Below are 144,179 nucleotides of genomic sequence, written 5' to 3'. Positions count from 1 at the left end.
CCCGTGGACTTCCACCTCCTGTGGCTAAAATTAATAAAGACAGTGTTCCCGGTGTCAAATATAAGAAAGGTGGGGGGGCGTGTTCAATTATTCTGGTTCTGTATGAGCGAAATATGAGCCAAAATATAACAACCATGTAGCCTTTGTTGTTTTCATTGAATTTCTACAGTTTTCTTCATTCTAGCACTTGAGGATGCGTTATAAAGTTTGAAAATGTTTTAATTAAGATGTCATCGGATTCAGCGATGCGCTTTGGCTGTTAACAGCCTTTTTCACAATGTGAGACGCCATTTTACCAGTCATTTGAATAGTCACAATGTGAGTGTGTTAAATATGACATCGAAAAAATTCTTGGGTTCTTTCATCTTCCATGTGCTATACTCACAACAGCTAAAAATCTATTTTCCATACATGATTAAATAAATATTTACATATAAGACAAAGGTCTCCTGAATGCCTAATACCCTCTTTCCCAGCTCTCCTATTTAATCTCATATTTTATGTTATGTTATGTAAAAGCGCACATTCACCAAGTGGTTTCTTGGCGTTGAGGGAGGATGGCAGCAATTGCAAAATAGAGAGTGGGTTTTCAGTTGTATGCCTGGTTGAATAGCCAGGTCTGAAGCAGTTTCCTCAACTTGGTGTTGGAATCTGTGGTGCGTAGATTAGGGGGAAGGGTGTTCCAGAACTGGGGGGCCAAGATCGTGTTTCTAAGACCTCCATGGTTTTTTTCGTTTAAAGGCATGGGGGACCAGCAATTTTTTTTTTGAAGAATGTAGGTCGCGAGAGGGGATGTACCTCTGTATATTAGAAGCGATGAAAGGGCTTTGTAGATGGTACAGCCCAACTTAAACAGACAGCATTGGAGAAAAGGATGCCAACGAAGGCTTGTCAACAATGGACTCACATGCCGGTGCTTGGGCTGACTAAAGATGAGCCTAGCGGCCTGAATCTGGACCAGTTGCAGCCAATGTAACTTGTAGGTCGGTCTGCCAGTATACAGGGAGTTTGCGTAGTCAATACGCAAAATGACCAGGGCAAAAACCACTTGAGTCAGAGCTACAGTGGAAAGGAATCTGCTGATTTTCCGAATTCTACGGAGATGGAAAAAACACGCAGAGACCACTGAGCTAATCTGAGCCTTCATGGTTATATTTGATCAAGTTTCTTTCCTCACAGCTCCAACATCAATGCATAAAGATTGGCAGTTCCTTCTCAGTGCCTCCACCAAAAGCATCAGATGAGTCACTGAATCCGATGACATCTTAGTTAAAACATTTTTGAACTTCTAGAGTGCAGATTCTACTTTATTGGAGTGAATTAATTTTGTTATCTTAAAGGCGCTTGTAGAAGCGCCATTGCAGCGCTACCAACAATTAGGAGCAGGCTGGTCATACTCATCCAATCTAGGATGGAGGATTCTCTCTGGCCCAGATGCTGCCCAGTCAATCAGAAATAAAAAATATCTAAGAACAGTGTATAACATTTATAAAAAAAGACTCTATTCACTTAAAATAACTAGTCTGAAGGTGCTAAACATCTTACTACCTACAATCTTCATACTGTGGTGAAAGCTTCACAGATAGCCCATTTCTGAAGCAAAAGAAGCACATGTACATAAGCTAGTACTTGAGGGACACAGTCTTCATTGTTATGTAGATATTGTCATGCTGAGACAATTCTGTCTATTAACTCAAGACTGCTTACAATGCTAGGGACCCTAACGTAAAACGGGACCGACCGCATCCATTTAGGATGCGACCGCCACCCTGGCGGTTGCATCCCGCATCTTTTACAATGCGACAGGCGATGCTGTAAGCAGCATCCGCAGCAATGTAAAATATGCATGTTGTGCATTGTCATACACAACGTGACAGGCACCGCGCGGTGCCTGCCACCTTGTGCATGCCAATGTAGGGGGGTACCATGGGTACCCCCCAAGTGCAGCCACCCGCCCCCCACTTCCCCCGGGGGCCCGCAGCGGGCCCCCATAACCATTTACCATATGCCTTTCCATGATGGAGTCTCCGCCATGGAAAGGCATATGCACCGCAGGCATCGTAATATGGATGAAAGTGCCTGCAAGGCACCACCACCACATTGTGAGCATTTTCTGCCCGTCCGCCGCTCTACTCCCGGCCATTGTGATATGGCGGGGGGTAATTTGCAGGCGGCCGGTGAAAGATGTTGGGCAGATTGGGATTGTATTGTGATTTCATATTTAATCCACTGTGACTGAGCTGGTTGCTATTTAGACCCAAATGTTCCAGGATAGCATTAACGTCTCTTTCTTGGCTATGCTTATTGTGCATTTCTAATTCCTGTAGGTCACATAGCAAATCCATATCTCCTGTTTGGAGATCAGCATTAGTTATGGTGACTTCTTGCCTTGTTGCTGTTTTTTTTACCCAATTGTCATTTTGAACAGTTTCATCAACATAAGTTTACGAATAAACAAAAATAAATCTATCCGGTATCAGTGTAATTGAAGGCTGACGATTAAGCAAATCTAATTTAGATTCGATATTTGTGATTCTTTTGTATATAAATATACACATAACTTTATTGATGCACACAGCCAGGAAATCAAACAAATGTTGCATAGACAAACGTATATCCATCAATTCTTAATCGCTGATTTACAATGGTCTGACAAGCATTGACAATGTTCTAAAAAAAAGTAATATGAACATTTATTGATGAACTTTGAATTCATGTTCGTGATTATTGCCGATAACGTGAAGTAACGTGAACTGTGTTCATTAACCTTGAATCCAATTTCTATAGGAATTTGGTGTTCAGGAAGTTATTTGACAAAGGCAATATTGTCCTTTATTTTGGTGCATAATAAATGAATAGAGTTGAGCTGTCTCCTGGTGTGCAGCTTCCTTCATTGTACACATTGGTGGTTTTGTGGAAGACTCCATACGCATATATAATTATATCAAGGCTGTCCGCAGCCGAAACATGTTGTTAGGAAAATAAACACCCTTGGAGTAGCAGCGGAGTTGCGTGTGATTTGGGATCTGAGAGCACCGTTCCTTTGGAACTTTTGGAACTTTGCATACCGGCGTGCTCGGCCGGCATTGGTGCTACCTCCCTCGGGGCCGCAGACAGCGCGCGCAGAGCGGACTTGGAAAACATATATATATATATATATATATATATATATATATATATATATATAAATATATTATATTACTTTAAAACAATTAATAAACTGTAATAAATATTTTTTTTATAATTTGAAAATGATATAATAATTACAAATATATATATATATATACACCAATAGCATTAAATCTATTAGAAAACCATTCTTTTATAAACTAAAACATTTGGGGCCAGATGTAGGTAATTCTATTTTACCGATCCATAAATACCGAATTTTACCGATTCTGTATTTATGAATCGGTAAAATAGAAGGGGGGAGATGTAGGTAAAATCGGTAAATTACCGATTCTGTAAAAATCGGTATTTACCGAATCGGTAAATACCGATTCGGTAATGCCCATTGATTCCTATGGGCATTGAAGCCCATAGGAATCAATGGGCATTACCCAATTGGTATTTACCGATTCTGTAAATACCGATTCCAGCAAGGGTGCAGGAGGTGTCACTTGGACACCCTCTAGCGCCCCAAATACTGGCATGTGTGCCATGTGGCACACAGACATGCCCTAAGGGCATGTTTGTCTGTCACATGGCATAGGTGTGCATGCACACATGTGCATGCACACCTGTATTCGGTATTTTACCACCCAATTGGATTGGGTGGTAAAATACCGAATCTGTAAGGCCTTTGGGACTCAGAAGAGTCCCACCTACATCAGGAAGTTACCTAATCGGTAAAAATACTGATTCGGTATTTTACCGATTCGGTAAATTTACCGATTCGGTAAATTTACCGAATCGGTAAAATAGGGCCCCTACATGCCAATTACTAAATAGCAGTTGGTAATGTCCAAAATCGGCTGTTACCGACCGGTATTTCGGCTCCTACATCTGGCCCTTAACTATTTAAAAATCTTTCAACTTAAATTAACCACTCCAGTGAGTGCAACAGTAGAGAAAGTGTTGGATAATGTAGGGGTAAAAAATTACTATTCACACTCCAGTGAGTGCAACAATAAGGATAGTGTTGTATAGCGGAGGGGTAAAAATTACTCTTCCCTCTCCAGTGAGTGCTGCAGTAGGACAAGTGTTGGATAGCGGAGGGATACAATTTACTATTCCCACTCCAGTGAGTTCAACAATAGGGAAAGTGTTTGTTAGCGGAGGGGTAAAACTTGCTATTCCCACTCCAGTCAGTGCAACAGTAGGGAAAGTGCTGGTTAGCGGAGGGATAACATTTACTATTCCCACTCCAATCAGTGCAACAGCAGTAAAAGTGTTGGATATTCTAACTCCAGTTAGTTCACAATTAATTAGTATGCTAAAAATGAAAATACAAATATATTTAATGTTACAAAAAATATATTTTAAAGTTAAATGATAGAAAAATACCTACAAATATTATATTAAATGAAATAAAAAATAATATTAAAATAAAATTAATTAGAAATTATTTTGAAACAAAAACATTCATTATTACATAAGTATACTTTTTAAATTTCCTACCCTTTAACACCACACAATTCGCAACCCACATCTAAATTTAAACAAATGTGCTTACATAATTAACATAATTAATTACCAGTTAAATAAATATTATTAATTAGAAAACAAATTGAAACTCATAAAAATGTATAAACTTCTGACACTTTATCCCTATAAACCCCACAAACCACAGCAAAAATTAAACAGTAATAAAATTAATTTCACAACCGCTTACCCCAAAAAAAGTAAAAGCCACACATCAAAAATAAACAAATACCCTAATTAAATACAAATTCGCAACTAATTATTAATTAATTAAACATAAATTACTCCCCAGCCTTTACACCTATGAACCACACAACCCACACCTAAAATTAATTACTCAATTTCCATAATTAATCTTCAATCAATGAATTAATATAAATTAACAACTGACTAATTAATCAAAAATTACTTCCCACCCTTTACCCTTATAAAACCCACAACCCTCATCTAAAAGAATCACACATTACCATAATTAATTATCAATTAATTAATGAATTAATATTAATTAACAACCAATTAATAATTAATTACTAATAAATTACTTTCCTCAATTAACAACACTATAAAATCTAAATTAAACAAATTAATAAAAAATCATCATTAATTTATTATATTTGATTTACTTACCACCATAAAACTAAAAACACAAAAGTTATTTAAAATAAAATTGATTACTACAAAAGATTGAACACATATATTAAAAAACAATCCTTATACAAAAAAATGCATCACATGCATTTAAAATATAAACTAAAATACATAACACTAATTAATAAAATCAATATTTTAAACAACTATATTTTTGCAAACTGCGATATTTCTTAACTTAAATGAGATATTCTTGACCACGATATTCTTGCTGTAGATATTTCTGTGTCACGATATTTCCAACTCAATAATTGTGTAAGTAGACTTTTCCAACTCGATATTCTGTCTGAATACCATCTCCAGCCAATGCCTCTTTGCCTCAGGGTGTGCTCACTTTGCCACCTTACATATTTTTTAACCTCATTTTCAGGACGCTGGGTCATTGTCCCAGAGTTCTGTAATGGCTGCTTCAACATATTGTTCTGATGTGACCAGCCAATCAGATCTAGATATTGCTATCTTTTTAACCCATTCATGACCAACCTGGGCACCTCTTAAAATGCAATTTCCTCCAAAATAGTTGGATGGATTCACACCAGATAACAAAAAGCAAGCGTGTAAGTAAAATTCTAACTGTTGCCACATTTGGTGTAATTCTGTTAGCATAGTTTTTTTCCAAAATGTCCTATGGGAATTGATCTGGGAAATAAATATTTTGGGAACCCCCTTTTTTTGGCCTTTGCTTGATGGATCATGCTCAAATTTTCCAGGAAGGTTCTGAGTCAAATGGTGTCAAATTTATTAGTGAAACAAATAAATGCTCTTACAATGGAAACTGTAAAGAATATTAATTGTGCGTTAACTAATTAGCCCTTAACTACTCTTCATGAGTTGAGTTGAGTTGAGGAGAATTTGTATAGCGCTACTTTACCCGTAGGCGTCAAGGCGCTAAAGATGGAAAAAGAAAGCCGTGTGAGGGGAAAGCGGGGAGAATGGTTAATGGTAAGCCTCCCTGAAGAGCCAGGTCTTCAAAGCCTTTCGGAAGAGAGAGTGAGAGGTGAGTTCCTTAATCTCAGCCGGAAGAGAATTCCAAATTTTAGGAGCACAGGAGCTGAAGGCTCTGTCGCCCCATCTGAATTTTTTGGTTTTAGGAACAGACAAAAGATATTTATTGGCTGAGCGAAGTGTCCTGCCAGGAACGTAGTGGGTCACCAGGGGTTTAATGTCTTCAGAGCCAAGCCCGTGCAATGCACGATGGGTGAGACACAGGACCTTGAACTCTATTCTGGCCTGGATAGGAAGCCAATGAAGGTCCTTCCTAATAGAGGTGGCTGAGGCAAATCTTGGGGCATCAGCAACAAACCGAGGTGCTGCATTTTGTACTGTTTGTAGATGCTCTATCTGGGATTTATAGATTCCAAGGTACAAGAGTTGCAGTAATCTAGCCTTGAGGAAATTAGGGCCACCGTAACCAGTTTACGGGCATCGGTGGAAAGATAGTGTACTAATTTCCTCAAGGTTCTAAGGACACCACAGCAGGTAGAGGTCGTCCTGCTAACTTGTTTTTGGAAGGAGAGCTTGGTATCAAAAATAACACCTAAGTTCCAAGCAGACTGGGAGGGCGATGGACAGGCTCCAAGGGTGGGAGGCCACCAGTCCATTGACCAAATCTCCTCCTTGCCTCCGAAGATCAGCACCTCTGTTTTTTCCCCATTCAGTTTAAGGGAATTCCTCACCATCCAATTTGCAACCGCTTCCATGCAGTTCTTAAAGTTTCGGCCTGTAATATCAGCAGTTTGAGAAAGAGAGACCATGATCTGGGTGTCATCTGCGCAGGAGAGAACTTCCAGCCCAAAAGATCTTACAAGCCTGGCAAGAGGTGTAACATAAATGTTGAAGAGCGTGGGGCTCAGGGACGAGCCCTGAGGCACCCCGCACTGCATAGGTTTAGCTGGGGAAAGAAAGTCACCCAGCTTGACCCTCTGTGCACGGCCATCCAGGAAAGATTTCAAAAGACTAAGTGCCGATCTGTCCACTCCTATTTTCTTGAGCCGTTCGACTAGGATGGAGGGGGATAGGGTGTCGAATGCGGCAGTAAGGTCGAGCAGGACTAGAAGCGTAGATTGGCCACTGTCGACCTTAGCACGGATGTTATTAGTGACGACTGTCAGGGCGGACTCGGTACTATGAGACCTGCGAAAGCCGTGCTGGGAGGAGTCAAGAAGGCTGGAGTTCTCCAAGAAGGCACTCAGATGGTGATTTAAGTGGGCCTCTAGCATTTTTGCGGGTGCCGGGAGTAGTGAGATAGGCCGAAAATGTTTTAGGATCCTGGAATCCAACGAGGCCTTTTTAAGAAGGGGCTTAACTATGGCCATTTTCCAGGAAGTCGGAAAGGCGCCTCGACGGATGGCCAGATTAATAACTTCCAGGAACGCAGGGAGTAAAACATCTCTGCATTCTTTGAAGACCTTCAGAGGACATGGATCGAGGGGAGAACCTGATTTAAGCCTATCTAAATGCACATTAAGTTGCTCTAGAGTGATCGGGGGAAAATAAAAGAGCTACCCTGTGGTGGCTCTGTAGGGTCTTCTGTGACAAGATATGGCAGTGGGGCAGGGGGGGATCCTAATTCTTGGTTAAGAGCTTCTAAGCTTGAGTGAATGTCAGCTATCTTTGTGTGGAAAAAGGAGGATATCTGGTCACAAAGCTCCTGGGTTTCTGTTACCGGATTAGGGGATTGCAGAGCCGACAAAGAGTCAACAATTTTGAACAGTTCCCTAGAGGAGCTGCGGGAAGCAGTCAGTTTAGAAACATGTAGTTTCTTTTCTGCAAGAACCGCAGTTTTGTAGACTTTGAGTAGGAGTTTGTGTTTATTCTTTTCATCTGGATCTAGATTGACTCTCCAGAGCCTCTCTTGTCTCCTACATCCCTGCCTCAGTAACCTGAGAGTATCGGAGTACCAAGGGGCCGAGGGGCGCTTCCTAGCAGAATAGGTCTGTTTGACCGGGGCCAGTTTATCCACCGCTTTTAGAATAGCATTATGCAGATCAGAAGCTGCAGAGTCAATGTCATTTGCTAATGATGAGCGTTGGCTGGGCAAAAGGGGAGCTAATAGTTCACTATTTATCCCTCTGATGTTTCTTTTGGGTTCCCACTTACAGGGGTCTGCTAAGGAAGTGGGGAAGCTGGGGTATGAAAAGTCCAAGGGGATAGCCATGTGGTCTGACCAGGACAGAGGACGGGGGATCCGAGTCTCTACCCTGGGGTCATTGGTAAAGACCCCGTCCAGGGTGTGACCGGCTAAATGTGTGGGGCCCTCTACTATCTGGTTTAGACCAAAAGAAGCAAATGAGTCCATCAGGGAAGCAGTGTCTCTGGAATCCTCTATATCTAAATGAAAATTAAAATCTCCAAGATTGGTAAAGTTGGGTCTATCAATGTAGGGTTCGAGCAGCTTAAGAAGCTTCTGACAGAAGGAAGGCCGGGGGCCAGGAGGCCTGTAGATCAAAATCCCAGCAAAGGAGATTGAGGGGGGGAGTTGAGCACAAAATAAAGAGCCTGAAAGGGGTCAGATGGCAAAGAAAGGTGCTCAGTTCGGCATCTGTGTAAAATGCCCAACCCCACACCCCTTCGCCCTACTCTGTCCATTCTGGACAGCGAATAACCCTCCGGGATGGCATCCAGGAGTTCTGGTCCAGAGTGATCTGCTGCCCAGGTCTCCGTGATAAAGACCCAGGGAGGTTTTCTATTTGAAGTAAAATCCCTGAAGGCGAGATTGTTTTTAATTAGGGATCTGGTATTAATAAGGAACCCAGTCTCTTTGCTAAGCTGGGGGGGCTAGTACCGTCCCGGTCTAGAGTGTCTATTTCGGGGGATATGAAGGCGGGGACTAGCATCTTTTCCCGTACATAAGCACTTAAGGGCTTCCGGGAAACCCTCAGGTGGGACCGTATGATGACAAAGTATCGCTGAGGGTTTGAAGGATAGCAGGGTATGTACGGAGTATGTACATCTAGCAGGGACGGGAAGATCTAGCTGAGCAGCCTGCCTGGCTCCCGGCGCTTCCTCAGCGCTGACGGGCGCAGACAGGCCGGACTCTGGCGCGACTCCGGCGCAGGTCCGGCGTGTCCGCTGCTTGCGTCCGCTGCTTGGAGCCATATGCATCCCTTTTATGCTTAGCGCTGAACTGAGCAAAGCGCTTCCTCCCACTCCAAAATGGCCACTGTAAACTGATCCCCGGGGCCAGCCAACTCAGCACCTCAATCAGCTGCAAACCGGCCCCAAATGCGAGAAAGACGAGGGAAATGAAGCACAATGCGCTCCGAAATCGAGGCAAAGTGCAAGTGCAGGTGAGATTAAAATAATATTAAAACAGTTTAAAAATGCGAGAATTTCGTGGCACAGTGGGGAGAGGGTAGAAGAAAGCAGTACAATCACAGAGCAACCTCCCGGCTTCCGCCTCAGGAGGGGAGAGACACACACACAGCAAGGGAGAGGCAAGCAGGGAATGCTCCTTTTATGCTTAGCGCTGGACTGAGCAAAGCGCTTCCTCTCACTCCAAAATGGCCGCTGTAAACTGATCCCCGGGACCAGCCGACTCAGCACCTCAATCGGCTTCGAACTGGCCCCAAATGCGAGAAAGACGAGGGAAATGAAGCACAATGCGCTCCGAAATCAAAGCAAAGTGCAAGGGCAGGCGAGATTAAAATAATATTAAAACAGTTTAGAAATGCGAGAATTTCGTGGCACAGTGGGGAGAGGGTGGAGGAAAGCAGTACAATCACAGAGCAACCTCCCGGCTTCCGCCTCAGGAGGGTAGAGACACACACACAGCAATGCAGCAGTGGAATCATTAGCCCTTCCCAAAAAAACTCCTTTCAAGCTGTGGTTTTTAGAAAAGCTTAGAATGCAAAACAGCTCTGTTGAAGGAAGGAATGACAGTGGAGATCCAACTATGATTCACAGGATAGGAAGAATTACTCACAATCTATAACAGACAACAAAAAATGAATCATAGAAGAGAAAAGCAAATCCTGCTCTACAAAAATTCTACAGTCCAAGAATTCCACTAGAATTATTTTGTACGGTAAAAAGCTTAGCTAAAGACCGAAACCTATCAATAACCACTGCAGTCAGTAGTTTTTCGACTCAATAACTAAATTAATTCAGGGCAAAGTGGTGAAAGCTTTCAACAATTTTACCATTAATAAACAAAATAACATAGTAGACCAAACAATTACTGCAATACCTCCTTCTTTCAAAGTATTTGAGACTTTTTCTACTTTGAACATACAACAGGTTCAAAAACTAATGAAGACCGCTAAATCAGGTTCACCCTTAGACCCTTGTTCTCCTAGGGGAGTCCACCTTGCGTCAGAAATTGTAAGTGACCAATTGACGACAATATTCAATGTATTTATCAAAATTGGACACTTTCCAGGCGAATGGTAAAATGGCCTCCGTTCTCCCTTTAATAAAATACCTAATCTGGACCCATTGGAGCCCAGCAGGTATAGGCCCATTTACAGATTGCCATTTCCTTCAAAAGTATTAGAAAAGGCGTTAAATTTAGAACTAATTACCTTTTTAAATGCCAATAAACTTCTGGACTCAACCAAATTAGGCTTTGGAGAAGCACATAGCATGGAGACCACCTTGGTCATGGCCTCTGAAGAATTAACATATATTGGACATAGGAGGGAAGGCTGCCTTGATCCATCTGGATTTCTCGGTGGCCTTCGACACAGTCAACCATAACATTCTTATTGACTGACTCTCTGAGCTAGGAATAAACCGTGTACAACATCTGGCAATGGGAGCATACGCTTCTGATCAATTTAGGCTGCCATGTTGGGTACCGCAGGGCTCTTCGTTGAACCCTACACTTGTCAATCTTTATTATCACCCCACTGGCTAGACTCATCAGATCTTTCAGCATTTCAGTCGTCTATTACGCTGACAATACCCAGTTAATTGTTTTGGTATCCAGCAAAATAAAGGAAACAGCAGAACGCTTCAACACCTGCATGGCCCAGATAAACAAATGGAGGAAGACCAATTGCCTAAAACGAAACTCTGGGAAATCAGAGGTTCTCCTCCTGGCCAATGACACCTCTTTCTGGTCAAGTAGCTTGTGGCCGATAAACTTGGGCTTCCTTCCATCACCCATAAGAAAGGTGAGAAATTCAGGAATTATCTTTGATGCTAGATTAACTTTCAAAGGTCAGATCAATGCTCTGGTATCAGCAGTCTTTTTCATCTTAAAGATGATTAGGAATATCCGTTCCTTCATTCCTTTAGATCTCCAGAAGACAGTCATGACTGCACTAGCCCTGTCCAAATTGGAGTATGGAAATGCACTAATCCAAAATATCCAACAAGATTCTTGTAGAACTTGCAGATGCTACAAAATGCATCTGCACGACTGCTCCTGGGCATCCCTAAGTATCAATCTGTGTCCCAGAGTCTGACCAAACTACATTGGCTCCCACTCAACAAAAGTATAAAATGTAAATCATTATGTTTAGTCTTTAAGGCGGTACATAATATTGTCATGGACTATCTGAGAGATCTCTTTACTTGGTACTCTAATTCAAAAAACCTACGATCCTCTGCTGGTAAGCTACTGGGGGTCCCCAGAATTAAGCGAGATCACTGGGGAAAGAGAAGTTTCATTGTAGGAACAGCTAAACTCTGGATCGTACCCCCTTAAATCAGAAAGACAATCCTAATCTTTAGTCTTTTAGAAAATCTTTAAAAGCCTGTTTTTGTAATAACTAGTGTTAGTAACGCTTAGCATCCTGCATCATACCATTGTGAGAAGTGGTGCCAAGATGCCTCAGTGCATTGGAGCGCTATACAAAAATGTAAATCTAATTAAATCATATCTAATATTTAAGGCTAAATTAATCAATACCATGGAAATTAGACTTCCATGGGCACTTAACATATATATTGGGAGTTATTTTTTGACACATTATATTGTGCACTGCTAAACACACAGGCTTAAGAAGTCCTCCCAAATGTGTTCCAAAGTAATGTAGCAGGAATGCTACCAACTTTATCAGAAAATTATCTGAGTGGGCTCCCAATAAATATTACTGATGAAATATGAAGTATTATTAGTTCCCTTTGTAAGCAGGTAAATTATTTCCTCATAGCACATTTAATGGACATTGACATGCCACAATATTTTGCCAGTTGGGTTACAATTAGTAGGTATAAGTGTGATGCATGTTAATTTACAAGACTTTTCCAGCTTCATCCACTGAATACCATATGTATAGGGCAAAATGCATGAAACATAGACAAACAAGTTTATTGTGAATAATATATGCATATTATTCATGAACTTTGGAACATTCATTGACATGTCCATTTAATTAATTTTGCTTCATATAATACTGGTGGATATGTGAAAAAATCTGTGGGAAATTACCCACAATTCTGAAGAACGTGTATTACCTATGGATAGGGTGTAGCGAGGTGACTACTATTTAGATAGCTATAGTTAGGAAGCATTCCTTCATTAGCAAAAAACATGCACTGCACACCAAAATATTTATTCGAAGGTGGAAAGGAGCAAGGTTGTTTGCCAGGGAGCATGCCAACCCCGCCTTATTTTTTATCATGTCCTGGAACCAGGTGCCGCACCACTACCTCCAGATCCCCTACCACCTGTGCTCATCGGCTGTACACTGTCCAGGAGTGTGATAAATAGTCCTTTTATTTTCATTGTGATATGTGGAAATAGAAGAAGGCCTACTAATATACATTGATTGGTTAAGAATCACTATATGGGATGTCTTTCTGTTTCAGTTACCTCAGTGCATATCAAAGAGGTACTGATCTTTTGTACCCTTCTGTTATAATTTAAGGCAACTGGGACAAGGGTAGGAGGAAGGTTGACAGAGGTAGCAAAGAGTCCTAGTCCCCAGAAATAGAAGTGAAGAGTCCCACCACCTGAAATAGGTGCCCGTGGTGCCCCATGGTAATAACAACACACAATAAGCCCTGATAGGAAGCTATCTAGAATGTATATTTCAGGCCATTGCATGTTGATGTTTGAACTTTAATTGAGAACGTGGTATCAACACAGTGTCTGACAATGCGATTAAGGCCAGGAGACCTGCATTCTTTGTTTGAGGACCCCCTAGAAGTATCCTCACAGGTGTGCACATGTAAAAGTGAAAGTGTCATTGACTGAATTGTTCTAATAAGAAGGCATCCATGATCAAATTAATAATGTATGTGTAGCTATGAAGAGGACATTAAAAATGCATTTTTAAAAAATGTCTTCAATAAAGTTTATCACACTCTTGTGTAGTCAAATAATGCAATAGGATACCAGATGCATAAACATAAAGGGGAGGAGAGGCTACAGGCAGGAAAAGACGAATGTCAAAGTATACTCAGATATATGGCAAATCTGTCCAAGAAGGTGCTGAGAAGTAGACTAATAATCTCTAGCTGGATTGTTTCAAGGTAAAAGTGAACTTAGGGATCGATTAGGATGGCGGTTGGAAAACCATTCCGACCACCGTGGTAGCGGAAATTAACCATTCACTGGTACTGTGGCAAAACCAGCGGTCAGATTAGGATCAATCGCCAGAAAAGCCGACTACAGCAGACCGATGTCACAAAAGACAGCAGGGAGCGAAGGGAGCAGGTGAAAATCCATCCACAGCGGTCAGATTTGCTGTTGAAAGACCCAAAACCGCTGCACAGCCAGCGATTGACCACAAGTCAAATTACTATACGATTGCTGTGACAGCGGAACGATCCGCTGTTTCTGACTGCTGCAATCTCAACTAGTGATGAATGGAAAGCCGGTGGAAGGCCGATTGTATTCTCACCGCTGCGGTCGCTACGAAACAGTATTGGCTATCGACGAAAAAGCACACCACAAGACCACCAAGTGCGGCCATGAACCTGGCTCTGCCTCAAAAAATACCTAACACAGCCCAATGACACATCCCCATGGCAACTAAAAAATACAAATCCCAGGTCAATCCACACAACACACTTGACAGGAATTCTCCATTTTTACCCACCCACATATCCAAGCATAAAACCAGCCCCTTCCCTGACCAGAATCCTTTTCAATACGCCACGAATGAAGGGCCCAACCCCACAGCACAAAGGAGAGGCAAATCACCACACTTCTGACCTGAACAACAACACACACATGCCACACACATCACTACTACCACCTTCACAACTGCACTTTCCACACATCTGCACACCATGTCACAGAAGAAAATGCCTAAATTCAATGACAATGAGTTATCAGTGATCGTATATGAGGTAATCAGAGTGGAACCACATTTGTTTGGTACCCTGGTCCAACAGACACAACAAGTCAGAAAAAATCAAATGTGGGAATGGATAGTCAACAAAGTCACTCCACCTGGCCCCCTGTCCCAAAGCCCAGCAGGATGGAACACTCCCCATACCCACAACCATGTGGTAGCGATTCACCCCAACTGCGTGCCAGACAAGTAAGTAGACAGTGTATGCTCCCCTGCCATTCCTATAAAAAAGCACAGAGTCATATGACCACACCAGCCCTCACATGTCATCCAACTTGGCATAGATCCAATAGGCACTTACAGTGTGCAGACAGGAAAGCATTTGTAACTGTCACAGAAATTAAAGTTTGAACCACCAAGACACATGTTGACGGAATTCAGGCCACAATCATGGGGGCAGAGCAACAAGGCCCATAGGAACACAAACCATGCATGGTCAGTTGGTAAAAGAAAGTGAAGTACATGATATGACAAAGGTATGCATAAGATTCCAATGGCAAGTCATTACTCAGATGTAACATCTTTCATGCAGAGTAAACAAAACAAAAGCCTCACATAAAGTTGTCGTGCTGCTAGTCGTTGTATGATAACATGCCCTTGTAATCACACAACCTGTACGTGGAGCATGGTATCTATTGACCTGTCACAGCAGGGACATGTAATGTATGTACCTCAATATCATGTGATGATGCTCATTTCCGTGCAGCCAAACAAAGATATATCAATGTAAACTGGGTGATGTATCACATGTAACATCCAAACATCTAACACCAAGCTTGTGGGGTGCACTTCAATGACCAGTTCACCTCTGTCCAACAGTTGATTAACAATTGACTGCAGCAGAAGATAAACCGACCTGCAGAGCCAGTCTCTACCCCCACCCCCCGGAACATGGACCCTCAGATGCAGACTCCCTCAGTTTCTCAGATAAAGAGAACGAACCTGGCCCATCAGGACTGCCAGGGCGCACCACGTCCCCGACCTCCACTGTCCCCACCACCACCTCAGCAACAACAATTGCACTCACCCCTAATGCAATGACCTGTGCTGCCTCAACCTCCACCACCATTCTCCATGCCTCAGAGGATACCAACACCACCCAACAATCTGAGGAAGGCAGGGAGAGTCAGCAGGTTTGTAGAGTGGCATTGGCACAGGTCCGGGACAACAGGGCAGGTAGGAGGGCAAATGATTAAATAAATTGACAGGACACTGGTGCCAAAGCCCTGGCCAACATGCCCTGAGTCCTTGGGGAATAAGAACAAACCGAGGGACATATGGGCCAGGTTTTGGAGGAAGTGCCTGAGCTCCGCCTGCTGCTGAGTTCCATGGACACCCGTATGGGCCAAATCATGGACCTCATGGGCCAGCTTGTGGGTGTTCTGAAGGACAGACAAGCAGCCCAAAATACAGCTCAACCTCCCACCAGTGGCCTGCAGGATGTTACTCTCACCACCTCAGCTGCGGCCACAGGGAGGGGTGAGCTGGAACATGATGACTCCTCAGACACTGCTGAGCAAGCAGCAGAGGCCCTACCTGGAAAACGCAAAAGGGCCATCCAAGAAACCCTACAGGAGGATCACGTGGCAAAGCATCAGCCACACACAAGTCAAAGAGCCAGCCATGATGGCACCTCTCTTCACTTTGACATTGACTTTGTTGACTATCCTTACCCACACTGCATGTTGATGGCAACTATCTGTTGGACTGTGTCACCGCATCAATGTGGTGACTACTATATTGTCTTGTCTACCATCACTGACAATCATTTTCTTAAACCCCCCTTGTTTGTCACAAACAATCTTTGTAAATAAACACTCTTTACACACCTATGTCAGTGTCAGCATCAGCTCCATGTTTATCATAAGATGTACAATGTTGACTTTGATTCCAATGTACCTGAAGCTAGGATTATGACGAGGCATTGAGAGGATGAAGGGACCTAAAAAGACACATGAGAACGTCATTTACTTGTCAGGTGATGGCATCACAGCCAGTACACAACACTAGCCATCAAGGCACACAACCAATCACACATTACATTGAGAAACGATATCAACATATACATCGTGTGGCTTGTCAGGAAGCAGTCAGAAAGCTCCCCTTGGCCTTTGCACAACCTTCAAAGATGGCAGACAATGTCACTGTTGTACAATGTCACTGACACTCAAGGGAAGTAGCGGTTGGTGAGCTGTTGATGTTGGTCTACACCTTCCTCCTCACCACTATCATCATCACTGGACATGTGTGGGTTTGCAGGAGGGGGCATCTTCTGCTCATCATCATCTTGGAGCAGGGGGATCTCTTTGCGCAAGGCCAGGTTGTAGAGCATGCAGCATGCAACTACGATCTGATACACCTTTTGGGGTGAGTAGTGTAGTGCACCTTCGCTCTTGTCCAGACACCGGAATCTAGACTTCAGAAGACCAAAGGTACGCTCCAGCACACAGCGTGTCCTACCATGGGCCTCATTGTAGCAGACTGTACCCGGGGTCCTGGGATTCCTCAGTGGGCTCAGCAACCAAGTTCGGTTGGGATATGCAGAGTCACGTAGGTGTGAGATACACAGACTCATTTTGATATATAACTGTGGCAGAGGACAGCCTGTCACACATACAGCATGCTACTTGACTTTGCATACTCACCCACAATTCATGCTCGCTCCGGATGCAGATTTGCCATCAGCTGTGGTACAATGGTGTTACACAGTAAGTAGGAGACATGTGCTGATCCTGGAAATTTGGCACAGACCTGGGAGATGCTCCTATCAGCTTGGCATACCACTTGTACGTTGATGGAATGGAAATGCTTCCTGTTCCTGTAGATGTGCTCACGTGCCTGTGGTGGAACCAGACCAACATGTGTGCAGTTAATGGCACCAACAACATTGGGGATGTTGGCAAGGTCATAAAATTTACCCTTCACAGCTGCCAAATCATGGCTCCTGGGAAAATGGATGTAGCTGGCCTTGTAGGTCATCATAGCGGGCAGGACATCATGCAGCACCATTCTGAACATTGGTTGATAGTGATACATCCCACCTGTTGCCTTCACCTTACGTGTTGGTGTGAAAGCAGTCACATATGTTCTTCGAGGCCTCAGATACGCTCCAACTGACCACATAGGTCTTGAAGGCTTGGTTGGTCCAAACAGAATTTAAGTATGATTTCCTCATCCTCCATGTCTGAAAGCAATGTGAATGGACGATGCACATGTGGTCGCCTCCTAGGTAAGATGAAAGGAGACACATGTCAATTCAATACCCCTATGAGATGTCTCAAACATCTTACGTCTTGAGTGACACAGCGCCAACAATGATGGGCCAGAACCAACAGCTTACAGCACGAGTCACATCTAGAGACACCTTGATCTAAAGTAGTTGTACAAGTGTCCAGTATGTACCTAGTGAGTACCCCCAAAACAGATTCAGACAATGTTAATGCCAAATGGTACATTCCAACATCTTGTGTCACCAGCACTGAGACTAGTTGACACAGCACATGTCTGAAACTGCAACACTGCTGTATCTGCCACACCTTCTTGTGTGATTCAGACAGGGCCCCCTTTACCAACACAATGAGCACAGTGTGTGCATAAGCTCAAGTATAAACATGAGTTCTGCAATTGACACAGTGAAATAGGCACATTACGTAGCCAGTCCATTATTACTATGGGTTGTTTAGCCATCTCACACATTGACATATGTACATATTTGAGTGTCCATCTCACAACAGATCTGTGTACATACATAACAACATCATAGGTGACATGTGAGGGTGTACATGCCAATGCATATAATCCTGTGCACTGACTTGGCATGTGTAGTCATCAGTGAGTTAAATTTCACACTAGCATTGAATTTAACTATCTGGTGACATGATTCAGAGTAAGTGTCTGCTGAGAACTGGTCATTGCCACAGCATTATCTGTTCATAAGTGCCGTAAGCGTGCACCGCCACCGTGGACATTGGCACCAATTGAAAGATGCACGATTGTGGTAGCGACCCCCTGTCCCTTGCAGTGTGACACTGCCAATGCCTATGCCCCTACAGCCAAGGTGAACCGCAATTGTGGTCGTGAAATGCACATTTGAAAATCACGGTAGGCATGGTCCGCCACCACAATCATGGCCATTGGCACCAATGTAAAGCTGCCAAATCACAGTAGCGTCCGCCGGGCCCCTGTGGTGTGTCACTGTCAATGCCCATGCCCCCACAGCCAATGGGAACAGCAATCGCTGTAGTGAAATGCACATTTGAAAATCATGGTGGGCGTGCACTGCTACCGCGGGGCCAGTCATTGGATGCAATTGAAAGATGATTGATTGCAGTAGCGACCGTCTGGGTCCCGCAGTGTGACACCGCCATTGCCCATGCCCTTTCAGCCAATGGGAACCGCTACTGCGGTAGTGAAATGCACTTTTGAGAATTGCGGTAGGCGTGCTCCTCTACCGCAGGGCCGGTCATTGGTCACATTTGAAAAAAGCTGACCTGGAACACCAATTGCAGCAGCTGAGTACCACTGAAACAACATCCGGGGGCTAAATATGTCTGGGAGAGAACCACAAATTCCCACTGCACCCAGACACTGCTGACTGACACAACCAACTGCTGATGTTCCTGTCTCATGGATCCAGTGATGGCAAGGACTGAGAACATCAGGGCCAATCCCTTCACCACAGAGGAGCTCGAGGTCCTGGCGGACGAGGTGATTTCACAGTGTGGGAGACTATATGGTGCTCCTGAGGTCATGGTAAGTGTTTCAGAGTGAAACTAGGAGAGTGCAAAGAGTACACACATGAAGTTGATCTGTTGCAGTATGTGCCTGAGTGTGCGTTTGTGTGATACACTGCCTACCATGCTAAATTTAGGTAAATGGGGTTTGTAGCCTAATTCCCACAGATCCCTGGCTGCATTTCAGAATGGGAGGGGCATGCCGTGTTTTTGCAGCCATACAGTTACAATGCTGGTTTGGAAAGTGGAAGTTAAAACAAACATTACCTGTGCTAATGGATGTCTGAGTCCATGAGGTTTTCACATGCTCATTTGTGACATTACAAAGGTTTTTCGTCCAGGGGTGCTGAAGGAAGTGTGCTTGACTTTTATATTGCCACCATGGGTATGACAGCATTATGCACAAGGGTGACACTCTTGTTGAAAATTCCCATATGACACAGCAGATTGTAGTACTTCTGAAACATCCTCTTCCATTCTTTTCATTGTGTGTACTGACTCTCATGTGTAGGCACTGTTTGCCCTCTCATATTTTACTGGCCTGCACAGTTACGGCCCAATTTGACAGAGACCCATCAATGGATGATCAACACCCTATTCATCAATGAGCTATCTTCGGCCTGTGGATAGCACAAGACAGACCTTGTGAGAAGGGTGTGAGAATGTAAGATTATGTAAGATTATGTCCCTATATGTGACCTCCATGACACAGTGAGCCATTCACAGGCCAAGGACATTGAGGGGTATGTAGTGTTGGTCACAGTCAGTCTACCCAGACACATCATTCCCAATGTAATGTATGTCTTGGTCCCTCAAATACTGCATCGCAGATGAGGGCCTTCTTCACATTGCGTTCTGTGCTGGCATTCTGCATGTGTCTGAGATGTGTCTGAGGTGTCTGAGATGGCCAGGGACTGTGTACATCCTCATACCTGCTTGCATTTATCTATAATTGTCTGATGCTGAATGGCCTCTGCTAAACATATCTGAATAGCTGTGCAAAGTTTGTGCATGCTCCTGCACTGAGACACAGTGGTACATAACCCAGTGTCACTGAAACTTCCTCTTCTTGTCTCCCAAGCCTGAAGCTTAAATTCCACCAGCGTAAGGCCTTAGGGATGGCCATTGCATGCAAGGTGAGGGCTCTGGTTGTCTCCAACCGACAGCACACACATTGTCACAAGAGGTGGGATGACATCTGCCGGCTGAGGAAAAGCATGGCAGAGATGAGGCTGGGGCTGCTCCCCGGACTGGAAGGTTGGCACGCAGGAGCATGGCATCACTAATGGCCTGCATCTTGGCAGTGACACAGCCAGAGCTGGATTGACGTTTGAGGGCCAATCAGCAGTAAGGTGGGGGTGAGTATTTTGAGAAGGGTGATTTTGGGTGTGAATGACTGCATGTATCCCAACCCTGAGCCAGTGCGGAGCTCTGTGATGTTTCTAGTGTTATGCAATGGCTTGTAAGTGGCCTCTTTGCTGAGGGCAGCTGCCATGCATTTGCGCTACATGTACTTTCTTATGTGTTTAATGTAATGGCCCTTGACATTGCATGCTGCGATGTGGCCTTATGGCATCTGCTGCATTAGGGCAGTCATGGACATCACTGGTCAGGGAATAGCAGTGTGCCTCATCTTGGGAGCAGTGCCTGACCTTGAAATGTGCATCAGTCGTTCTGCTTCAAAACCCAACATTGTGGACATCAGTTGCTCATGGCCATGGTACAAGGACATTCCGGAGTCAGAGTCTGTGTTGTCCCCTTAAAGTCTCTCTGTATGTGACTGTGACAAATGTTGAGATGAACATCTTTCTCATCTACAGGCCTACATGCATTCAGGTATGCTTACAGAGATCTGTATGTCAGGTTACATGGAGGCACAGGCAAGCTTTTTGGCTGTGTGAACATTACATGGGTCATTGATGCCAAGTATGCAATTTACCATAGATCTTCTGAGTTTTGCATTAAGGTAGCAAATGCAGACTGCACAGGGTGGTGTGCAACATGGGGGTTCATAATCTAGTTTTGTGCTTTGATTGCATATGATGTTTGTGAGTATGGCACTATACTGACCCTACATCTCTGTCTATTGCAGCATTTACTGAGAGCACAGAAAAACAGGGGATGGACACCAGTGGTGAGGCATCTTGCATGACTGCTACACATGATCTCACTGACACTGATGTGACCAGAGCCTCGGATGGGGACAGGAGTGCCCTTGAAGATTTACGCCCAGAAACACCAACCTCAACGTCATCTGATGCCAGCGGTGACTCCCCGATGTTGACGGGTACAGGGAGTGGGAAATCTGCCTCTTCTTCCACCACACATCGTCCATTGCCCACCCTTCCGGCTACTAGAACTAGTGCTGCACGTGCCCGCAGCTCAAAAATTGTAGAGTGGCCTTCCCCCAAGGCACCGCTGCCCCTGCCTCTGTCTCCCCTGCTGCCCTCAGTGTTAGGTGGTAGACCTTTTTCACCAGCTGCGTATGGGTCAGGCTGCTCTCCTGAATGCCTTCCATGATCATGACAACAAGATGGCACAGATAGTTGCCTTCATGGAGGGTATTTATTCTGATGTGGGTGGGCTACACAGAACTGTCCAGTCTTTGTCCTCCATAGTGGAGAAGTGTGGCTCAATGGTTAGAGCGGCAGACCCTGATGCAGAGGTCTAGCCCGGGACCAGGGTTCAATTCCCCACCTCGGCGGGTCTTGGGCTCAAAAATTCCACAGACCTGATAATTCTCGCCTCGGTGCCTATTGCAATCATGGAGTCCCACTTTGCAACTCTGGGCAATAGCTTGCGTAATATCCACAACAGCCCCCACAACGCTAAGGATGCCTGGCCCCCACCTTGGGGGTGCCCAGGAGTAGACGCCTTTACAGGGAAAGCCAGGATGGGTTCCACAGCGGTATTCGTACAAGCGCCTTGAGACCCTTGCGGGAGAGTAGTGCGCTATACAAGTATCAATTTACATTTGTCAATTTACATTTACATGGCAGACATTCAGCTGTCACAGGCTCAGAGTCCAGCTCCAGTCCCTTCAGCAACCACCCAGCCAGTGGTAACATCTGACGAGAGTGACTACACACCACAGCCCTCAGGCTCAAAGTACTCAACACGCAGCACACAACAGCAGCACTCCAAGCGGGCCAGGGCACAAACACCATCCCCTAAACATAAAACAGGCACACAGGAGCGCAAAGACAAAAGCCCTTCTGTCGTAATTTGACAATGGCCGAGTTAGCGCTTAGCTGTGCTACACGTTTTCCCTCTTAGCTTGGCTATACTTGGAGACGCCATCTTGTGTGTTACGGCGGCCATCTTAGATCATGAGCGGCCTCGTGGCCAGCGTGCCCTTTAGTCCGTTGTCCGTACCACTGACCACTCGAGTTTGCCCAGCAACAGGCTATTTTTAGTAACGGTCAAGCTTGTACATGCGCAGTCCCAACTGACCAGTCACCCCTCAGGAATGTGCCGCCAAACTGACCAGTGGGGTTGTAACCCCTCCCAGGAGCTGGCTGTGTTCCAAAAATGACCATATATGTACATAACGCATTGTAATTTTGTACCGCCTTTCGTTTTATTACCTGCATATTGTATAAAAGAAGGGGTCACACCGATGTTCGGGGTGATACTTCTTGCATTACCGAAGGGTGCTGTAGGAATGTACCACCACCCCATGGGGTCTTAATAAACTTGTTCTTTGCACTTTTCAGTTTCCGTGCCAACAGTTCTTACAATAAAGTGGGTTATCTTCGGAACATGTAGGCCTTGGGAACCCGATACTACAAATTGGCGACCACGAAGGGACTCATCGGCGACTCGGATGCCCAGAGGAGAGGTCGTGACGAAGGTTTGGAAACTCGCCATGGACGCGTACGCTGCCACCGAGTGACCCGAGTCTTGGCACCCGCGGTGTTTCTTCCTTTCCTTCTGATCTGACCTTCCAGGTGGCGCCGGTCTCCGACTGAGTTCTTGATCGTCTGCGTTGCTGGATAAGTGCTGTTTGGCTGATTCGATTAAAAGACCTTGGCAGTTGGAATCTGGACCTTTGAGACTTTGGGTAAGATTTGTGATTGGTAAGGTAGTCTACGGACGCTTACTGAAGTTCTATGATTTGTGATCGGTAAGGTAGTCCTATGACGCTTGCCGAAGTTCTATGATCTGTGACTTTGATTTGAGTTAGCACACATTTGTGAATTTGTGAACTTTGAATCTATATGTGTAGTGCACTTCACATAGGCAGGCATGTAGAGATGTTTCTCTAATTTTGTTTTTTTCCTCTGAGCGGCACATTTGTGTGAAGTACTGTAAGTGCCATTTTATACGGTATCACGCTTTCGTGATACTTTTTGAACATGCCTGTTTTAAGCACACTCCGAGGGATGTGCTGTCTTGGGAATGGTACCACAATTCGGTTAGTGGAATCACAGCCGGCTCCCCCAGAAGGAACACCAAACCGTGAAATGTACATTAAATTCGGCCTCCCCCCTATAATGTACAGTAAATTATGGCATAAATACACCAAATCAGATCCTGAATTGCAATGGCCACTACATGGGTCGTTCGATGTGCGTAAGGTTCAGTTTGTGGAGCAATGTTTGTTTCAACGAAGGTCTAGACAAAATATGTTTGATTGTGTGCGAATGTGGGAGAAAGCTGTGCATGAGCGAATGAAACGTGAAGTTGCCTTGGCGGATAAAGAGCAGCGCAAGGCTGCTCGTGATAAGGCTTTACAGCTTGAGGAAAAGGAGGCTCAGGAAAAGAAAGAGAGAGAGGAACGGGAACGTAAATTGCAAACGACTGGTCAATTTCCTATTCGTCGTCCGCTTTATCCTGTCCTTAATAATGAAATTGATGATTTTTCGTTACTAGATCGCGCTCCGCCTCCGTATGTCCACCCCACGGCTCCGTCCGAGGATTCCGGTGATGAAGGCCGGGATAAGTCGGATGGAAAGGACAATTCGAGTGTCAGGTTATCTGCGGAAAGAGCCGCGGACTTGCGTGGTCTTGCTAGGAAGTTAAATTTAGATCATGTAACTGTAGCAACGATTTTAGCTGAAAGGAAATTGTGGTCAGATCGAGAATTAATGTGTTTCATAAATACTTTAGCGCATGAAGTTGTTACTCGCTTCCGCAAATATTCGGACACTTTAGAACCGAAAGCTGTGTCAGTTTATTGTGAGAATCTGGATAAAGGTTTATTTGCTCTTTCAGATACTGACGACCTTTTCAAACGACTACTACATCTGCGGGATGAGGCGACCAGGCTGCGGGATGAAAAGAACAATGCTACAGGGTCCGTGTCGGGGTCGGCTGAGGAATTCAAGGAGTGTCCTCTTCGGGGTTCAGATAAGAATATCAACATGCATGTTATGCCTATGCGTGAAGCTGCGCCCTTGTATGTTCCTCCAAAGGGAGAGGGTACAGATGACGATAAAATGTCAAAGGATGCGATAGGGTATTTTATATATAATTGGGTATATACGCCTTGGAATAGAGCAGATGTTATGGCATTAAAGAATTCCCTGCCTGATCTTCGTAAAAATCCGGCTGCGTTCTATGAAGGGGTTGAGGGGGCCATTTCCTCTTGTGTTATGACCCTTGTTGATATAGATCTCTTCTTTGGGTTAATTCTCCCCCCTGATATGTGGAGGTTGATTCGTAAAACTAATGACCAAACGACTTTTGGGGCTGTTTGGAAGGACTTAGAGCAGGCTGATTTACAAAGGGAACCTGCATGTAAACCGTGTGCTTTGATTCTAGATCTCCCGACGGCTATTTTGACTAAATTAAAAACTCTGGTGCCTCCTAAAAAGATTGATTGGACTATGTTAGCTTCGTGCAAGCAAAAGTCAGATGAAACGGTTTCGGATTTCTTTACACGCTTCGAAGAAGCGTTTCACGATTACAGTGGTCAATCGTTAACAGACGATACGGGTAGGCATCTGTTTGTTGATAAGTATGTGGCTAATCTCCTACCGGAGATTGCGAAGCGATTGAAAGCGAGCGAGAGTTCCTGGACCACGGCGACCCCTGCGTCTTTGTTAACTATGGCTCAGTATTATGAGCGGCAGGAATTGGAGGCTAAAGAAAGTGTTGATAAGAAAGCGAAGGAGTTGAAAACGAAGGTGATGTTGGCACAGGTTCGTGGACCACAGTCTAGAGGGAATGATAGGGGTAGACGAGGTGGAGGCAATTCGTCGTATGGTCGTACGGATATAGCGGAGGATCAATGTGCTTATTGTAAGGAGTTTGGGAATTGGGCTGAAGATTGTCCGGTACTTCGTGAACAACGTAGCCAGCGTGGTCGAGGAGGTGGAAGGACGAAGGGCAGTTATACGGGGGCGAGAGGTGGCGGAGGTGATCGTGGAAGGACTGAAGAGAGGGGCCGTGGCCAGGATGAACGAAATACTTTTGATAGACAAAATCAATATCAGATATCGGAGGGTGAGAATGTGGAGCATCAGGATTATGTGCATGCATAGGACTGCGTAGGATGGGGTACGGAATCAGTTGAAGTGCCGGTAGATCAGAAAGGTCCATATGTATCAGCGGGCATTTTGGGTTCTACTGATCAATTTTTAGTCGACACAGGAGCTACTCGTAGCGCTTTGTCAAAAAACTTGGTTCCGAGGGCTCCCCTGTCTGGCGAAATGATAACATGTGTAGGGTTTGATGGCACACCCTCCCCTAGCCCATTGTCGAAACCCCTTGCACTTTGTCTTGACAGATTTTTCAGTTTTGGTCCATTTTTGCTATCTCCCCATACACCAGATAACATCCTGGGCATTGACTTGCTTAAATATTTTCGAGCAACGATACGTTGCGCTCCCGAGGGAGTACGGGTTATCCTGAATGATAATTACCCTGAATCGGACAGGTTTTGCACTATACTAGACATTGCAGCTTTGGCCTCTCTCCCGCACACGTTATGGGCGACCTCAGATACGGATGTGGGAGAGATGCGTATTCCACCTATTCGAATTACTGTAAAGGAGGGAGTCTCTCTGCCACGTGTGCCACAGTATAAGATTTCCAGGGAAGGTGAAATTGCCCTGACACAGATTGTCCAAGATTTGATAACTGCAGGAGTGGTGGAGGAGGTTCCTTACAATGTTTGCAACAGCCCTATTCTTCCGATCCTTAAGAAAGATACTGACGACAAAGTCTATCGTTTTATTATTGATTTGAGAGAAATTAACAAAATTGTCATTCCCCAAAACCCGGTGGTGTCTGACATCACGACTTTGCTTACACTGGTGCCGCCAACGGCAACGACCTTTAGTGTTATTGACTTGAAAAATGTGTTCTTTTCCATCCCTGTCCACCCTGATAGCAGATATTTGTTTGGCTTCACGTTAAATAATAAATCATATAGATTTTGTCGTGTTCCTCAAGGTTACACTGAGAGCTCTAGTATCTACAGCCAGGCTTTGAAAAGGCAGCTTGATTCTTTTGAGTTGCAGGCTGGGGTTGTCCTTGTCCAGTATGTCGATGATCTTTTGCTTGCTGCAGACTCTTATGCACAATGTGAGGAGAGTACGATTGCTTTGCTTTCCTTTCTGGCACAGAACAATCACAAGGTTTCTAAGAAAAAGCTTCAATATTGTAGACCCAAGGTGACCTACCTCGTAAGCATGAGCGGATTTTGCGGATTGGCAATCCGCGAATTTTGCGGATTTGCGGATTCGCAATCCGCAAAATCCGCGAATTCCCGCGAATTTGCGGATTTTTTTTTTTTTGTGTTCGCCCGTGTTTCTGCCAGTTCGCGAGGGTTTTTACAATTTCGCAATTTGCGAACTTACCTGTCGGGTCGCAAGTTTTGCGAACTTGTTGTTTCTACGTGTCCAGCCTGTTTGGGACACTCTTCTTCATCACTGCCACTCTCTGTCACCACTGCCACTCTCTGACTACTCATGCCACCCTCTGGCCCACCCATGCCACCCTCTGTTTCATCACTACACCCTCTGGTTGTCCAGTGTACATTATTTTCGGCAAAGCAAAGCACACCTTCCCTGCCTCAAGTGACCTGAATTAATTTGGGGCTGATTAATGTGTCACAGAATATTTTTTTAGCTGGCACCTGCTTCCTTAGTGCGCCCTGATTAGTGATCTTTTGCACTTGCTAAGTGCTTTCATTGTTGCAAAATTAGTTACAACACCTGCCCTGCCCCAACTGACAATAATGAATTAGGGGCTGATTAATGGATTTTAACTTCCAGCCTGGCTCCTGCTTGTCTCCCTTAGCTGTAATTCAGGACCTTTGTGGCATATGTGTAACTATTCTGAGGTTCAGAGCAGGGTCACATAATAGTTTCAACTGGCAACTGAACTCTGGAGGGGCCCCTCAGGAAGCACTACAGGAAATGGCTACTAATGATGTGCCTGAACTTTTGAACCTGGTAAGTAGTTACTTTCAGTTTTGCCAAGATCGTATTTCTGCAATTTTGCACTTATTCGCGGGGCGCGAACTCACGCGAACAGTGCGAGCAGTGCGAGCAAAATCCGCTGCTCGCGGATTTGCGGATTTTGCGGGAAATTCGCAAATCTCGCGGATTGCGGATTTCCCGAAAATCCGCAAAATCCGCGAGCGGAACGGATTTTCCGCCCACGCCTACTACCTCGGTCATCTTTTGTCTAAGGAGGGGCGTGCATTAACATCAGATCGAATTCAGGCGATTTTAGATACACCAGTCCCCCGCACACAGAGAGATGTACGTGCCTTCATAGGTTTAACGTCCTTTTGTAGACAGTGGATTATGGGGTTTTCGCACATTATAAAACCTTTGTTAGCGTTACTGTCCAAAACTACACCAATGCCCCTTGAATGGACAGATGAATGTCAAAATGCCTTTGAACAATTGAGACAAGCCCTTTGTTCTGCACCCGTGTTAGGTACACCAGATTATACAAAAATTTTCACGTTGTACGTCCACGAGAAAGATGGGTGCGCGTTATCAGTGTTAGTGCAAGCACACGGGGATAAGCAGAGGCCATGCGCATACTTCTCGGCGGTTCTTGATCCTGTAGCACGAGGGTTACCTGGGTGTTTTCGAGCAGTTGCAGCAACAGCGGTAGCTATACGACAGAGTGAGGGAATAGTGTTATCGCACAAACTGTTGGTGTTAGTTCCCCATGCAGTAGATGCCCTGTTAAATCAAACAAAGACCCAATATCTCACTAGTGCACGTTTAACAGGATATGAGCTTACACTTTTGGCGCCACATATCACACTAAAAAGATGTGCTACCCTGAACCCTGCCACTTTATTGCCCTATCCGGTTGAGGAGGGTCAGGAAGAAAAACATCATGACTGTGTTTTCCTGACCGAGGAACAGACAATGGGTCGTGTCGACTTGCAGGATATGCCACTTCCAGATGTGGATGGGGAACTGTGGATTGATGGATCGTGTTTGAGGCTGCCAGATGGTACGACTTCCGCAGCCTATGCGATCACGACACTTAAGACAGTGGTAGAAACAGCTAGAATACCACAGAAATCGGCTCAAGCAGCAGAACTGAAAGCCTTGACAAGAGCCTGCGAATTGAGTGCTGGCCTATGTGTGAACATATATACAGACAGCCGGTACGCCTTCGGAGTAGCGCATGACTTCGGGCTACTCTGGAGAGAACGTGGGTTTTTGACTTCTCATGGAGTACACATTATGCACGGAGAATTAGTGCGTGATCTCCTAAACGCGCTGCTTTGTCCAAAGAAAGTAGCGATAAGCAAATGTAGTGCCCATAAAAAGATCACCGATAAAGTGGGTCAGGGAAATGCTTTTGCGGACAGCATAGCGAGACAAACGGCTATGTCTCGAACTGACTCCCCCATGTACGTGACACAATCACAGGCCGAGCGATGGTATGATGCTAGAGCAGAGATACTAGATATTCAGAAATCAGCTACTGAATCAGAACTTGCGGCATGGGCAGCAGAAGGGGTGCTAGATGATGAGAGGTTGTTGGAGAAGCAAGGACATGGAGAGATGGAAATTGCCTGCAGCTTACTTGCAAGCGATGGTCCAGATGACACATGGGTTGGCGCACGTGGGGGCTCTTGCAATTACTCGACTGTTAACACGAGTTTGGGAGCATCCCGAGATTGCCAATACTGCTAAGAGAGTAGTGCAGACCTGCCTGATATGTTTACAGCATAATCCTGCAAAGGGGACCCATACTCCGAAAGGAGGGTTCGTTCCACCTTCCGCACCATTCGAGGTACTGCAAATGGATTATATCCAGCTTGAGCGTTGCAACAACTTGAAGTATGTCTTAGTGGTGGTATGTGCTTTTAGCAAATGGGTTGAGGCTTTCCCCACGAAAGACAATACAGCTTTGACAACAGCTAAGGTGTTGCTCAAGGAGTACTTCCCTCGATTTGGAGTTTGCAAATTTTTGTGGAGCGATAATGGGCCTCATTTTGTCGGGAAAATTGTGGAGTATGTGCTGAAGGGGTTGGGGATTCAGCAGAAGTTTCATGCTGTGTTCCACCCTCAGTCGGCAGGTCTTGTTGAGCGGTACAATGCAACGTTGAAACTAAAACTGGCTAAGATTGTAGCATCTACGTCATTGAAGTGGCCGGATGCCTTACCGCTAGCATTGCTCTCTCTCAGATCAGTGCCCCACTCTCGAACAGGCCTCACACCGTGTGAAGTGGTGTTTGGAAGGCCTATGAATATTTGGGGAGTGCCTAAGCCGCGATTGATACATGATGTGCCTTGTATAATGATGAACGATTATTTGGCACGATTAACAAATGATTTGCTTTCTATTCATCAACAGGTTCGAGAAGCGCTCCCTGACAATTCTACTGGAGAGGCCCACAATCTTCACCCTGGTGACTTTGTCATTGTGAAGTCGTTCGAGAGGGCGAACAGCTTGGAACCGAGGTGGCGTGGCCCAGAGCAGGTCCTCCTGGCTACTCGAACAGCTGTACGAGTGACCAACAGAAAGTGGTGGGTGCACTCAACCCACTGCCGTCGTGTTTCTCCTGATCTGGTGAATCCTGCCGTGCTGACCGACTACAAGGAGATTCTGGAGAAAGAAAAGAGCTCAGCTGTGACATCGGCCGAAGTTGAGGGAGCCTTCCCGGACCATACTGTTTCTGGACGAGAGCGCTACAATCTGCGGCCACGATAAGAAGATTTTTTAGTTTTCGAGACTGGTTGGTTACCGCTCTGGGGTTTGTGAAACGGAAACCGGGAATCTCAAGGGGGGGGGATCAGTTCTGCCAAGAGTAGCGACACCCGTCTTGACCCCGGAGAAGAAAACAACGGCTACCTCGGAGCTCAGCACCGTATTTTTCCTTTTTTAGGTATATACATATGTACATTTGAGACTTTGCGAACCTTTTGAACTATTTGAGACATTAAGAACTCTTTGAACTATGGCGTCGTCTGCCACACGAGACAAAAGAATACTTGGTGCCATCCTTTTTGTCTTGACAATTGTGGTAATAGCAGTGATAGCTTGGGTAGTTGAACTCGTGGTGCCTGCACGTGAACATTTGCTGCCGACTACCCCAGCTCCATCTGAACATTTTCACTTCACCTTGCCCTACCATGAAGAACGGCACCGACAGACTTATTTGAACAATAGCTTTATTCAGATTCTGCATCATACGCATAACATGACAAATACGTCCAATTGTTGGGTGTGTGGGATGTTGCCTGGGCATCAGAAGAAAGGGGGCACTCCACTCATTCCACTCCCGTTTTCACATAATGGATCTTGCAATGCTTGGTACACTCTTTTATTCACTTTGCGATGGCCAACGAAAGGGGGGGTGCTTTTCCGTTTGAATAAAATGTGCTACCATGACCGAGATGGGTATCCACGAGCTGAGGGTACTCGATTTGAATGGGAGGAATACCGTCCCGATAATGCATCTGCCCCACGTGTTTACAGCAACCAAAGGAACGTCAATGTATCTAGTTCACATGTTATTAATGTTATTGCCACTAAAGCTGATTTGTGCATACGCAATAAAGGTACAATCCCGGTTGGGAAAAGTGAATGTAACACTACACTTACATTTGACAGTCCGAATGGCATATCGTTTGTAGCATCCCGCAATACTTATTTTATTTGTGGAACAAAGGGTTATCATCAGCTCCCATTGGGATGGTTAGGCACTTGTTATGTATCCTTTGTATTGCCCCCTGTACTCATTGCCCCACCAATGTATCATAATGATTATTTCCTTTATCATGATTTCGTGTTGAATCGTGTTAAACGTACTGTTGTTCTGGATGACATCGATCAGACTGATACTGCTTTACAACAATATGTGGACTTTAATTTGGGATTGTTCTCTTTTGTGGGGGCTGCTTTGAATAGTCGGAAAATACGACGATTGACCCGTGTTGTTGAGGCTGTGGCCAATGATACAGCTATTGCGCTAGGAAATATTACTGAAGAACTTCAGATTTCTAGGATTGTTATGCTCCAGAACAAAATGGTTCTAGATGTGGTTCTAGCTGACCGTGGGGGGGCATGTAGAATCATCGGAAGTAGCTGCTGTGTATACGTACCTGATAATTCACCATCTGTTTATGATGCTATTTCGAAATTGCACAAGATAGCTGCCGAAATACACCCAGACAATGGAACTTGGACTCTTTCAGGGTGGTTCTGGTCAATGCTTACCACTTGGGGTTGGAAACTGCTAACGATTTTATGTATCATTGTTGCGATATTGTTTTTTGTATGTTTATGTATACAATGTGGCCCAGCTTTATGTTCCATGTGTTTATCGGCTTGCATACCATCAAGACGAGCTCTTGCTCACAACAAAATGATGCTTCAGAAAGAAGTAGCCCAAATAATGCTAATTGATATTGAAGATGAACATCCTGAATATGTTCACTATGAGGTAGCTTCAGCTAAGCGCTAAAAGGGTCGTCTGTCGTAATTTGACAATGGCCGAGTTAGCGCTTAGCTGTGCTACACGTTTTCCCTCTTAGCTTGGCTATACTTGGAGACGCCATCTTGTGTGTTACGGCGGCCATCTTAGATCATGAGCGGCCTCGTGGCCAGCGTGCCCTTTAGTCCGTTGTCCGTACCACTGACCACTCGAGTTTGCCCAGCAACAGGCTATTTTTAGTAACAGTCAAGCTTGTACATGCGCAGTCCCAACTGACCAGTCACCCCTCAGGAATGTGCCGCCAAACTGACCAGTGGGGTTGTAACCCCTCCCATGAGCTGGCTGTGTTCCAAAAATGACCATATATGTACATAACGCATTGTAATTTTGTACCGCCTTTCATTTTATTACCTGCATATTGTATAAAAGAAGGGGTCACACCGATGTTCGGGGTGATACTTCTTGCATTACCGAAGGGTGCTGTAGGAATGTACGACCACCCCATGGGGTCTTAATAAACTTGCTCTTTGTACTTTTCAGTTTCCGTGCCAACAGTTCTTACAATAAAGTGGGTTATCTTCGGAACATGTAGGCCTTGGGAACCCGATACTACACTTCAGGTGACACTCAGGGGTATCAGGTCCTAACAGCACTCCTGCTCCCAAACCCACTAATGCTTCTACCTCAGCTGGTCCTCCCTCTCCCAGGTCCAGTCCTCCAACAATCAGCCACCTCCCAGTTCAACTGACAGCCAAGTCTGAGTCAAAGTATCCCTCCAAAGACATCTCTCCCACAGTGGTGCCTGGACTGCCCATTCGTATCCCCAGAGCTGTGGTGATTCCCATGGCGATGTATGGTGTTACCCATTCCCTGTGCAGGTATTCATGCACACATGTACATACTGTGAACTATGGACTGGCCAATGGCCTTGCAGTTTGTCACTTTGGATGCCCAATCCCTGTGCAGTTTCTCAAGCACACATGTACATACTTTGAACTATGGACTGGACAATGGCCTTGCTGTTTGTCACTTTGAATGCCCATTCCCTGTGCAGGTTCACATGCACAGATGTACTTTTTTGACTTTGTACTGGCCAATTGCCTTGCTGTTTTCTACTTTTGATGCCTATCTTAGTGGTATGTAATAAAGACAGTTACTCCTGTTGTCTGTTTTGCCTATGTCCTTACTAAATAAAATGTTTTATGTATGGATATGGTTTCATGAGACACATGCTCTGTATGCCACTTTAACATCGCCAATTGCTTGTTTTACTTTTTCAGTGTTTTGCCAGGGTGACATGCACTTTAGTTCTTCTTAAGTCTTTTGGCTTGAGGGTGCAATGATGGTTGTTCGTGATGATCTACTCTTCTCCTAATCATTCTATGGTCAGGTTTGCTAAATTGCACACATGTCATGTTAGGGTGCAATACCAGAACAGAGGTGAATTCAATCCACTGGATTACTTAAGGGATGGCCAGGGTCCATCATATCTGCGTGATCTTTCTTGATGTATGAAAAGCAGTGTTGATGTGTGTTATCTGGTGTAGGCCTGTCTTCCTTATCACATGGGTACATTTTCAAGATGTGCACTTGAGTGGTCATACAATGTGAATGGGCTGTCATTGTCAGTAGTGTTGATATGTGTGTGTCCCTGCAATGCCAACTGCACACATGTATGATCCAGTTAATGAGTGCCTGTTTGTTTCAATTGTCTTCCATGTGCTTCAGATTATGAGCACATGTAGGAGTTGTAGGTTAAGCACTGTGCAGTGTGTTGGTGTGTCCCTATACTCCTGGGGGACACCTACTTGTTGTTGCTGCCGGTTGTGAGTATGCAGAGATTTTGACTGCCAAGTCTGTGTTGTGTTTTGTTGAGCAGCGATGTGTGTTACTGTTTGTGCATACTGTGCAGACCGGCTCAGCCACTCTGACATCATTTGTGAGTTTTCTCATGCATTGATGTCACTTGACCCATTTTTGCCTCCAGTATGGTATGTGGTATGTGGAGTCATTATGAGTGACTCCTCTATGTGTTTGTGTACTGTACACTCCTCACCTGTCCACTACTGATGTACACACCACTTCAATCGCATGTCTTCAACCCCATGGCTTGCCAGTGTGTGAGTCACCCCACCACTGAACAGTTAGGGGTGGGCGTAAGTCATGTAAGGGACTTACGTGGAGAGGCACGGAGATTGACCCAATCTCCACATTCTCTGCATAATTCCGTTACGCGACGCCCGCCTCCCGCCCGCAGTACTAAATAACATGAAAAAGCCTTAAAATAACATTTAAAATAAAACTTACCTTATCTGCGGCGCATCCGTGTCCATCGTGCTTTCTTTTGGGAACTGTGCATGAGCGGAAGCCCGCGCATGCGCCTTCCTCGCCAGGAATGCGCATTGCTCTAGAACGTCTAGGGATCCATCTTTCAGTTTTAAGCAAAAAGAAGCTGTTCCCTCACGCAAAAAATATTTTGGAAAAATAATTGTACCTAATCAAGAGTCCACAATAAATGTGAAAAGAATGAGGCTGAAAAGCAATTTTTAATGATCAAATAATTCCATTAATTTCTGATTCAAAAACTGAATTGTGTCGACAAACATACATTGAATGAACACGTACATTAAGTGAAAGAAGTGTGAACAAATATTTACAAACAAAAATCTATGAAGCACAGTATAATGGCATCCCAGTTGTATGCAATAAATATTTAAAAGACAATCTATGGCAAGTTCGTTGAGCCTACGGCATAACTGTGAGCATCTTTTGCAGAGATAAAACGGTTATTAAACATCACGAAGTTCCCAGATAAAAAGATGAATACTTGTCAAACTGGTTAAAAGTGATATGTTAGTTTACCCAATAAAACAGCAAACAATACTGGAAGTGCACAGACTGTGATCATAAATAAACCAGTTGCCTTAATTTAAGATGAAAGGAAACAATAGTGAGCAAACCACATGGCAAACTATGCAAATGCGGGTGTGTACATAATTAAGACTTGAAGGTAAATTTAAAGAACACATACGGAATTGCATGCACAAAAACTGTACAGATATTTTACCACAGACTATAGGGTGAGGTGCAACCTCCCAACAGAAAGATACTTCAGTGACCTATATTACAGGAGAAACATGATAATCAACCATGAAGCATACGTGTGGTGCAGTGCCACAAGGTATTGCGGCAAAGTAGATCTGCTATGATAGGCTTTCGGCGTGCTTTTTATTTTCAAGCCTTGACTGGGTAAACTATAGATTGTGAGTCTGACACCAGACATGTGGGTCTTGCTTCTTAAGTAATATGATGTATTTTTGTGTTTGCCTTGTAAGCCAAGCTCCGTGCTTTCAATTGAATTCAGACTGGAAGAGGAATCCAGAGACCGGCAAGGCAACCTGCTGCACCAAGAATTTGACTGCAGTAGGACTTGTCTTTGTAAAGAGCTTGAATGGCTGAGTTCTCCCTGGTGTAAATCAGTACAACAATTCTCTACACTGAGCTCTTCAGAGAACACTCAAAGCAGCATTCCTCACTTCACTTTTTGTTAATTTTTAGATCTTTAGCAAAATGAAAAATTATTTATGTTTTCATTGATTTAAGTAAGCAAAACTTTAACTTTAACTAACCTTTGAAATGTAAGTCTGCCTTTGAATTTCTTTTTGCATTCTTCCTAATAAATATTTTTTGTTTTAAGTAACTCTGGGGCATATTATCAAGGGGGTTTATCTCCGCTTTTTTGGCTTTAAAAGCCATGAAAGCGGAGATAAAATTATCTCCCTATTACCTAGCTGTCGCTAACACCAGTTAGCGACAGCTAGTAGGAGATAGCGTCATAGCGACCATCTTGGGCCCCACTTTGCATGTCAGTGATATTTATCACTAATGACATGCAAAGTGGCGTGCCAAGATGTTAGAGACTGAAAACAGTCGCTAACATCGCTATCTCCTGTTACCAACTTTTGGAGATATTCGCGCTAAGCGCGAATATCTCCAAAAGCTAACACCTGCCCTGAGCAGTTCTTAGCCATGTTATCCAATGGGAGGTGGATAACATGGCTAAGAGCATTAGCTCGGTAATGCATGAATATCGCTGAATTTTCAGCGATATTCATGCATTGCGGCGATTTTTATCGCATTTGCGATAAACCTTGGTAATACCAAGGTTTATTAGCGGTAAAAATCGCTGCAGCTCAGCGGTAAATTTTTATCTCTAACCAAGCAATAGCGATAATTATCGCTATTGCTTGGTAATATGCCCCTCTTTTGCCCCTCTTTTTTTTTGCACGATTGAGTTATTCATTTTCACTGTTACTGTACTTTAGGTTAGTTAAATGCTGCACTCCTTACACTTTCACTGGGTATGTAGATTGGCAGTTCATGTCACATTACCAAATATGTAAATGGCTCCCTCTTTGCAAACAACTGGTTCTTGTCTAATGCCCAATTGTAAAAAGCCAGGTCCGAGTGTTGTCCCTCAAAAAGCCTTTCAGTGTTAGCCAAGGGTCCATCCTGTTTTATTCTTTCTATTTGTTATACCCTATCGCATTCTATAGGTATTGTACTAGTGGTTTAGATCTGGGGGAGCGGGAGGAGACATCTATTTGCTTGTTTATTCTCAAAGGGCTATTTTGGGGCCATTTTGATCGCATGTTTCGTCTAATGTTTCATGGAACAAACTTGGATTGCATTGGATTGACAGTGTCTATTATTTTCTTACTAGTTCTGGAACAAATATTGTTGCAGGTCCGACATGTAACAATCACATGTTCCAAGGAATCTCAATTTTTCTAAATCGCAGTCAGGAGTCATTCTTACATAGGCCAATGCAATGCAGCTTCTCAGGTGACCATAACACTCTTTGGAGACTAAAGGACACTGTTTGGGTGATGGAGGTTGATTGTGGGACTGCTGAAGCTTTTTCTAGGTTTTATTGTATAGTTGTCAAGGTAGAGGAACTACGAGAGCCTCCAGCCAACTTGGGAGATTGATCTTTGTTATTTTTATTTTAGTCCTCCTCAAGGTAATTGACTCCAGCCTATCCCAGCCTGATCTATCCTTTACAAGGGTTAATTTTCATAAGCTTTTAATATTTACAATTTCTTCTTTGTATTCTTGTTAATAAATGTTTTTCTTTATAAATAACTCCTGTACAATGTTTGTTTTGATATTATCACTTTTTAGATTGGATAAAGTATACACGCCATGCATTTTTACTGGGATTTAAGTTGGCAGCACACATCAAGGTATGTGACAATTCAGCTTAACAAATAAAGAAAATCAACCTCATTGATGACCACCAGTCAGGCAATCAATTAAGCTGCAGGACCAAGACCACAATACTACAAACAGTGATGTTACTGTATGCATAATGGACAACAGAAATTCCTGTTTTTTCTTGACACAGTCAATCCCTCATAAAGATCTTAGACCATCAAATTTGAATCAAAGGTACAGGGCTGAATTGGTCCACCTCCTACTTCTCAAATTGCTCCTAAAAGGTTAAACTATCTAACTCTCTATGAAATCCCTCACCTCTATATCAAGGAGTACCCTTAGGCTCCACCCTATTTTCTACAATTTTCAATCTTTACTCTGGAAATTAAAAAAAATATTTCTTCTCTATGCAGACCACACTAACTTATACTTTAAAGTATCCTCTCTGGAGGATATAGAAAACCTGTCAAAAATGCTCACTAATCTTCAGTCATGTATGTCACTCCACCACTTCCAACTGAACACCCAGAAAACAGAGTTACTTATTCATTTATTTTGAAGGTTTTATATAGCGCGAACAAGACGCTTGCGAGTATCAGAGCTCTTTACAGGTCATAAGTAGAAGGCAAAATATATTATACAAAGATACACGGTCATAAGTAGAAGGCAAAATATAGTATACAAAGACACAACCAGTAAAAGAAATACAATGAATAGTCTTAGAGTTCACATGAATTTAGCCATGAGGATAGCTTTCACTTCTTTTTTGAAGGAGGCAGTGGAAGGGTTCATTCTTGTTTCACAGGGCAAAGCGTTCCAGATCCTCAGAGCCATACCAGAAAATGAACGGTTATACGTTTTTTTCTTGGCAAAACATTGAGGTTGCAGGAGAAGAGTCTTGGCACTCCTGGAGGCTCTGATGCCCGTAGAGAGCATGAGTTTCTGTGCTAGGGATTGTGGGGCGTTATGGTAGAGGGCCTTGTGCGTCATACAAGTGATTTTTTGATGAATTCTGGCTTCGAACAGTAGCCAGTTGAGGGCTCTCAGGTCTGGAGAAATGGGAGCATCTCTCTTAGAGCCTGTGATGAGTCTTGCAGCTGAGTTGATCGTGGCTCTTAGAGGGGCTGTCGATGACCTTGGGAGGCCACATAGGGTTACTGCTCCATATTGCACGCAGAGGATTTCTAGGGCTTGTACTGCTTGTTTGAAATCGTATGCAGATATAAAGGGTTTCAGCTTTCACAGGGTCTTTAGGTGGAAGTTGACTCCTTTTGTTGAGGCGCTAATGTGTTTCTGCATCTTTAAGTTGCTGTCCAACTTTACCCCTAGAGATTCAGCTGAGTCGACTATGAGTGGTTGGCCATGGAGAGCTGTTAGGTGCTTCATCCAATACAGGATGGTGTGAGTTTTGTTAGGGGGAGGGATTAAAAGGAATTCCGTTTGGAGGGAGTTAAGTTTCAGATGGTTTTCGGTGATCGAATTTTGGGTTTTTTGTAGTGTGGTGTTGAGTGATTTGATGTCCTCCATTGAGTGTATCTTGATGTATATTTGGGTGTTGTCCGCATACATGTGGAAGTGTATCTTGGTGAGGCTGAGGAGATCAGTAAGAGGTTCCATGAAAAGGTTGAACAAGGTGGGTGAGAGGGAGGAGCCTTGTGGAACTCCTAATGTGACTGGCATGGGGTTGGACAGGGATTGGTTGACCTTGAATCTTTGGGATCTATTTTGGAGGAAAGAGGCGAACCAGTTAAATACATTTCCAGGCATTCCCATTCTGTGTTTCAGGAAATCAAGCAGGTTGTCATGTTTGACGGTGTCAAAAGCTGATGACAGGTCGAGTAGGAACAGTAGACAGGTTTCATTTTGGTCTAGGATTTTGAGAGCGTCGTCTAATACATGTGTCATGGCTTATTCGGTGCTGTGACCTGCTCTGAAGCCTGATTGAAATTGGTTCAGCAAGTTGAATCCATCAATGTGACTGTTCAGCTGTATGTTAATGCATTTGATGAGTTTGGCTAACATTGGGATGTTAGATATTGGATGACAGTTATTAAGGTCCGAGGGGTCCACAGTGGTTTTCTTTAGGATAGGCGAGATCTGCCCAGTTTTCAGGATGTCTGGAATGGATCCTTGAAGGAGGGATGTGTTAATGATCTTGGTCCAGCTGGGTAGTAGAAGAGGAGTGAAGTCTTTTAGGAAGTTCACAGGGAGCGGGTCAGTGAAGTGATTGGAGGGCTTCAGCGCCTTTAGCGTCTTTAATATGGTGTCTTCACTGTAAGTGTTGAACTGGGACCAAGATGCATTGTTTTCTAGTTTAAAGAATTGGAGGCCATTAGCTAGGGCACCAGCCAGGGGCCGTGATGGGCTAATTTTCAAGTCTGAGATGGATATGAGGTCCTTGAGTAGATCTGACTTAATGGATTCTGTCTTAGAGGCGAAGAAGGAAGCAAATTCATCACAGTTGTGTGGAGATAGTGGGCTGGCATTGAGGACATTAGGTAGGCTCTTAGTTTGGGCTTTGATAAGGTTGTATAGTTTTTTGGGGTGGTTCTTGGCTAGGTCTAGTTGAGACCTGAAGAAATCGGTTTTGGATTTTCTGATCTTTTTAAAATAAGCGTTTCTGGATGTCCTTAGAAGTTTGAGGAGGTCAGTTGAAGGTGTAGCTCTCCAGCATCGTTCAATTACTCTAAGCGAGCGTTTCATCATTTTGCCTCCCATCATACCATGGTTTTGAGTCTTTTGAGGATGTTCCTTTCAGTTGCAATGGGGCCATTTTGTCTAGCAGGTTGTTCATGGAGTGAAAATAGTGATTTGTCAGCCCCTGTACATCAGTCAGGTCTTCCGGGGGGCACAGAGAGTTTGAGTTAGCTAAGGCTGTAAGGTCGGATTCAAGGTTTTTCAGGTTTCTCTTCCAGATCTTGGTTCTTAGGGGTTGTGTAGGGGGTCGTTTAATGTTTTCCAGGACTTGGAAAGTAATTATATGATGGTCAGACCAGTCGCATGGGAGTATCAAGTTGATCTGAGTAGAGTCGGCTTTGGAGATGATTAGGTTGAGAGTTGCACCCTTCCCATGTGTAGGGCTGTGACATATTTGGTTGAGATTGAGGTCTGTGAAGAAGGCTTTGAGGCTGTTTACCCCAGAGTCGTTCTGGCCGTCCCAGTGAAGGTTGAAGCCCCCCAAGAAAATTTGCTTAATATGTTGGTTATCGTTTGATGCTAGAATATCCATGAAGTGTTCTATGAAAGTGAGGTTATCTCCCGGAGGATGGTAGAAGGTGTGTAAGGAGCATATTTGTTTGTTGTTGTTGGCGATGTTTAAGCATAGGTATTTGCAAGATGATATGGCTGGGGCATTGGAGTTGGTCACTGTTAGGCTGATCTGGTGTTTGCAGGCTATCCCACCGCCTGGCCTGTTGGTTGCCATTAATAGTTTCTTTCTGCTGATCACTGTTCACTTCAGACAAACAGATAAGAAGAAGGAAAAATGGTTCTCATTTCTTTGTTAAAACTGCAGCTGTAATTATGTTCTGTGGCCTGCATTTCCATGTGGGTGCTGTCCCTGGCAGCAGGCATTATGAAGCTAAGTCATTTAATTACTACAGGTTGCTAAAGTCCTCACAACTGGACTGTAATAAGGAAATTAAAGACAAACATTTATGCAGGCATTGCATGCATCCATATATTATATCTGCTCAAAATATTCTCAGATTCATAGAAAGTGTTTAATTAGATTAGTAATTGAAAAATGCATACACAAAGTTGTGTTTGCTTTTTTTCTGAAACAAACCTTTATGGGCCTGATTACATGCTGGATTGTTACTGAATGATGAGTTATGTTTTATTTAACACATCTGATAATTATTGGATGCATTAAATTACTCAACCTTCATTACATTTAGGCAGGTCAAACCTACCAAAATTTAACAGGGGAAAACTTACAGGGGCATATTTACAAGGCCCTATCACCACAGGAAAGTCACTTTCATCGATGTTCCTGTTGCGGTAGGGGATTCTTCTTATTTACAAGGTGATGCCAGTTAAGGTGGCTTAATGCACCTTGTGAATAAGGGACCCTTCCACGCTATACATTTAGGGGCCGAGTACGATCATGTTAGGAAAGTAGTCAATATGACTTGGATCCAGAGGGCTTTCCTAGCAAATCGCACTGTGAGAGTCCGACCGAACGAGTATGATGCATCCGTAAGCTGGCGGACTCGGTTCTCTTGGACTTCCATTGAACTCTATGAGAGCCTGTATACCGAACGCGTACACATGGTCCTATACCAAGAAGGGGTGGATGGGGAAAAGACTGTACCCTGTGGTGAAAGTACCTAAGCCTGAAATCAATCAGCAGCTGTTTAGTTACAATTTAAAAAAAGGGGAGGAAAAGTTCCTAGGATAGGAAACACAAGATGTTACCACACTAACATCATATATACAAATGAATAATTAATAAAACATGAAACCAGGATTTTTGTTTGTCTAGAAGTTATTATTAAATTCAAGGCAAGAGAATACAAATTTCTATACAAAAAATGAACATTGATATAGGACAGGGTACATACATGGATATCATTTGGATATTTAAGGTGTTGATTGCTTTCCCTATAACATATCCAAAAATACAGTCCAAACTGCTTGGACACAATGTTAAATTAATTTCAAATATCAATCAGAAAAAATCAAGAATTGAAATGAAACAAAAATATGCAGAATTGGACTAAGCAAGTCGACGTTTCGGTCTTTTCTCGATGTTTCCCAAGACCATCATCAGGACGAAACAATGATATATACAATTGATGACCCTTTTAGAATCAGAATCACGTCAGTTTGAAGTTTATGACGGCGTACCGCACTTTTCATTTATGGCGGGCAATGAGATAAATGTTATATTGCATACACTTTTAATAGAAACAGTGCTGCAGCGAACAGGTTCTGGCAATTAGTCCAAGTTATGTCGCTATTCCAAAGCGCTTGAATTTGTTTGAGGTTTTCACAACGGGACGTCAATTCAGTACGATCCGGCTCGATATAAAATTTATCTCATTGCCCGCCATAAATGAAAAGTGCGGTACGCCGTCATAAACTAAGGTTATGAACCACAGTGGAATATATTAAACAAGGCATTTCCAATCTGCCCTTCTGAATTTTTGGATGTTGGCTACACAGAATTGTGATCCAAAATATTTCTGTATAAACTATGAATCTGTTGTTATATGCCTGGTTGTCTTTCTATTTGTTCAGTAACTTTCCTGAAAATGTCGTGTGATGGAAGAGTAAGTTTTTTTCCCATATACTCCTTGTATGTTCATTAACCCTAGTTTTTTATTTTCAGTTGTGCCTACATATATTCTACCACAGGGACATTTTAGGATGTAAATACAGTTGTTGCCATTACATGTGAATTTTCTATGTATTTTATTTTTTTGTCTGAAGAAGGGTGAACCATTTCATTTCCCAACATTGTAGCATTAAAGTGGCTAAAGGGAATACTATGAAAGTACTTTGTTCCCATTCATAATAAACCTTGTACACAGCTGATGAAACAGAACTGAAGGTTCACTTGATTTTGTTATATTGCATCAGGATGAGATTTTTTTGTGCATGCAAATGTTTTCACATTTTGACTGTACTAATGGGATTTTTGCTATGTTGAATTTGTAGCTGATGTCAGAGACCCTTTTATGTACCTACATCAAAGAGGCTTACAAAGTTATTTGTACTCTATATACATATCCTAAATCAGATGCTTTTATGCGCTCTTTTGTCAAAAGCTTTTAATTATAATTATCATACAAGATGTGTACTTCCGAACAACAGGTGCTCCTAAATTGACACTCTCAAGCACAAGAAAGTGGCCTTAGGATTCTCAGATAAGCCGTAGCTGACTATGTATCAGAGGTAAATATTACATTTGTTGGATATGGATCAGAAAATGAATTCATTTCCAGTGAGTGAGTGAATCCTTTATCAGTGCATATACAACAGCTTGCAGTATGATTACTGCAAAAGCAACATTTATAAAAAAAAAGAGGAAGCCTTACCACTCTGACAGCAAAAAAACGCATCCCTGCTTTAGATAAAAACCTCACATTGAAACCATGTAGCCAGTAAATTTGCCTTCTATCATTTAAAATTGATCGCAATTCTTATTGCATGTTGATGCCACAAACAGTGCTCATCAAAGTCTTTAAATATTAAAGTTGGAGAAGAAAATGGAATAAATATGCGCAGTGAGGGAACAATTCACTGGAATGTGGTTAAAATAGATTCTGGAGGATTATCAGAAAAAGTACCGGCCTGACATTAGCATGTGAGACTAATTTCTGTCAAAAGGGTAAAGGTAAACCAAGGTGAGCTGGCTGTACTTCTAATTCAAAATAGGGGCTTTCTCCACAAAGGCCAGTCCAAGACTTATTTTCAGGGCAGTCATAAAAGATCAATGTACATAAACAAATGTAATTTTGATTCAATTGCATAGTCAGTGATTATCTTGAAAATCTGGTATGGTTCAGGTCGTCATCAACAAGAGACGCTTTTAGCAGTTAAAAAAGCCTGTGTTGCTGCTAAGGCTGAGAAAGGCTGCAGGCCTGTAAGCAGGGTAAGACAATACTCGGTGGCAGACTAGAGTGCCACCTGCAGGTAGACACCACATGGCCTCTAAAGGAAGGGATATATGATCATTTTCAGGCATAATGCTACTTTACGGTGGGAAACAAATATATTTACATAAGTGATGCAATGAACTACAATTCCGGATATTTGGCTGACTTTAGGGGTGCTAAAGTTTTCAAAGAAAGGATATTTGACTTTGTTAGGCATTTTTCAAATTTTTCCAACTTTACAGTCAGAATAAAAATAATAACAATAGGCGTAAAGAAATCCTAATAAATCCTGAAAAAGGCTGATGAGCTACGTTAGAAACAATATGCAACATCTTCATATTTGTAGACAGATTCTCCTGCAAAAAAATCTTTATGGGATGAATCTGTCTGCAATAGCTCGCCAACAGGTAAAGTTTTTCTTCTTCTTAAACCTTTGGTACTGGAATTAAAATTTCACATACTGATAATCTTATATTTCGTACAAATAACGAGACATAGATTCACATAACAAAAAATGAGCACTGAAAGTTCTAATTTGAGACAATGCTTCTACACAATTTTGGACTGATTGATATCTTAATGAGTTGAGGAACTGGACATGGTGGATATGTTGCCACCTTATAGACAGTGGCAACTGGTTGTTTGTCTTTGGAATGTTAACGGAGTATGCTGCGTTTGGCTGAAATGAAGCAGAATATGTTGATGTCTCCAAAGAAAATAGAGTACGACACAACATAACACAAAGTGCATTAACAACACAAAATATGATGGGGTAATAACATAACTATATAGCACAGAAATCAAAACAGTACATGCCACAACAACCAGAGCACACCACAACTGCAAAATGCAATAATGCAACAAAAACAATATTCCAGCTAAAACTGAACACAACATGTCACAACAACAACAAAAGAAAAACCATTAAAACAAAACAACATATCACCACAACCGGGCAACACAACCTAAAAAATGTGACACAACAATTAAGTATAAAAACAACACAATAGAACTGCTCAAAATAATCCAGTAATACTACTAAAAGGAATAATGACGCAGCAGACCCCAGCAACACAATAAATACACCAACTCAATACACTACAATAATACAATAGTATAATTTCACAACAATGCACTACAAAGCAACACAACAAAATATAACATATCTACAACCACAGCAAAACAAAAATACTGTGTTGTATTATGTTGTGTTGTTAATGTGATGCTGTAGTCTATTTGGTTAAATGAGCACACTTTACCACCTCCACAGTTTCACTGGAAATATGAAAAGTAGGAGTCTCCTGGACCTCAGAGGATGGCCGCTGAATTTTGTGTGCGCTTGTTTCTGTATCAGAATACAAAATAGGGGTCCCTGTGAATTGTATAAACATTATTTGCATTTATTTGAAGCAATAATTACAAAAAAAAATATTAGACACACTGTAAATTAATCACAATGAGCAGAAGCTACAATTTATGAGTTGTAATAACAGTGCCCCAAAGGAAAGAAAGTGAGGTAGCATGATACTGTGAGAAGAGAAAGAAATAGATAAAGAATGATAGTAATCGTGACAAATAAATATGTCAAATACTTGAAATTTATACACAATAAATCGGCTTCAGGTCCCTGAGCCAAAAGCAGGATTCTTGAAATATCCCATTATTTCTCAAAAAATGTCTATATTGACACTGGTATATAAAATATCCAAGGAATGCGGGCGGTGTCAACTGAGGAAGAGAGGAGGTAGCCGTCGACGTTTCGACCCCAAGCTACAACAGTAGGCGTATTTGTGGCCTTACAACGGGGTCTTCATCAGGACAAGAGTGTGAACGGGGTGCAATATCAATTCTGTAAAAGTGTAAATAATATAATATAAGTAAAAAAGTAAAATCCCCACATAAATTGAGAGGAATGGCGATAGTAAATATCAGAACCGTTATGAACGGTAGAATAATTAATAAAATAATTACCATGGTACCTAGAGATATTTTCATACGATTAGTTGAGGAAATCCACTTGGTAATTCATTGGATTCTGAAAATTGCGAAAGAATATATAGGCTAAAATTGCTATATCATGCCCCTTAATTGGCAGGCAAAATCCAATTTGTAAATAACGCATATCCCATTCAATTAATGATACATAGTCGCTAGTCTATCTATCAGACCTTCTTAAAAAACCACTATAATATTTTGTTTTTGTAATTATTGCTTCAAATAAATGCAAATAATGTTTATACAATTCACAGGGACCCCTATTTTGTATACCATATAGCACCCAGGTCCCGTGTGGATTTTCTTGGGTAAACCCCCCCCCCTCCTTTTCAATGTTTCTGTATCAGAAGCATCGTTTATTTTCACTTGGTGCACTAGCAGAGTAACATGCCTGCCTGGGTATTACCACAGAGATTACCAATGCCTCAGTGACGTTGGAGGCTTGAAATGTAACTGAGAGATTCACTTTACAGTCAGTGAGAGTGGGCTATTTGTAACATAAGCCCCTTTCCTCAGCGGTGTAACACAAAATGAAGAACCTCCCTACAGAATGTGAAGAGGGGCCACTGAGTCTCCCATAGCTCTAAGATCTTTATTGGCTTCGGCTCAATGGGGGAACCCTGGGGTGTTAGGAGGGCCAAGTGGGCAGAGGCATCCACATATACTTAGTGGTGCCTAATTCAATATGATGCATGGTTTGTACAGCTGACAATGGATCTTTTGGTTCTGTGACTATGTTAAACACTTTAGACCATTTAGAGAACAGTCAGTAGCATTCTGGTATTTATAGATCCATAGCGGTAATTCCAAAACTGTAACTCCTAGTACACAACTGGAATTTGATAAAGACTGATCCAAATAAAAACATCACATGTGAGTTGAAGGTTCTTGCATCTCATCCATATATAAATAATACAAACACATTGCCCTCTAGACATTGGCAAAGAAAGAAAAATGAAATATATATTGAGGCCTGCAAGAAATCAGGGTATTGGTTGAGGGAGTTGGAAACCCCACTCAGGCAAAAAAAACACAATCCTTGCCATGGTAAACGACACAGTCACTAAATTAACCTGAACTTAACCCTCTGATAGCATGCCACAAAGTAGTCAGGCTTAACGTATGGGAAAAATGTAAAGTATTCATGCAGCACATAAACAGTAATATGGTGAAAACATAGTACAAGAAAAATATCACAACAATAGAGTAGATCTTAATAACTAAAATCATGCTTCAATGACAAAAATCCTATCAGTAGAACTGGAGATACTGAATTTTAAAGGTTTAAGTGAAATTAGCGCAGAAAGCTCTAACTGTGGCTATTTGGTCACACTGCACTGAGACAAAGTCACAAGTTCAGTCTCACCGTGATGGAGTGCAGGACCACATTTGGCCTGCATTGAACTGTACAGTATGTCCTTGGTGCAAAGTCTATGTGACATTGCCTTGCGAGGCTTTGAATTGTCCAGCGTTGGTACCGATAAAGCTGTGTGGCGAGGATTTGGAGGGCTTTGCGTCACTCACCGTCTGTTCAAATGAAGCTTTCAGCTATGCTGCGAGGCTTTGCGAGATTTGCATCGCTTTACACAAGATTTGATTAACCTTCAAAAGCAAGGAGGAGTGCTCTCTGATGCAAGCCCAGGGTTCAGGGCCTGAACAGACACTTCCTTGGGATCAGGGACTCATTTCAGCAGAGCCCAGCAGAGCTCAGACGGGTCCAGTTGCAGGTTTAGGCAGATCCAGTGCAGCAGGTCGGCTGGGCAGGCCAGGGAGGCCTCTGGAACCTCTGATCTTGTTGTTTCCCCGTAGCTCTGAAGGACGGGCCCTCCACTGCCACGTAGGTAATTTACAACCACCTGCTATGCCTTCCCCAAAATGAAGTGGGGCAGACAGTTGAGAATTCAAACTTGCTTTATTCATTATATACTCTGCAGAGGAGCCCAGTCAGGCCTTCACCCTAAGATGTCTGCTGAGGGGACCGACGCCCCAGGGTACACTAATACATAATAAACCCTTCTGGAGACTTCGGTCACGCCTCTAACGGAAAGTTACCAGCTTGAGCCGGGCATGAACAAAGGAGGTACAGAGAGATGAGCTAACAACTGCCAGATGGGTGCACTATCAGTACTTCAAGGCCACTGTGCCGAGTTGCGGCGTCTTCTAACGTGGGAGCAGAGCTACACATCGAGATTGGAATGCAGAGAAAGAATATCAGTTAATTAGCAAGTCGAGTTACAGCCTAGAACAGGAGAGAAAATAAAAACGAAGTAAAGTGTTTTGCTGATCCAAGCGAGAAGAGAAATAAGGCCTAATAAGATCACAGCCCAAAAAGTCTTCTAGTGATTACGAAGTACAAAATGGAGTCACACAAGGCAACCAAGCTCCCATGTTGCGAGGATAACTCAGTTGGTTGCATATTGTGAATACAAATAACGTCTACTTAGCCACATATTGCTAACCTAACATAGCATGTGTAAGTGCACAACGGGAAGGGGTGTTTTAAACAGCTGAGGAGGTCAACCAACTGACCCTTGAAGTAACTCAGCTAGCCTGGGATGAAGGGAGCAGCTCCTCTGTATAATGCAGCAGTTTGAGAAGATGAACTCTTAGGGATCAGAAAGCAAATACACTCTCCTGCTTTTTTGATACCCTACAGAACCGGGCCCTCTTAGACAAGGTGGGGGAGGTGCCCAGCCATGGTCACAGAAGGTGCTAAAATGCAGGAAACACACTTCGTCTTTGGACAAAACAAGAAATATACCAACAGCCTGGGCCAAGGCAGGGGGAAACATTGGGCAAGGTAAAAACTCATCTAGACTCTACCCCTTACCTTGATCTTGGTGGAATATGTCAAAAATCGACTCCCATCTTTCATCAAGGCATTGCATTATACAAGTACACACTACATCCAGTCCTTGGTCAAGGTACGGGGGATAAATATACCCCCCATTATCTATGGCTGAGCTGGAAGAAATATGCAGCCTGGTGCTTTCAAAGATGGGGATTAATACCAGTAAATTTGTACCCCACAATAGGGTAAGTTAGTAGTTAAATGCACAGTCCCACTCTAAAATAAGATGTTAGTGACAAGAATCACTCGCACCAAAATGCAGAACTCTATGTACAATACTAAACAGAGCATCTTAAAAAAGAGGATTGCCAGAAACTTGAAAATTGTATAAAACTGATTAAATTAGTTGAATTAACTAAAGTAAAAATGTATTCGAGATTGGCTTGAGCGTTACCATGGCTACAACAGAAGACAGGAACATCAGGAGTTGCAGTAGTAACTCCGGCGTTAAGTTATACAATAATGTAGCTCTCACCCTCTCCATACTCATGCAGGTAATTCCTACTTTTACCAATATGTTTGGAAGGTGTACATGAGATGTGAAGAAAGCTAACAGTCTTGTTTTTATAAATGAAATGGCTGAGTTCCTCCTTCAGAGGGAGCTTTGCCATTTCTTTTCTGATTGACAACGTATACAGGCAATCACACCGGTGGCATTATCATGTGTCCACTTGCCCTGATATACTAGAAACGTTCTATTGATCTCTGCACTATTAGAGTTCATTCTCCTGGTACATGGCTTCTTGGTGTAGGAGGCCCATGACGTCTTTGGATCACGTATATGTGGATTACTGACAATTAGCCCTGATGAAGTTCAATCAACCGATCTAAACGAAACGCATTGGCTGGATGATGCTCTTTTGTATCAACTAAATAAAACTGGTGACTAAAGTGGATACTTGGCTGGACTCATTATCTGGACAGTAGTGAATAGATTACTGACTGCGGTGCACCATTTCATTAACTCTATTATGTTGTTCTGCGTTTGCAGTTGCACCTAATGACGGCAGGTGCAGGAGTGTATGTGCACCAATCATTGTTATAAAAAGGAAACGGGAGAGCGAAGTGCGGCGGTTACAGTCCACCGTTGGTAGTGCCCATTTATTGAGTTCCTCCGTCATGTTTGTCCCTGTTGTTTTGTGTCCCCTGGCAGAGCAGAATAGATATGGAGAAGGTGCCGTACATCTACTTACTTTTCGAGTAGTCTAGTCACCTCCCATTACATGATTTTACTGAGCTAAGTGAAACTGGCAACCGGCCACGATTTTTGGATCTACAGATGTGTTTTTCCTGTACGGTGGTGATGATGCCATGTTTCAGGGGACCAGCAATTATGCCTTAAAATAGGCAGATGTTGATGAATTTGGTTGTGTCTACTATTAGAAAAAAGAAGAGTTTTTGAGCCATTTAGTTGAGCAGGGAAGTATGAAGAAGTTACACTTCTGCAACTTTTACATACGTTTTTCTCCTTAGGTGATCCTCTATTTATGCGAGGAAGCAGTTCAATTATTTACAGCATTTTGGTCTATAATTCCTTCTTCATTTCGCAATTGAGTACAACTGTTCCCATTAGGTGATGGTTCATCCGGGCACGTGTTTTCACCGTAGTTGCACAATTTCAGTTCTCTTTTAAACACTTTTTATAAGGATATGAATTTGTTCAATTTTCAGATTTGATCATTGCCTAATTCCACAGTGAGTATTTATTTCACTAGTCCTTTTCTTAACTGCTGGTCCAATTTTACACTTACAGATGTATTACTCTTGTATCCAACAAACCATGGTGTACTCCTGAAGATGACCCTTGAATGATATAGGGTCAACATGCAATTGACGCTCATGGCAATGTGAACACATTATTGATCAGCTGGTTTGCTGATTAAATGCCAGGACCAGAGAATTGTTCAGACCTCTGATTTCTTTAATATAGTTCCACTGCCTTTTGAATTACACACACTTCTTCACTGATTTGCCATTACTCACTGAGTTATCCATTGAGCAGAGAGCACATGTTGGAAACTTTCTGAGCGATTGCCAATCTAAACTACACACTTGTAATCTAATGAATGGGTCCAGCTTTCTTTATCTGGCATTTATTCTACTCTCAAAAAATTATGGAATTATGTGAATATAATTGATTTTCCCACTCAGAACTACTGTTCTTGATGAGTTTATATGCCCCGAAATCTAGGTGGTCTTTGGGCAGCCCCTGTTCCAAATATTTACTTATGGTTTGGAAGCAATGGAAAGAAAGATTTGAACCACATACAAATGAAATTAAATCCAATACAATGACACTTAGCAATTGCCTTGTTACATCATTGTTTAGGAAAATATAAAAACATCTCCCTAGTAAAACTGTTACTGGTGATGGGGATGCTTCAGTAATTAAAATGTTAGACAATCATTCTGAGCCCCATAGGAATGAAACAATCGAGACATATGAATTTTACCAGCATCCCCAGCTTCCTGGTGAGCAAATAAAAAGATGTGTTGGCTCTCTAAGAATTCTAGTTGCCTCTTGTGACTTTAAGGAGTTTGAAAATTAGATGATCAGAGATCAGATAGTTGGAAAAAATCTAATATTAACAAGATTCAGGAAACTTTAATGATGACTTCCAAAGTAAGTTTAAATGAATATATTCAGTTGTATTGAAGTAACGAAGGTATGTCATCGTTTCAACGATATAGCGTTAGTCAAGTAGTCAGGATGTTTATGTAATGTTAATACAGGACAAACCCTAAGTAAATTTATTTTTGGAAAACTAACGCCGTTTGTAGAAAATCAAAAGGCATAGAGTTCTGCAGCTGTGGTCGCACTAGTCATTTGGTAAAGGCACCATCCTATCGGGACGTAGATCATTTTTGTGCCAAATGCTGAAAAGAGGGACATTTTACTAAAGTTTTCAGGAGCTTGTCCAGGTCTAACTCTGTGTAATCTGTGATCGGTGTTGATACGTTAGATAATTTGTCCAAAAATTTGGTTTCAGTTAGTGAAAACTTAATATTATATTTAGATTCTAACAGTTAGATCAGTGATGTAAAAATAGGCAGTGTTTGCATTAAAAATACCTATTTGCATGGTAGGAATTCGTCAAATTGGAGTCAAAATGATGGCTGATTTAGGTTCTCCTTTCACTTTAATTAATATAGAATGGAAACTGTTTTTTGGGATAATATTGAAGACATCTCATTTAAAACCAATAGCAAATGATGGAAAACTTATTGAGATGATGGGAATGTTTGATACTGAAATCACTATCAAAGGCAACACTACTTCACATATGGTTTATGTTGCTAAGAATGAAGCTTGTCTTTTGAGTTGCGTAGAGCAATCCGGATGTGGAGATTATATTAGATTCTAGCAATTCTGAACAAGTGATATTAAAAAAAGAATTGTTGAATGAAAGGTGCACTGCAATATGCGCTATGAACATCTCTCAGTGGGAAAGCAGATTTCTGCTAGTGTTTTGTTTTAAATTAAGCAAACTGAATTTTTTTTCTAATAAAATTCAACTCAAATGAGATGTCCAGCCTGTCGTACACAAAGTAAGCAGGATACCATTAATGATTAACCCAGAGTAAAAAAAGAAGAAATGGATAGTTCGTGAGATCAAGGGATGAGCAATTTAAAGCTCTTACTGATTATCTCCAATAGTTTTAGCTCTCAAAAGATATAGTTAATTGAGGATGTGTGTCGATCTACGTGATTTAAATGTTATGGGCCCGATCCACAGAACTAGCTTAAGACAAAATCCTAAACTTACTACTTTTGGTATTCACAGAAGGCATTTAGTAGTATTAAAGTTAGGATTTTGTCTTAAGTTTGACTTAAGACAAACTTAAGACAAACTTAAGACAGACTTTATACAGACTTAAGACAAACTTAGGACAGACTTAAGACAGACTTAAGACAGATTTAAAACAGACTTAAGTTATGATTTTCTCTTAAGTTTGTCTTAAGTCTGTCTTAAGTCTGTCTTAAGTTTGTCTTAAGTCAAACTTAAGGCAAAATCCTAACTTTACTACTATTAAATGCCTTCTGTGAATACCAAAAGTAGTAAGTTTAGGATTTTGTCTTAAGTTAGTTCTGTGAATTGTCCCCTAAGATTTGGAACGACAGACATCATCTCCCAAGCATAACCAAAATGTTAACCATTCTTAAGGGTGCAAACGTATTCATGATACGTTGTCAGCATATTATCAAGTGGTCTTGTGCAAAGAATCCAGGGGCCAGTATTATCAAAGTTTTGAGCCACCATTTTGCTGTGCAAAGTAACGCAAGGGCAATGCAATACCTAGATAAGATTTACTAAGCCACGCAAGGCCACTTTGACTGGCCCTGTGCAGTTTGATAAATCTAGAGTAATGCAAGGCAGCGCATGGGTAGAGCGTAGGTTTTCCCTCACATCCACTCATGCATTCTGAGGCAATCCCAGATTTACCCGCACTGGTAGACCTTGGAATTCACCTGCTAACTGCAGCACATTTAGAAAGAGGAATATGCCTCTAAGAATAGTTTTTTTGTGCAGGAAGATGTCCCTTTCACAAAAAACAATCCCGACTGTAACTCAGGTACCCTTGCTGTATGGCTCAAGGGTACTTGCATTGGCACTATGCTGCTGATTGTTCACAAACTCAGGCAGAATACAGGAATGCATGATATCATAATCTATGTGTAACAATCCTGCCTCTTCCTTTCACGTAGCACAGCACTGCAAGTTGTCTTGCTGTGTTGTGTTGTTTGAAAGAATCATACATCTGCCCCCAAGTATCTGACATCATTCTTTGCTCCACAAGGAGATTTCGAGTTCAAATGCAGGCCTTTTTGTCTTGCCTCAACCTCGGCAATATTTCAAAAAGTCATGGTGTGACTATTCAAAATGGTTAGGGAAGTTATGTGTATCCAAGACAATGTGTTAAATTATACTGTGACCAGTGGGTGGTGCTGGACCGCCAAGATTGTGGTCGCTCTTCATTGAGCTCCTGCTTATCTCTGAAAATGCTCACTGATTTGCTGGTGCATGCAGCTGCTCTCCCTGTGTGGTGCCAGGTCCAAGGAACCCAGGGGTGGATCCCAGGTGTCCAGACAGGATTGGCAGGGGTACTTCAGCCCGGTGGCAGAACAGGTGTACTGCCAGAGGACACGGCAAGATGGCAGCCATCGGCTAAGTTGAGCTGATGCCATGGTTTCCCCCAGGCCACCCAAGTTCAAATTGTCGCTGGGGGACGCAGTCCTATTCTGGAGCCTGATGACAAGCAGGCATCCAAGGTGGTGCACTGGAGCCCCCTGGGCAGATTTTCTTGTTGTGGCCATACCGCACCCGGCTCCAGGAGAGGGCCGGGCACGACTTTGTGGGTCCCGATAAGATCACAACGCACAGTGACAGCAACAGCTGAAACAAATAAAGGGCTTTTCTCCAAACGATTGGTTGGTAGAGGATGCCCTACTGGAGGGGACATGCTTGGGCCCTGGGAGACCTTCCTGGTTGATGCCCTGGCCATGAAAGTACCTGTGGGGAGCACAATAATGGCCATAAGGGGAAGCATGCTGCCTGACTCCAGGGCCCTTGGGCATGCAGCTTCTCAGGCAGGGGTAAGGGCCCGGAGGGTCTCCTCCTGTTCAAACTACTGTATGGGCGGCTCTCTGTGGGAACCCTGACATGAGCTTCATTTTAGGGGGGTCACCCTGGCAGACGTCTGTGGCCTGCTTGTTCATTCTGCCTGTGTCGATCTTGTTCAGAGGCAGGCAGGCCGGGCTCTGCGATGTGGACTATCTGCAAGACCTGGACAACTGTCTGGGTTATACGGTACTTCCAGTATTGGGCCTAAGCATGAACTGGGATTTGCTCATCATGGAGAGAGGTGACCAGAACTGCTCCCCCTCTGAGACCTCCTGTATCTAGGAAGCTTGTGCCCCCTGCACCAGATAGGTGGCGGGGCAGGTGGACCGGGAGGGGCATCACTCTCTGCAGCACTCGCTCTACTTTTTGAGGAGAACGGCTCACCCTCAAGACCAAGATGGGCCACATAAGGGTCCATCTTGGTACCCCCTGACACAAACCAAACTCAACAAATTTACGATATTGGCTCGGTGATTGAGGAGTGTCAGCAGAGATAACCCCCGGAATGATGACCCACAGTCTGGGTAGATGTAACCCTCCTGCTCAAGACCTGTGGAATACAACTTTATTGGGTTCCCGGAGGGGGCAGCATGGTTGGCACCAGAGCTCTTCCTGAAGGCATGGGTGTCATCATGGATTGAAGAAGACATTCTGTCAAACTGCTTCTTGGTGGAGAGGGTGTACAGGTCGGTAGCCAAGAAACCTCCTCCGGGTGATCCACCCAGTCCAATAACTGCCAAAAGACTCAACTAATACGATAGGGACACTATCCTTCAAGAGGCAAGGGCAAAGGAGCAACTCCTGTATCAGGGCAGCTAACCCCAGCTCCAGTGGAAATCATATGATCAAGTAAAGAAGAAACTCAGAATTATGGGCCTCAAATACATGCTCCTGTTTCCAGTTAGGCTGATTTAGGTTCATGATGAATAATCGCACTCCTAAGATACACCTGAACAGATGTAGGACTTACTAATAGAGCAGAAATACTTGCAGCCGAACCTAATGCCACCGTGGCCAGACAGAGTGGAAGCGAGTAGACCGGCAGAGGGTGAGGAGGGCTGTCATGGCCTGCCCTGAAAAAGGGAAAGCTTCTGCAGAGCATACCTTAACCACCTGGAAACTCCTGCTACCTCAGATTTGGAGAGGGAGGAGAACGGCGCCCTTCACCTGCCGGGGGACAGAGCCGTGGAAGGGGACAATCCCTGTCTGGGAATTGACTAGAGGTCCTTCTGGAAGGTGGGTGATCCACTACGAGTGTTGTGCCAGCACCACTGTATCTTGAACATAGAGCAAACGGTTTGGAGGATGAAGAGGAAACCCAAGAGACAGGTTTTGTTCCCACCTAGTTATGAAGAGGGCTTAGGTTCAGGCAACTATGTGGGGAAGTATAGGGTGGGTAGTGTTGGGAGTGTGGGAACTGATTGGTTTGTTGTGTTGTGTTGTTTTGGTTTTAGTTTTTAGTCACACACCTCGCTGTTCTTTTCCGACATGGTCCTGATCATCCTCTACCTCTCTCACCGGTGTGTGAGGGGTGTGACAGTGGAGAAAAATTCTTTGTGCAGGGTTCCTTTACACCCTACACAAACATCCTTTCCTCTGCATTGCTGTTTAAGCCACCATGACCAATTTTACAGTTCTGACGTGGAACAGTGGGCTCCTCCACCTTACTAAGAGGGGAGCCATTATGGAATTCCTTCACAGTCATTGGCCCGACTTGTTCAACTCCAAGAAACTCATCTTCTGGAATCACAATGCCCCTTTTTAGCCAGATACGGTTATAATAAGGTGTACTACGCGGGGTTTACTTCAGGGTCCAGGGGAGCAGGCATCATGATCTGCCAGTCCCTTCCGCTTGTAGTCTCCCAGGTGTCCAGGGATACTCTTGGGAGATATGTGCTGTTAGAGGGCTCGATAGAGGGGTCCTCTACAATTTTGTAAGTGTCTATATTCCCTCACAATTGACTGCCCTTACACTAAAGATGCTCGGGGACCTTCTGCTAAACCTGCCCCAAGTAGGACGATCTTAGGGGGTCATTTAAATGACATACTGGGTCCCCTGGATTCTTTACATGCCCTAGGCATTGAATCTACTGAGGAAAAGGGGCTGCACAGTTGGGCACTAGGCTTTGGGTTATGTGACGCCTTGAGGTATGGAAGCCCAATACCAGGAAATACACCCACCCATCGGCAGCACACTGCTTCCTATCCTGCATTGTGTTTTTCTGTTGCAGGCGTTGGACCTCCGGCATATGTGGGGTTCTCACATCTTGGCCCGAGACCTAAGCTCACTCACCCATTGTGCTTCAGCTGCCAGTCCACATGCAGGAAGGGGGGCATCAGATGTGGCCGGGATAGGTCTTTCATTTAGGCCCTGCAGACCGAATTGAAGGAATTTCTGAATGTCAGCAATTGAAGTGTGGATTCATGGGGGAAATCTGGGGAGCTTTTAAGGCCACTATGCATGGCAATGCACGTTTATATATTAGGGGCTGCACCCGCGAGGTGCAAAACCGAATGACGCAATTGGAAAGATCCATTCTAACGTTAGAGACCGAGCATAGAGGTAATCTTACTGAACTACTTGGGCAACGTTTGGCTTTGGAGAAGGCGATCTTGCGCTAACTGTGTTTACAAGAGATGTTACAACACTGGGAGACATTGATTAGATGTGTCTATGAATGGGTGGATAAATTAAGCAAACTCCTCCACTGGCTAGCAACTAAAGAACTAGAGTCCAGGGTGGTGCCCAATGTAGTGCGGGAGAATGGTACTCAAGCTTTGATGGGCTCTGACATAGTCTTCTCATTTGCAAATTACTATGCCCTTCTCTATGCAGCGAAAACATGCCCAGAGCAAGAGACATCCACCCCAGTCATTGCTGACATTCCACACCCATGTCTCTCCCCCCAGAACGAGAGTCTCTGGACCGGCCTTTAACTATTGAGGAGGTCAACAAGGGTTTGGCGGAGCTTAATGCTGGTATGACGACAGGACCCAATGGGTTCCCGGTGGAATATTACCATAAAATGAGCCCATTCATTACACCGACTCTCCTAGGTATGTATCTTGAAGCGACCACCACCGCCCTGCTGCTTCTTGAATTCCAGAACACCTTCGACTTGCTCAACTGCTTTTGTCTGCAGGAAGTCCTGTGAAAATTGGCTTCAGCACACAATTTCAATCTTATATTTGGGTTATGTATGCCGAACCATGGGCGCAGTTGAGGGTGCATGGAGTGGCCACCCCAGGTTTCTTAATAGAAGAGGCATGAAGCAAGGATATCCCCTGTCACCATTGCACTTCACCCTGGCAATTAAACCATCAGCGGGGTGAGTACATTGTGATGCCCAGGGTTGGGGATTTGACTCAGGGTTCACCATTGAGGACAGAATGGTGCTGTAGTGTAGTTCCTATATTGCCAATAGGCTCTGCGCATTGGAATAGTATATCCTATAGACTAGACGTAGACCCATGTTACAGCTAGGCAGCTATGGAAAGCGAAGAGAATCCCAGAGCCCACATGCACCAGGTGTCAGGACAATGCCGGAAACTTCTTCCATATGTTGTGGGGTTGCCTTCCTGTCCTACTATATTGCACTGTCTGCAGTGTAATGTCGGGAAAACTGAAGTTATGCTGTTCGGTCAAGCGACGGCACATTGGTCATCGGACTGGTGGCCCCAAGAACTAGGTCCTGTCCCCATCCCCAAAAGCAAGGTCAGAAACTTGGGAGTGTTATTTGACCAACAACTCACTTTCAAGGATCATGTCAATCAAGTAGCCGGCACCTGTTTCCGGGCTATAGGGATGCTAAGACGTGTCTTCCCCTATCTACCGGACCACCACAGAAAAACTCTGGTGCAGGCTCTGTAGGGTAGATTACTGCAATGGATTGCTCCTTGGAGCTAACGAGGAACAAATCAAGAAATTGCAGGTTATTCAAAATACAGCAGCTAGGATTGTCATGAATGTCCCACCAAGGACACCATCCTGCCCCCTACTGACTCAACTTCACTGGCTTCCTGTGAAGAAGCGAGTTCAGTTCAAGACCCTGTGTACCATACACAAAAGCCTAACAGGGATGGGCCCCAAGTATTTCATTGACATCTTTCAGCCCTACATCCCAGGACGCTCTCTGCGCTCGTAATCAGCAACTACTGAAGGTACCTAGAGTTAAGAAAACCAGGCAAGGTGGCCGTGCACTGGCTCACACCGGACCCACACTCTGGAACTCATTGCCGCCGGAACTGAGGTCCATCACTAACCACATGATGTTTAGAAAAAATCTAAAAACCTACCTGTTTCCCAGCAACTAACGTTCATATTACATCCGGACACACTTTTTATTCTCACTTCCATCTGCAGTTATAGCGCGGAGATACCCCTTCGGGGGTTTAGTCTGCCGCTTTATAAGCATATAAAATAAATAAAATAAAAATAAAATAAAATTGGCTAGCCACCTTCCAGGCTGTCTTTGATGTTCTGGCACAACAAATCGAGGCCTAGACAAAAATTGCATTACTAGGGATTCTAGACAAATTGATGGGACCCAGTGAAGACCAAGTCGTGGTGGGGATAAGAACAATTTTTGCAAAGGGACACATTTCACAAGACTAGAAGAGATAATCAGCCCCACTGCTACAAGAATGGAGAGTGGGGAGTGACCATTGTGAAAAGTTGGAGGAACCTATTTATATCATGATGTGATGCACAAAGAAATGGTGACCATATAATTGGTTCCAAAGGTCTTGAAGTTTGGAGGGGCAGAGAGGGGCCAGAAGTATATATTGTCATTGTTGGATCCTTGTTGCATATTCTCTGCGTGGACCAGCAAATAGTGTTTGGTGTTTTGTTTATGTCAAAAAGGCAATATTTTTTTCTTCTATAAAACAATATGATACTCTCACTAAGGAGTAACATTATTGTAGGTTGGAGTGTGTGCTGTCGATTTTGCAGGAGATAGGTGCTATCTTGCATAACAATAAGCGCAAGATTGGTGTAGATAAAGTTGAGTATTTGGGTCATATGTTGAGGGTGCAAATACAAACGGTCCTACTAACAATAATAAAGATTCAAGAAGGTAATTTTTAGGTTTGTCCCAAAATGTGCTGAATGTATGTATAATGTAGTCAACATGTCAAGAAAAATAAGATATAAATTGTGAGAATGGGTTTTCTCCAATAAAGACGACATTTCTAGAACTATACCTTTGAAGCACTTTGACAATCGAGCATAGTGATTGCAGATGCCAGGTAACATGATTTAGGTGCGTCTTGTTGCAAGCTAGACAAGGAAAAGAGGAAGTGGTGGCATTTGTCTTTTGAAGTTTGTGTGGGGCTGAGGCTACCTATTCAGTAGTTGAGCATAAAGCCTTAGGCTGCTGGTGGTGCCTCAATCATTTTTTAAGTCACCTCTGGGGCACTGAGTTTGAAGTTTGTGTGGATCAGAAACACTTGATAGATTTCTACATTCCCAAGAGAGCAGGGAAGGTGAATCCCAGAATTGCCAAATGGCAGGCAACATTGCAAGAATTTCATTATTATATCCATTACACTCTGGGGTTAAGAACACACTAGATGAGTTCTTTGGCTAGACATCTAGTATAGTCCCCTGTGTGTGATAAGGAGTTTGAAAGGGATGAGGAAGGTATAGCTTGTTAAATATGCATTGTGTCCTAGGGGACCTGTGAATCGGAGTGTTTGGAAGTGATGAAAATGTATGAAATACTTCAGAAAGGTTCCCTACACATTAACCCTGGTTGGCCCACTTCTAAGAAAATGGACACAAATTTAGGGGCATTTTGTATGTTACTCAAGAACTGTTTGTTAGTTAATTGGCTTGTGAGAAGATGTGATTTATTGGTAGTTCAAATTGTCCTTCATGGACAATTGTTAGATCTTATGCATGAAAGTCACATAGGGATGAGAGACATTACACGGGCACTTCACAAAAGTTTTTGGTAGCCAGATGTGGTGCAGCGGCCAGGACAGCTGCCTTTGGAGCACAGGGTTCAAGTTTCGATCTCTGGCGGCAGCCCAGCTCAGCACCATGTGACTCTGGGCAATAGCTCACTTAATTTCCACGACGGCCCCAGTGCCTGGAGACCCGTAAGGGTGTGTAGTTCGAGCTTTACAAATACTGATTTACATTTACATAAAAGCGTGGAATCACATGTAAGAGAGTGTGTTTCTTGGGCAATCAGTGATAAATCTCAAGGGTCTGGGCCCTGTCCTAATAATAATAATAATAATCAAATGTATAAAGCGCATGGCTACACTAACTAGTGTGTCCCTGCGCTGCGGTACAAAGAAGAACATATTCCAGACAGCGCGGAGAAAGCAGAGAACGGTTAGACAGGAGGGCTTACAGAGGGAAAAAGTCACGTTTTCAACTCCTTTCGGAAGATAGTCTCCGAAGTCTCCACCAACTGGACCCGGGGAGAGTTTATTCCATGCTTGGCTGCTAAAAAATGAAAAGAGCGACCACCCATCCATGCTCTCTTGATAGAAGGAATGCTAACCTGCCCGTCCCGCTTGATGTCAATTGACGGGTCAGGGAATAAGGGGTTAGTAAATCGTGCAGGTAGGTGGGCCCCTTTCTTTGTAGGATACGATGGCTGACACATAGAGCCTTAAACAGAATTTGCTCCCTTACTGGAAGCCAGTGAAGGGAGGCTAAGGCCTTGTTAGAAGGGGCTCTCCTGGGTAGCATCAGAACGAGATGCGCTGCTGCATTCTGGATGCGTTAGAGTCTCTGTATACATTTGGTATTAGCTACCAGGTAGAGTGCCTTCCCATAATCCAAGCGTGATGTCACCAGGGCATGAACCATAGTTTTCCGTGCTGTAAAACTCCAAAACATGTTCCTGCCACTCGTCTAGTGTGGTTCTCAAAAGAGAGTTTGGTGTCCAGCCACATCCCTACATTCCTAACTTGCTCACAAGGGGAGGGGGTTGGTCCCAGTGTCTGAGGCCACCATGCAGAATGAATACCAGTTCCTTACAAAGCGTGGTCAAAATTGTTGCTTGATCATACATACAAGTTTGGAATTGGGATCATAGAGTATTACTCTTGATAGCCAGAGATTAGGGGGCCCATTAGTATGTCGGGCGGATCGCCACTGCCCGCATGGGGTTGGCGATCCTCCCGACTTATTTCCCTGCCCGCATGCAAATTACCCCCGGCCACATTACTATGGCAGGGGGACCCCGGCAGATGGGAAGACCGTCCACCGGTTTTCCACCAGGTTGACTCATCGACCGGGCAGAAAAGCTGTTAATATGGTGGCGGTGTCTGGTGGACACCGTCATCTGTATTAGAAAACATACGGGGACATGCCTTTCCGTGGCGGCAACGCAGCCACGGAAAGGCATGCGGTTCTCAACATTGTGGGCCTGTTGCGGGCCCCCAGAGATCCTGGGGGATATGGGGGGGCACATGGGTGGTACCTATTGTACCCCCCTGCATTTGACAGTACAATGTGGCAGGCACTGCGTGGTGCCTGTCACGTTGTACTGTCAAATGTACAACTTTCTTTATGGCAAGGTGAAAGCACCACCCACCACAATTTTAGAAATGCAGGATGCACCCACCAGTGTGGCAGGTACATCCTAATGGGATGTGCTGTACCGGACCGGGTGTATATGCTAATGTCCCCCGAAGTTCATTAATAACTCAAATAGTGCCAGTATTACTGAGTTTTTGCAATTCTCGTTCACAATAGAAGGTGTACGAGACAAAATTGTCACAGATAAAGGTTCACAGTAGACATCAGAAACATTTGCAAAGTGTTTATCGAGTTGCAGCATTAAATAGGTGACAGCCTCACTCTATTTTCCTAGTGGTAAGGTTTTGTTGGAATGGCTTATTTAACATTTAGGGATAATATGCAATTATCGTTTGCAAATGATTTGAACTGGTCATTGAACTTTTTTTTGGATTTCACCATTTGTTTTTTTAAGAAGAAGACTTCCTGGTTCTAAACACAGTAGGTTGTGGATTGAGAGCAAAATTACTTTCACGCTCAAGGAAAATATGTGCAAAGTTGTGGTAAAAGGTAACACGTTCAGGTAGGTGATATGGTTGGGATGGAACTTGCTGATCATACCTGTCTGAGTAATTTTTAATCTCCTAAGAAGGTGTAGTCAAGTTGGAAGATGGTAAATGGTGGCGGAAGGAGAAGTCATCAGTTGTTGCTATTGAAAGTTGTTTTAAGAAGTTGGAGTATGATGAAGCCAATGTGAGTAAAGGCTTAGGCCATGTCCGGCTTTGTCTGGTCAGCAGAAGAGATTAGGAATCACAGATCCCAAATGTTGTGCAAGGTACTTGATAAGTGAAGAGATTACCAATGCGACCATGTGTGGAAGAATTGAATAAATGCTCTCTCTGGATTCCTGTTTTCCCCGAATATCATTGCTGGCAGTGGTTGATTCTGGAAATATCATACATGCATGTCTTATGTGTGGGACTATGAGTGTGTGTGAATGACTGAGTGTGCAATTGCTGTTTGTTGTGTCTTAGTAAGTGATTATATAAAGGTTGTTGTTGGGGGAAAGATTTAAGTCTTACTTTGTGAAAAACTGAGTGTGCTATCATTATAAGATGTATCTAATTAGGTAATTATATGTGGCTGTTGTTGGGGGGAAAAGATGTGTTTTTTCTTGGCTCTTGCCAGCGCGTGCCCATACCATTTTGTAGAATGTATAGTAGAATTTGGCAGAAGTCTCAGTAGTTGCTTCTTAACTGTATTTCTGCTAAATGCATCATATATACCTCAACCGAGCCCAAAAAGTTCATCCACATTGAACTACACCACCTCGCTAACAGTGGTGGTTGGTGAATTCTGAGTGTGGTGTGGCATACCTGGCATATTTGTTCAGAACTACTCTTGCAAATGTTCGTAGCAGAGAAGCCCAACTTCTGCAGGTGAATTTTGGGAGGTTTGCCAGTAGAATAGTTTTAAATAAACTATGCCAGATAGTTAATTTTTCAAAGCAACTTCTATATAAATTGGCTAACAATTTTGAGCTTTTGAAAGGGCACTGATGAAATATTCTGTTTAATTTCATGATACGCCAACCAGGTTCTATATTTTGAGGAAGAGGTGTTAGACACTCACCCTCCTCAAAATAAAAAGCTCTCTAAAAATTGTTTACATATAAATAGGTACCACACATCTAAGCATACAACTGCACATGGCACCTGGCTTTCATTTTTCAAAAAGTTATATTTTCTTACATCTATATTCCATGACCTTTGATGTTTCCACCATTTGCCTTCCACTAAGACTGCCTAGCTTATATTTTTAATGAGCAAACAACAGTGTTTGCAAGGTACTCATTTACATACCTAATACACTTTCTGCAAGATGTAGTATGATTTGCATGAATTAATCAAAGCCAAAAAAAACATATTGGATAAGACCTTACTTAAATTAGGTCAATCAGTATCGTAGTAATCAATGCATTTATATAAATTCCCACAGGACAAATATGAGCGCTGTACTCACTTCAGCTGAAATGAGTATACTTTATTTTATATTTAGAATATTCGAAATATAAAAGGTCACAGCAGAAAATATGAAATTATGTATTTACACGATATACACTTAAAGTAGAGGAGCTATCATTGAAACCAGCATTGTTGTATATGTACTCCCCAAATTAGTGATGGTGAGTGAATCAACCCAGTTGGTTCTTCAGTTTTCTTTCGGTATATAAATTGGGTTTTGTCTGATTGACACTTGGGGCCTTATTTATGAAGGCCTTGCGTCAGTTTTGCGCCGCCGGTGCGTCACTTTTTGTGACGCACCAGCGGTGTAAAAAATGTGCCTCGTTGCGCCATATTTAAAAAGTGACGCATCTAGGTAGATACGTCACTTTTTAAACCCCTGCGCCACATTGTACCTGCGTCAGGTATAATGTATGCAGAGGGGCGTTCCCCCGCAAAAAGCCTTGTAATAGTGACGCAGTGAAATCTATGAGATTTCACTGCGTTACTTTTAGGACGCTGTTGCGTCAAAATCTTGCGCCTGCCTCACAGCAGGCGTAAGACTGACGCAAGCCCTTTCACATGGGGCTTTCCCCATGTGAAAGGACGCATTGCTGGAGTTGCGTCACTTTTGTGACACACTCCAGCAATGCGTCACTTTTGCGCTTACAGATACGTCAGAAATGCTGTCGTATCTGTAACTCCTTGCGACATGATGCGTCATACATTAAATATGACGCATCAGGAATGTCGTAAGGAGTGCGCAGTGAAAAGTGACGCATCGCTGTTTTCACGCAGCGATGCGTCACTTTTCATACATGAGTCCCCTGGTAAGTAAGTAAGTAAATTACTTCAATTTGAAGCTGCTGGTGATTCTAAATATAATGAAAAGGAAGAATAGGGCGCCAAGTTAAACTCATAGCAAGCCTTGCGGGCAGGGGCTAAAACACACTGCTAATGCGCTAAGCGGCTAAGTCCAACCTACCGAGTGTTCCTGAACGAGGGGCGCTTCCGTCAGCCATTCGTTGTGAGGATGCGATCAACGGCATTCATTTTATTTGCGCACGTGTAATAGCCTATATTGTTATGATTACATTCCGCACTCAGCCTGAAGTCAGTCTTTCAGTAGAAGTTTATTCGTCAGAGAAAAACCCCAAACGATATCCCTGCCATACACAGCCGGGGCCAACTGTCAATGATGGCACTGCAGATGACATCATGATGGAACAATGAGTATATCACCGAGATGTGCCATTCCAGCCTAGCTGGAAAAGCTTTACTACAATATAACACATCTCCCCATCTTACAGTAAAACAAACAAAATGATAAAAATAGAATAAATGAAAAACGGAATAAGAATAAGACATCAGTCTATTGATAAAGCAAACAAAAGAAGAACAAAAAGAGAAAGAAGCATGTAAAACTCAAGCAAACATAGTCACTCAAATAAGCAGGAGCTCTCCTTTCCCCCGCCTCCCTCAAGACACGAGATGAGCCCATCAACCCATCTCCCTCTCTTCCAACCATAACTTCATCTTCAGACCAACGTTCCCTAGAAAATTCAGCATCATTCATCATCATCCACGGTGAAGACACAGCAGATTCAGTGTAATGATTTAGATTCACTTCAAGATTACAATTTTTCCTCTGATACAATGCCACCCGTCTCCAATTCCAGACACAGCTGAGGCCAACTGTCAATGATGGCACTGCAGATGACATCATGATGGAACAATGAGTATATCACAGAGATGTGCCATTCCAACCTAGCTGGAAAAGCTTTACTACAATGTAACATACAGCCAAGCAGCCAATGCGTTATGCGATCACTTTGGCACCAGATTGTAGTACTAAGGTGGTGGCCATTACGGAATGGAAACTTTGCGAAATCTGGAAGCAAAGGCGCTCCAATGATAACTTAAATGCAAAAACCACAGTGATGGACAGAATGCAGAACAATGTCGTACATTCACCCCAGTACAGAGATCTGGGCCTAATTCCATCGTTTTTTTGCACTCCACACTACCCCAGTTCAGACATGGCCATATGCAAATCAGTCTGACCCTGTGCCTCATGGGAACAGTCCAGCCCGAACTGCCAAGCCATGCCTTCCCTGGACTGGAAACAAGCTTCCGAGGACCGGTTTCTGGCATTCCAGCCGTCTTCAGCCCGGCTTGCTAGAATCCAGTGGTGTGGAGTGCATGGGACTCACATCTGAGCATACCCATCCCACTCGGGGTGACAAATGCAAAAACCATAGTGATGGACAGAATGCAGAACAATGTCATACATTCACCCCAGTACAGAGATCTGGGCCTAAATCCATTGTTTTTTTGCACTCCACACCACCCCAGTTCAGACATGGCCATATGCAAATCAGTCTGACCCTGTGCCTCATGGGAACAGTCCAGCCTGAACTGCCAAGCCATGTCTTCGCTAGACTGGAAACAAGCTTCCGAGGACCGGTTTCTGGCATTCCAGCCGTCTTCAGCCCGGCTTGCTAGAATCCAGAGGTGTGGAGTGCATGGGACTCATGTCTGAGCATACCCATCCCACTCGGGGTGACAAATGCAAAAACCAGAGTGATGGACATAATGCAGAACAATGTCATACATTCACCTCAGTACAGAGATCTGGGCCTAAATCCATCGTTTTTTTGCACTCCACACCACCCCAGTTCAGACATGGCCAGATGCAAATCAGTCTGACCCTGTGCCTCATGGGAACAGTCCAGCACGAACTGCCAAGCCATGCCTTCCCTGGACTGGAAACAAGCTTCCGAGGACCGGTTTCTGGCATTCCAGCCGTCTTCAGCCCAGCTTGCTAGAATCCAGTGGTGTGGAGTGCATGGGACTCACGTCTGAGCAATGATAACTTAAAGCCATTCTAGAACATTAATTACGGCTCATAAAAGTATCACAAGGATGTATTGTAGAGTGTTGCGGCTTGCCTCATATAGATACCGGTGAGACCAGTGAAAGAAAAAATAAATTATATAGAGATGGTGCATTCAGCCACATATAGAGTACAGGAGCTGGCACACATAGGATGATAGACATATTAAGGAAATGTGCGATCTTCATTCTCAGGGGTCTTACTAATATCAATAAAGAACTTGGCACAGAAGCTGAAATATGAAAAAGACATCTTTATTAAACTTAATTAAGTGAGGCTACGTCACCCAGCTGCCTTAGCAATTGAATGAGGCAGTCTGAGGAATACAGATAACAGAGGCCTTATACATGTTTTAGGTTACATGACACACAAGTAAGGGGCAGTCCTAGCATTTGAAAGCATGCAAAAAACCCAACAGTCCTTCTTATACAATGCTGTGCAAACCCATAATAGAACACCACAACCCATATCGTAAACAGGTCATAAAAAGAGGGAACAGAAACAGATGAGAGGTAGGATAAGGGGTGTGTATGTGCATACCAAACTTTACAATCTCCTGTGCTCTGATCCTTAATCTTGATCAGCTACTGGGCAAGAAACTGGTCTAACAAGGTAAGCTTCAGGCAACAGGGTCAGTTCACTCAGGTCATCCAGCAGTCAGCTAAAGTCATCAGCCTATGTGAGGGCAACTACAAAATGGCTGCCATGCACAAAATGGAACCCATGGTTCAGAACAAAATCTTCAAATACACAGTGAATCCATCGGTGTAACATGATGAAAACACTCATACTTGCTGAATTCACTGTTTACGGTTCGCTGTTACCAAAATCGTAACAAAACCACAACCTTTATGATCCAGGTTCAGAATTCACGGAACCTCAATATGCGGGTGAGCTGCTGGAATAGTGTATACAGATAGTGTTATTACGAAACCTCACTGTACTGTCTCTATCATGGTGTCTGCTCTTTTGTGGATATGCATGGCAACACTGTTGAGTTATGAGACATGGGGAAATTGCCTGCTACTCAGGGTGAAAAGTGGTGATCACTCAGATTCTAAAGGGGTGGTCTGAAGGGCTGTTGGCACTTATCTTTAATGTAAACTAATGAATTTACGCCACTCCTCTGGACTGTTCAATCCTTTTCTGATTGAATCACATTTCTCTACCCATTTACACTCCAATGTTTGCAGAATTAATGAAATGTTGCCCCCCCTGGGAGGTATCCTGGCTTTTTCATTCACCTGCCATCGCAAATCGTCTGCAGTGTGCGATTTGTCTATGTAGTGCTGTACTCGGGGAGCGTTATCCACCAAATACTGTATCCTACTGTAATGCTGGCCAATCTGAGTTTTTATCAGTTGGGTGGGCTGCCCTATGTATATGAAATGACAAGGGCACCATATGCAATAGATGACATTTGGAGTTGTACAGTAGGTTAAATCATGCATTGTCGGGGGCGTGGCTTAGCATCCGATGCAGATGGCGGCGTAGGCGTGAGCGCTCCGATCCCGCTGAGGGGAACAATAGGTCCGCAACCTCCTTTTAACTCTCTGCAAGCAGGTTTCTGTAGCGGAAACTGACGAGCATGTTGTGAGCTCTCCATGCGGCTCCTGGAGGATCTTCATTACCGTTTTTTTGGCAGCTGAATCTCCGGTCGTGGCTCTGTCATAGCCGCGGCCACCATTTAGTTTTTCACGAAGTGCCGAGGCTGCCTCTCAGGTATGCGCAGCTTTTCGTGACGACTTCTCTACTGCTTGCAACTTCGTTTTCAATTTGTGCTGAGCCATGTTTTTCATATTATTGACCCGCTGTGCTTCCTGACTGTGAATGCTCTTTCTTGATGGTTCTGAATACTGTTTTAAGCCTCCTCAGCTTTCTAATGATGGCGGCCATTTTATGAATAGTGCTACCCTTCTGGACTCTCTGTCTACGGCTGCTGGTTTACCTAAACTTCCCTAAAGCTTTAGAGACTATTTTTTATTTTTCTTCTGCTACATTGTTCCCACCAAGTTGCTTTGCAGTTTAAGAAAATTCTGCACATCTCCTATTTGGCTGTTTTTCTTTTTGACGGCTAGCGTACATGGGTAAACTTACGCCGAACGGCGTCACTAAACCTTCGCAGCATATTTTCATCTAAAATTCCAAGGTGTTCTCTGCCTTTGCCCAGTTGGAAGTTTCTCAGCCATCTTCTGTCCATTCACCACAGTCCTCAATGGAGCAATCTGCGCAGACTGTAGGCAAAGGTACCACCAAAAGGCTAAAAAAGGAACCCCCTTCTCCATCTAATCCTGCCTCTGCCATATCCATGGAACTATTGATGGAGGAGATAAGAGCATTACGTCCTTTTATGGAAGAAACCAACGCTAAATTACAGATTTTGACTGATAATTGGTCGCAAATGGATGCGAGAGTCACATCTGTGGAGCGCAGCGTCTCTTCTCTTCAGGAGTCGTCGTCCAAAGTTTCCCACTTGCATTCACAGGTTGCGTCTCTTCAGAAACAGGTGGAGGAGCTTGAAAATTGAATGGACGCAACAATTTACGTATGTAACAACCACCGCAGCCGCCAAGGCTAGCCCGCGCCCCCTCTCTACTTGGGCACATAGCGTTCACAGCATCGAGACCGCCAACGACCAATCCGCTGAATCTCCTCCCACGACCAACCTAACCCCGCCGCGGCCGTGGCTGCCCCAATTCGAAACGAGTGCGTGCCAAAACGCGCCGGATCCCTGCCAAGCCTCCGCAAAGCTAACCTCAACACCACCAGCAACTGAAAGGACGTCAACCGCCTCATTGAAGCACGCAAGAAGATCTCACCATCTGACCTCTGCACTCGCCCACAGAACCCTGGCCACTCACGCACCGGGCACGCGTCCGCACAAACACTCTCTGCCAGCCACACCCATTTGCCACGACCAACCTGGTCCGTCTTGGAATGTCCCAACCATATGCCCAGCCGTGCCCCATCCAACCGCACGTCCGCAAAAACCCGCCCCAGCGCCCCACGAGCCCCCAACAACTCTGACACCCAAAACGACCCAAAAAACATCCACACCATGCATAAACGGAACAACGCCACTTCATCCTTGTCATAACAGTAAAAAGGCAACTCCCCCAAAATTCTGTCCAACAATTCAAACGGAATCGCCTCGCGAGGCAACTCCACCCCCCTCCGCCCTGACCCGTCCCCAACCCTTCAACATACGACTCAGCAGATCCGTCCTAGCTGGATCAAATCCCATATAGACCATGCTGTGAAAAGAAACGCCTGCCAACTTGCCGGCAATTGTCATCTGAGACAATCCCCTGTCCATGCAGTCCAGTACAAATCGCACCACCCCTTGCTCGCATGAGTCCCTGGGCATCCGCCAAGCACCTTTCTTTCAACCCAAAAAGGCACCAAACTCAGACCACGCCAACCTGTACGAGCGCCTAGTGGACTCAGCTATAGACTTTTCAACCAAACCCACCACTCTCACTCCTCCCATGCCCAGATACCCTCCGGCACCTTGGTCGTGCAAGCCTCCGCTCCCGGCGCCAGCTTTCTGAAGCGCTGCCACTGCGAACAAGATAACCCATCCCCAATTTCATTACTTACGCCAGGCACATGTTGCCCGCGGAAAAGCACATTGAAACGCAAACTCAGCAGCATGAAACTTCGCAGCAAGCGCAGCACTCGCAGGTCTTTTGCTTTCTGATTGTTCACCAAGTCCCCGAATGTCATGTTGTCAATGTGGAACAACACCAACCTGTTCTGGAATTCCAGGCCCCATGCCAACAGCGCCACCAACAGCGGAAAGATTTCCAGGAACGCAATGCTCCTGCCCTGGCGCAGCCAGTGAGCCGGCCACTGCTCCGCACACCAACGACTGTCCCAGAAAATCCCGAAACCTGCCGCTCCCGCCGCATCCGAGTAGAGTTGTACCTGCCACACCATCCTGTCCCGCGTAAAATCCAAGGAGACACCATTGAAGTCTTCCAGAAACACCAACCAGACCCGCAAGTCAGACCGCACTCCCAGCGTGACCCTGACCCTGTGATGTGGGAGAACCGCTCCTGACATGGCCATGCCGAGGCGCCTACAAAACGTCCTCCCGGCCCTCACCACTCTGCATGCAAAGTTCAAAAGACCCAGCAAACGCTGCACAAACCTCAACTCAATCTTGCGTGCAACGAGCATCTGTCTCAAAATCTCCTGCATCTCAGCCACCTTCTGCAATGGCCACCGCTCTTGCCAAGCCACCGAGTCCAATTCGATTCCCAAAAAGGTGAGACAGCAACTAGGCCCTTCCGTCTTCTCCGGTGCCAAAGGCACCCCAAACTCTTGCGCCATCTGCTGAAATTGGCCCAAGGCAGTTCCACAGTTTCCCCTCTGCCCCACTCCAACAAACAAGAAATCATCCAAATAGTGAGACACCAGCCAGTGCCCACTGCGGTCCACAAAAGCCCACTGCAAAAAGTAACTGAAGGTCTCGAAGAGCGCGCAAGAAACCGCACAACCCATTGGCAACACCGTGTCAACGAAAATTGCCCCATCAAACTGCATCCCCAACAAGGAAAAATCCGCCGGATGAATGGGAAGGAGGCGAAAGGCCGACTTGATGTCACATTTGGCCAACTCCGCCTCTGCCCCGCAGGACCGCACCAAACCGATGGCATCATCCACCGATGCATACAAGACCCTGGAGTCCTCCTCCGTGATGAAGTCATTCACAGAACCTCCCTCCGGCCATGACAGATGATGGATCAACCTGAACTCCCCCGGCTCCTTCTTGGGCACCACCCCCAGAGGGGAGACCATAAGATCCGACTTTGGCCACTCCTCGGACCCGCGATCCTGCCTTCCAAAACCTCCTTCTTCAATTTGCGTGCCACCACCTCCGGCAATTCTTTCACCGACCGTAAGTTCTCAGCCCAACGCTGCCCCCTCGGCCCCTGATAGCCAATCCGAAAACCTTCCACAAACCCCCAGTACAGTCACACCGCAGCCTCTCTATCAGGATACCGAGAGAGCCATGGACCCATGGCCTCCACCCTAAGCGGAGTATGGGCCCTTCGGTTCAGCCTGTCCCCTGCCTCTTGCAATCTTCCACTGTTCTGAGGGTGTAACCAGCGTGAGGAATTGCATGACCGCGTGACGTCCCCTGCACTTGGAACACTCATGTTTGAATTTACAGGAAGGCCGATTGTAGAATCCTTTATTGAAGCCCCAGCAGGCCCCAGTGGATCCCGGCTTGTACTGCTGTCCGGCTGCCACCGACCACACCGCATGAGCTCCATGCCCTCTGGCAACCCATGACCCACCCGCCCCAGATTGGGCGGGGCGCGACTGAAAAGACCGATAGGCGACCGGAAGACCACTGGCCGTATGCGTAGAAGCCGCCGCCTGCATCGATGACATCCACTGAACCCAGAGTTCTTGGTCAACGTCCCCTCACGGCTTGTCCGGGTTAACACAAATCCTGGCCCTGAACTCCTTGTCATAGCTCAACCAGGCAAAACTCCTGAAATGCAACTGCGCCTTCCTAATCACGTCCATATACCTGAATAGCGCAATCGCCCGATCCGCGTGCTTCTCACAATAGATACTCGCATAGATCAAAAAGGCCGACGTCCAATTTTCCATCGTCACCGGCACTCTCGGCCGCCTGGTCAACTCCCACTCTTCCTCCTTCGACCCCTCCTTCGCCTGAATCTCCCTGTGCAAGAGTTTAAAAACATCAACGTATTCATGCTTCCAAATCCGTGCCTTCGTCTTCTAAGATAAATGAGACCCGAGAGGCATCGCCATACCCATGTACGGTAGTTTCTTCCGTGCTTTCTCAACCCCATCATCCTTTTTCCCATTGTCCTCCATCTTATCCGTCTCTGCACTGGCTATCACGACCAGTTTCTTACCATCCATCGGAGCCGGCCCCGCTCCACCTGAGGCCCCAAACCCCCGCACAGACCCGTCCCCCACACCCACCGACCGGCAGGCCTTCTTCCTCCCTCCTTTCGCCCCATCCCCCCAAGCGTCCCACCAAGCGCCCTCACCTGATAGAGTTGCAGGGGCGTCCCGTTCAGTCCTCCATGTGTCCGCCGGCTTCCCTCTGCTGGCCCGACTGGTGCCAGCCCGTGCCTCCGGGAAGACTCCTGGCTTGCCCATTGCCACTCTACCCTTCCCCTAACTCTCAACCTCTCGCACCTCACCTTCCTCCAACTCATCCTCTTCATCCTCATAGTCCAACACTTTATCCTCCATCAACTCCCGCACCTCAGTCACCACCCTCTTAGCACCATTCCCTTTCACTCCAGGCACAAACTCGCACTCCAACATCGCTGGTGCCCGCTCCCTCAGTGGAGGGCAGGCCAATGCGGAACCCCCTGCTGCTTCGTCCCGGCATTTGGAGGCCGTCTTGCGCCCCGCCGGCCAACCCCAGCCTCTGCCAGCTGCACCTGCTGGCCTGTACCCACCCCCCGAGCCGTATGTGCCCGGGGAGGCCCCAGTGCCACCATGTCTCTGCGCCGCCAAGGCAGTCCCTGACCCCTCTACCCAGACCCACTCCCCAACGGACCCAGGAACCCCTACATCCGGGCCTGCGTCAGACCTCCCCCCACATGCAGGTGCCGGGCCCCTTTGCCCCCAGGCACCCCACCCGCCTTCGCCTCCCTGGCAGCACATAAGCGCTGCCACTCACCCTCCGCCTCTTCAATATTGCGACGCTGGTCGCGAATCCTCTCCTCCTCCGACATGAGCTCCCACCTGGCGTACCATGATCCCTGCCTCTCCATGTCCCCAAAGGGACCCTTCCCTGATGGGGCGCCGTGGGGGACCCTTTCACAGACCCCAATGCAACCAACTGCTATGCCTTCCGTGGGCCTTTGCCCTTGGACCCGGTGCTTTGACCACACCCTTCCTGCCCTTTGAAAGGTCCACTGGGTGTCCCCCGGCAAGGCCCCCATCCTCCTCCCCGACTCCCCTTCTGACAGCATGAGGGCGAAATCCTCCCCAGCCGCCTGTTCCAAGTCTCCCAGGTCCTCCTCCCCACTGCCCTTACTACTCTCACCATAGTCCACCAGCTGCCCCCCCCTCCTGACCCCCCAACTAGGGGGGGCAATGGGACCAAATCCATCTGGGGGTCCTTCACAGGCTTCATGTGGGCCCCGAGCCTCTCCCCAGAGCCACCCACCCCACCCAGCACCACACTGCCTTCTGTATCGTGAGAAGGGAGGCTCAGCCGCCTCCCTCCGTGCTTGGGGGCATCCTGCTCCTTTTTGCCCCTCCCCCGCACTGATACACCTCCTCGCGCCCCCAGGGGGTCATCTAAACATGCGGCGACAGCCGCGGAAACCCCCGCTGAAGCGGCCCTCTGTGGTCGGGTCATCCCGACCCATGCCTGCTCTAAAACGCCGGGCTGGAGGAGGTCGGCCCTCCCAGCCCGGCCGAGTATCTGTAGGGCCGCCCGCACCGCCTCGGCATCGGGCATTGCCATAACTACTCACTCTGCTTCGCCTACGCTCCTTAAATGAGGACCTGTTCGAGCCACACACCAGGGCACCAGTGGCGACGCGCTCCGCCAAGAAAATCACTCCCCGCCTACACTAACTACCACCAACACCGCTGCACAACAAACTAACCTAATCCCTGAGGCACTGGGGACAGGAAGAGGAAGTCCTTCCCCTCCTGTCCCCTTAAGTAACCTCCTAACCCCCCCACCTCCTAATCCCACCCCCTACCTAACTTCCTGCCTGCCCGTCCTATCGCGCGAACACCCCGGGGAAAAGACTGGTCTGCCGACCTGCTTTCCCCGGGGGCCGCAATCCCCCGAGCTCCTTTAAGGCGAGGACTGCATTATGTGCCTTTCTCTCCACTTTCAGCGACACCGAAAACACAACGTAAAATAATAATGTCACGCACAATGCAGCTACCTCATAAAACCTGAGCAGACTCGAGGTTTCATTTCAGACTATCAATAATAAATGGGGTGGCAGCTCCTGCTCTCGGTCTTGTGATTCTCCCTCCGCCTCTGCTGGGAACACTCCCATAGGGCTTCCCAGGTAAAAGGCTGGCAAAACAGATATATGTTTATTTTAAAAAGCAATATCATCACATATTCTAGGAGGCAAGCATAAACTGCGAGGCCAAAGACTGCACACAAAGCACACGCTTGTTAAACACATGCCTTTTGTACCCACACCCTAGGCAGCTGCGTGGCGCATTCTTGAGTTTTACCTGCAGTCCTAATGAGAAGTAAGTGACAGGAGGCAGGCAGGCCACTCCTCTACTCTAACGCCGAGGCTCTTGGTCATGCTGCCGGCTCCGGAACCCTCTCAAGGTTATTATCCTACGGCATCCTGCAGCGCCTTTTGAAGGGCGGCTGGGGCATGGCACAGTCCGCAGCCCAGGTGCCAGCCCAGCACTGCAGGCTTATTCAGAGCACTCGGAGACAGGTGCCTGCCTATGCAGAGTTCGCCAGCCGCAGACATCCAAAGTAAAATGCGTGGCTGCAAAAGCGAACATGCAAAGGCCCAGAGGCGCAACTAGAGCCAAATTTCGGGGGGGGGGGGGGGGGGGCTAAGAAACAATTTCGGGGGGGGGGGGCTGAACCTTAAATCAGTAGGCATAGTGGAGCTGCAGGGGCTTTTAGAAGGGGTGAAACAACTGCAAGGCCTAATTAACATTCAAATGGTCCTTTAAAGACGTGTGAAACGTTCGGGTGCGGCTCAGTGTGTGCCCGGGATCTGTCTCATCCCGGGCTGCCACACACGACGGGGGGGGCTGAAGCCCGGTGAGTCCAATGGGTGTCGCGCGCCTGCTAAGGCCATGTGCTCAAACGCAAGAGATACCGTACAAGTGCACATCGCCTGTCTGTAAGGCGCACGCTGAAAGAGACGCTGTGAGCGTGCACCTGGGCTGTCCTGGAGCTAGCTGAAAGAGACGCCATGAGCGTGCACATCGGCAGTCTGAAAGAGAAGTCATGAGCGTGCACAACGGCTGCCTGAAAGAGACGCTGTGAGCTTGCACATCCGTGTCCCCCTTCGGCCACCAAACCAACGACAATAGTTCTCGCCAAGGCGAACAGCGAACAGCGAATGCGTTGTGTCGTACAGGCGAGATCTAAAAAAAAACAGACTGTGTTTCTTTAAGGGACACAGAGGACCTGTTAAAAATATGTTCACCTGCTATGAATACAAACACAAGATAAACTGTTTGGTGTCCCTCATAGGGACTGCAGGGTGTCACCTGTCTAATTACTAAGTAATGGGGGTTTCCAGCATTCTGGACGTCCTCAATTTGGGATGAGACTGAGTAAGTCATTAGTAGCATTACAAAAGCCCAAGTCACAAACCTGTTAGACTGCGATTTGCCCCTGTTGGTTTAGAGCTTTGCATTTACCACAAAACATTTTGAATAGAGCTATTACACATTTTTGGTGGTAGGAAAGGCGGCACTTGGTGACAAGTCCATTTGCCACTTTATTACAAAAGCAGATTTGGGGACGGTCGTGATGTTTGTCTATTTGTGCATCTTTTGTGTTGCATGTTTTTGCAGTGGTAATACCTTAAGTTGTTTGTAGTACATCTGTGTTTGTGTTACATTATTGCATTTCTATTGGAATTATTGTATTGTGTCATGTTTATACTTTTTTATTGTGTTTTTGCACTGGAGTTTTTGTTGTGCTTTTTTTGCCTTGTGTTAATGATATAAACAAATGCTATTCCAGCAAAAGTAGATGCATTTCTTTAAACGCCCAGTGACAAATAACCATTTACCACTCTCAAACGTGGTAAATCCTACTGCTCCAGCTCAACTAACTATGTTTGACACCAGTCAGCTTAAACATGTGACATTGACATGTCTTAAGTTAGCCCTTCCAATGGACACTTTATATTATATGGTCTGTGGTCTTTGTACATTGGGCCATAATTTGGAAGAAGCTTGGAGTAACAACTAAATTTTAACAGAGGCCATAGACAGTAGAACCAAACAAATTGTATATACTCATGCAGCAATACTATATCGCAATTTACAGGGCGCTTAGGTGATCGAAAGGCAGACTGGTTACATCAATCTTGTATCTTCCCGGGCATCAACTGTGGCAATGTAAAATATACAATAAACATCTGTTATTTCAATGTCAGGAGACCCACGCACGTGTACATATACACATGATATATTATATGATGTTATGCTATCTGCATATTACAATGTGTTTATTTAATCAACATTTGAATTGGAAAACACTGCTAACGCTTAATTTCCTTAAAGTCTGAAGGTGAGATAAATTGGGCATTTCCACAGCTTATCACCTTTTGGCAATTAAGCAACTGGTGAGCTGGTTTAGGAAAGTCAAAGGGTGAACTCCCATCCCCCCCTTAGGCATTTATCCCAAGGAGGGATATCAGAAAATGAAGACATTGAAGCCTGTTTATTTAATCCTCTTAGTGTGAAGGAAGAGACATTCACGTCCTTTGCACTAATAAGGTTGGACGGAAGACATGAAAGTCTTGTTTTTCAGGGGGGGGACAATGGTAATAACCGAGATGTGGAATGGCTTCTGCATCGGCCCCCACCTCTTCTGCCCTCATAAGTGACGTTGGTGCAATGTACAACATGCTGACTTTGTTGAACCGCACTGGATGAGGGTCACGGTGCACACCTACTTTTCTTTCCAATTATGTTGTATTTGTCTCTATTGTTCTCTCTGTCGCGTGCAACTCCCCGGTTTTAGACGCGGACAGCCCTACCACGTTGCTTAAATGAAACGCACTGAAAGAAGGAGTGATTCCACTCCTCGCCGGGTGCACAGCTATAATATTCTAGGCTCACAAAATATGCCACCAAATGAGTCATTTGTTTTCTTTTCTTCTTCTTTATTTTTCATCACAATCATCAATGTTTAGTTTCATTCTTCTTGTTTTTACATATTTTTGCTCCTGTCACAAGGAGGAACGCTTACACTTTGGCTGTATTCTAAATGAGGCAGAAATGCTAATCCAAGCCTTTGTTGAACCACCAGACAACATGGGTGCCAGCAGCAGGTAAAGAGTGTGATGTGCATCCAGTGGGCTACCTCTTCTTCTCCCCGTTCATTTAGAAATATGGGAGGAGGAGCGTTGGAAAGGGACCTTATCCCAAATCAAAATGGGACCGCATAGGTGGATGCCTGTGCCCTTCACCATCTGCTTTTCTTGGTTGGGAGTATAGGGGCCTACATCGGTAGTACGCTGTTTATTGTGCCCACCTAAGAATAACTGCACTACAGCGGTATGCAAGGGTCACATCATGGGCAAGCATGACTGAGGACAAATCAAGCTGCCCTTCGAAAAGAAACATTCTGCTAAGTCCAGGGTCACATCATGGGCAAGCATGACTGAGGACAAATCAGGCTGCCCTTCGAGAAGAAACATTCTGCTAAGTCCAGAATCAAACGTCCAGATATCATAAATTTGCTTGTGGAGTAGAAATATAGCCTTCACACCATCGACTCCAATATTAACACCCTCATGAATCGGCTTGAGCGCATGAAGGTTAGGCTCAACAAGCATGAGACTCACATAGATCAGTTGGAACAGAGGGTGTTGAACACTGAAGATGCTGGGACAGACTGCAACAAACAACTCTTGTGAATGGAGAGGGTCCTGGAGGTGGTCATCAAGGGTAACAACGAGGACCTGGAGGCAAGGTCCAGGAGGAATAATGTTCACATTCTTAGCCTCCTGGAATCCACAGCCATATTTGGAAGATATGTTTTGTTCTCTGTTCTCAGAATACCTGACCCCCATGTTCTCAGTATAGCAGGTTCCCCATTCTCTGGGGACTAGGACTCCTCTAGGGATTGCTCCCTTATTGAATTTTAAAGACAGCTACACTAACCTTAAGCTAACAAGAGAGCTTGGCAACATGCATCATCAGCGGAATAAACTATCTATATATCCTGACTTTACCCTTGCTGTGCAAGCTATGTGGAGGGAATTTCTTCCTCTCAAATGCTTGCTTATGAAGGCTGCAATCTCATATGCTATAATATATCCGGCTAAACTACATGTCACTGTGAATGGAAAGCCACAGCTCTTCACTTATCCCAAGCTAGCACTCATATTCTGCCAGAAACTGGTGGGATGTGGTGGTGGAGGACTTCGCTCTGAGGGGTGCTACAGCAACAAATATTAGATACTGACATTTCTCATTGTTTGTCCTCCTCAGATCCCTTCTTTTCATACCATGGATTCTCCTGCTGGTCACTTGCACCCTGACTTTGGATTTGTCTGTGCTGCTGCCTTGTCCATGATATTTACGGACATCTCTATTCCTGTTTGATGAAATTGGGGGGACCCTTTGGGGACTAGACAGGGGTTGTGCCCACAGCATGCTAATGCCACACGTCACTCTGGAATGCAACTCTCCTAGATGCCAATGCATTGCAGTGATGGGTTGTTACCTGGCTCAACTTATCCCTCACAGATGCTTCCCAAGATTGCTTTTTGTAACCTTTGATTTTGGGGCATAGTTTGCATATTGGCATGGACGGGTGGGGTAGAGGGGGCGTCTAAACATGATTTGAGTAGGTGGAGTTGGTGGGTCGGGGAGTTCTCTGTTATTGACTCTGACTTCTTGCAGTTCTGTGGAGACTGTCGGACACTGTCATGCTTTGCCATGCCCACTGTACTGTGGGTATGCTTGGAGGTCCTCTGCATGTCTGCTCTTCCCAGCTTTCCACTTAGACATGACACATAAGTTGGTTTACCATGCCAGCCATTCTTAACTTGGAATGTGCAAGGCATGAATAATCCTGCAAGGTCAGGCTGGTGTATGCTTAAATCAATGTCCAGTAAGGTCCAGTATTTGTAAAGCGCGAACAATTACCCAAAGGTGTCAAGGCGCTGGGGTCCCTCGGGAAGATTAAGCAAGCTATTGCCCAGAGTTACGTGGTGCTGGGCTGATCTGCCGCCAGCACCGGGTATCGAACGGTGAGCCCCCGGGTTCCGGCGTCAGTTGCCCTGGCAGGTGAGCAACACCTCTTCCTCAAGAGACATGGGGAGGTATTTGCCTGCTCCAGGAGCTGCATCTCACTGAGCATATCACAGGGAGCTTGCAGGTGGGATGGATTGGGTAACTGCATGTGGTCACATATTCCTCTAATGCGTGGGGCTGGTTATTCAGAAGGGGCTGCAAAGGCAAACACTTGATGTCCTCTGCGTTAGCGAGAGATGATATGTGATTTTGCATTGCATCCTGTCTAGTACAAATTTACACTAGCTGGCATTTACAGCCCCAACACTAACTACCATTACTTTTTTCTCAATATCTGGAATAAGATATGGGGGTACAGACCAGCATGGTCATCTGGGGAGGGGATTTTAATGCTCTACTGAACTCAGACCTTGATACATCTCACTCCACCAGATGCCCTCGCTCACAGGCACCCCACCAGCCTCTATCTATTATGGAGGACCCTGATTTGTTGGATGTGTGGCAAGCCAAACACCAGGCTCACATAGTGGGCATGTGTATTACATCTTCATGTAATGCATGGTCAAGAATAGACCATTGGCTGACGTCCAGGGATATGATTACTAGCCGAGTGGATTACCTCCCGAGGTATTAGGAGCAGGCAGAACTCATGGAATTTGACTCCACGGAATTCCGTGGAGTTACATACAATCTCCTCCAGTTCTGCCTGCGGTGTAAAATATACAAGTCTTGTGCCAATAGCATGAGCAGCAGGAGCAGCACTGGAAAATCAATGAAAACAGCACTTTGCGCTGCTCAACAACGCTCTGACTTTCAATTACATTTTACTGCCTCTTGATTAAAAATCTACTTGAGCAGCATCAAACTACTAGAGAAGCATACCTCTGACTGCAACCACTCGTAACCAAAAGCAATTGCCTGTGTTGCAAAATCACAATTGGGGAAAATCATTTCACCACATGAAGACTGGAGGAATTTGGGGAGAACTCTGCGTTGCAAGAGTTACGCGAAGTAGCCATATTCCGCCAGTTCCTCGGGCAGAATGAAACATTTTGCCCACCCCTTACTAGGATGCTCTCTGACCTTGGCCCAGCTATTGAACCCTCAGGCATTCACATAGCGTCTCTTGCCTCGTGCCCTCAGAGACCCATTATTCTGGGATTCAATTAAAAAGGGAGCTTCTGGATTACTATCCCATCGATCAGAAGTCGGTGGCATCTGCTGCCATGCTGTTGGGGGCCTTTAAGGTGGCATATATGGGGCCTGTATCTACAAGCAGGGATGTTCAGGGCACTGAGAGCCCAAATTAGCTTCTTGCAGGATGAACTCTGCCTCCTCGAGGCTCAGTACTTTGAGTCTGTACAAGCTTGTGTTGTCACCCAGATCAAGGCTAAGCTAGCTGAATATGGTGAGGCAGCAGCCCGGTATGTGAAATACCTCCCTGATGAAGCCATGGCCAGAAGATACGGGGAGGGCGACAGAGCCGAGAGACTCTAGCTGACTTACTTCCTATGAACACAGCCAGTTTATATATCTCAGAGCTCACAGAAAGTATGGGCACTACTGTCAAGTCCACTCAGGGAGGGATGCAAATTGTGCTTTAGAATTACTCGGACTCATATGCAAGCCGTCACATCGGGCCTTAATGAGATTGCAGATTTCTTTGACTCGATCTAACCATGGTGATGGGATGATGCACAAAGGAAATATATAATCAAACTGTTTACTAACGAAGAGGTGGTTTGGGTAATTTAGGATTGGATGGACAAATAACCCAATTCTGTAAAGAATACATAGGCCTACTGTCACCCTATCTGATTACTGTTTATGAGGAGGCTAGAACCACTGTCAGCCTGTCTGAGTCATTGTGTGAGGCATTAAGTGTTATCATTTTGAAACCAGATAAGCCATCTAACAACTGCGACTCATAATGGCCGCCCACCGTGATTAACGTAGAAAATAAAATTATGATCAAGTTGATTATGGGTAGGCTCCTGCTGCGTCTCCCCATGATTGTTCAACCTGACCAACAGGGTTTGTGCCAGGCCGCTCCTCAGCATACAACCTGCGCACCCTATTTGCCCTCTGCACACGCTCAACCCACTAAGGCTTATGTCAATATAAATCAATAATAACTTTATTCAGATTCATGTTTGTAGAAACCATAAAAGTACATACAGTAGAATTGCAACATTTTATACAATAAAAAGATGAACAAATTCATTAAAAAGCAGTTAGGAAACCACTTTTCAGTTTTAAGAATAAAAATATAAAATATAAATATAAAACACCAGGATTTAATTATAAATTCTTTCTATGTCGAATACAGATTTTTAAAAATCTTGCAACATTTAGGGCTAAGTAAGCTTTATCAAGAAGTTGGAGGGCCAATAAAGCCGGGCGGCATTGACGTAATCCCCATTTTTTTAGAAGAGGAATTATATAACTCTTTCTAGGCTCTGTGTAAAATTTACAAAAAAGAACCATATGAATGGTAGATTGAGAAGAGACGCCATCAGAAGGACATGGCACAGGAAATAGTGACCAATCATTTACATTTGAAAATGTCACTTGCTGATAAATAGTATTTTGCCTGAATCTGGTTAACAAGAATTTGTCGTAGGGGGTTAGATTCCAAGTCAAATAAGGCTCTATCTGTACGGTGGATTGAATCATAAGAGCGTGCTGAACCGAAGATTTACTAGATTCTGTCGTCAGGCGGATTTCCGCTAGATGGGCTACGCACGCATTTTCAAAGTTTTCCTAGAAAGTCTAAGCATTTGTAAAAGGTTATGATATAATTGTTCTAGGCCCATGTCATAGATGGACTGCTTTATATATCTCAACCAGCCGATCTTACCATGATTTTCTAGTGCCAGACTAAGGCTATTGATTCCCTTGTATGGACATACTTAATCCTGCTGAAACATTTTGGCTTCAGCCAGTTCTTCATTTACTGGATCAACCTACTGTACATGCAGTGCATGGTTTGTGTGCGTGTCAATGGAGTTGTCTCTCTGCTCTTTCCCTTTGCTCATGGAACTTCCATGGAACTCTGCAGGGATGCTCCCTCTTGCCTATATTTTTAGGTCTCGCCTGGCAAAAGCAGTGCCTGCGCTGCTCTCGCCATTTGCTAGTACCTTTTGGAATCAATGCTTCCGAGGGCTCATGTATGCGTTTGCATGGACCAAGATGGCTGCTCTCGCCATTTGTCCAAAGCAAACAGCATGCGCGTGTCCATGGGACAGTAAACATCCTGTTAAACATGCCGGCTTCCTTCAACTCTGGCTCCGTCAAGAGATGTGCCCACGCTCGCCCATGGTGGCGTGCTTTCATTTTAAACACGGCATGCTTTCACTTTAAACAGTGCACCTCCCAGGAGTCCCAGCCCTGCCAGGCTCTCTCAACACAGAATACCTTGTACACGGAATTCCTAGAAACAGCGCACACCAGTCTTGACTTTTAAAATGTTGCCACAATTACTCACACTGCCAACTGCATGCACAATGGGGTAAGGCCAACAACTGTCCATGGCCTGTTAACTCTAACATGTCCTGCAAGGACATTAAACCTAACAGTTAAGCGCCCCATCTTATGAACTGCAAGCCCACTAACCACCGGTATCTCTTCACTCACCGCCGGTACACTCACCATCAGCATGTCCACATAATAGTATATAATCTATCAATGTGGTGGCACTGCAAAGTTCTGGGTCACTTGTGGGTGTGCAGGCATTCCAGAGGCCTGGCCCTGAAAAATGACGAAACCATACACAAATTCACAAGTAAGTGAATATTCACCTTTTTGTGCATGTATTTTTCAAAATTGAAAGCACATGAAGCTTTACTCCTAAGAAAAGCATAAGTAATGGGAACTTCAGAGAAGGGATTTCTCTACAATAAAAACAATATATTTCCGGCGGTGGGGGAGGGACATTTGTGTGTGTAATTCAGATATGAGCTGAGAATTTTCCCCTTGTTGGAAATGTTGTATGCACAGCTCATGTGGAATGATGTATTCTTGGAAATCCAAGCGAGTCACAGAATTTCACGTGTACTCCTAAGAGTCTTTGTAAATCCCATTAAAGTAGGAAATCTACACCAATCACAGAAGAAACATGCAGGAAGATAAGTCTAATCTTTCAGCCTTGAGCTTTGGGAACCTGCCTGGTTGTCTCAAAGCAAGCTCTTTCGATTATGTACAGCCCTTGTCCCTCTCACACATATCTTTTCTGCCACTGTGTCCAAATGTCTTCTCCTGCCACCTTACACATTTCTCTCCTCACTCTGCGTCCTGATCTAAGGCTCTCTGATCAGCCCCTCACCCTTCCGTTGTTATCACATGCAATGTCAGCCATATAGGCTCGGTAGCATGCTATTCCACTGCCCAAAGCGACAGAGGAAAGTCTTCACTGCGTGAATGAAGGGCATCTTCCTTAAAAAGAGACGGTGTGCGTATGGGTGTCCGCAGAAATGTTTATGGGGGCAAAATTTTAACTTCATCACCATCCCCCTTGCACCCTTCTCCCCTCTGCCTTGCAACCTTCTCCCCTCTGCCTTGCACCCTTCTCCCCTCCGCCTTGCACCCTTCTCTATCTTTTACCCTTCTCCTCTCTGAGTTGCACTCTTCTCCCTTCCACCTTGCACCCTTCTCTGCCTTACACCCTTCTCCCCCTACCCGTTGCACCCTTCTCCCCCTCCGCCTTGCACCCTTCTTTACCTTGCACCCTTCTCCTCTCTGCCTTGCACCCTTCTCCCCTCTGCCTTGCATCCTTCTCCTCTCTGCCTTGCTCCTTTCTCCCCTCTGCCTTGCACCCTTCTACCCTCTGCCTTGCACCCTTCTTCCCTCGGCCTTGCACCCTTCTCCCCTTGGCCTTGCACCCTTCTCCCCCTCTGCCTTGAACCCTTCTCCCCTGTGGCTTGCACCCTTCTCCCCTCTGCCTTGGACCTTCTCCCCTCTGCCTTGCACCCTGCTCGTCCTCCCCCTTCCACCCTTCTCCCCCTCCGCCTTGCACCCTTCTCTACCTTGCACCCTTCTCCTCTCTAACTTGCACCATTCTCCTCTCTGCCTTGCACCCTTCTCATCTCTGCCTTGCACCCTTCTCCTCTCTCCCTTGCACACTTCTTGTCTCTGGCTTGCACCCTTCTCCCCTCTGCCTTGTACCCTTCTCCCCTCCGCCTTGCACCCTTCTCCCCTCTGCCATTTACCCTTCTCCACTCCGCCTTGAACCCTTCTCCCCTCTGCCTTGCACCCTTCTCCTCTCTGCCTTGCACCTTTCTCCCCTCTGCCATGCACCCTTCTCCCCTCTGCCTTGCACCCACCCCCCCCCCCCGGCCTTGCACCCTTCTCTACCTTGCACCCTTCTCCCCTCTACCTTGCACCCTTCTCCCCTCTGCCTTGCACCCTTCTCCCCTCTGCCTTTTCCCCTTCTCCCCTCCCCGTTGCACCCGTCTCCCCCTCTGCCTTGCACCCTCCTCTACCTTGCAAAGTTCTCCGCTCTGCCTTTCACCCTTCTCCTCTCTGCCTTGCACCCTTCTCCCCTCTGCCTTGCACCCTTCTCCTTTCTGCCTTGCACCCTTTTCCCCTCCACCTTGCACCCTTCTCTGCCTTGCACCCTTCTCCTCTCAACCTTGCACCATTCTCCGCTCTGCCTTGCACCCTTCTCCCCTCTGCCTTGCACCCTTCTGCCCTCTGCCTTCACCCTTCTCCCCTCTGCCTTGCACCCTACTTTCCCTACGCCTTGCACCCTTCTCTGCCTTGCACCCTTCTCCTCTCTGCCTTGCACCCGTCTCCTCTCTACCTTGCACCCTGCTTCTCCCTGCCATGCACCCTTCTCGGCTACCCCCTTGCACCTTCCCTCCCAATGGAGTGGGCTGCCACCTGGAACAGTGGCACCATTTGAAATGCGTGATGGACTAGGGCCAGCCCTGACTGAGCCCACACCGGACGCACTCGCGATCCAGGGGGGGCAAGTGCACCCCCTTGCCCCCTCCCCCCCCCCACCCTGCAGACGCCCATAGCGGATCTGCCACCTCTCGAACTCTCCTGAGCCATCATTACTATCAACTGAAAGCTAGTGGCGCAGTAAGAGGCAGGTTAGAATCCTCTTGCCTTAGTTACTGGCGGAAATTTTTTGCTTAGATGGATAGCTGTTTCTGCTAGTCCTCTCAGTTGCTGACAGTTATCATTTGATTCCAATGCTTCTGAACTCTTTTTCGCTGCCTAGAAGTAAGATCACTGAGAACAAATCTCCAAGCAATATTCCAAATTTCCAAAAACAATAGACGAATTACAACATTTTCTGGAAATTTGAAAATGCTGGCTCATAAGTATTGTACATTTGTAGATCTAAATCCTTTTCAATTAGTAAATTGTATTAGAATTTAGTTCACCAGGTGGTCAGGACCACAGGCAAATTGAATGGCTAAAAAAAAGCCAGAAAAAGCTTAGTAAAGTGTGGCATCATGGGCCTTAAAATGCGTGATAGAGCAGGAGAATTTAGCTTTAAAAAAGTGCCATAATTTACACTAGGCATTAACACAAAAATGCTTAAAAGAATGAAAAGCAGGAAAATGTGCCTTTTCTTACACATGCAAATTAACGTGGAATATGATTTGTTGGGGGGTAAGCACTCATTTCTACTGTAATTACATTATTAGGACAGACTAGGCCTTATTTATCTGTCATGTTTCTACCTTTCAATTACATGTATTTCTTCTTTAATAGATACATGCTTTTAGGAGATGCTGTAGGAGTGTCTGCCATCCCAATTTCACCCATTTGCCAGATAATAGACTTGGCTGAACTAGAAATGGAGTGTGGGCATGTGAAAGTGAAGGAAAACCTTTGTCAAGAACAATCGTCTGCAGTATATATTTGCCTACATGTTATGCACTATTCCAATTCACAATTAGCATTTGCAATGCAATAGATATTGCATTTATGAGAGTTTGAGCTATTGGCATTGTAAATAACAATGCCTTTTATTTGTGTGTTGTTTTTGAAACAGATAAATAAAAGGAATTGTCATTTACAATGCAAATAGCTTAAACTCTTGCAAATGCAAGACCTATTCCAATCGAAATGCATGCTATAAAAACAAGCATTTACAATGCAATAGGTCTTGCGTTTTCTAAACTTTGACCTACTGTCATTGTAAATACCAATGCCTTTTAGTAATGTGCACTTTGTACTTCTTGTCGTGACTCGTTGCTTGCAGGTTTTCAAAACACATAAATAAAAGGCATTGTCGCTTACAATGCCATTAGCTCAAAATCTGGCAAATGCGTGACTTATTGCATTGCAAATGCTTATATTAACCTAGTAAGGATGAGCAGCTGAATTGGCCCCAACAGGGTTCAGGATGTAATCTTCAGTTGCTAAAATATTTCTGAAGCAGGTGCACACGTCTACACCTTGAGGTACCTAACTGGGTTATGAAGGAAAGAGTGAAATAGAAACTGTTGATGAGATTAGGGCTTTTTATTTCAGTAAATTGTGTTTTTATTACTGGGTGATTACAGAGGATGGAAGTAAGCTGTTTAAAACGGGGGTGGGGGGTGGCTCGGTACATTCAAAGTTGGATTGCTGGTTAAATGTGATGTTCTTGGAGTCATAAGTTCGATTCCATCCTTCTGCAGTTTGTACTTTGAGTGGCATCAGTTAGGCAGTAGTAACATCTGCTATTTACAGTGCTTAGAAACTGCGAAATATGTTCTATACATTATCACTGTCCCGCAGGCTGCTAAAGTTGTGTAGGATTCTCGACTTCTCGCTGCTGTTGGATCTTGGGCGCCCAACCCCAGGGCGTCACTGTGAGTGGCAGAGTTTAACCCTGACAGCCTCTAGCAGGGCAGAGGGGATTGCTTTTCTCATAATGCATGACCGGGTGAATAGAGGGTGACGGCCCGCATGACAACGGAGAACGGCGGCGGACATGTTAGGATGAGCACAGGCCATCTGTACTTTCGATCAGGTCATTTCATTGTGGCGAGATGAGATACAAAAACAACACTGCTGCTCGCAGCTCGGTCAGGAATAGTTCAGAAAAATGTTTGTTCTAAGATTGCCTTAAAAAACAAACTAAAAAGAATTGCTTAGTCTCCAGAATGAACCCAGAGAATGTTAAAACGTTCCTTAGTCTGGTCATCATCTGCCCCGGTTGCACCTCATTTCCCCAGATATAAAGTGATCTTTTATTGGGCTAAATTTAGGAAGCTAAAGAAAACAGGCGTTGAAAATGCAATAGGTCTCGCCTTTGATTAAGTTAAAGTCATGTACTTTGCTATACAATACCATTAGCAAAGCAAATGGCTTTAACTTAATCAATGGCAAGACTATTGCATTTTCAAAGCTTGTCCCTACACTAACTAACTCTTTCCTGTGTCCACTCCTCCCCTTCCTCTGGCCCCCTAGCTCCTCCCACTCCCAACTACTGGTGTGCTAACTTCACAACATCTCCCCCTTTTGTGACAAAACAAACAAGACATACTGACTTCTCAGTCCATCTCCTCGATCAGTCTCTTGGGTGGACGTACGTCACGATGAGGTTGTGGCGACTTGGCTCTCGGACTATTAGTGCTCAGTGTCTCAATGATCGGAGCAATGTTTTCGTGATCATTTGAATGTAGTTCTTCCACTCTGGGATTGTCCATTTCACTCGTCATGGTTCTTGAGGTATCTGGTGGCAATTTCTTAAAGTGCGAGATATTTCTCGTGACTCGCCGCTGCTCGGACTCCGCGGTCACCATGGTTCCTTTTCTTCTTGTGACCACCAATGGTTCGTCTTTGAAGGGACAGTCGGTCTTTTTCTGCGTCTCTTGCTTGACGATAACATGATCCCCTTCATGTAATGATAATGACCTCGCTCTTCTCCAGTGGTCTGCGTAGGCCTTCATTTTTTCTTTGTTGCGTTCATCAGTGGCTCTTATTTCACGCTGATCTTTCGCAGATGATGATGCTTCCAAGGCTCCATCCCACGTTGGAATGCGATTCCTCATGGGACGTCCCAGCATAAGAGTCGCCGGGCATTGGCCAGTCGTTGCGTGAGGAGTTGTACGATAAGCTCGAAGGACTTCATTGAGTGCTGTTTGCAGGTCCCTCCCTTCCGCGGTAGCATGTTGGAAGGTCTTTTTGAGTGTGGCCATGAATCTCTCAATTGTCCCATTTGCCTGTGGCCAGAGGGGTGTAATCCTGCAATGGTGAAAGTCTAGGTGTTTCGCAAAAGCTGCAAAGTCATTTCCGTTGAAAGGGGGCCCATTGTCTGATTTAACTATCTTGGGAACCCCCCACGTTGCAAAGACCTCATCAAGTACTTTAAGAGTGCTGGCAGTGTTGGTGGACGGCACAAAGTAGGCAATAGGGTATCTGGAATACTCATCGATGATAGCCAGTACATATTTGCCCGATGACAGGGGTCCATAAAAATCTATGGCGATTTCTTGCCACACACCACTGGGTAGGGTGGTCATATGTAATGGTGCCGGAGGATCGCTCTTGCTAGTGAGTTGACAGAGATGACAATCCTTCAGGGTGGCTTCCACCAGGTAATCGAGGAATGGAAACCACACTCGTTCCCTTAGTGCTCTTTTGGTTGATACGATTCCCCGATGCCCTTCATGTGCCAGAGCAACCACTCCTTGTCTTAGTTTGGTGGGAATTACAATCCTCTGATCTCGCAACAGTATGCCATCAGTTGTGACCGACAGCTCACCACTCACGTGCCGGAAGGCTTGCATTTCACGTTGGGTCGAGGGGTCGGCAGTATCATCCTGAGAATCGTGTCTCCATCGATTGTTGCGGACTCTGTGAAGGACTTTCTGCAGGATGACGTCCTGTGCTGTACTTTCTCGAATGGTCTCCATAGGGATAGCTGGCGGTAGAGCTTGATCTGTTACAAAATGAATGTACTCTTCTGCGATGGAGGACTTGGAAGCTGACGATGGAAGGGGGTGCCGGGACATGTAGTCCACTGGATTTTCAGACTTCCCTGGTTTGTGAATTATGGTGAACGTATATTCCTGTAGTCGTAGGCCCCACCTTTCAATCCTCGGGGGCATCTTAGATCTTGGATTTCCATAAATAGTGATGAGAGCTTGATGGTCTGGAATTAAAGTGAAATGTTTGCCATAAATGAAAACATGAAAATGTTCACATGCCCACACTACGGCTAGGCTCTCCTTTTCGGGCTGGGAGTATGCCCGTTCTGGGTCAGTCAGACTGCGACTTGCGTAGGCAATGATGCGGCGTTGATCCGAATCATTCTCATACTGTGCCAGAATCGCTCCAAGCCCCACGGGGCTGGCATCCACAGTTATTTCAGTCTTTCGCTTTGGGTTGAAATATGACAAATGGTCCGCTGATTCCACCGCTTTCTTGATTTCTTTGAATGCCTGCTCACACTGGGGAGTCCATTCAAATGACTGACCCTGTTTGGTCAGCATGCGGAGTGGATGGCTGATCGTGGCGTAGTCCCTAATATACCGAGCACAATAGCTGGCCATTCCAAGGAACGACCTGAGCTCGCTGACATCTTGGGGACTCTTGGTGTTGTTTAAGGTCACAATTTTGTCAGGGTCAGGTTTCATGCCGGCTCCAGAAAAGATATGACCAAAGAATTTCAGCGTGGCCTGGTGAAACTCTCATTTTTCTTTGTTTAGAGTCATGTTTGCTGCTAGTAGGGCATGGCAGACACGATTGAGCGCGATGTCGTGTTCTCGAACGTCAGAACCATAGACGAGGATGTCATCGCTATAGTTGAGCGTGTTAGGAATGTTTTGAATGACTTGCCGAATTGTTTCTTGAAATATTTCGGCCGCTGAGGAGACTCCGAAGCTTAGTCTTTTATACCTGAACAACCCCAGGTGGGTTGCAAAGGTGGTGATATATCTGGACCCCACTTCTAGTTCCAATTGATGGTACCCTTTATTCAAATCTAATTTTGAAAACACAGTGGCTCCATTAAGCGCTGCGATCATGTCGCTCAAATGTGGCCCCGGGTGTCGTTCTCTTTCTATTGCAGTGTTGGGCAGGCGCATGTCCGCACAGAGTCTGACTTTGTTGGCCGTGCCCTTCTTTGGGACGATATCGACTGGTGATACCCATGGAGTCGGGCCGTCAGTGCGCTCGATGATGTCCGCAGCTAACAAGTCTTGGAGTTCTTCCTCAACAGCAGTCTGTAGATGAAATGGTACCCGTCGAGGGTGTTGGGCGACAGGCCTGACTTGTTCATTGATATGCAATCGCACCTGACAGTCTCTCAATTTGCCCAATCCCTGAAACAAGCCGGGAAACTGGCGAGTCACGTCTTGGTTGTCGCTGACCTTGAAAAGGATTTCGACCAGGTGAAGCTGTTCAGCGGTTGGTAGGCTCAAAAGACAGTCTGCTTCGGGGCCCTTGATAACGTGGATGACCACTGATATAGTTGTGTTGTCGTGTGTCAGGGTCGTTGAGAACTTCCCCAGGCAGGGAAGTGGCTTCTTGGCCATCCACGTGAAAACCCTCACCGGTGCAAATGTCAAAGGGGGTCGTGGACTCATTCTTTCGTATTCGGTAACTGGAATGTAGTTTAAGGATGCACCAGAGTCTAGCACAAACTTTGTGTCGTGCTTTCCAACTTTGATATCCAGCCGAGGGTATCTCTTAAGCTGGTCTGGATCTGCTGCCAAATTTAGATATTCAATGGTGTATGCCGAGTCTCGGGACGACGGTCTGGATTCTCTGGACGGTGACCTCCGCTCCCACCTGGACCGACGTGACTCTCTGCTAGAATGTGATGATCCAGAGGACTGTTCCGTCTGATCTTGGACAGCTCGCGCGTGGTGCCTTCGAGTGTCGGATCGAGACATTCTTGGGGCTCTGCTTCGTGTGTCAGACCGTGTTGTCCCTGTGGGACCACTTCGTTTTTCTTTATTGTACTCCCCGCACATTACTTCGAAGTGGTTAGTTCGACCACACTTCCGACATCTCTGGCCCATGGCCGGGCAGCTGTCCACATGAGGGTAATCATACCCACATCGGTAGCATTTTCTCACTCTTTCCGATCTTTTCTCCTTCTTCCATGGTTCTCGTCGTTGATATCTTGATTGCTCTTGACGGGACGACGTGTGCGATCTCCATTGCTTGTCACTTGAGCTTCTCCGACTGTCACTTTTGGCGTGCACACGTCGCACCTGCTCATGACTCCCTTTGTGTTCCGTTTCCATGACGGCTGCATACTTCTCCGCCTGATCATAAGCTCGTGTCATTTCCTCTATTTCATCCAGCCCATGTGCTTTTCTCAGCAGGCGCCTCCTGAGTTGATCCGAATAACATCCATCTATTATTTGAGATTTGATGGCGTCATCGGTAGAGAAATTATCAAATTCACAGTATTTGGCTAGCCTCCGCAGACGCTTCATGAAGGCACTCATGGGCTCATCCTTCCCTTGCCGAGCGGAGTGGAATGAGTGGCGCTCGTAGTCTACATTTCGCTTGTGAAGAAACTTTTTATTCAAAAACTCACATGCTTTAACATAAGTATCCACGTCGGTAGCAGGAAGGTCTTTGAGTATTTTGACTGTCTCTCGCCCCGCCAGGTTGCGCAGCGCAATCAACTTCTTTTTTTCGTCTACGATATCCGAGCCTTCAGTGTAATCTTCAAACTCTTCCAGCCACTCTTGCCATTTGGGACCCATGCTCCCTCCTGTTGTCACCTTGAGAGGTGCGGGTGCCCGTAGAAGCGACCCACTTGAGGGAGGCTGAGCGTTCTCTTCGTCGGACATTTTGCAGCAATCTCACTTGGCTTCGCCAATGCTTGTTTCTTTGCCAGCGCTTGTTTATTTCTGTCGCCAATGCTTGTTTGTTTTCCAGTGTTTGTCTTATTTCAGTCGCCAATGCTTGTTTACTTGACCAATGCTGGTTTTATTTTCAATCGCCAATGCTTGTTTTATTTGCCAATGCTTGTTTCTTTCAGTCGCCAATGCTTGTTTTATTTGCCAATGCTTGTTTCTTTCAGTCGCCAATGCTTGTTTCTTTCACAATGCCTGACTTCAAAATGGCCGCTCTATGATAACCAAGGGGTCTGTCCTGACGAGCGCCTGACTCTAAGATGGCCGCCGTCACTGTAATCACACGAGGTTTCTCTCTCTCTGGATTCAGGCACTCCAGACTCACCGGCCAGCAGTTGCAGGGCAGCGCGCTCCAGGAATCACTCTTCCTTGGCCACCACAGCGACCAGGTAAGGTTGGGGTGGGCTCCCGCCTTGCTCAGCACTTTTCCGCTTTTCTCGGCCGATCGCGCGCCAAAACCCACGCATCAGGCGTGAGGTCGGCACTTCCACCGGCGCAGGCTCCGGTTTTGGCGCGCTTAATCGCGCTGGGCAGCGATTTCTTCGGGGCAGCGCCCCTTTCACCAGGGCACCTCTTGACTTGCTGTGGGGCACTGGACAGGGTCGGAGTGGGCTCCCGACTCCTGTTTTGGAACGGCTGGGTGACACACCCCCGGCGGGAATCGCGCTGAGGCGGTTCTTCGACCGAGCGTTCCAGCGCTCCCAGGTCACAGTGTACTTGGGGTTTCTAGCGTCTTTGGGGCCGCGGTCACTCGTTCTTGACCCTCCTCGGCCGGCCTCAGCTTCTTCAGGCAGCGGAGCTCGTCTTTTGACGCTGCAGGGGACAGGGTATCTCTAGGTGGTCTCGTGGGCTGCAGTTAACGAGATCCCACCCTCGTCGCCAGTTGTAGCGTCCAGCTACAATAAACACAAACACTTATAGTTGCCTTTGAACTGGAGCTTTATTTAACATGTCCTATCTATGCCCTGTCCCTACACTAACTAACTCTTTCCTGTGTCCACTCCTCCCCTTCCTCTGGCCCCCTAGCTCCTCCCACTCCCAACTACTGGTGTGCTAACTTCACAACACTATGGAGTCATTGGACGCCCTCCTGAAGCAACATCATGTGACTACAGGCCTAAACTACACCTCTAAAAGGCTCATGCTATCTATGTATGCTGACTATGTTACCCTGTATATTTGTGACCCGGAACAGAGCCTGACACTAATACTGCATGAATTCCCAGACTTTAAATGCCTGACAGGCATCTTCATCAATTGTTCCAAATCTTCCCTTAGACCCCCACCCACAGTGGAATTCGAAGCTGAGTTTCCCTTTAAATGGACGGCACCTTCTGTTACCTACCTGGGGATCAGGCTCAGCAGAGACACAGCTGTTTTATGGCAAGAGAATTATGGCTGGATGGTGGATTGGCTGGAATCACACATTCATGTCTCCATCATAGCGGGTCACATAGCCATCGCTAAGATGGTGGCCTTACCTAAGCTCCTAAACCTGTTAATCAACATCCTGCTTATGTTGTCAGGTGCCTTTTATAAGAGAATGTGTTCTCTCATGATCCAGCTGAATTCGGCAGGAGAACAGCCTAGGGTAGTGGGGGAGGCACTATTGTTCCCATTTGAACATGAGGGGATGTGTGCACCGGATTTTTCTCTATACTCCTAATGCACATAGGCACAATTAGCTTCCTAATCAATCAATCAATCAATCAAACATTTGTAGAGCGCACTACATACCCGTGAGAGTCTCAAGGCGCTGGGGGGTGGGGAACGCTGTTACTGCTCAAAGAGCCAGGTCTTAAGGAGTCTCCTGAAGGTCAGCAGGTCTTGGGTCTGCCGTAGGTGGATGAGGAGGGTGTTCCAGGCCATGGTGGCGAGGTGGGAGAACAATCTGCCGCGGGAGGTCGCTCTTCGAATGCGGAGGACCATGGCGAGGATGAGGTTGGCGGAGCGGAGCTGGTGGGTGGGCGTTTAGAAGCTGAGTTGTCGGATGAGGTAAGCTTGGCCGGTGCTGTGGAGTTCTTTGTGTGCATTGGTGAGGAGCTTGAAGGTTATCTTCTTGTTGACGGGGAGCCAGTGCAGGTCTCAGGTGGGGTGTGATGTGGGTGCAGTGAGGGATGGCAAGGATCAGGCGTGCAGAGGCGTTCTGGATGCGTTGAAGAGTTTCAGGAGTTTCGGCGAGGCTCCTGTGTAGAGGGTGTTTCTGTAGTCCAGTCTGATGCTGACGAGGGCCTTTGGTGGGGATCCACTTGTAGATCCTGCTGAGCATGAGAAGGGTGTTGAAGCAGGAGTATGGAGACCGCATTGACCTGCTTAGTCATGGAGAGGGTGGAGTTGAGGATTACCCCTAGGTTGCCCCTAGGTTGCCTGTGTGGTCGGTGGGTGTTGGAGCTGTTCCCAGTGCGGTTGGCCACCAGAAGTCGTACCAGGCCGAGGGGGAGGATCCGAGGATGAGGACCTCCGTCTTGTCAGAGTTCAGCTTCAGTCAGCTGTTCCTCATCCATTTGGTGATGGCCTTCTTTCCTTTTTGGAGATCGGCTTTGGCGGTGTGGGGGTCCTTGGTGAGGGAGAGGATCAGTTGGGTGTCTTTGGCATAGGAGAGGATGTTGAGGTCATGTAGTCGGGCGAAGTGGGCGGGCGGTGCCATATAGATGTTAAAATGCGTAGGGCTGAGGGATGATCTCTGGGGTATGCCGCAGATGGTTTTGGTGGTTTCGGAGCGGAAGGGGGGGTGCGGACGCTCTGTGTTCTGCCGGAGAGGAAGGAGGTGGTCCAGTCCAGGGCCTTCTCTTGGATCCCGGCGTCGTGGAGGCGTGTTCGTAGTGTGCTGTGGAAGACTTTGTCGAAGGCAGCTGATAGGTCCAGGGGGATGAGGGCTGCGGTTTCCCCGTTGTCTAATAGGGTCCTGATGTCATCCGTGGCAGCGATGAGGGCAGTTTCAGTGCTGTGGCTGCTCCGGAATTTGGACTGGGAGGTATCCAGGATGCTGTCCTCCTTGAGGTAGCAGGTCAGTTGTTTGTTGACAGTCTTCTCAATGATCTTTGCTGGGAATGGGAGCAGGGAGATGGGGCGGAAGTTCTTGAGGTCCTTGGGGTTCGCCTTGGGTTTTTTGAGTAGGTCGTTGATCTGGGCGTGCTTCCAGCTCTCTAAGAAGGTTGCTGTCTCAAAGGAGATGTTGATGACTTTCTGGGGGTAGGGTGCGATAGTAGTGCTGGCTTTGTTGAAGATTTGGTGTGGGCATGGGTCTGACGGAGATCCGGAGTGGATGGTGTTCATGATATTGATGGTGTTGACTTTGTTGATGTTGGTCCAGGAGAGCAGGTGGTTTGTGCTGGTGGTTGTCGTGGGGGGAAGGTCGCAGTGGTTGTCGGGGTGGTCGTGGCGTTGAAGCTGCCATGGATGTCTGCGATCTTGCGGTGGAAGAAGGTGGCCAGCTAGTCGCATCAGTCTTGCGAGCGTGGGATATCGTTGGTGTTGGAGCTGGGGTTGGAGAGTTCCTTCATGATGTTAAGAGCTCTTTGCTGTTGTGTCCGTTGTTGTCTAGGCGGTTTTCGAAGGAGGCCCTTTTTGTGGATCTGATGAGGTGAAGGTGTTTGCGGATGGCCTTCTTGTGGGCTGTGTAGCTCTCCGGAGTTCGTTCACAGAGCCAGTTCTTCTCTAGCTTCCGGCAGATTTGCTTGGAGGCCTGGATGTCTTCGGTGAACAAGCTGGTTTTCTTGCTTGTGTGTCTGTTGGAGGGTTTATTGATCGGGGCAAGGGTGTTGGTGCAGTCATTGATCCACTGTCTGAGGTTGCGGGAGGCGGTGTCAGGGTCGGTGGGGTTGGAGGGTGGGCTCTGGGCAAGGGTGGTGGTTAGCTGGTCTTTGGTGACTTTGCTTCTGCATCGGCGAGGCATCTGTGGGGTGCAGTGGTGCATGGTGGGTTTCCGGTAGGTAAAGTGAATGCAGCGATGGTCGGTCCAGTGGAGTTCGTTGGTGTGGTTGAAGGAGATGTGGGGGCTTGCGGTGAAGATGGGGTCAAACGTGTGGCCAGCGGAGGGGGTGGGTGTTGTGATGAGTTGTCCGAGTCCGAGGTTGGCTAGGTTGTCGATCAGGGTGCTGGAGCAGACGTCGTTGTTGTTCTCGAAGTGAAAGTTCAGGTCCCCAAGGGGGGTTTATGTCCGTGGAGGCTTTGGCGTGTGTGGTGACGAAGTCGCCAATGGAGTCGCTGAACTGTGGTCGAGGTCCGGGGGGTCTGTAGACGAGGGTTCCTCTGAGGGTGGTCTTGGGATTGGTGTGGATCTGGAAGTGCAGGTGTTCAGCAGTGCTGAGGATGATGCCGGAGTTGGTCAAGACTCCGAGGGTGTTCCTGTGGATGATGGCTATTCCTCCTCCTACTCCGTTGGTGCGGTCCCTGCGGGTGATCTTGTAGCCTTCTGGGACGGCTATGGTGATGTCGAGTGCCGAGGAGGGGTTCAGCCAGGTCTCCGTCAGGAAGGCAATGTCTGGGGTGTTGGGGTCAAGTAGGTCCCAGAGTTCGACGGCGTGTTTGTGGGCGGAGCGGGTGTTTGAGAAGGATGCATCTGAGGTGGATAGTTTATTTCCTGGTCGGAGGCTTGGTGGGCGGATGCTGGTGAAGCTGCAGTTCCGGCAGGTGAAAGGTCCGTGGATGTGCTTCGGGGCGGCCCGGAAGCAGGTGTGTGATCGTACGGTGTTGAGTGCATGGAGAGTTTTGGCATCGTAGCTGTGTCGGGCATTGTGGTGACCGCGGGGGCCAGGAGTTCTGGCCCTGGGCGCGGTCCAGGCACGGACGGGCGCAGAAGGGCTTGCCTTAGGCACACCACTGCTTCAACCTATACCCTATCAACCATACATTGCAATAGAAATGGACAATGCTCCCACCTTCCTGCCAGCAACTGCCCACTACACTCCAGTGACACGTTTCGGCAAAAAGATAGACACAGTGGGTTGTATGGTGAGAGCTTGAATGGACTGCAGTGTGGAGCATGACTTTACTATCTATGTGTGGACCAGTTGCTCCTTGTCCATAACCCTATGCTGCTACTGACGTCTGACAAGAGGATGCAGTGGTAGTTGACCCATATGTACCCGGTAATGATGGGTTGCCTGCACCCGGACAGGACATTCTTGCTGCTGCCAAAGTGGTGGGAAACTTTTGCTTGTTCACTACTCAGTGTCATGCTGTACCACCGACTAAGATCTACTAGCAAGTCTATGTACACAATGTTCTCCCACTCGCCACTGTGACTACATGCACTTGAGATGATCCTCAATTCTACCCGCCTGCAAAGCTAGTCACATGACTGCACTCTACTATGCAAGAAAAGACGCGCCTTGTTGTCCTTTGTACTTGCCCTGAGTATTGAGCTCTCAGATGCACAGTAGCAATACTGCTGTGCCAAAATGGTACCCTGTTGCCTAACTACAGACTGTGTCTTATCCATGTTAAATATATTCATAAACTATGCCAAACTTCTGCTGTCTTTCAGAAAATGGGTCTCATGGAGGACTCGCGATGCAAGCGATGCAGGATGAATAGGGTTGACTTTCTCAATTTAGCTTGGAGGTCCACTGACGTGGCTGGTTTTGGTTGAGGTCTTTTAATGATTGCCACTATAACTGGCCTGGAAATTCACTGCATGCCATTGGTGACCCTCTAGGGTGTTGTCAGGGATGTCCCTCCAAGCCTGCACAACCTTATTGCGATACCACACCTACTTGCTTAGCACTGGTTGCCAATTCACAGGGGATGTGGAGCTACTTCTTGGTGGAGGAGTTTCTGAGAGATGCAGTCTATGGCAGGAGAATCCAGAAGAGTAATGGCAGGTCCGCTCATGGCCAAAAGAAAATGGGAACGGCTTGTTTTAAATCTGGCAATGTGGGTGGACCAGGTGCAGGGGCGAGGTGGCATGCCAGATACACAGAGGTCAGAAGGGAGGGGGGGACAGATCAAGACAACCCTGCCAACCCCTCAATTGCTGATATAGACATCAGATGATAATGATATGCATATGGGATCCTGCTTAATGCTCTGCATAGGTCTGATGTATGTCTTGTTTTCTAACTTTACTAAAGTACCTTTAATAATCAATACAAATACAAATAAAACAAACAATTATCCTACTAGGTATGTATGCTCTTTCTCTGTGGGAGAGGAAACGTTTGACACTACACCCAAATTAAGTCAATGGTTACTCCTGTAAAGTGTGAAGTGAGTGTTTAGGAAAGGTTCGTCCAGCACCCGGGGGTAACCTTCAAACACCAAACATTTCTGAAAACTAGAAATCTGTTTCATGTGTCTTGCGGGAATCCCACAAATTGTCTTACCTTGAAGGCCTAGTAAATATCAAATTTGGACTAAAATCACAGATTTTCTCCACATTTCTGTGAGAAAGGGTTGTGAAATATGTGGGGATGGACATAAGTCCTACCACACATTTCTCCCAAATGCCATACACAATATGTAATTGTGACAGAATACACATCCTTAAAAAAATCGATCCGCTTCCACTATTCTAACACACCAAAACTACAGCTGTAATGTTGAATATTGTCAGAAAAATACAAAATGAACGTTAATTAAAATGACAAAATAAAGGATAATTATAGAGATATTCCAAGCTAACAATGTACTACAGATACATAATACTGATATTTGTTGAGTTTCCTTGTACAACGACTACTGGTTCTGCTACCAGAATCCTCATGCCTGAAGTTCCCACTGTTTTCCCATTTGTTCCATTCTAATTCACTGCACTTTGTCACTTACCTCACGTGCCATTGCTTAATACCACTGTATTTATCCAGCCACTTATTTGGTTACTCCCTTCCTCTTAAAACCACCTACCCTCACTCACACAAAGTCACCTTCCCAGTACTTCTGCATTACACCTCAGAGCTTGTCATTATTCCTGTGCTTTACACAGTCAAGCATAATCAATCTTAGAAACTCCTGCTTAGAAACTACGAGGAGTGGCTCTATATCTCAACAGGATATTCTTTACCTCATTCTTCCAGTTCAATCAATTCAAGAAAGCTTTATTCAGTTGCTTCATAAGAAGAAGAAGAAATAAAGCACATCAATACATGATTTACAATTTAAAGGATAAAAATATGTATCAAATCAAAGTAAAAATACATCAATAAATGATCTGAAGTATTAAAATGTCATCTTAATACCTCAATGTAAAGGTAATACGTTATAAGCTTAAAACATTATTAAATTCATCTATAGTTTATCCATAGTAAAACTGTGAGTGGACAGACTTTTCCTATGTCTCAACACTTTCTTCAACTAAGTCACTACTTTAAAAGTGCTAGGCACATCTTCAAGCTGTTGTAGTGCAAGTAAGGCAGGTCGGCATTGTCGGAGCCCAATCATTTTTAAAACCGGTACCAGGTAGAGTCTCCTTAAGAAAGTATAACATTTGCAGAACAATATTACATGGATCGTTGATTGGTTGGAATTTTTATCACAGGGGCATAATTGGAGGTTTAGGGACCAGTCATTCATTTTAGGCAAAGTAACTAGTCTGTGAAATACCTCCAACCTAAATCTGGTTAGTAAGAATCTGTCATAATGTCCAGGTACAATAGTTAAATAGTGTTGGATATTAAAAGTGGTTAAAATCAATTGATTGTGGAGTGCAGTAGGTTTTAATATCTCTGATGACATTCTAATAGAATCCAGCAACACAAGACCCTCCTTTCTCAATTCTTTCATTGATGTTTGCCGAGTAGAGAAAGGGTTAGTAAAATACTCAGGATGACCAAGGTCTTTTAGAAAATTTCAGACATATTTTATCCATGGGATTTTCAAAACTCCTTCCAATTTTAAAGTGTCTAGTAAAATATCCCTTTTTAACTTGGCCTCTTCTTTGGTCCACAGCCTATACCAAAGAAGTACAGGTTCAAACTTTACTAAATCAGAAATGAAGCGGAGTCCCAGCTCTGCAAGACATATGCAGGATGACAAATGAGGTACTACAACTTGCAGTGATCACCTGGACTAAAATGGGCCCCCACAGAGAAATATTTGAGTTAAAAAGATCTACAGGAACCCCATCAGGTCCAGGGGCCTTCCCTCCCTGACTTTTAGAGAGTGCCCGTTCCACTTCATCTAGAGTGAACAACCGGTCAGAGCATTGATGGGATGGGTTCAGGTTATAATCCTCCTGGACATTACTGTCCATCATGTCAGGATTTCCCTCACCATCATATACTTTTGAAAAGTGTTCAATCCATTGGGCCTCTCTAATAGCTATTTCAATGGTTGGGCCAGCCTCGCATAACAGAAAAGGCATTTTAACAGCCTTCCAAAATGCCAAGCTATCGTTCGTCAATGAGGCCGCGTGTAATGCCTCTTAGGCCTTCTTCTTCAATGTATTTTTCTTGGCCTTAATTGCTTCTATATAATCCTGTCTATCAGTCCTCAGATGAACCAAATTTCTTGGGGATTTATGTAGCTCCCTTTTTAGGTGAGAATGAGCATGAGTGCACCTGGAATCAAACCATCCATTCCTATATGGATTACTATTTTTGCGTCTGAGAAGGGATTCTTTTATAGTATTCGATATCGCCAGGAATGAGGCTAAGATGTTATCTGGGGCGGCTATTTCAGCCAGACATGTCTCAATGGCAAGTTTGCATCTACACACCACTGTCTTAGTAATAGCTACCTGATCCACCATGCACCAGCGCAAAGAGAAACCATTTACACTCTCAATGGCTATGTTTTCTAACAGATGATCGTTAGTACTTGATTTGGCCATTTTGCCTGATGACAACATTAGTGACAAGCACAAAGGAAAGTGATTGCTTAGGGAAATATCTGAAACATGACATGAGTAGAAGCTATGCGCATGGTTACTTGACATTAAAACATAATCTATAGTGGAACACAGGCCCCTACCACTAAAGGTCCAGGGCATAGGAACCGGAACTGGGCACAAGTCATTAACAAAGCCCAAGTCGAGGGAGAAACTTAATTCGTTAAGATGTTCCCCTAAAACAGAATGTCGAAAATGGGAGGAACATACCCCCTCTTCAAATAAAATCCCACATAAATTATCCTCAGCATTGGGACATATTGCACAGTTAAAATTGCCTGTTCAATAATGTCATCATATCTTTCGTCTTATTCTCCCCAACGGATTTCAACAATTTTTTAATACAGTTGCTACTTCCGCTTGAGGAATATTATTATAAAAATTAGTTAAGGCAATACAGTGTTTTACATCTATATTCAGTATGAGTGTTTGATAATAAGGGTTGTTTGCACACATAGTTATTTTATTGATCTTCAAAGCACTTGATATAGAGGTCCAAAGACCACCCTTGGCCCTTCCACTCAAACCTTCTATTGCTGGCGTATGATAGGTCATATACCAATTCATATGGACTGCCTCTTTCGACCATGTTTCTTGAAGGCATAGTATGCAATTTGCAATACAAAATCCCACCACAGCTGGTTACATAACTTTGAGCGGATACCCCAATATTCCATGAGGCAATAGTACAAAGAGCTAATTTATCATTCTCTAAGGTAGAAATGAGAATTACTATCCCTAATAGGTCTTCAGGTACCTCACAACGTGGCTGGGATACATTTGGGCAGCCCATAGGGTTAGGGGATGTTTCCGCAGTTAGAGCTCTCAAGCCTACGACCTCTTCCCTCTGGTGACCATAAATGGAGCTAAATAGAGAGTCATTTCCTACCCATGGCCAATCTAGATTTACTCCTACTCTTACTTTTGGGACTTGCAGGTACAGGGTTAAGTTGAGTGTAAGTCCCCCGAGTCAGTCAGTCAACATCTTCCAATAAATTCAGTGCATCAAAATGATTACTCACAGGAACCCGAAATCTAGGCTCCCTATTCCCTATAAAATCTCCTCCTTCAATTGATGGCCTGCAGAATTTAAAGTATGTTGGTGGTCGGTAGAAATAACCGAGAGGGAGAATGTTTATATCATTAGAATTGACAGGCCCAGTCTTCCCCTATCCAGAATTGCGTGCACCAAAGATGGCGAACCAAAAGTTAGCACCACACAGCCCCCATGAAGTGTTTTTCTAGAGGTATCCACCCACCCTTTTCTCTGTACCATTTTGAATTCTGAGAAGAGGGTTTTTTTAATACCGGTTTTTAAACTAAGGAAATGTAGTGCCTTGTTCCTCAGGGTCGACCAGTGTTCAAAGGTATTATGTGATAAAGGGCGTACATTTGTCAGAATAACCGTGTAAGGGGTTGCTTCAGGGGGCAAGTTAAGATTTTGTGGTGATTTCTTGGGGTTGCCTCGATGATCTTGAATATTTCTTTCTCTCTCTAAGTTTTCATCTTCAGGCTGTCCAGGCAGTTTAGCGCCTAATGTTCCTCTTTCTGCATTAACTTTATTGCTTACTTCTGCTAGTGAAGATCCTGCGTTAGGGATATGGTCTAAGCATGGGCTGAAAATTTGTTCCGCTCGCGAAATTTGCGGATTTTTAGCAATTTCGCGAACCGCGAATCGCGCGAAATTGCCAACCAATCCGCAATTCGCAAGTTTGTGAATTTATTTGTTTGTTCGCACTTCAAAAATACAATCTTGCGCGTGCTGCGTTGACTTACCTTGATTCTGAGTTTGCCGGGTTGTTTTCCTCCCGCGAACAAGATGGCCGCGCCCAAAAAACGACTGCATGGGTAAGTTCGCGGTAGCCGTGCTGAAAAAAAACCCTGCGAACACGCCAAAATAAAAAAATTTGCAAGTTCGTCCAAATTCGCGAATTTTGCGCACCGCGAATTCGCTTTCGCGTGAATTAGCGGACCCCAAATTCGCACATTTCTCCCATACTTAATATGGTCCCCACTTCGAGTAGGGATATGTAAGCTATTTGAAGTAGTATCATTAACAAAACTCCTGGTCTGCACTTGCCTAAGTACTGGAGTGTTAACAACTTGACCATCCTCCCTGCCCTTCAACCCGTTATTTGGCGATATGGGTTGGGCTCAGAATTAGGAACCAGTGGGACCGGGGGTTTGAATAGAACCCACATTTTTTGCTGTAACAGTAAGTGGGGTAGCATTGGGGGGACCTCCTTCCCAGTTACTCTTTGTCCTGATTTATTCTGTTTGCATGTTCCTCTGCTCTTCCTTTTTTTTTGAGGTGGTTCCGCAATATGGTCTGTGCCTATTTTGGCTTTTTTGCCTCTAGTATTGACCATGGACCTAACGGGACTATGCTCAGTGTCAGATGAAAGGATAGAAGGCGTATCCCCTATCACGTAGTTGTAACAGGCTAGTTTGAGGGGAAGTTGCCTTATGTGTGGGCATTATACTAGATTCCGCTAGAACTGGGGTTAGAGAAAGTCTATTCTGGGAAGGGAGGGGTTCGAGTGATAGCCTATGCTCTGTAAGTTGAATCTCCTTAATTAGCACTGATTCTGCCCTTAATAGGAAAGCGTCAAGGGTCCCGATAACACCCTGTCCTGCTTTCCGCTTACTCATTGCGGAAATGTAAAATCACTTAAAGTAGCTCTTAGAATACTATTAAGAACAGTTAACCATACATGTGCAAAGAAATACAGAGTCCAAATATGCTAGCAGTGAAAGGACAAGTAACAATTTGTTTCGTTGTTACGATATATATCAAAATTCAGAGTCTTAAGCCACTTACAGATAGAGAAGCACATAAATAGGTTGGTTACAGTACCTTGCTCATCGGACCAGGTTTGATTCATGGACCTAGGAGTTAGAGGGGTGGCCCTGCCTCATCCTGGGCATTTGCCAGGGATGTTGCAGTCGGGCGGTGCGCGGTCCATGTTGAAGAGCAGGAGAGGAGTTCTGAGGTGGCCTGTCCCCAATCCCCCCTGGCGGCAGCAGAGACAATGAGGCAGCAGTGGGAGGAATGCTGTGATGCCAAGACCCACAAACGGCAGCGTTAACATCGGGGCAGCAATGTGAGTAGAAAGAAAGGGCGTCCCGCGCCGCGGGAGCCCCAGGCAATCTTTGTAGTCCCGGTGGCAGCTCGGGCCGCTCCTCTCGCGAGACAGCGCTGCCCTCTGGATGTTGCATTCCGGGCGGTGCCCGGTCCGCATTGAAGAGAAGGAGAGGAGTTCTGCGGTGGCCTGTCCCCAATCCCCCCTGGCGGCAGCAGAGACAATGAGGCAGCAGTGGCAGAAATGATGCGATGCCAAGACCCACAAGCGGCAGCGGTACCAGCGAGGCAACAATGTGAGTAGAAAGAAAGGGCGTCCAATCACTTTGTCACTTTGCCACTTTGTCCAGCCAATTTCACATGTTCCCAAAAGGATTTATTGAAATGTTCCACCTGTAAATTCTCACTGAGATGGAACAATGCTGTTTTGTGATGGTTTGCGCGCTGCACTCACTGAAACTCTATCAAAACTTACTGATGCCTTTCTTCCATATTTTTTCTTCAGGGCACCCATCCCATCTAAATGCTTCTTTGCAAAATGCACAATATTTGGTGTTCTTATATCCTTCAAGAAGATCACCTCCGGCCATTAGGAGAAATAATCCACAAGCACCACAGCATTCTTCTTATCCAACCCCAGGTTGCATATGCCACAAATATCCGTTTTGACTTTCTGCCAACTGTATTTGGGAAGTTCCATGGGCACTACATGAGTCTCCTTTCCCACATAGGATTTGTCACTGTAGGCACATACCAGACATCCTATCCCATGACTCTCCAGTCCTGGTCCGTACCTAGCTGGTAAAAGTCAATACTAACTGTTCTCTTCAAAGCAGACAAGCCGCCATATCTGTCATGCAGCAAATTCATTAGTTTGCATCATAAGCCCATCAGCATTACCATCCTTTCTCTTCATCTTAAAATGCGATCCAGTCCAGACAATTCTAACTGCAAAGATTTGTAATCATAGCTAGCATTGCATTCAACTATTTCATACAAACCTTACATACACTCTTCAAGACTATGTCCTCAGATTCCTCTAGTTTCTACTCTTCTTCCATTACTGCGCCTAGACAAATCGGACCCATTTCTGCAATTGTCCAGCCATCCTCTTCCTCAGGACACACTGTTCTAAAGGCAAATGAGATAATCAATCTGAATTGATGGTACAGGCTTGATACAAATGTTTATTCCTGTAAGCAATATAACCATTTGATAATGCAATGTGTTAGTTTGCCCACACTATTTGTGCAGAACAAATCAGGTGTTGATCCATTTGGTTGTGGAATTGTACCACACAACGCAGTAAGAACAACACAATCCAGGGCAAACACAGTACTTGTACACTTCCTCACTGCAGCAGACAAGAAAATTCTCATTTGTGCTTCCCATGTGACAGTTTGACAGCAGAATTGGCAAACCACACCGCTCCTGTGTGGCACCAGAATACATTCACTGAGTTAGACCATCACTCATATCTTGTTCAGCCACATTTCTTCATTGCTTCTCCTGCATGTGTCTTTCTTTCTTGATAATCAAACTGTTGCTCATATGTCGCACATACTTCAGAAATAGTTACAACCACACCGCTCCTGTGTGGTACATGTGAAAGAATTCACTGAGTTCAGTCTTTAACTCACATTTGAGCAGCCACAATTCCCTTGCGCAGTGAGTACATCCAAACAGCAGACTCTAAGCGAAGAGGTAGGGTGAAAATCACTTCATTCATACCCTAACTACAAACAGACCATACCTGTTGTCAAGTCCATGGAGTAAGATCAGGCAGGGCACAGGTTGGGGCTGTCCGATGACAGGAAACTGGTGGGGCTTACTTGCCTTTTACTCCATACTTTTTCTTACTGTTTTTTTCTTCAAGTTACGCTGGTTACAAAGTTTTCTTAGGAGTCTCTGGATCTGTGTTCAGTCCTTAAGTACGCTTGGGTCTTGGTTCTTGGTCCTCGTCGCCAAAAATATGTTGTACTTTGTATAAGGATACACTTGTAGGCAGGTTGTAGGTTTCTTGAAGTCTTCTTTAATAATCCGTATCTCGCAACATCAAACAGGGATCATACTAGTAACAACTGTAATCCAGCTCTAGTAACTCCTATGCCAGCCCCTGCCAGCCCCTGCCAGCCCCACCAGGAGCAGCCTACCTAGCTGCTCAACCCATCTCCAACTGTCACACACTCATACTCACAGGCAACCAGGCATTCCATTCATCACAGGCACACCAACATTCCGTCACCATCTCTTGCTCTGGCTGAGCAGCTAGGAAGACCTAGGCTGATTCACATAGTAATGTAAATCTTAGGATACAACAGACACCATGCAGCTGACCCTGCTTACTACAACACCAGCCATGAGAGTACAAAGGTGACAGCCATGGAAGAGCCTCAACTGACATGCCACTCGAGACAATTTGAGAGCACTGCTGTCATTGATGTAAAAACCTTGCTGAATGAAATCTCGATGCTCGATGTTGGCCTACTATGAGCGGATCAATCCAAACTCAGGGACTGGGTGGAAACGACCGAGTCAAACTTGACCATGCTATGCCTAGCGGTCACTAATTTTCAAAAATACAGGAAGAGGTGGCTTATCTCTTCGTTAGAATGGAGGACACAGAGGCCCATTCATGGTTTAATGTGTGCATTGTGGGGATCATGAAAAGTTCAGAGGGACCCAACATAGCGCTCTACCTGAAAGACTGGTAACTAATGGCGGTTCCACTTGGTAAACAATCTTCATTCTACTCAGTACAACATGCTCACAGGGTACCGGGCAGGCCTTTCCTCCACAGGGTCCTGCTGCGGCCAGGTGTGCAATGCCTTTTTTAATATAGAGACCTGGGTCATGTGCTAAAGGTGACCAGATGTAAAGGACCATGGAAGATCCACACCGGAACTCTTCATGTTTATCCTTACTATATGAACGAGGTACACTGCAACGCCATGCCTCCTTCATGGCAATAAAGTGGAAGAGCTGAAGAATAGGGCTCGAATATGGTATGGGATCAAATACTGTATCCAGTTAAACTCCACATTTGGGACACCAATGGTGCAATTTTCTGTCCAACACTTGCTGAAGCATGGACAAACTTGAAACCTAGGGGTTATACAATACACTGTAAGACTATCCATCAGATCCTGAATGGCAGACACCTTGGTCCCAGAGATGAATGCATAGACAACCAAGGATGACCCTTCCAGGAACAAGTGGTGAGGGAAGAGCCAAAGTGTTGGCTGAACTGGAATGGTGTGACAGTATGCAACAAATCAGGCTCACCGAGAGGAGGCAAGGACTCTTCTCTGTGAGCATAGAACTGGAACTTCAGTCAGCTTCTGGCCTTACCTACCTCATTCAATAATGAAGATTAAGGGTAGCTCCTCCGCTAAGCGTTGACCCACTGCCTTTCTGCACGGCATAAAAGAAAATGATAATAAAGCTATGTTAATATCATTTTATTTTTCTGTGCTGGTGCAGTTTTGTGGGGTGGGTCTAGGCTACCCAGGGCTGAGGAGTGGTGGCACCCTCCTAATTTTGCAAGAATGTTTGTTCGGCCCTCTACGGTCGACCAAACATTTATGCGCACTTTGCTTGCTCCCTCCCCAAGGCTGCATTACAGCCTGGGTGGAAAACACGCCCAGGTTCCCATTCCCCATCTGCGCGCTGAATCACAGTTCTCAGACCAATCACAGTGCTGTATTGCAGCATTGCGATTGGCTTAGGGGAGCTTATCCTGTTTCCTGCTTCATGTTCAAACAGAAGCCAGGGAGAGGAGGGAGAGGATGGAAGAGATGTGACCGGCCGAGAGGTAAGTGAACATTTTTAATTTTTTTTTCTCCCCCTTCCCTCCTTTGTCCCCTTTTCCTCCCCACTACTGCTTGTCGGGAGTAGAAGCAACTGCTGAGGATGTTATCGGATCCACTTTTTTGCGTGGGGTGGCTCTGCTGTGGTTCACAAAATGACTCCTGTATGAAAGTGTGTACTCTGGGAGTGGGCCTTGGGGAAGGGGGAGAATAAGTGGCAGACCAAGAGGGTGGGATTGGAGAATTTGAGGCAGATAAACGTAGCTGCAATCTCTGCAGAACTATACGGCCATGGCCCAGAAACTGTAAGGGACAACAGTTTATATTGTTTGTTATTGGTTCTAAATTGGCCTGTTGCATGTTTTAGTCATGATCTGGTTTAGGGAGTTGGGACAGTTTTTAATGTTTTTGTTTCTGTGGAACAACATAGAAGGCCTTCAATTTGTATTACAAACCATGAAATGGCTGGTACCTGGGAGAAGGAGAGACCAAGGGGGTGACATAGATGCCATTAATAGAATTTTTTACCCAATAAGTTAAGCCTCCAGTTTTGAAATCAGCTGTGAATCCTCTCACAAACACATAAGAGGACAGGAGTTTTCCCTCCAGGATCAATGTACGCTCATCGCAAGGATTGATGCATTAGCCAGGCTGCGTCAGATTTCACCCCTCAGAGTTATAGCATTTTATAAACCACACAGCATGTAATTGTTCCCACAATAGGCTGGTTGCGTACCACTTTTGCCACATGTGTACTCCTCTCTGAAACAAAACAGTTTTTAAACAACATGGAGCTGAGGTTCCGTGACAATTGTAAGTGGTGTTTTCGACTCGCACGAATATGGTCGAGTCTGGTATCTACGAACCGCAAATGACAAGTTTAGTGGGTGTACGCAGTTTCGCTGTATTAACCTAAACCGTTCGTCTGTTTCGTGGGTTTTTCTATCTGTACCCACGGGTTCCATCTTAGATACAGCATCCATTTTGTTTCTTGCCTTCAAGTAGCCAGCGAACGGACGTTGTCGGCTTCGCGACCCTGGGATTCCCAAGACATTAGCGGAAGACACATTTCCTCCGAAAATGTCTTTATGACGAGGGGGATGATACTGTAAGGCAGATGGCGCCGCTCGAGGCTCATCTTGCCATGCCGGTCTATTGTCTTAGCCGTTCATCTCATTAGGCACGTCCCTTTGATGCCTGTAGCTCGTGTTTCCCGATACCTCCTCTTTTACACCCTTTTCGATCTCCCCACTGTTTCCATCTTCCTCTGCACCTGTCCTTGTTCCTTATTCGATCTATTTTACTGCCGATTGGAATGTACTAATGGTGGGAAGATGGGTTTTTACAGTTGGGAACCGCCAAATGTTTCCGCACTTATGTTTCGGACCTTGAATGTATCAAAGTGACCAACGCGACCCCTCTCGGGGATAATTATGGGAACCGAGTTGTAAACCTTTGTGTACCATGTAACCCTATGGGAGAAATATGTATAAAAGGAGCAACCCACTTGCAGCAATAAGAAGCAGTCTCCCCAAGTTGCACGTGTTGTACTTGCTGTGACTTCTGTGTTCCCTGCAGTAATAAACCTCGAATCTTTGACGCCGAAGGAAGTGTCCCGTGTCTCTGTCACTTGTACGCCGGAACAGGTTACCCACGAAGGTTTCAGGTGTTGTCCCCTGGCACCGCTGGGTCTTTAAAAGAACCCAGTCCTTCAGAGCTAGTCGAGGGTTCTCCACGAGGAGCCGTTTCTTCACTTTGCAAATTGCATCAACCTAGTCACTTAGATGATGCCAGGTCTTTAAGGAGGTTATGAGATTTTTACCCCACAATGCACGTTTAGCCCTCTTATTCATACGGATATATTCATTGTATTCTGTTCTTCAGGACTGGAGATAAAAGCGAGGAAGAACGGGACTTGTATTCCCCAGCAGAGAAACTAGGCTCCACACTTACCAGCTATGCAGGTATGCACACGTATGTATACTGTAACCCTTGATGTAAGAGGTGAAATACAGGGGTTCTCCTGACCAAAAAAACACTTTGTATCCCCAGCAATCCATTTATATGAGTTCTATGAAATCAATCCCAAAGCTTCACAAGATCTATTTCACACAGAGATCCTTTTCTGCTCTTATTAACATTTGTGGCTGAGATCTCTTGAAGTCAAGTCAAGTCAAGTCATAAAATTTATATAGCGCACTACATACCCAGAGGGTTTCAAGGCGCTTAGGGAGGGGAGGAGGATTACTTGTCAAATATCCACGTTTTAAGTTGCTTTCTGAATGCTAGGTGGTTCTGGGTAAGGCGAAGGTAAGTGGGAAGTGAGTTCCATGTTTTAGCTGCCAGGTATGAGAAGGATCTACCTCCCATGGTGGTTTTGTTGATGCGAGGAACAGTGGCGAGGGCTTGGCTAGAAGATCGTAGTTGGCGGGAGGGGGTGTAGAAGGACAGTCGTGAGTTGAGGCATTCTGGTCCGATTTCGTAGAGTGCTTTGTGTGCGTGGGTTAGAAGTCGGAAGGTGATCCTCTTATTGACGGGTAGCCAGTGGAGGTTTTTCAGGTGACCAGAGATGTGTTCGTTACGCGGGATGTCTAATATGATCCTGGCAAAGGCGTTTTGGATTCGTTGGAGTTTTTTCTGGAGTTTAGCGGTAGTACCTGCATAGAGGGTGTTTCCGTAGTCCAGTCGGCTCGTGACCAGAGCGTGGGTGACTGTTTTTCTGGTTTCGGTGGGGATCCAGCGAAATGTTTTTTTGAGCATGCGAAGAATGTTGAAGCAGGATGAGGAGACAGCGCTGACTTGTCTGTTCATTGAAAGTGAAGAATCCAAGATAACGCCTAGGTTCCGTGCGTGGTCTGTCGGGATGGGTGCTTTTCCAAGGGCTTCCGGCCACCAAGAGTTGTCCCATGCAGAGGGGGAAGTGCCTAAGATGAGGACTTCTGTTTTATCTGAGTTCAGTTTCAGACGGCTGTGTTTCATCCATTCGGCCACTTCTTTCATTCCTTCGTGTAGGTTAGTTTTGGCGGTGCTAGGGTCATTGGTGAGTGAAAGGATCAGTTGAGTATCATCCGCGTAGGAGATGATGTTGAGGTTGTGTTGGCGGGCGATGGCCGCGAGGGGGCTCATGTATACGTTGAAGAGGGTGGGGCTTAGTGAGGATCCTTGTGGTACGCCACAGATGACTTCAGTGGCCTCGGACTTGAATGGTGGAAGGCGGACTTTCTGGGTTCTTCCGGTGAGGAACGAGGTGATCCATTCTAGTGCTTTTCCTTGGATTCCGATGTTTCTGAGGCGTTGTAAAAGGGTGCTGTGGCAGACTGTGTCGAAGGCAGCGGAGAGGTCGATGAGGATGAGGGCGACTGTGTCTCCATGGTCCAGTAGAGTTCGAACGTCGTCTGTTGCTGCGATGAGGGCGGTCTCAGTGCTGTGTTTTGCTCGGAAGCCAGACTGTGAGGAGTCGAGGGATTTGTTGGCTTCAAGGAAGGCGGCGAGCTGGTTGTTGACAGCTTTCTCGATGACTTTGGCCGGGAAAGGAAGGAGCGAGATGGGGCGGTAATTTTTGAGTTCGGTGGGGCCCGCTGTGGGTTTTTTCAGAAGGGCGGTGAGTTCTGCGTGTTTCCAGCTTTCAGGGAAGGTGGCGGAGTTGAAGGAGCAGTTGATGACGTCTCGGAGGTGCGGTGCTATGATGGAGTCTGCTTTGTTGAAGATGTGGTGAGGGCATGGGTCTGTGGGGGATCCTGAGTGGATGGAGTTCATCAGGCGGATAGTGTCTTCAGTGGAGATTGGGTTCCAGTCGTTAAGGGTGTTCAAGGGGGGTGAATGTTCAGCATATGGTTGGGTGGGTTGGTCTCCGTGTAGGTTGTCGAAGCTGTTGTGGATGTCTGCAATTTTGTTGTGGAAGAATAAAGCCAGGGAGTCGCAGAGGGCTTGAGAGGGGGTGATGTCGTTTGAGTTGGCCGAGGGATTGGTAAATTCCTTGGCGATGTTGAAAAGTTCCTTGCTGTTGTGGGCGTTGTTGTCTAGTCGATCCTTGAATGCTGTTTTCTTGGCCTTTCGGATTAGTTGGTGGTGTATGCGGGTGGCGTTTTTGAAGGCGTCCTTGGTGCTAGTGGTTGGGTCTTTTTTCCAGGCCTTTTCAAGGGAGCGGCAGAGTTTCTTGGACTTCTTGAGATCATCGTTGAACCATGAGGCTTTCTTGCTGCCAGGTTTGCTTTGACGTTTTTTCAGTGGTGCTAGGATGTCGGCGCTGTTGGATAACCATAGGGTGAAGTTAGCGGCGGCTTGGTCTGGGTTAGAAGAGTGGGCTGGGGTGTTTAGAAGGAGCGATGAGGAGATCTGGTCGATGGTGATTTTGTTCCAGTTTCTTTGCAGAGTTGGTTGATGGGTTTCGGCTTGTTGTAGGTAAAGTGAACGCAGCTGTGGTCAGTCCAAAGGAGAGCCGTGGTGTGGCTGAAGGAGACGTGATTGCTGGAGGTGAAGATAGGGTCGAGAGTATGACCTGCTATGTGGGTGGGGGAAGTGACCAGTTGTTTAAGTCCAAGGTTGGCGAGGTTGTCCAAGAGGGTGGTGGTGTTGCGGTCGTTGTTCTTTTCAAGGTGAAAGTTGAGGTCTCCCAGAAGGATGTAATCTTTGGAGGGGAGCGCGTGTGGAGTGATGAAGTCCGTGATGTCTTCACTGAATTTTGCGCGGGGTCCTGGTGGTCTGTAGAGGAGGGTGCCTCTGAGTGTGGTCTTGGGGTCGATGTGGATCTGGAAGTGAAGGTGTTCAGAGTTGGCGAGATTGACGTCAGAGCTGGTTGAGATGTGGATTGATTTTTTATGGACGATAGCGGTTCCTCCTCCTGTGTGGCCGGTACGGTCCTTGCGTGTGATCTTATAGTCTTCAGGGATGGCAATGGTGATGTCTGGGGCGGAGGAAGCGTTCATCCATGTTTCCGTTAGGAAGGCGACGTCTGGAGAGGTGGTGTCTAGTAGATTCCATAGGTCAATGGCGTGCCTGTGGACCGATCGGGTGTTGAGCAGGATGCATTGTAAGTGGTTGGGGTCGGGAATCTGAGGTGTGATCGTAGCGGAGTTGTAGATGGTGCCGATGAATTTGCAGGCCTAGCAAGAGAAAGGTCCATGGGTGTGTCCAGGAGCGGCTTGGACGCAGTTGGGGGCGCGACCGGGGTTAAGGGCTAGGAGGGTGGTGGCATCGTAGGTAATGCGGGGGGGCTGGGCAATGTGAGGACCAGGGGGTCTGGCGCTGGGCGCGGTCCAGGCGCGGACGGGCGTAGACGGGCTTACCTTTGGCGCACCTTCGGCACGGATTGGGCGCGAACGCTGCGCGTAAACGCTGCGCGTGGGAACAGCTGTCATATAAGGAGGGTGGGGGGAGGGGCGAGGGCGGCTCAGCTGGGAGGCGGGGCGGGCTATGTAGGAGGACAACAACAACAAAATGGAGGGCGCTTGGGGGAATACGCTAAAAGAGCAGGAAAGTCGCGCTGGCAGTCTTAATAATTAAATATACAAAGCAGCATACAAAGCACACAGCAGGCAATTAATTTCAGACAGTTTCCGGCAAAATGCGCTACACAACGATACCGGAGCCAAAGGGGAGCGACCACTCAGCTGGGAAGCGTAGAGCGAGTCACAGCGCTTCCAGGTAACGGAGCGCTGTTGTAGTCTGTGGGAGGGCGGCTCAGCTGGGAGGCGGGGCGGGCTATGTAGGAGGACAACAACAACAAAATGGAGGGCGCTTGGGGGAATACGCTAAAAGAGCAGGAAAGTCGCGCTGGCAGTCTTAATAATTAAATATACAAAGCGGCATACAAAGCACACAGCAGGCAATTAATTTCAGACAGTTTCCGGCAAAATGCGCTACACAACGATACCGGAGCCAAAGGGGAGCGACCACTCAGCTGGGAAGCGTAGAGCGAGTCACAGCGCTTCCAGGTAATGGAGCGCTGTTGTAGTCTGTGGGAGGGCGGCTCAGCTGGAAGGCGGGGCGGGCTATGTAGGAGGACAACAACAACAAAATGGAGGGCGCTTGGGGGAATACGCTAAAAGAGCAGGAAAGTCGCGCTGGCAGTCTTAATAATTAAATATACAAAGCGGCATACAAAGCACACAGCAGGCAATTAATTTCAGACAGTTTCCGGCAAAATGCGCTACACAACGATACCGGAGCCAAAGGGGAGCAACCACTCAGCTGGGAAGCGTAGAGCGAGTCACAGCGCTTCCAGGTAACGGAGCGCTGTTGTAGTCTGTGGGAGGGCGGCTCAGCTGGGAGGCGGGGCGGGCTATGTAGGAGGACAACAACAACAAAATGGAGGGCGCTTGGGGGAATACGCTAAAAGAGCAGGAAAGTCGCGCTGGCAGTCTTAATAATTAAATATACAAAGCGGCATACAAAGCACACAGCAGGAAATTAATTTCAGACAGTTTCCGGCAAAATGCGCTACACAACGATACCGGAGCCAAAGGGGAGCGACCACTCAGCTGGGAAGCGTAGAGCGAGTGCATGGCGTGTTTACAGAGTAGCTCCCCCCTTTTTCTTCCATACAGTGTTTTGAACATATTTAACTTGTTTAGCATATTTCTGGTTGAATTTGGGCTATGAGTCACTTGGGCATCTGTCCTCTCCTTTCTGGTTATAAGTTTTGAGCAATCCACAAAATCAGCTTGTATCTGCTCTGCATTCGTAAAAGATATGTGCATTGTGGGATATAATTCAGACCACGCAACGTTAATAGATTGCTGTTGATTTTTTCATTTATCCCAATTGTAGACTTGGCATAAATTCCAACCATGTGTGTGTTTGTTGCTCCATGCAATGTCCCTCAAACAAATATAATGTGCCCTGAAGAAGACCTTTGCAAATTTCCTTTAGGCCCACTGAGAAGGTCGAAACGTGTCGGTGTATACTGATAAGTGGCCAGGAGTATCTATTCCCAAAGACAAGTAGAGACAAGGGAAGGTCCTGGGGAATAATGGCACCTCCAAACACCGAATGACTTCAACTCTGACCACCAAGGGCCGTATGGTAATTTAGGACCCAAACACTGAGGGAAAAAAAGAGGCCCCTAGCATTTTGAACTCGTTATCACTCCATTGTTAATGTTGGACACTATTTCACAAAGATTATTATTTGTGAATATATATGTTCAACATTTGTAAACATGTAAAAATACAAGTCCTATTGTTGCTGTATGCAGTATTGTTGTATTAAATGTAAGTCATGTACTTCCGAATGTAATATTCATGCTGATTTATATTTTGTGCATTGTCGTATTACCCCACAATATATATTTGATCCGTGGGAGATTCTGTAGTAAAGATACCCTTAGAAAGTAGCACGAGTAACCATTATTTTTATGTGTTTTGGGTATATATATATATGTATATATATGCCTTTCACCTTGATCATGAAGAGTTATGACTTATTGATTAATGCTACATGTATGGTAGGGTAAGCAGGACTAAAGTGCATGAAATAATAAGCTCCTGGCTTACTCTCAGCTGAATATTTAGGTGGGACCATCTCTGACAACAACCCACTGAAACTTGTAGTACAATGGGGAAGATGGTGGGCTCCAATATCCACTTGAGGCTCCACACTTAAGCACTACAGAATCCCTCATTCTGGGACACAATAGGGAAGTGTATAAAGCAGTTTTTAGAAGAAAACAATGGGTCCATATATGACAGAGGGATCGTTGTCTCTCTGTATCAAAACGAAGTTTGACACAAGATGGGATTAGTTTCAGACAACCGCATAAACATGACAACTTTGTTTCCCTAGGACTAGAAAATATTTTCAGAGTCGTGGAAACAATATATAAGTATTTCACTTCAGTCAATCGTGCATGCTTCGTTTCTACAGAGTTGCGGAGAAATAGTGAGACAGGCGTTTTCAATAAAAGGTTTATTGAACAGTCTTCTTTCTCATGCAAGAGAGGCGAACTGCTACAATCGTTAGACAAAATGCAAAGTATAATGCGTACAGCGAGAATGGTATTATAAAATAATACTGTAATGGTTTCTAAGCCATATAAAAATGTACACATAAATAACACAGGCTAAAATACTCAACTGATGCTTCTAAAATACGCCTACCTCAATGTACCTAACCTAGGTCTAGTACGAGGGAAGAAGAAGTTGTTTAGCATAAGTTTTAGTTCTGCCAAGAACTGCCAAAGGTTTCTCTAGGTTCTAATCAGCTCCATACTTTAGAATGAAGGAGGTTGGTATCTCTGTCTCTAGACTCGATTTCCCAACACCCCGCAAGGGGAGTCAGAAACACTAGAGCTGGATTTCTCAACAGAGGAGGGCAGCTTCCTGATCAGTGCGTCAGCTTGGAGAGTCGGCTTCCTTCGGCACTTGCTGTAGCGAGCTAAGTCAGGCAAATAGGTCGTTGAACTGCACCGAACCACCGTACTTTGCTATAGCAAATGAAGGTATATTTATACTTTGAAGGTGTTTAGGAATGCCAGCTTTGACGTAAAGTCGGGGATATTAACGTCAAGGATGAACCCCTAAGGAATAGTTGTTCATGCACAATAATGAGTTTCTATGAGAAATCAATATCCAAGTTAGGGGAAGTCCCTTACATCTTAAGAGTCTGGTTTTCCAAGAAATCGTTGTGACGTTGATGAACAGATGGAAGTAGCCATGCCTGTATTTGGCAGCATGGGCTATGTATAAATAAGGGCTTGATCTCCATGCCTATATAAGGGCAACGTGAATTGTACCTATACAAGGACATGAATTGGGAACATTCATTTGCAATCTAAAACGCCACACAACACTATGGGCCAGATTCAAAAAGGTAAAGTTAGACCCAACTTAGATCTAAAGTCTAACTTTTTTGTTTTTCGGTAGTCACAAAGGTAAGCTATTTCTATTGATTTTACTACTAGTAAACTTAATAGTAGTCACTACTAGTAAGTTTACCAGTAGTAAAGTTAACAGCAGTAATAACGTTAGACTTACTTAGACCAAAAGTCTAACTTCACTACTTTCTGAAATTCATAAAGGTAAGTAACTACTAGTAACTTTACTACAAAAAAACTTACTACTAGTAAGTTTATTAGTAGCAAAGTTACTAGTAGTAACTAGAATTTACTATAAGTAACTTATCTTTGTGAATACCAAAAAGTAATAAAGTTAGACTTACTTAGACCAAAAGTCTAACAACACTACTTTTTGATACTCATAAACGTAAGTTACAACTAGTGACTTTACTTCTAAAAAACTTACTACTAGTAAGTTTATTAGTAGCAAAGTTACTAGTAGTAACTAAAAGTTACTTGAAGTAACTTACCTTTGTGAATACCAACAAGTAGTAAAATTAGACATTTCGTCTGAGTTAGTCTTTTGGTCTAACTTTACCTTTATAAATTGAGTCCTAAGACTTCAGGCATAAAGTTAGACTTTAGGTCTAAACCTAGTCTTCAGGTCTAAACTTAGACTTCAGGTCTAAACTTAGACTTTAGGTCTAAGTTTACCTTTGTGAATCAGGCCCTCTTTCACTTAATACCTTGTGGAGGGAGACAAACCTGGTGTTCCCTGGCCTGAATTTTAAAGGTGGAGGTTTCTAGAGTTCCAGTGGGGGGTTTTAAATACCCCCAGTGGAGAAGTGGTGACCAACCAGGCAGACATAAACAGGGTGTTCCTCGACTATTAAAGCCTCATACACAAGGCTGGATAGGGCGACCCTGTGGGTTTATGTGCAGGCAATACCACTACCATGCATCGATCAGCTACAGCCACAGGAATTAGATTAGCCACTCACAATAGCTGATATTCAGATAGAGATCGATCAGATGGCCCAGAGTAAGGCCCCGGGGACCGATTGACTTCTGGTGGAGTTTTATTTTACCTTCAGGGCCAACTAGCTCCAAGGCTCCTCCAACTTTATGGTGATGCTAAAGAGAGGGGGAACCTACCAGGGACCATGAGTGATAGCAGTGCTTCCCATACCAGGATGAGATCCCCTAAAGGTAGGTTTGTATAGGCCCCTCTCCTTATTAAACGCAGATTGTAAAATATTAGGAAACGTTATATCAAATATACTGATACCCTGCTTTCCTACCATGCTTCATCCAGACCAAAATGGTTTTGTACCAGACCGCAATACTTTTCTAAACTTCAGCCGGTTTTTCCACCTGATGGCAGAATTGACCCTAGAGGTCTTCCCACCAGTGACAATGTCTCTGGAAGTCGAAAAAGCTATCAATACACTGGAATGGCAATACCTCTTTACTGTACTTGAGGACTGAGATTGGGGCAAGGAATTTTTAACTAGAACAAACTAATGTACTTTAAACCTACAGCCAGAGTCCGCACTGGACATGATTTCTCGAATACCTTTAGCAGAGGTACTAGACAGGGCTGCCCATCGGCCCCAATTATATTTGCCACTGCCTTGGAACTGTTGGCAAGCTTGTTCAGAAGTCATGGACCAGACTAGGAACCACCAAGTGGTGACTCACGGAACATAGTTTATATATACCTGGATGATGCATTAGTATACCTCCAAGACGTACAGAGAAACATCCACTCTGTAATGGAACTACTAAATACGTTCGGCACCTATTCAGGCCTAAAGTTAAAATGACCTGTTCCCACTACTGGGGTTATGGGAAGCAGAGATACTGCCCAAGTAGGAATCTAGTGGTGACCTACAGTGTTTCACTACCTTGGGGCTAATGTATACCACGCAGATGAGACATCATACAGGGCAATCTGAGAGCAGCTCTCACAAAGATATGCCAATCACTGCCCTTCTGGATATCCTTGCCTCTCTCCCTGATGTGTAGGGTTGCCAGACTATTGTACTATTTCTCAGCACTACCAGGGATCATGTCCAAGAACTTTCTTCGTAGCCTAGATAGTGCACTCTCTGACTTACTATGGGGGACGGGCAAAACCGAGTGGACCTACGTAAACTGTACAACCCTATGGATAGAGGGGGCTTTGGTACACCACACTACTAATTGTAATATGCCGCAGCCCAGCGCCAATGGCCCCTGAGGTGGATGGCGACAATGTCTAACCGACAGTGGACACACATAAGATAGAACCTGGGGAGATGCCACTCTCATAATGGCTTTTATGCCCCAGCAAACGGGCACAAGCATGAAGAGCACATTGGTCAAAGTTGCCAAACTTTGCTAGCATAAATAAATATAACTCAGTGGGGACCTGTTGTATCTGGGCCTCAGGCCCACATGCTGGTATATGAGGGACGTAACTTCTGTCCTCTGACCTAGATGATAGAATGTGGTGTGTAACAATAGTTTATTAACTAGGAGCGTTAATATCATGGTTGAAGTCCATTGGTGAAATGTCACTGGATTATTTCTTGATCGTCTGAAGTCTCTCTTAGGCTGTCTTGCTATTTCCGGTGACCTGTCGGTGGGGCAATGTCTCTTCCAGCTCTCCCACCTGGGGAGGCCCTTCGTTGGGCTTGCCACAGGACTGCTGATAGGCTGCGATAGGGCTGCATGTGTGCCAGCTGGGGACAGCTGTAAACCACCAAGGAGCCAGTAGCCAGTCTCTTGCAAAAACCTCAAGGGTGAATGGGTCCTGGTCAGGACATTCTCTCGCTGCCGCAGTTCAGGTGCAGACCAGGTTAGCAGGTAGCCTCTGAGTTTTCTTTTGGCTAGTTTGGCAATATTGTAGGACTCCACTCCATGTGTATTCGAGATGGTATTGATAGACGCACATTATGAGGACTGGCCTGGTAGCAGTGCCAGCGGTGTGGTGAATCGGGACAACGGTGGGTGATGACTTGCTTTGATGGATGCTGGTGTCTAGTCTGGAGTCGATCACCTGAGGCAGGTAGTGGCCAGGTACCTCCATGTGGTACCTCCATGTTCTCCGGGAAGGCACTTGCATTCATGTACTTTGACTTTTTGGGCTGTTGGGATTTTGATGATGGAGGAGCGATGAACACACCAAGGAATGTGCGGCATGACACTCGGTTCGCGCAGCCTGTGCGGCTTACCCATAGACTTCCACTGTGCCGTTGCCAGTTCCTTCTCGGGTTATCCCGCTTTTCCCTTGCTGTAGCTGTGTCAGGACTCACTCCTGTTGTAGCTTGGGTTTTCTTCATCGTCCGGCCCTGCCCCTCACAACTTCATCTTCTGACCTCAGCTGGTTGTCCGATTCTTGGTGCAGACCCTCCGGTCACACTTCCACATTTCTTGCTGAGTGCGGTGTCATGCACATGGCACTGATGACATAGCTGCCATTGGGCCTGGATGACAGGTGACAATGATTAACTAGGAGAGAAGGTTTCTGCATGAAATTCATAGCCACTTGACTGCCTCTTCTGCATCTTCTCTCGAACCTCTGGCATTTGCGGTCAGGGGCAGGGATGGCGTTCGACTCCAACTGCCGACACTCGGGGCTGGACGGTCTCACTGTGACGCGATGGGAGCAACGGGATTTACGCTTGCTGCAGCTTAAGTGTGGTTTTCCCTTGGTGCTGTTGCCAGGGTTGTTGGTCTGCCTTGGTGGCTGTCTAGTGTCTTTGGAGGTGTTCTTGGCTTGTGGTGCTACAAGTCCTCGTGCTTTTCCTCTTGTTGTCATTGACACACCTGCGTTTGTCCAGCTCTTCTGGGTGACACGATCTCTACTCTTCTTCTGCTTCTTCTCCGGGTGCAGTGACATGCACCATGTTCTAACAAGGCCAATGGGCCGTTGAACTTCAATGGTCTCCGGACCACTCAGGCAAAACTTCAGTCGCTCTTCTCGGCTGCAAAGCGAGCAGCCACTCATCTTGGGTGCTCTTTCTTCAGGCAGCTTCTCAATGCTCCTACTCTGGGTATTCCCTCTCCAGGGAATAGCTTCCACAGCAGTGGTGAGCTGTCGTTTCTCAGAGCTCCTACTCCGGGCGTTCCCTCTCCAGGGAATGGCATCCACGGGTAGTGGTGAGCTGTGGTGGTGGCTGGCCACTCGTAGTGTACGACTCTCCTCTCATCAGGCTTGGGTCAATGACGACTCCTGCTTGAGTCAGTGTGAGGGAGGACACTGTGCTGTGTTTGGCACCTTCTGGGCTCCATTGCTGTAGCTGCTGTGGAGATGTAGGGGATCTCCCTGCTGGTCTTTCTTTTGCTTTGGAAAGATCTCTTTTCTTCCTGGACGTGAACTTGTGCTGGCATGCTTCTGGGTGCATGGACCTCGGACTGCGTGCTCTTCTTTGATTGGGCGCCCCCTTCTGGCACTGGTCGTGCCTGGGGTGTCATTTGCGGTGATGCCTGTACACTGGGAGGAGCAAACAACGGGATTTCTTCTCCGGCCCTGGCATTGGTCAGACTCGTGCTGTGCGTGGTCCATCATCGTCCCCATCGACCTTGTGTGGTCGATGTGGACAGCTCCCTTGAGACGTTGCCATCTGGTCCGCTTGCTTGAGTCTAGTGGGGCGCAGAGGGCCACTCTCTGAGCACTCCCGTTTGTGGGCACGTCTTGCTGTGCCTGGTGCAGTCTGTCTTGGCAACTGGGCATGAGCAGGCAGTCTCTCTCCTAATGGTGGTGTACACTCTTGGATCTGGTTACTATCTTTTCCCTCTTGTTGGCGGGGCCTCATGGGGCATCAGGAACCTCTTTTTTGCCTGCTTGTGTTGGAAGGGGAGCTCTGGCGTACTCTTTGGTAATCATGGTGTGGTCGCACAAAGCCGGTAAGAATTGTGGCCATGCGTTGTATACTTGCTTTCTGGTACCCATGGTCCTTAGGTGGCACTGCGGACATGTTCCAAAGCATTGTGCCTTTACTGTTGGCTGCTGTGGGCAGTCAGGATAGGTTGTGAGGGCACTGCCGGCAATTTGCTCAAGCCAGGCAGTGTGGCTTATTCTCAGCGCATTGCTTCTGGGAGGCCACCAGGTGGAGATGCAGTTGTTTTCTGGGAGAACTGGCCCTTTCGTCAACCTGCTGTTCCCTTTGCCTCCTGCGAAGCGTGGCACTTCTCCTCTTTCGTGGGTTGGCACACCCACTCATACAGAGTTCCTACTGTAGCATGCAGTGCACAGTCTTTAGTCAACGTCTTTGGGTGCTCAGCGTTGAGCACAGGATGTGTTGGGGGGCAGTAACAGTCTTGGGCCCCTTGTGGACTGTGCTTTAGCGGATATGAGGTTCGAGCAGGTGGGGCTGCCTTCTCTCGTCTCACTCTACTGTGCGGTGCAAATCAGGTGAGCCAGGCAGGTCACCTCTCAGTTGCGCATCTGGTGACCTGGATGGCCGCTGGATGGGGCTGAGGCGGTGAACGGTGTGGTTATGGGCAAGGTCCATGTCAGGCAGCTAGCTCGCCGGGCCAGACTGCTGATGCTGTGTGGGACCAGCAGGTGGTACTGCGCATGCTTCTCAGCTGCCGTATTCGTCTTTGGCATCGCAGGCATTTTGCTGGAGATAGGCGGGCCTCTACACCCACGGGCCGCCTCTGGGTGCCGGAGACAAGGACACTCTCTGGGCCACTCTCCCCCAGGCCTGACACTGCTTGGCACCACGACTAGGAAAGCAGTGCGTCCGCTACGGCTTTCTCCGCGAAGCAGCAAGCATGGGGTGAGACGGGCTACACGCACTCAAGCAGGTGAGGGAGGCATGTACCTGTTCTCTGCGCTGCTCCTTTCACTGTTGCCCCCTTCCACCCTCATGTGGCCGCTCTGAGCGGTGGCGCAATGTTCTCTTGCGGGGCGATTCCAGGCGATTCCAGGCCTACCTTGGGCGCTCTAGCTGCTCTCGTGCAGTGGCATTCTCGGGCACTCGTACAGTCAGAGTGTGTGCGATGCCTGTGTGGGAATTCGCCTCCGGTAGTGCTGAACGTCTCATAGGTGAGCACCTCGACCCGGGAGTGGGCGCAACGCTCCGCCACCGTCCATTGACCTCACGCTGCTGGGCCGGTTAGTATGGCGGGCTGCAACCACGTCCGCTGCAGTCAAACACAGGGGCAAACTGGAGGGCACGTGCCTTGGTGAGTCACAGCCCCGGTGCTTCGGTCGCGGCAGGTTCTCTATGGTCAAGCAAAACTTCCCCCCACCAGGACCCAGGAAGCGGACGCCACCACACACGTGGAATAAGACCCACTCATCAATCACCATTGTTGTATCTGGGCCTCAGGCCCACATGCTGGTGAACGAGGGACACTGACACAGCGTAGTATAGTGCATTAACTGGCCTTGAGCATGTGACCTCGGGCCCTTTTATTAGCAGGCTCACATCATTCGTGACACCTGTGGGGGGGGGGGGGGGGGGGGGGGGGGGCAAGTGTGCCCACTTCCATAGTGCCCACTTCCATAGTGGAGTGGCTATTAACTGTGTGCCTTGTCTAGACCTAGAACGCGTCTCACAGGACACAACAGGGACCCTGCACAATAATTAGCCGAAATTACCTTTACGGGTACACCCTGCTCTCAGTGACATAACACACTACCATAACTCAAAAACATGGACGGACACAAGACTCAGTTCTGGGAATTCACAACATAATTGTCGGCTGAAATAGCAGGTAAATCTATGTCGAAAGACACAACATCCTGTCTGTTGGGAGTGCTACTCCGCTCCAAAAAGGGCAAATACGTGATGAGGTTTGTAGATCTGACACAAGTTCTGACCAACGGTTGAATAGCAATAACTTGCAATTCACCTATGCCCCCCCCCACCTAAAACCTGTCTATGAGACTGCCACAAGAGGGCCACTGCTGACATTGAAGTGGGGCTTTCCGTGGGGGCCAGAAGACTCAGAGGACACCTGAGCTAATAATTGATTGATTATCTGGAAAAATGGACCGCGGAAACGGACAACAGCCCCCCTTGAGCATTCTTGGAAGGGGCTCCCCCCTCTCAGTAAGAGGATATACTCGCAATTAATTAAGTCAAGTGACCATCATACCCAGTTCTAGGCCGAGAAGGCAGAAGACTGGTGTATTTAACCTATCGACCTACAGAATGATCGATGTACCATAAACAATAGTTATATTTCTTAATTAAGCATGTTTTGTTGGTTGAATTTTTTCATTGGGAAAAAATACCAATAGAGAATCTCTTGGAAAAAATCTGTTTTCCCACATTGGCTCATATACCCCCCTCACAACCCCATTGAATGCGGGAGCAATTTGGTTCACCCACATTGTCGATTATTACACCAGATGCAGCAACTTCACACACTACCAGCATTTCCACATCATCATCATGGATCTCAGCTCCGCATATACCAAATTCACACTTTATCTTCGATCACCTCCCTTTTGCACATCGCCTGAAAAGTGGCCCATCCTCTTGAATCTGTAACTCCTTGCTTTCAAGCAAGGACATTCACTGGAAGTAGCCCTATGCTTCCTGCAGCAGTACACCTATAGCATGTTGCTTATCATTTCCAACAATTCCAACATTTCCAACAATCTTTTTACCTTGAAACTCTCTTGGACCTACTATTCCCCAATGATAGCACCATCGCCAATTTATCCAATTGACTTTACCATCCTTCGTGTTCAACTGCCTGAGAAAATGAGATGTGCTTTCAATTAGGGGACTATTTATGACAAAATGTTAGAGCGAGGTGTTATGCCAAAACTGGTAACGCTACTCTCTGACATTTTTTATAAAAATACACCACACACCTGCGTTTTCCCTAGCGCTGGGGCTAATGAAGCTGCCTAGCTCCAGCGCAGGCACCCGAGCACCATGCTGCAAGGGTGCCTGTGTTGCAGTGGCAATTGTTTATGTGCAGGAGGTGACACCTTCCTGCACATAAACAATCTTGAAAGGCGATTTGCTCTTTCTATGTGTGCTGCAGATTTATGGTATTCCCTGGCCTTAGTTTTTGGCGCTGCCTCAGCCTTGTAAATATAGGGCAGCATCAAAAATGTGTGCTGCGTCGAACACCCACTGCAAAACACCTTGTGTGCTCTTTTCACGCTTAGTGCAGCATGATAAGGGGCCTTATGTACAAGGTGGCATTAAGCCATGTTAAGTGGCTTAACACCATTTTGTAAAAAAGGAGAATAGGATATCACCACCAGAATGTCGCTAAAAGTTATGTACTGTTGGGGATATCACCTTGTAAACATGCCCCCTAGTTAGGCTACACTACTTGATTTCCCTTAGGATGCTTCTTTTAGAATTTTTTATTGGATCCTCAAATTGCTAGTTCGTTTCAATAGTTGGTTCTTTATAATTTTTATATGCAAGTCTTTCAACTTGCAGTTAGTTGCTAATGTGTGAAACATAGCTACACATTATTCTATGGACTCTCTAGGTAACTGCATTTGAGAAAACAATCTATGTTTCTCCAAAACAGGTCTACTTTTCCAAAATATTCTACTGGATTTACTTGTTTAAATATACTTTTCCTATTCTGTCTCATGTATTTTTGTGAATTACTGTGTAAGGTAAACACGCGTATACACACATTGGCACATTTACCTCTCACAACTCCATTGAACACAGGGTTACACACATTATGGTTCACACAGACTGTCACCTTTTACATTAGCAGCATCAGTTTTATGGACTGACAGCATTTCCACATTGTCACGATTATTCGTGTCATCGCTTCCAACTCCATTATTATCCTCAACAGGTACTGGTCGAATGTATTAGTTGGTCCCTTATTATTTCTTCATACTGAAGAAACTTGCAGGTCGCTGCTAACATACACAAACCAGCTACTATGCCGAATGCACTCTCCAGGTAATTGTGCTTGTGAAAACAATCTATGCCTCTCCAGTGCTAATTTAATTTTCAAAGTTCTCCTCTAGTACTTTAATACGTTCTGTGCACTCTTTCATGTCTGACACACATTCGTTGTTCCCTATTTGTCTGTAAGCTGCATACAAAGTGCCTTATTTATAAAGGCAACTTACTTGCTGTTTTGTGTAATTTACACTATTGAATAAGTTTACTACTGTTAACTATTCACAAACTCCTAGCTTAAGGTACTACTAAACAGAAATGTAGTAAGTCCAGAATCTCACACATAACCGACTACTGTTACTGCAACACCCTTCCATAGAAAATAATAGAGTTAGGGAATAAAATAAGGCCTGGGTAAAGTGTTCATTATGCTGGAGTAATCTCAGTAATTTCAGTAATTACACATTACTCTTGGGATGAAAAATTTCTAAACATATTTGACTACACCAGTTGGAGCAATTTAGAGTAATTTGGGGCAAAAATCCCACCACAGGAGCACAATAACAACAAACTAGAAAGAGCAAGCGGCTGCTGGCTACTGAACTTTGAGTCCTGTAGCATTTTGTGCCACATTCTTAGCACAAAATGCATCCTCTGCAAAAAATACAGGTTTGAAGCAAAACCTAGGCAATTAACTGGTCATGGAACGACCTACAACAGGCTCATTGATATATTAATAGACTGCAGTGCACTAGACATATATTTAAAGTATTTCCATTTTTATTGATATAAATTCATTTAAAAAAACTTTTTGGGTCAAAAGTTGATTGGACATACATAATATTAAGAAAATAAAAATACAAACAAATATGACTTAATTCAATGTGTTACAATTCAAACATAAAACATAAACCACATAATCAACATATAATCAATTGTTCTAGATAAAATACTGTGGTTAAATGTTAAACAAGTTCTCAAACTGTCTACGGGCGCTATCCAACGTTTTCCCTACTGTTGCACTCACTGGAGTGGGAATAGTAATTTTTACCACTACGCTATCAACGTTTTCCCTACTGTTGCACTCATTGGAGTGGGAATGGTAATTTTTACCCCTACGCTATCCAACGTTTTCCCTACTGTTGCACTCATTGGAGTGGGAATAGTAAGTTTAACCCCTATGCTATCCAGAGCTTTCCTTACTGTTGCACTCACTGGAGTGGGAATGGTAATTTTTACCCCTACGCTATCCAAGGTTTTCCCTACCGTTGCACTTACTGGAGTGGGAATAGTAATTTTCACCCCTACGGTATCCAAGGTTTTCCCTACTGTTGCACTCTATGGAGTGGGAATAGTAATTTTTACCACTACGCTATCAACGTTTTTCCTACTGTTGCACTCATTGGAGTGGGAATAGTAATTATTACTCTCCCGCTATCCAACGCTTTCCCTACTGTTGCTCTCATTGGAGTGGGAATAGTAATTTTAACCTCTAAGCTATCCAACGATTTTCCTACTGTTGCACTCACTGGAGTGGGAATAGTAAATTTAACCCTCTCGCTATCCTATGATAAATATATTGTATATTTTATTATTAACACTATATATATATATATATATATTTATGTTTATATATATTTCCACACGATCCACTCCAATCAGGCTAGAAAAATGACCAGCACACCGATATCGTGAATGATGAATTTTTAATTCAAGCCCCTACCCCCACAACAGACGCGTTTCGCCAAAAGGCTTCGTCAGTGTCAACCTGTGAAGTATAACACGGCGCCATTTAAAGCCACTATTCCCATTCACATCAACAAAATAGATGACGGTTCGTTTGTAATAGGACAACTAATGCAGCGGCCATCTTTTAGTGTGCAAATACGCAAACCAATTCATTTTACCAGAACGGCGCTATGTACAATAAAGTGCTCTAGTGCATATTAAAAACAATTGTAGCAACAAGTTTACAGTTTCATTACAAATGCGTGCATATTGAGATATATTAATTGAGCATTTTTCTCGAAAGGCTGAGATATTGGCAGCTGTATATTTGGAAAAGTACCCATTTTGTCACCATAATCACGCCTTTCAACACAGAAATACTGCCCTGAATGGGCCTGTCTGGATTCCCAGTTTGGACAGCTTAATTGAGCCCTGGATGGGCACTCTTAGTCCTTGAAAACAGTCGAACACCGCTCAGATTTATATTTCACAGGCATGTACCTACTTGATTGTATTATTGCATTCAAAGATGTTATTTTCAATGCATTTGCTGGATTCAAAACAAATTGTATCTACAAATGTACCCACATCTCTTCGTTGTTATTTAATCCCCAGGGGACCATTGTTTTTAGGCCGATGATATACTTTGACTCTAGAGTACAAAGTTTATATATATGTATACATTTATTTATTTTTAAATTATATTAATTATCTATTAGTTTTAATGTTATTTAAGTATTTTAAGTATTTTTAAGTTAGTTATATTTATTGTTTTATTAATTTTAAATTACTTTTAACTATTTAAAAAGTCGATATTTTGACTATCTATATTTTTTACATCGATATTTTTGATTCAATATTTTTGTACATACCTGTTTGGAGATAGGAAGTCGATATTATGGCATTCTAAAATTTTAACTCGATATTTTTGTATATCGATATTTTTGACATCAATATTGTGTCAGTGATCCCAATCAATCAGTCAAACAGTACTTGTAAAACATGGCTAATCACCCGAGAGGGATCATAAAATTGAAAATCACACAAGCACAGAGAGAGGATAAGACTCATACACAAAAGATAAGTGTGCACTATTATAATGAAAAGATGAATAGCAGTCAATGCAAGCTGACTATGGCCTCTAATGCTAACTGAATCACGTTTAAATTTTGGATCATTTTCTATTTAGTGAAAACTCGCCCACACGAGATATAAAACAGATTGGAACATTGGAATGTTGAGCATTGCATTGAAAATAATGGACTTTAAGCATGGGCGGATTTCGCGGATCCACGATCCGCAAATTTGCGTATTTGCCTATTTGAGGATCCGCAAAATCCGCAAATTTGCGGATTCGCGGATTTGGATTGCGCTGGTGAAAGTCAAGGATACAAAGGCCTCTATCCAGCATCACAGCTGATTTTCGACGGTAGATTTGGGAAGAAGGCACACTTGCCCAGCCTCAACGACGCCCCCGATTGTTTTTGGGCTGATGAATGAGTCACTGAATTTGAGCTTCAACTAGTTCCCGCGACCATGTGTGTGTTACTATGCAATCGCCCCGAAGGGCGCAGGGGTCCCTTGAGTGAGCTATCATAGTGGGTAAATGGTGGGAAGACGGTGCACACCGCGAGTGTGTGAGCGGGACCAAACGTGCGGGGCTTCCATGCGATTCCACATGCCTCTTGTGTGTATAAAAGGTCAGAGACCGATCAGAGCAGCAGATCAAGAGAAAGAAGCTCCTGGTCACAGGAACAGCACGAGGATTGCGCTCTTGAAAGTCAAGGATACAAAGGCCTCTATCCAGCATCACAGCTGATTTTTGACGGTAGATTTGGGAAGAAGGCACACCTGCCCAGCCTCGACGACGCTCACGATTTTTTTTGGGCTGATGAATGAGTCACTGAATTTGAGCTTCAACTAGTTCCAGCGACCATGTGTGTTTTACTATGCAATCGCCCCGAAGGGCGCAGGGGTCCCTTGAGTGAGCTATCATAGTGGGTAAATGGTGGGAAGACGGTGCACACCGCGAGTGTGTGAGCGGGACCAAATGTGCGGGGCTTCCATGCGAGTTCATGCCTCTTGTATGTATAAAAGGTCAGAGACCGATCAGGATGCACTAATAGATAAAATAAAGCAGGTGCTCGAGCACCTGCTTTATTTTATCTATTAGTGCTTTCTGTTGAAGCTAACTTAGCTAACTTAGTAACTATTTTAGGATGGCGCTGGCAGCTTGCCGGCGCCATCCGTCCACTGGCTGGTAGAAGCCCAGATCAACATCCCAATGTTTTTTCCTTTTACCCAGCTGTTGCTGTGAACAAATGCCTCTCAATGCCCAAGATGATTTAAAACCCTCGAGCTCCAGGACGCATTTATTATTACTAATAAGAACATTCTGCCCTCTAAGGATGGAATGTTCTAATAACCTTAGAACCCTCAGTAGCAGGCTCTACTATAGCCTTATATGGGCTATACCGGCTATTAAAGGCCCGCTCCCGCGTTAAAGGCCCGAGCCGAAGGCAAATCATCATTATCCAGCTGGGATTTGTGCACTAGAACAACAATCTTGAGCTGAATTTGAGCTTCGTCAGGCAACAATTTAAGAGATTTTAAGATTGGGAAAATGTGTTCATTCTGTTTGGTACCAGTAACTAGTCTGGCCACAACATTCAGTGCTGACCTTAATGGAGCCAAAGTGTATTTGGGAAGGCCACAGAGCGTAGCACTGCCATAATCTATCCTTGGCAGTATCAGTGCTTGAACTGCCTGTTTGAGTGATTAGCTCCCTTACATACTTTGCTGATATGATCTTTCATATTCAGGTGCTTGTCCAAGGTGATTCCGAGAGATTTGGCAGAGTCTATGATGAGAGGGATGCAGTTGAAAGCAGTGAGGTGAGTAAGCCAAAGGGCCGACTTGAGAGGGTGGTTCGGAGGAAAGATTAAGAAGAATTCAGTTTTGGAGGTGTTGAGCAGGAGGTGGTTCTCAGTTAACCAATTTTGAGTAGACGTTAGAGTAGAGTTGAGTGAGATGATTTTGTCCGGGGATGAGATTTTCATGTAAAGTTGTGTGTCGTCCGTGTACATATGGAAGGGAATGTTCATGTCATTTAGAGAATTTGCAAGAGGTTCCAAAAAAAATGTTGAAGAGGATAGGAGAGAGGGCAGACCCTTGGGGGACACCCATGAGTACGGAAAGGGCTGGGAGAGGGAGTGGTTTGCCTTAACTCTTTGTGTTCTGTGGTGAAGGTAGGAGGCGAACCATTGTAACACCAGACCCGAGAATCCCATCCTATTCTTCAGAGTGGAAAGGAGGTTGACATGATTAACCGTGTCGAATGCGGAGGAAAGATCAAGGAGGATCAGGAGGCAGGAGTCATTTTGGCCGAGCATTTTTAAGATGTCCATAATGTGCGTGAGTGCCAATTGTGGGCTGTGCCCCCTTCAGAAAGCCTGATTGATGCTGGTTAAGGTGATAGAGAAGCATTTACAATCCTTGTCCAAGTGGGGATGAGTACGTTCTTGATCTCTTTGAAGATGGTCGGGCAGTGGGTCACTGAAGTGGTTGGAAGCATTGATGTACTGAAGAATCCTGTTGATGTCTTTTTCACTGAAAGGGGTAAAGGTGCTCTATGAGGCATTGTTCTTAATGATCAGGCGTGTGAGATTGGGCTTTTCTAAGAGGACAAGAGGTAGTTCAGACCCTGAAACTGGCAGAAGATCCTTCTTGGAGGCAAAGTTCACTGGAGATGAGTCTTGATTTCATCGCCAGACGGATGCGGAGGGTGTTGAGGCATGTGGAGGATATGGCGTTGATCTGTCAGTGCATGGTGAGGGAGGAGTCAAGTATGATGCTGAGGTTGCGCAAATGAGCTGTGGGAGGTTTGCTGAGGGTGGTGGGCCACCAGGTGATGTCCCATGCTGAGCGGGTGGAGCCGAGGATGAGGACTTTTGTATTCTCTGAGTTGAACTTTAGGCAGCTGTTGCTCTTCCAGGAGGCAACGTCTTTCATACCTTCCTAGAAACCGTGTCTGGTGATGTCAGGTTTATTGGTGAGGAAGAGGATGAGCTGGATGTCGTCGGCGTAGAATACTATGCTGAGTCCGTGTTTTCTGACGATGGTGGGGGGCCATGTAGATGTTGAAGAGCATGGGACTGAGTGAGGATCCTTGGGGCACTCCGCAGCTGATCTTATAACATTGGTGCATTCAGCAGGATTTCTAGCAGTAAGGTAACAAAGGCTTTGACAATTAGAACTGAAATACTACATGGGGAGTCGATACAAACCATAGCTGCAATCCCCCTGGCGCCAAGGTATAAATATGAGTAATAAATCTCACCAAATCAAATAATAGCTTTTTTTTTTTTTTAAATTCTTTATTGTCAGGAATTTAGAAGAAATAGCAGTATGTCATTTGCAGTTGTCGTAACATAACTGTAGCTAGTTCCCCAGGTGGGGATAGTATGCAACATAGAGTACAATAACAGTTACCGAGTTCATGCAGGGCTTGATGGTCAAAGTTAATAAACAGATATATGCCGTACCATGCCCAGCGTCTTCCTTTCCTCTAAATTCCTTCCCGCCCACACAGTTCCATGGCAGAAGGCCGATACGTCTCTTACAGCGCATGAGCGGGTACTCATAAGAATAATGAACATTACTCCTAAAACCAAACAACTGTCATCACTGTATCAGAGTCTGCACACGTTTTGCTCTACCATCTCACAGGTTAACAAATCAGCAATTCGTGTAGAGTGGCAGTGCGTGCAACATTCCCCCTGGTCCCTCCCTCGTTCACAGTATCCCTCTACAGCCATTAGTCTTCCTCCTCCTCCGAGTCTGAGTCCTCACCCTCTGGCAAAGCTTCACATGGGTCACCTCTATAAGCGTTCCACTTCAGCCATACCCGGTTCCACTTACGAGGGCAGGCTCTCAACACATACACTGCCCTTTCCTTGATCATGAGAAGGTCCATATTTCTTACCCATCCCGTCACCGTAGGTAACTCCGGAGCACCCCACCTCTGTGCAATGTCTCGTTTGGCCACTGTCATTGCGAGGGTGACCCACAATTGTTCGTACCTGTTCAGGTCCGTAGGTTCCCAAATGTTCAGCAGGCACCTGCGAGGTTCCGGAAGGACTGACACTTTCATGGCTTGAGAGACCGTGCGCATAATTTGGCGCCATAGTTCCCTTATGCGTGGACATTCCCATAGCGTGTGAAGGAGAGTTCCCTCCTCCCCGCATCCCCTAAGGCAGTATGGGTGCTGCGCCCTTTGTATCCTGTGTAGCAGTGTGCGAGTGTAGTAGGTGCGGTGGAGCACCTTGAGCTGTATCACGCGGAACCTAGCTGATATACCCACCTCCCTCGGGGAGGCCAATGCCTCATTCCATTCCGTTTCATCCATATCATCTAGCTCAGCTACCCATTTCTCCCTAAGCTTGAGTGTGGGATCAGGCGTGTTATTAATTAACTTCTTATATGTGAGTGAGGTCGCTTTTTGTTCCATGTATTCGGTGAGCAGTCTATCCTCAAGGGGTGAGGACTCTGGGAGTGCCGTGTCTGGTGGGATTGCGCGCAATAGTGCATGTCGAATCTGTACATAGCGAAATGTTTCAGTGGGCCCTAGGCTGTATTGTTGCTGGAGGTGCTGGAAGGGAACAACCGTGCCCTTGTCCCAGAGGTCTCCGACTACTGAGATACCTATGTCATCCCATCTCTCAAAGCCTTTACAGGCCCTAAGTGTGCCCAGTGCCTCGGTGTCCCAAAGGGGTGTCAGCTTAGTGATTTTCCCTGTCCATCCCAGGCGGGACTGCGCCATGTGCCAGAGTGTCGCTGTGTGGAGTGTTGGGCCCAGCAGGGTCTTTACCTTCTGGCGGTCGTAAAGTACTGACAACATGCCAGCCGTCCCCAGTTGCGACCAGTCTGCTTTGTATGCGGGATCGTTTCTGGAAACGTGAATCCATTGATTAATTATTTTAAGCTGTGCTGCCCAGTAATATAGTTGGAGATCAGGTAGCGCAATACCCCCCTCGTACCAACTCTTCACTAGTTTCGCTTGTGCTATACGTGCCGGCCCGTTATTCCACAGCAGGCTGGAGACCAGCGCTGCCACTCGCCGGAAGTACTGCGGGCTAACCACGTATGGAGAGTTCTCTAGTACATACAGAAACCTCGGGAGAGCCATCATTTTGTAGAGAGCCGCGCGCCCTAAGAGGGTCAGCGGCAGCGTAGCCCAATACTGGACATCTGTACGCAACCTCTGCAGAGGCGGTTGCAAATTTTCGACATAGAACTGTTTAGCATCTCTCGTCACATAAATACCTAGATACTTGAAGGAAGAGGTGGTCACTGTAAGAGGGCAGGTCGCCGGCAACACCGGGGCCTGGCCGGTAAGCACATAGAGCACCGTCTTGGCCCAGTTCAGGGTGTATCCGGATGCCTTACCATGTTCGTCGCAGATCTCCAGTAGGGCGGGCACCCCTGTAGTCGGGTCAGTCATGTATACCAACATGTCGTCAGCGTAGAGGGAGACCCTGTCCTCCCATCCATCGCCCCACTTGATCCCTCTAAACAACGGCGTCGCTCGTAGCAGGATTGCCAGTGGTTCTAGCACTATCGCAAACAGCAGGGGCGATAGTGGGCATCCCTGCCTCGTTCCCCTTCCTAGTGGAAAGGTGGAGGATATATGCCCGTTCGCTACTACCTGCGCCATCGGTCGGGTGTATAGTAATCGCACCCATGCCATATATAGGGGCCCGAAGCCCATGCGGGTCAGTACAGCAAAGAGGTATTCCCACTCAACCAAATCAAACGCCATTTTAGCATCTAAAGAAAGTATCACTGTCTGTTCCTGATGGAGATGCGCCCTTGCCAACACCCCGTGCACCCTTCGCAGATTAAGTGCCGTGCTCCTATGTGGCATAAAGCCCGATTGGTCCGGGTGTATCAGCGTAGTGAGATGTTTGGTGAGGCGGCTGGCCAGAAGTTTCGCCAGGACCTTCGCTTCTGTATTGAGCAGTGAGATGGGTCGATATGAGGCACAATCGGTTGGTGGTTTGGATGGTTTCGGGATGGCCACAATGGTGGCCGTGCGCTGATCTAGTGGGAGTAGCGTCTTCTGTAGGCTGTCATTAAACATGTCAAGGAGGGGCTTGGCCAGGACCGAGTCCATCGCCTTGTACCACTCCACAGGAATCCCATTCGGGCCCAAGGCCTTGCCGGATTGTAGCGCCTGTATTGCCAATTGGACCTCCCCAACAGTCAGGTCTGCGTCTAGTTCCTGCTGTGCTTCTGGTGAGAGCACCGGGACATGGATGTTGCGAAGTGAATCTAAGGCCTCCCGTTCAGTGACCAGTCGCGTCGGTGTGTAAATGTTCTGGAAGTGGCAGGCTAGAGTCTGGACTATGTGCTCTGGGTGAGTTCGCAGCATGCCGCTCGTATCATAGAGTCCGTGAATCCCTTTGTTGCTGCCACCCCGCTTATCTAGCCACGCTAGCATCTTCCCTGCCTTATCGCCCACGTCATAGATCCTGTGTGCTGTACTCGCGAGGTGTCCCTTCGTGATCACTGTAAGGTGTGCCTGATGTTGCTGCTGGCGAAGCTGTAGTGCATGAAGTGTCTCTGGAGTGGGGTCTGTCATATGTGCAGTGTTCGCCGTGTGTAAGGCCGCTTCCAAATTGGCCAGTGTAGCCCTGGATTCCCTCTTATGCCCAGTAATGGCAGATATGGATGCCCCTCTGAGGACCGTCTTATATGCCTCCCACAGAATTGAGGGTGAGGTGACCGACCCAGTGTTCTCCTTGAAGTAGTGTGTGGTTGTTGACTTAAGCTTCTTTTTGATACCAGGAACTTGCAGATAAGTGGGATAGATCGGGTATATCCTACCCCGCCTACTCTCCTTAGTGGAAATGTGAAGGGAGACCGGGGAGTGATCAGAAATGCCCCGCGGCATAATGTCAACACTATCCACCGAGCTCATTCCAACCCCCAGAGTGAAAAAGTAGTCGATTCGGGAGAGGGTGTTGTGTGGTGCGGAGAAATGTGTGTAACGCTGCTCTGTCGGGTTCAGGCGACGCCAGACATCCATGAGGCCCATAGCAGATAGAAAGCCCGGGAGCGTTGCGGCTCCTCTCTGGCGAGCTCGCTGGGGAAAAGTATCTAGTAGAGGGTCCGCTATGGCATTGAAGTCCCCCCCCATGATCACATCTCCCTCGGGGAGATCAATAAGGAATCGGCTAAGCGCCGGGAGGGCCGTAGCGTGCAGCGCGGGGGGGATATAGACTGATACCACATTCAGGGCCCTTCCCTCCCACTGGCCTGAGAGTGCTGCAAACCTGCCCTGGTCATCCGTCTTGTGGCTAGTGACCAGGAAGGGGGAGCTGTTTCTGAGGAGGATCCCCGTGCCCCTGGAACCCGAGGTGAATTCGGAATGTACCGCCATGGTGTATCCACGCCTGTTCAGGGCTTTACAGGTGTTTCCCGCTAAATGTGATTCCTGTAGCAGTACCAGGTCTGACTGAGCACGCTTAACTGTTTGCAGCACCAAACCCCTTTTTATTTTGTCTCCCAACCCTCTGACATTCCAAGTAAGGAGCTTCAGTGGGGGCACTACAGTCGTCGCCTGGGTACCCATCGCTGGTGTAGCTTGATTATGCTGTGCCATGTGTATGAATGAACCGAGGTCTCCATTGTCAGGAGGAGAAGGGTGCCAGAGTGCGGAGGAGGTGCACGCCCCCCATAATGCGTGGTATATTCATGCCCCATGAGATCGCAATAGTGATGACCGTGTAACTTAACTTTAACTCGAACTTCAGAACTCCCAACCCATCCCCCCCTCCCTGCTCCCCTGCACCACGGACGAATTCCCGCCCGCATCCCCAACTTGGCAGAGTGCTTGATTCCCCCCCCTATCTAGTCTTACTTGCTTGTGGGGTTGGTGAGTCCCCTACAGGCACCGGCCTGAACCCGCCCTACTCGGCAAATAATAGCTTTTAACACATTTTGATAATTCTATGGGGCATATTATCAAGGGGGTTTATCTCCGCTTTTTTGGCTTTAAAAGCCAAGAAAGCGGAGATAAAATTATCTCCCTATTACGTAGCTGTCGCTAACACCAGTTAGCGACAGCTAGTAGGAGATAGCGACCATCTTGGGCCCCACTTTCCATGTCAGTGATATTTATCACTAATGACATGCAAAGTGGGCGTGCCAAGATGTTAGCGACTGGAAACAGTCGCTAACATCGCTATCTCCTATTACCAACTTTTGGAGATATTCGCGCTAAGCGTGAATATCTCCAAAAGCAAACACCTGCCCTGAGCAGTTCTTAGCCATGTTATCCAATGGGAGGTGGATAACATGGCTAAGAGCATTAGCTCGGTAATGCATGAATATCGCTGACTTTTCAGCGATATTCATGCATTGCGGACGATTTTTATTGCATTTGCGATAAACCTTGGTAATACCAAGGTTTATTTGCGATAAAAATCGCCGCAGCTTAGCGGTAAATTTTTGTCTCTAACCAAGCAATAGCTATAATTATCGCTATTGCTTGGTAATATGCCCCATGTTTCTGCAGACATCGGCTAATGAGTTGTGAAAATACACGCATTTGCATCTTGAATGCATGCTTTTTGGTATACATGTAATAAATAATTCAACAAAGCAAACGCTTTAATAGTCGGTGGCTGGGATGCACACAGGAAAGCTACTCACAGCAAACTGGAGAGCTACTGGTAGGTCACGAGCTGCTCAAACTCATTTTTTATATATGTGTGTGCCACTTTCATGATTAATTAAATTAATACACGAGTTTTATATATTCAAAGATGTATGTTTTTCATTTAAAAAAAATAGAACTTGAGTTGAAAGATTTTCTCATAATAATATTAGTGACAAATGCAGTACTGTTGTTCTTGATAACATTTACCCGCTGGGAATATTTTTTTTAGTATATGTAGTCAGCATACTGCACACTTGCATTTTTTGCATATTTACGTTAGGTGTAAATGAACTCGAAGCCCAGGACTATGGAGTGATTTGCCCAAATTCAGAAGACCTTTCTGGTCATGGGCCAAAACCTGGACAAGAACTTGGATGAGCACTCTGGTCTACCGAATCCAAAGCCTGCACTTTAACCCTGGGAGGCTGCATCGATCCGTGCATACCATGGATCGTATCATCTCCTACTCTTTGAATGTGGAAAGCTGCCTTGCGTACCAGGGAAGTCCAATTTCAACGCTATTTATTATATAAAAAGACATCCTGTGCTTATAGAAATCAAAAGCCAGCATCGAGTGCCTCTCAATCGTCCCTGATGATTGAGCACTGTGTGCTGGTTGCCGGATCCCTCGAGGCCCTCTTTCAAGAAAGAACACATCTCTGCACCGGCCTCAGCTGCGGGGCCAGGTGCTGGCTGCTCTCAGATCTATCCTGGGCACCGGCCAGTTCAGAATACTTGGATACAAAATCAAGTGGAACTAGCAGTGAGCTGATCTTCACTTCAAATGGGCTCAAACAGAGTGTCTCAGATGGGCTCTACTGCCTCCCACTGTGTAGTATCTTGATCCTGGAGGAGTGTCATCGCAGTACACGTGTATCTATTTATTTTGCATGTAGCGTGAACCTAGCCAAAAGGCAATAGAGTGCTGTACATGCAGAAGTGGACTATTACTGCACTGCGATGAGGTGTATTTTGCTCTCCCCCGAATATGGAGCAAGGCTAAAGTGGTCCTGATGGATACAGGGATGCTGTTCCAGACCTTTGATGCAAGGATGTGACAATCTGTTGACTTATATCTTTCTTTTACACATTTTGTGAAATGTAACAAAGCAATAGCATAATTGTGTGCATAAAGCCTTGGTATTTGATGGATGCCAAACAGCAAAATAATCCTTATGAGAGATGCGATTTTGCAAATCTTAGTACCACAAATAGTTCAGGTTATGGTGAAGAGAAGTCCTAGTTTTATTTATTATCTTATATATTTGTTGAATTAATTACACAGTACATAACGTACATTGAGAATATTTTAAGTCACACCTAATATAAAAGTGGATTTTGTCATTGTAGCCAACAAAGAGTTGCAAAGAGTTTTGGTATTGGACAGCATGCTTGTAAAAGGCCCCTTATGCCAAACTTGAACTATTGAAGGGAGACGGCCAAGAATATTCTGCATATTGTCCCTCAAAGAGGCAGAGTTGGACGGCAGAGAGGTATCGATTTACAAATGCTTGCTATGGCCCAGGACGCAAAGCAGAGCAATATGAAGACAACTGTTTATTTATTTATTTTATTTATTATTACATTTCTTAAGCGCTCAGCTACCCGTAGGTTTCCCGGCGCTTTCCCGAAGACAACTGTTGTGTGACTTTATGAAACCAAAGGTGTGACAATGCTCACGGGTACTTTCCTATATGTTGGCAGTGGTGACTGGCACAGATTAGGGGTGGAAGGAAAGGGGGGGGGCGATAAGAAAAAAGTAAATAAACTTACCTCCTTGCCGCATCTCTCCATCGTCGTCTCTCGCGGCCACAACAGAAAGCACCCAGACTCCCCTAAGCCAATCACAATGTTGTAATGCAGTGTTGTGATTGGTCTGAGCACTGTGGTGTGACAAGAAGGCAAGGACTGGGAGCCTGGGCATGTTCTCTACCCAAGCTGTAATGCAACCTGGGTGCAGAGAATACAAAGTGCGCATAACCGTTTGGCTGGTCCAAGACGGCCGACCAACCATTCATGCGCACTTACAGAGTGCCCACCCCTTCTCCCCCTTCTCTGAGAGCAGAGCAGCCCCCCGCAAATCATGAATGCAACCTAACCATGGCGTTTCTAAGTAGTGCCAATTGGAAAACCACATTGCAACATGATTCATCAGTTTGGGCAAGTGAGACAGAATATTATAATGAATCGCAACGATAAGTTTACCAAATATATTTATCCTGCCTTTGGGGCCTCAAGAAACCTAAGGTCGTTGCCTGGGTTTTAACTTCTTAGGAACTATTAAATTAAGGATATACAGCTTGATGACATTTACTTTGAAACCAGGGCCAGTGTCAAATAATTGTGTCTGACTTTATATTATTTTTCGATAACCACTTTGGCATGCAATTACGTGGCGAAATCTATTTCTGAAGCCACAAACAAATCTAAAACTCTGTTTAATCTCGTAAAAAAGTTAGCGGGCTCTAACACATCAGCCAAACCTCTTCCACTGAATAATGTCCAACTTGAAGAACTGGCGCAGTTCTTCACAAAGAAGATTGAGACCATCTACCAGGACATAGTAAAACAGCACCTGGCACAAGCAGCGACGGATACGGATCTCTGCCCGAATGAGGAGGCCATCTCCCCTCCGCCAAACCTGTCCTACAAGCCACTAACATCCTGGCCCGGGATAAATGTTCAGGGTCTTCAAGACATCTTGGGGAAAGTAAAATCTGGCTCTCTCATTGACCCCCTCCCGATTTCCGTACTCAGACTCTTGGACACCCCACAACTCTCTGTCATATGCCAAACTCTGAATCTATCCCTCTCCACGGCAAAGGTCCCAGCAATGTGGAAACATGCCATGGTTTCACCCCTACTCAAGAAACCATCGGCAGATCCGAAAATCCTGGCCAACTTCCGCCCAATATCCGTTCTACCCGCCTTCTCCAAAGTCTTGGAGAAACATGTCCATGGAGACCTCGCCAGGTTTATGGAGGTAAATGATATACTTCACCCCTCCCAATTGGGTTTTCGCCCAGGCTTTTCGACAGAGACGACACTGCTCGGAGTGATGGAAAATCTTCGCCTCCTGGTCGACAGAGGGGATTCCGCTGTGCTGATTTTACTTGATCTCAGCGCAGCGTTGGACACCATCTCCCACAACATTCTGTTAAATTCGCTCTCCACCGTGGGCATCAGGGGCAAAGCGTTAGACTGGATAGCATCTTTCCTGACACTCAGGACATTTCAAATCACCTCCTGTACTGTGGCCTCAAATGTCCATCTATCCCCCTATGGAGTCCCTCAGGGCTCTGTGTTGAGCCCCCTGCTTTTTAACCTTTAGATAACCCCGCTCGCCCAGATCGCCGAAGCAGCAGGTCTAAACATGTTTACCTATGCCGATGATTCACAGATCGTATTTTCACTCTCCAATGGAGACCATGACTCCTCCTCCCTCAAGCAGTCTGGCCTAAGGAACATTGCCACTTGTATGAGTGACAATATGCTCAAACTAAATGGTAGCAAAACGGAGGTTTAAATACTGGGTCCAAACCAAAATCTCTGGAACCCAAGACACTGGCAATCTGAAATGGGCTCCCTACCCATCCCGTCGCAACAATCTGCAACCTAGGCATTATCTTTGACAACGGCCTAACTATGGAGCCCCAAGTCACCAACCTTACATCCACCTGTTTCACCATTCTGAGGTGGCTCAGGAAAATCATTTGGATGTTACCTGACGACACACAAAGACTGTGGTCAACGCATTAATCACCTCCCGTTTAGACTACGAAAATGTCCTCTACCTAGGGTCATCACAGGCAGTCATGCAACGCCTTCAACTGGTGCAGAACGCCGCAGCAAGACTGCTCTGCAAGTGCCAAAGAAGGGAACGCATGTCCGGTCACCTTAAGGCACTCCACTGGCTACGAATCGAAAACAGGGTCAAATTCAAAACACTTAGCCTTATGCACAGAATAAAATGGGGCAATGCCCCCAGATACCTACAAGCCCTCGTGCAAACCTACACGCCGGCTCGGTGCCTGAGTGCCTTTTCTGTGTGCCCAAAGTATGCCGAGCGAGGATCGGGGGAAGATCATTCTCCCTATTGGGCTCCAAGCTCTGGAATTCCCTCCCTCAGCACCTACGCTTGGAAACCCGCTACATCCACTTCCGCAAAGCCATTAAGACCTGGCTTTTTAACCAGTAACTTGCTCTTGACTCGCCCCTGAGTCATTTGATCTGCCCATGAGGTTTAGTATCTCTTAGCGCCGGGAAACCCTTTTTGGGTAGCTGTCGCGCTTTAAAATCCCAATAAATAAATAAATAAATAAATGCACCCTTTTGCTGTCCAAGTTGAGCTCCTTCAAATGGTCTACACTATTGAGGAAAGCAGCAATCAAAATGGTGGAACCTTCTTGTGTACGTCATCTTGAAGTATTAATTATGTAACTGTTATATTCCACATAGGTACCCTGATATAGGCTCAGGTAACATCATAACCTTTCACCTATATTCTCCCCTACATTACATACATATCTGTTCTTAGGGATTGACCTTTTACCTAGATACAACACTGCACATAGAGCGCAGGATATTCACTGGTTAAAGCCTCATACATTATGGTTCAGGATTCTTGGAAGCACAGCAGGACTACCATCTCCTGTGTAATATCTATGTACAAAATTCATTCCCGACGTCATCCTAAGTCCTACAAAGTAATACAGCGAGGTAGAACCCCTGGGGAGACCTATGGATATATATGCATCACATCTTGCTGAGACAGGCAGACACACTGGGCAAAGACGATGAGGTTCTTGCATGCAGATACTCCAGCTCGCAGTGGTCTAACATCCCTTGTGGGGTGTTCAACTCAAGACCAAGATGGGGTACCACAGTCTCTCAATCCAGGAAATGGGGTTGACTTTATCCTAGAGGGATTCTTGGCTTGACACCCACACACATGCTAGATCCACATAGATACATCTAGTTAGGGAGGCATCGTAGGAGCATGCACTTTTTATCATAATGTTTTTTTATATTCTTGTATGTGTTCATGATTATTGCAAGATAGTAGAACTCTATAATCCTTTTACTTTCATAGTGTTTTCATTCATTTACATCTGTTACTGTCTAGTGGTTGTTGCAGCTCATCTACTTTACACTAGAATAAGAACTGTTCAATAGATGCTTATTGAAAAACGTCCAGAACGTTTATTCTGTGTATCTCTCTCAGACAAAGTGAGCACGAGTGACTGAGCAAAAAGTAGTACACTGTTTCCACAGTCCTGAGGGATCAAGGTTGTCATGTTCGATGGTTGGCAAGAGCTATTCTCTCCTTGGTAGTCTGAGACCAAACCTATAGTTTATGTTGTCCAAAGGAGCAGATGCTGTATAGTTTTTATAGGAACTACACGACAAAACAGCTCCATTAACATGCACCTTTGTATGTACTGCAAAATTTAGTAGGATTTTTTGATAAAATATTCTGGCTACATTTCTTTACAATAGTCTTGGAAAACTCAATAAACTCTTCAATAGCTTTCTCTGTGTCCAGTCTTAATTCTGATGGGATTGGTCACAGCATTTACCCGCCCAATTGGAATTATGAGATTCACATTGTGTAATGTGGAGATTTTAAGCAGCTGAAATATCTGTGTAAAAATCATGCGCTATCTGGAAGGAAGCTGTTGTCACTCCGCTCCTTAAGAAAGCCAATGTAGATCCTGAATTTCTGAACAATGTTTGCCCCATCTCTTTGTTGCCAGATCCTGCTTAGATCCTAAAAACATGTAGCAATCAGGAGCTAATGAGGATTCATTAATACCCATGAGAACTTCGATCCTTCCCAAATGGGTTTCGTGCCAGCCAAGAGTACAGAGACTGCCCTTATTGTGGCTGCGGCTGCAGCTGCAGACTGCAGCCATTGCCAGGTCGATCAGGGCCTGCTGGCTATCTTTGTAATGCTTGAACTATTAGCAGCACTCAATACTGTTTTGCATGCATGAATGGTTCAGCATCTGTAGCAAGCTGGGGTTAGTGGTGCCGCCCCACAGCTTTTTTATTCTTTTGTATCTAACAGGGTGCAAATTGTAAGCAACAGCAGTTTCAAGGAAAAGGCATTCAGCCTCCCTTGTAGGGTGCCTAATGGCTCTTCCTTGAGCCCAACCCTTTTCAACCTATATATGGCCCTGCTGGCTGTATTGGTGTGTTTAAGTGCTGTCATATGCAGATGATTCTCAAATTATTGTATCCATTTCCACAGACCTGTCTTTGGTTGTGGGGAGGTTCAACCAGTGTATGTCTAGCATTATCTGTTGGATGAAAGATAATTATCTGAAGATTAATGCAGACAAGACTGAAGTGCTTGTGTTTGGCTCTCAAAATCCATTCAGGTCAAACATCTGGTTCCTGGAAGCCTGTGGACTTCTACCCACTCCTGTTAAGTTAGCTAAAAACTTTGTGGTCATCTTTGGCAACACTCTAAGTTTCGACATACTTATCAGTCACATTACTTGCACTTGTTTTTTTACATCATTAGGTCCCTGAAAAGCATCTTTCCCTATATTCCACTAGAATCTCACCAGACAGTCACTTCCACACTTGTCAACTCACAGCTGGACTACTGTAATGTATTTTACCTTAATATTAACAGCTACTCCCTGAATAAACTTCAGGGTATACAGAATGTGGCAGCGCACCATATTCTGAATATTCCCAAACAACAATCTGTTAGAGATGGGATTCATTCCCTTCATTGGCCTCCAGTCAGAAAGCAAATTTCTTCAAGGCCTTGCGAT

Source organism: Lissotriton vulgaris, chromosome 5, assembly GCF_964263255.1.
Source record: "Lissotriton vulgaris chromosome 5, aLisVul1.2, whole genome shotgun sequence".
In the NCBI taxonomy this organism is placed as follows: Eukaryota; Metazoa; Chordata; class Amphibia; order Caudata; family Salamandridae; genus Lissotriton; species Lissotriton vulgaris.
Note: the sequence above shows the minus strand (reverse complement) of the source record.